The sequence below is a fragment of the Ptychodera flava genome, chromosome 2, assembly GCF_041260155.1.
Source record: "Ptychodera flava strain L36383 chromosome 2, AS_Pfla_20210202, whole genome shotgun sequence".
Taxonomy (NCBI): Eukaryota; Metazoa; Hemichordata; class Enteropneusta; family Ptychoderidae; genus Ptychodera; species Ptychodera flava.
In genome coordinates this window covers 3404776-3548954 of record NC_091929.1, presented here as the reverse complement: position 1 = coordinate 3548954, position 144179 = coordinate 3404776, and the positions used below count along the sequence as shown (strand labels likewise).

Sequence of the window (144179 nt, the reverse complement as noted above, 5' to 3'; positions counted from 1 at the left end):
AGTTGCATATTTTTTGAACCTTTCTTTTCATCGATACAGGAGGTATCTCTGGAGATGAACCAAAACGACCTCCATACAGCAAACTAGATCTTCACAATGAAGTTACGTTCGTGAATTCATTTTGTCGTCAACGTTTGAAAACACTTGTGCATTTTTAATTGACATTATTGTTATATTGTTATAACTTGCAAAAGTAGGCATCAAGGAACAGTCAAATTGGACATAACTACGAAAGCGACATGCTCAAAAGGGAGTTCAGGCATTAATAATGGATTCAATATATAGTATGCAGAAGCGAAGTAACAAGGCAAGCAAAAACTAGTCAGTGCCTTTTTAACTTTAGTGTGGCTGTTACAAATTACAGGCATCGATGTTGCTTAAAATAGGTACACTTTTTTACCCAGGACGGAAATGAATCAAAGGCGACCGATCGTATCGTTTTCCACTGTAGTGACATACACTGTACGTTTAATAAATTACTCAGCGTCGACTGAAGTAATACATTCGTCATACGATGCCTTCATTCTGCGTGTCTCTTTCTATCTGTATGTCGGTTCGTCTGCCTGTCAGCCCGTCTGTCTGTCTGCCTGTCTGCTACATTTGTACCACTCACCATAGCTGCTTGCATTTAACCATCATCAAAGTTATTATTCTTATCATCGTAAGCAACTATTATCCAAAGAAGAGGACTTTGGCAGACTTTTCAAATAGTTATGGCTACTTATTGATTTTTATATTATAATAAACCTTTTCTATCAAAGCCACAATTTCTGTAAATTAAGTGCCATCGAGTCACGGATGACGTAATCGAGCGAGATACCTTTGGAACGCGCATAATGACGCATGCGTCAACTTTAACTCGCCTGGGCTGTTTTTTTGGAGAGAAACCTTGAATTTCGTAGAAATACTCCCTCTCATGTGTTGCTACCAGACCTGCTTGCAAAACAACCTGGCGATAAAACTGATAGTTTTACAGTCCAAATGTTTTTTAGAAAGTGAAATTCTTAATTTTGAGATATTTGTATGGATCAGAACCCCTTCGTGTAAAAATTAACAGAAGTAACCAAAGGATACTAGTTACTTCAAACGTGAAAGTATTCTGTTTGAAAGCGGTACAAAATTCAATTATAAAGCGAGAGGTGAACCATATTTTTATACGAGATATTTGCAGTTCAACATTTCAGCCACATAAGATACAATATAAAGGAAATTCGTTGACTGGGAAACCATTTGAAAAAAATATTGTGTAGACGGAATCGCAGATTACAATTAGCGCAAATGCCATAAGCCGATTGGTCGAGGGCATCAATTGTGATAATTCAAATTTTCAAGATCATATTCCAGTGAATACTTTCCAAAGTTTTGGCATATCTTAAGTATGACCATTGCCAGTAAAAGGTAAGCAGCATTAGAAAATTGTATAGAGAATAGATATGTGTGTATGGACACTTTTAAAGGAATATATGAATAATTGATTTTTTTTATTTGAAAAGTTAATACGTTCAAGCCACAGAACATGTGATACCTCCATAGAAGAAACAAAGAAGAAACAAGAGTATGAACACGGAAATCATTGATTCGATAGTTGAGATAAAATGTGGCACAGTGTCATAATCATGCGATGTATGCCGTCATAAAGAACAGTACAACGCATCCGTGAGGGAACCACATTTGCATGACAAGTGATCTTTTATTTTCTCGTCCAAATTTGTAACACAGACAAGAGCCTGATCAAGAGACCAACTACCGTCTGTTGTTATTCTGACGCACTTATTCTCAGTTTCAAGGATTCTACCCAGAGTTTAATGAACCTGACTTTTCAGAGGCGTGTTTAGTGAAATCGTTGAAATATTCCGATTCAGATAAGAGAATAATGAAAGAGACAGAATAGAGTATTAACAGCTTGATATATACTGAATACATAGACAGGATAATTTGTGCGACACGGCCACGACTACGTAAACCCGATAGACGAGAGATATACCCTCTGCAGAGCATTTCGTGACTTTGTTAAAGGTCACGTTCGACTTTCAAACAAATATCATAGGGTCGAAAAGATGAATTAAACTATGCAGGAGCTTTTAAAATTCTGGAAGTTTTGAATACTCACGCTAACTGATAACAATATCTATCCGTCGATGCCGCACAAAAATGAAACATTGCGTAATTGCTTCGTATATCATGACTGTGATTATATCGGAATTCAAAGTGAATGAAGTCGAGCTTAGTGAAATTTATTTCACCAGAAATATGTAAAGTAACGTAATATAAATTATACACTTGAGAAAAAGAATAACCAAGCTATTTCAGATCTGTTGTAGGTCATGGAACTAGTTTCAGTGAACTAGTCGTGTCAGTTTCCTAATCGAATAGTATGCAGACTGATATTTACACACGTGACTATGTTAGATCATAGAAAGAGAGACAGTAGAGAGTCTCTAGTGTCTATGGTTAGATGGGAAATTTGTTATGTTTACATCAAAATATGAATAAAATAATGCAAATAAGTTGCATATTTTTTGAACCTTCTTTTCATCGATACAGGAGGTATCTCTGGAGATGAACCAAACGACCTCCATACAGCAAACTAGATCTTCACAATGAAGTTACGTTCGTGAATTCATTTTGTCGTCAACGTTTGAAAACACTTGTGCATTTTTAATTGACATTATTGTTATATTGTTATAACTTGCAAAAGTAGGCATCAAGGAACAGTCAAATTGGACATAACTACGAAAGCGACATGCTCAAAAGGGAGTTCAGGCATTAATAATGGATTCAATATATAGTATGCAGAAGTGAAGTAACAAGGCAAGCAAAAACTAGTCAGTGCCTTTTTAACTTTAGTGTGGCTGTTACAAATTACAGGCATCGATGTTGCTTAAAATAGGTACACTTTTTACCCAGGACGGAAATGAATCAAAGGCGACCGATCGTATCGTTTTCCACTGTAGTGACATACACTGTACATTTAATAAATTACTCAGCGTCGACTGAAGTAATACATTCGTCATACGATGCCTTCATTCTGCGTGTCTCTTTCTATCTGTATGTCGGTTCGTCTGCCTGTCAGCCCGTCTGTCTGTCTGCCTGTCTGCTACATTTGTACCACTCACCATAGCTGCTTGCATTTAACCATCATCAAAGTTATTATTCTTATCATCGTAAGCAACTATTATCCAAAGAAGAGGACTTTGGCAGACTTTTCAAATAGTTATGGCTACTTATTGATTTTTATATTATAATAAACCTTTTCTATCAAAGCCACAATTTCTGTAAATTAAGTGCCATCGAGTCACGGATGACGTAATCGAGCGAGATACCTTTGGAACGCGCATAATGACGCATGCGTCAACTTTAACTCGCCTGGGCTGTTTTTTGAGAGAAACCTTGAATTTCGTAGAAATACTCCCTCTCATGTGTTGCTACCAGACCTGCTTGCAAAACAACCTGGCGATAAAACTGATAGTTTTACAGTCCAAATGTTTTTTAGAAAGTGAAATTCTTAATTTTGAGATATTTGTATGGATCAGAACCCCTTCGTGTAAAAATTAACAGAAGTAACCAAAGGATATTAGTTACTTTAAACGTGAAAGTATTCTGTTTGAAAGCGGTACAAAATTCAATTATAAAGCGAGAGGTGAACCATATTTTATACGAGATATTTGCAGTTCAACATTTCAGCCACAGAAGATACAATATAAAGGAAATTCGTTGACTGGGAAACCATTTGAAAAAAATATTGTGTAGACGGAATCGCAGATTACAATTAGCGCAAATGCCATAAGCCGATTGGTCGAGGGCATCAATTGTGATAATTCAAATTTTCAAGATCATATTCCAGTGAAAACTTTCCAAAGTTTTGGCATATTTTAAGTATGACCATTGCCAGTAAAAGGTAAGCAGCATTAGAAACTTGTATAAAGAATAGATATGTGTGTATGGACACTTTTAAAGGAATATATAGAATAATTGGTTTTTTTTATTTGAAAAGTGAATACGTTCAAGCCACAGAACATGTGATACCTCCATAGAAGAAACAAAGAAGAAACAAGAGTATGAACACGGAAATCATTGATTCGATAGTTGAGATAAAATGTGGCACAGTGCCATAATCATGCGATGTATGCCGTCATAATGAACAGTACAACGCATCCGTGAGGGAACCACATTTGCATGACAAGTGATCTTTTATTTTCTCGTCCAAATTTGTAACACAGACAAGAGCCTGATCAAGAGACCAACTACCGTCTGTTGTTATTCTGACGCACTTATTCTCAGTTTCAAGGATTCTACCCCAGAGTTTAATGAACCTGACTTTTCAGAGGCGTGTTTAGTGAAATCGTTGAAATATTCCGATTCAGATAAGAGAATAATGAAAGAGACAGAATAGAGTATTAACAGCTTGATATATACTGAATACATAGACAAGATAATTTGTGCGACACGGCCACGACTACGTAAACCCGATAGACGAGAGATATACCCTCTGCAGAGCATTTCGTGACTTTGTTAAAGGTCACGTTCGACTTTCAAACAAATATCATAGGGTCGAAAAGATGAATTAAACTATGCAGGAGCTTTTAAAATTCTGGAAGTTTTGAATACTCACGCTAACTGATAACAATATCTATCCGTCGATGCCGCACAAAAATGAAACATTGCGTAATTGCTTCGTATGTATCATGACTGTGATTATATCGGAATTCAAAGTGAATGAAGTCGAGCTTAGTGAAATTTATTTCACCGTTAAGTTGACATAAACTGAAACTTTTGAGCGGCTCAGATATGATACTCTTGTCGTAATGTTAAATGAACAAAACAATGTCGTTAATATGTTGACTAGATAAGGCTGGATATTCTTGACACAAGCACCAATGTTAAGACTGAAGATGCTGCTTGCAATCATGGACGGCCGGCTGAGAGAGAGAGAGAGAGAGAGAGAGAGAGGAGAGAGAGAGAGAGGAGAGAGAGAGAGAGGGTGTCGTTTTCATGAGGTCAACATACAAGACCAACGACGCAAATATTAACTAATCCAATAATTACCTCAATATGCATCTCCTTTTGTGATTTGGTAAGATGTTTTTCGTCAAGTTTTGGCAGTTTTACCAGCTTAAAACTGAGGAAAAAATTAATACAGAAAAAAATTGCGAGACTGGAGCGAGAAAGTGACGCTTTCTCGCAATTGGTGAGAATCTCTTGTTATTCTCACCGCTGTCGGTGAGAATTTTTTTAATTCTCACTGGTGAGCTGAAAGGATTGAAATGCACTCCTTGGTGAGAATAAAGTATGATAACAGATTCTCACCGGTGAGACTGGAAATTCTCACCAAGCACGGTGAGAATGGTAATTTTCACAGTGAGAATGTATCATACTCATCATTTACTGGTGAGAATCAAGCAGACTCGCTGTTCACTGGTAAGAATTAACCAGACTCGCCGTTCATCGGTGAGAATCAACCAGACTCACCATTTACTGGTGAGAATCAAGCAGACTCGCCGTTCATAGGTGAGAATCAACCAGACTCGCTGTTCACTGGTGAACAGTGAACAGCGAGTCTGGCTGATTCTCACCAGTGAACAGCGAGTCTGCTTGATTCTCACCAGTGAATGATGAGTATGATACATTCTCACCGTGTTTGGTGAGAATTTCCAGTCTCACCGGTGAGAATCTGTTATCATACTTTATTCTCACCAAGGAGTGCATTTACAATTCTCGCAGATCACCGGTGAGAATTAAGAAATTCTCACCGACAGCGGTGAGAATAACAAGAGATTCTCACCAATTGCGAGAAAGCGTCACTTTCTCGCTCCAGTCTCGCAATTTTTCCTATAGTGTTACCCCAATTATCGCTCGATGTAACGATGTCGTCGGCTTTATATGTAAATGGAATAGCACTAAAAAAATAATCGTGAAGTAAATTTATCATTTTTATCATCGAGCGACAAATATCATTCGAAGACGTGTTTTGACGGATAGGCCATTCCGAAAGTGTTATCGCCCGATTTCTTCCTGGTTAAAATTCTGATTAATTTGACGTATACGGTACTGCCAGACCACCGTTTCGGTATTTTTTGTATTACAGGGTCAGGCATCTGCTAAGATGAGAGCTGAATGCGTTGCTTGTAGAAACTTATATCACCCTGAGGTTTATGCGAGTGATAGATTGCCAGATATATAAAACAGTTTGGCCAAAAAAGAGATAAGGTGTGTTGGAAATTGCCTCTGTAAAGCCTGGGACGACATGCTTAGACACGTAAGCTTCCTGTTTCGACTGCACTCAAATGCATATATTTTAGGTGGTTGATGAGATATTGGACGTAGGTCAAAGGTCAGTCTAAAATTTGGAGGAAATGTTGGACGTTTGGTACTTTTACGATTTACAATGACGGCTCCTTGAGAGCTGAACTTCTCTGAGTTTCTTCATTTATAGATTCCTGTAGTATGCTAACAATATTGATTGATTAGTATGATTTACTGATATTCTTGTCTTTAATATTATACAGGATCTTGTATACTTCAATGCAAGGTCAAGCGCCATAGTGTGTGCTGTGTGTATCTATCAGATATCTAATCCCTATGTCTGAACGTTGAACGAAATTCTCTAGGTTTCACTTTTTTACGACAACATTTAATTGGATGGTGGTTTTGATACGGTTAAACTCACATAGACTGATTAAAAGAAAGTAGGTAATTCCATCCGACCTGGACAACTGAAAGCCGCGTGGTTCTTATAACCCGACCTATCATCTCCAAAATCCACAAATCGAAAAGTTATTTGTTGTGCATGTTTACCACATTCATGTCTTTCTAAATTTCTTCTCTATCTCATTTTCATTAGGACATAAAATATGATTTTTCAGACAGATGTCACATTTTGCCCGGAAACACGTTGCAAGAAACACACTGTTTTGAGTTTACCTTTAGAAGCATGCTTACATATTAATCAAAATCATTACTGTCCATGCAAGCAGTTTGGCTAGTTATAAGACTATTGTCCTTAAAGGGCCATTATTTGAAACAAGCTGACGCCATGAATGTTACTATTAATTAGTCTTCTGCGGGTAGCGCTTGATGACACTTTATAATTTCTCCTCAACACACCGTAAACTCATAAATAAGTGAATAATTTCAGATACTGGACAAAAGTCGCGTCGAGAAGTCCGATAACAGAGACAAATTAACAAAATTTTGAGAGGAGTTGAGAATTTTATACTGAATCGTTGGAATGACATCGTTATATATTTGTTGTTTTTTCTACTGTATACACTCACTTTAATCACATAATGAATGCAAGTCTCCTAAATTAAGTTGACATAAACTGAAACTTTTGAGCGGCTCAGATATGATACTCTTGTCGTAATGTTAAATGAACAAAACAATGTCGTTAATATGTTGACTAGATAAGGCTGGATATTCTTGCGTTTCTAAGCTCAAGGTCAGTTTCTTACGTGATATGAAATTTTTGGTCAAGCTTTCCTTTTCATGTAAGGCAATGATCTCATTCCAATGTTATTAGCTGTCACATGTCTCCTTTATAGCTTGGATCCGCCCTTAGCATTCAAAGAGAAATTCCCGAGGTTTTGGTTTTTTGTTGTTGTTTGTTTTCGGATGTAGATATGTCAAAGGATAATCCGCAATACTTAAAAACCGTAAAAACATTGAGTGCCACTAGATGGAGTAATCGAAAGGTAGCATTTGATTGACAATGAAGTCATGTTTTAAGTGATCGCAATAAGACATCAACTTCAGTTGTCAGTAGGTTCTACTTCCATTGTTGAACCAAAGCCTCAAACCTACATCGTACATTAACGTGTATCATTCACATTTATATTTTGTTCGTGTTGCTTGTTTCCTACCGCTAATTGTGCACCTTTTACAAGCTATTTTTTACGAAATCGACGATGGCCGACTTTATGTCAGCCACATTATGTCGGCTGTAAACTTTGTGATTCACACTCTACCTCGCTGTGGCGGCGTCCTAACACTTCGTACTGCTACAGATTACGTAGAGAAACAAATTAAATGAACGCGAACATTTTCATGCTTTTATTTTATCGAAAAATTGATCCATTTTTGAGAAAATGACAACTCGGACACCAAGCCGAGAATATTATTTTGTGTTATCCTCTCTGATCATGATTACAAGCACAGTTATCAAGTCCGTTAAACGTACCGATGACGTCTTCGCTTTCAAAAGCTATGGCAAATTGCCTCATTTTGGTAAGGTTGCTTTCACAAATAACGATTAGGGGGCCGGAGGAATCGTGATTGAAATCGTATTTTTTTCAGATCCCCCCTCAATACCCTAAAAAAATTTCAAATGCCCCCCCCCCTCTATATGATCAAAATTTTTCAAGTCCCCCCAACTATCACAAGCACGCATACTTGTAAAGCATGTGCGCGCAGACAAAATAAACACATATTGCGCCATTCCGCTCGCAGATGTTCAACATTACCTGTTATTAGTACTTTGTAAAGTCATATTTCTAAGGCAAGTTCTTAAATTGATTCATTTTTAATTTGCATCAGTGAACTTTTTGGCTTTAGCAGTCTAAGCCAACTTGAGTTAATCCAAATCTGGCCAGGTCAACTGCTCCTGCCGAAGAGCACACAAAATGCCGATCATGAGAGAGTATGCAAATTGTGAATTCTGGCTAATTGCCATATTGTATAAACTGAGCACAGTGACCACCAAAAATTTGTTTCAAAAGTACAAGACATATATGAATTGGATGCCACTAAAAATTGACAATATCGGAAGGTTAAAATATTCCATCAAATAAATGTTTTATTCTCTGAAATACCATATACCAGAAGGTCTCCTGGTCTTCCATGCGTTGCTCTCTGGCCTAATCTTGTGTACAAGTATGTTTCACTGTCGTGGGTGTCATTTGACACAAACTCTTCTTCAACTACCATGTACATCAGATTCAGAGCTATCTCTGTCACTGGTCAGCTATGCAGTGACAGTAACACTGCAGTAGCAGGGCAGTATATCTGATAATGACACTGCCCATAGGCAGTAAGCTGTATTAACTTTGATAATTTTGGCAATATTTTTGTTCAATTTATACAACTGCGTTCTTGTTCTACTCCCTGCAGCATATTGAACTGTCCAGTATTCAGCTTGCTATCACAGCCTGTGTATGTGTAGCATACATTTGTATCACTGACAACTTACTGTCACTGATTAAATTATCACCTAATACATATTTATATATACAGGTTTTGTCGACAAACTAATATTTTGTGTTTGATTATGCTGTAGGGAGACAGCATGAAACTGTAGTTGATATATTACATAGAAATATTGCAAAAATCATCAACAGTTGCAGCTTCTGACCTGTTACTAGGCTCGTTTGGTTTTTTATAACAAATCACACTTTTAGATTTTTTCGAGGTAAAAGTCATGAAATGTGACAAAATGGTTCTAGATTTTGTTAAATGATTACTAACATTACAACAATTGGATGACATAAAAATGGTATTCATTTTCATTTAATTACCAACAAAAACTTGGAATTGGAAGGGAACCAAAAATTTTTCAAGTCCCCCCTCTACTACCCTCAAAATTTTCGAATCCCCCTGAATTCCTCCAGCCCCCCTCCCCCCAACCATTTTTTGTGAACGCAGCCTAAGTTGTTGAATGTTGTAAGCCTTGTTTAGGGCGCCACCACTGACTGAAATGTGATGTATGCTTGAGAGGATGGGAGACTCCATGATGATATATGTGAGGGGACTCCATCTGTGAGGTCTTGGCTGTCACTGCTCAACCTCATAGACCCAAACATACACACCACTTTATTATTTGTACTTGTAACATGAATTTTTAAATTTTATCTCCAGCTGTTAAGAGAAATCCTGTTGCCTAGGGACACCAACCCACAAGAGCAAAAAGAAAACATAGAGATTTCCACACTTCCCCATGATGTTACTTCTCATCAGTGTTGTCACTGCAGTGGTACAGTGGTGCCTTCTGTCTCTGGTATGTATATTTAATTTTTTTCACCTTTAAAGCCTTAGTAACTGTATCTTATCAGTGTCCTGACTGTTTTCTTGCAGAATGATTATTGATTTGCATAATGATATTGTCATTATGCAGGAACAATAAATTGTTTAATCGAGACATTGACTTGTACACAGAACAGCTCATGACATGCTCTAACGGAGAACAATATATGGTAAAGTACAGTATATGATAAACCTTATGGCCCTCATTACTGCCGCCCTTGGTTGTATGGCAGGTGAGCCCTCCCTGTAATTGGGACCAATCCGCTGTACAATCTCAGGAGCCAAAAAACTTATCTGGGCCATAAAGATTATACTTTTCTGTGGACTCAGTTTGTCTACATGCTAATGGTGTTTAACTCGTTCACCCCCCTCCCCAATTCCCTGTGTAGAGGGCCAACTCTACCATAGAAAACAATGGATTTTGGACAAACCATGGTGGTGAAAGGGTTAAAGAAATTAGCTTAAGTAAAAAAAAGAACTAGTTATCGCAAAAAATTGACAACTTAAGGAAGAAAATAAATTGGGCAAAAAATCAAGCAAACTTTGAAACATTCCTGGGGAAATGTGTCCACGCTCTATTTACAATCACCTTTTAAATTTGATCTCATCTGTATCAAAGGTTTCCCCATATACTTTTGTGCTATTGTTTTCTGGTTTGATGGCATCAAAACTCAATGTATTAATACTTTGGTTTTTTTTTGTTTGTTTTTTTTTACCAGATGCCACAACACAAACTGATTTAGACGGCATAATTGTTGCAGTGTCTAAAGACCATGGTTATGCTACAAATCTACCAGTGACAGCTGATAGACTGAGAGGTAATTCATCTGATGGTACAACATCACAGGGTACTACTACAGATAGTGGAGGTGAAAGTCAAATGGACACAGAAGGTGATGCACTGGACAATCATACGTGTGACACTTTTGATGATTCTGATTCTGATGCTTCAGATGAGGACATGTCAGAGGACCCAGACTTCATTCCGTATACATCATCATCTGAGACTGATTCAGAGTATAGTGACACAGAGCCAGATATTATCATTGATGATCCTGTTTCTAGTGATCCAGCAGAGCAAATGAAATTTTTAGTTTTTGAATCTTCACTAATTGAATTGTTTACAAAGTGCCAGAGAAAAGATTGTCCTGCACAAGTTATTTCCATGCAGAAATTATTATCTGGTTCAAGATTGATAATCAAAACAACATGCTCTGCTGGGTGTCACTACAGTTGGTCCTCTCAACCAACTTTAAATAAAATGGGAGCTGGAAATTTGTTGCTGTCTGCAGCAATTTTATTTTCAGGTAACACTTACACTAGGCTCTACGATATTGCTCATTGCCTTCACATGCCCATTGTTGGTGAAACTCAGTTTTACAACATCCAGAAAAAGTATTTGTTTCCTGTTGTGAATGAGACATGGCTATCGATGCAGAATTTAATCATAAATGATCTTCGTGGCAGAGATAATGTTTTATGTGGTGATGGCCGTTGTGATAGTCCTGGGCATTGTGCTAAATATTGTACATATACTTTGATGGATGAGGAAACAGGGTACATCGTTGACTTCTGTGTAAACAGTGTTGCTGATCCGTCAGTTAAAAATTCAAATGCCATGGAGCCAATGGGCCTCAGGAAGTGTCTTGATTTCCTGAAGAAAATGGATGTACCTGTTTCAGTTCTTGCAAGTGACAGGCATATTACAATCAGGAAAATAATGAGATTAGAATATCCTGAGATTGAACACCAGTTTGATATTTGGCATTTGGTAAAAAGTGTAATAAAAAGACTCTGTGCTGTTGGCAAGGTAAAGGGTAACAGTGCTCTGTTGGAATGGATCCAGTCTATCAGTAATCATTTCTGGTGGTGTGCAGAGTCATGTAGGGGTGATGTTAATGTTCTGCGAGAGAAATGGCAATCTGTGGTGTACCATACAGTTGACATTCACTCTTGGGATGACAAGGAATATTTCCATGCATGTGAGCATGAGCCCATTAGTGAAGGTAATAGGAAGGAGATATCTTGGCTTCGTGTAGGTTCCCCTCCACATGATGCACTGAGGAAGGTTGTCAATGACAAAAAACTGTTGAAGGATCTTGAACATATTACTCTGTTTTGTCACACAGGCGAATTGGAGGTTTACCATTCACTCTTGCTGAAATATACTCCAAAGCGACAGCATTTTTCACACGAGGGAATGGTGTGTCGCACACAGCTTGCAGTGATTGACCATAACTACCATGTTGCTAGGGAACAGGCTACTACTAAGTCAGGGTCACTGTGTTTCAAAGTTGTATACCCCAAGTCTCATAGTTATAACAAGAAATGGATTGCAAAGATCAGAAAGGAGCGCAAGACTTATCCATATCGTGAGAGTATGATGAAGGAAGTTGTTGCTATGCGTGTTAAAAATCAGTCCAAATTACATGCTGATATTCCAAATCTCAAGTCCAATATAGCTCCAATTGATAAGCCATGCAAACATGATGTCATAGAGAGGACTTTCCAATTCACTTGGTTTGCCTCTGAGAACTGTGAAATTGGACAGAGTGATTTGTGTGTGCTTCAGAGGCTAGGCAAACATAATCTGAGGTTGTATTGTAAATATGGCAAAGTGTGCTCTTGGACATTCCATTTGTAGCTCAGTTGTCAGCAACACAGTTTTTCTCATAGAATGATTGTCTGTTGTCCGTCTGTCCATAAACATTTGACTCTTTTTCTGAAACCAGTGATCAGATTGTGTATTGAAGTTTGCATGCAGGGTCTTTAAGGTGATCAGAGTTTGTTTTCAGAGTTGTGGTTAAATATGCTCATTTGTCTTTTGGGGCAATTTTTCCTGTTTTTGGTCAAAAATGATTTCTCTTAAATTGGTGGCCTAGTTTCCTTTGAAATCTGGTGTGCATATCTCTAGGAATGATATTAGTAACAAATAATCAAATTGTGCTGATATATGAAAGATTGTATTTGGGAGCAATTTGTGCAATTTTGTAATGTTTTCATTGGGTTGGAAATAATAGTTTCTATTTAAAAGGAAGGTCAGCTGTGAACTTTACATACAGTCCCTCCACTGCGTGAGTTATGCAAAATAGATAAGTGATTCATTTTAAATTAATCATTTCAAGCCTGACAACGTATCATATACCGGTATATCAATAATTTTTAGCTATGATCCCAGAAAGTCAAAGATGACTTTAATATTACATGTAGGTTTATTTCCAAGTCAGACTCAATTTTACTGCACATCAATCTAGCCATGAACAAAATAACACCCCTGGCTGAAATCTGTACAAACCTCTGGCACTGTCTTGGTATCCTGGCTTGGTCAGCTCTGCCTGTTACAGACATGTAAGTTAATTGCAGAGATTTCAGTCAGGGTCAAATGAACTGACAGACACCCAGGCAGAAATAGACCCAATATTTGTTGGTCCGCTTGTACCTGTTAGTCTGAGATTCAATCTATTATGCTATGTTTTGTACAGGAAATAGTCTGACACAAGGCCTAAAACCTTCATGCAATGTTAAATCCTTTGCATGACTCTGACAGCATGACTAAAATTTACCAATCTTAAAGAAGTTAAAGTTCAATGAAATTCAAGCCTGAAAGGATTAAGGAAATCTTAATATACTTGTTTTATTGCTATATGTAGCAGCTGTGTTCTCCCAGAAATTTCTGTAACATATAGGCAGATTTGCATAATAATAACTCAATATGATAATTAGTTTCAGTTGCTTTCCTAAAAATAAAAGTTAGGGACTGATACTGTTTTAGGTATAAGAAGAATACTATTTGAAAGTATATGAAATAGAAACTGTAGTTTATTGAAATGCAGTCATTGGAGGACACAGCTCAACTAACACCAAGCACATTTACTTAACTTAGGCATATTTTACATGTATATCTTTTAAAGTACTGACAAGCACTGTCAGTATCTTGATTGCGTGTCTCCAATAAGTTTTAAATGTACAGATACATTCTGAAACAGTGTGAGCGACAGTGTGTCATTGACGGTATTTTTATTTGTCAAACAATACATAATGTCAGAGCCCTATGAGCTGCAAGGTCACTTGTCATTGGAGATGAAGGGGGTCAACTTTTACTTCAATTTGGTGAACATTTAATTGTCTGTGGTAACTTGCAAACAGAATGAGAAAAAGAAATCTGAACTCTACCACAAAATTTACACACATATACTCTGAAATATGAACATCCCTTTGATGTATCAAGGCTGTAATTATTTATACAGAATGGGTGTTTTCAGTGCAAGCATTTTTTTGTTTTTAATTGTAGATATAATGGGCATTCTTAACAGGTGTAATAAAAGAAGAGACAAATGAAATTCAAAGTCACCATGTACATAGCTATGCGAATCACCTGTAATTTTATGAATGTACAAATGATTCCAAATAAATGTGTATAAACTGGAAATACTAGTATGATTTTTTTTTACTGTGTGGAATTAAAGCCACAGTAACTGAATTTACCGGTAGGTGTTTTTCCGTGTTTTTTTGTTCTGTGTATCAATTCCATGTTTCCCATGCTACTCCCAATAGTATGATGAAAAGCAAAATTTTTAAAGTATGACCATGGCCTGTTACTGTATATGAGTTAAAACCGTTGTGATTGTTGATAAATGAATTAAAGTACAAACTGTATTTCAATTTTCAGAAATAACATTGCTGATTGTTCACACAATGGCTGTGGTGAGAACCTTCATACTTGGTGTTTCATCATGCTACAGGGACTTGAGCAAGAAACATCTATCGATGCATGGAACAAAATGGCTGAATTAAATAGTGCACAATTTAGATACTGGTATAGTTCACTGCTTGTCATAGCATGATCATTTAAAGGGACCATGAGCTGCAACTTCGTAGAATTTGTTAAGATTCAAATAACTCCAATATTCTCAGATATTATTTCATTTCTACCAATTAAATCATATAAGGTCAAAGTATTACATTCTTTGTGTTGCATCAAAGTGCCCTCCTTAAGGCTCACAGTGTGTAACCTATCATGTAAATTTTAATAACTATCATTAGTTCAAAATGAGATGATGAGTTACAGAAAATGTTTGTCTTCAGCTGCTTTACAAAGTTTAAAATAAAGACAAAAACAAATACAGAAAAACCTATTTAGGACACCTTTGGGAACCAAAAAACTCCTTAATACAGAGGTGTCCTTAATGGACAGGTAATTCTATTGAAAGAATGAATTTTGTCCTTTAAAAATTTGTCCTTAATAGACAGATGTCCTGATTAGAGAAGTGTCCGTAATGACAGGTTTCACTGCACATGTAATCATTTTGGCCAAATCGGTAAGTCAACATTGGTCACAAAAATAAACAAGACAAACGCAACTTCAACTTTCATTCACAATTTTTAATACACATAAAGCATTGGTCATAATATCCACAACACTATCAATCAGGATATGCAGTGGCGTCAACATCCTCAACCTCTCTGAATCCAGTATAGTGGTCATCAGGATACTTGTTCCGAATGGCTGTTACAACACAAGATGGTATTACTCTCCTTACATATCGACCAAGTCTTTGATGAGTCCACCAGGTAAACTGTCGATAGGCTGCTAGTCTGTATGTCCTGTAACATTACAAAATATTTAAAATATGCAAGACTATCTCTATAGACAATGACTTGGGGATAAGTTACATGATTTAAACAGTCATATGGAAGATTAAAAACTTTAAAATGTCTAACATCCTAAAATATTTTTTTAATCACAAGAATTTCTGTTTGATTGTTATTATTTTGAACACAGCTACATGGCTAATAAACAAGTACATCACAGAATATTCAACTAAATAACAGTAAACAAGTAAATGAAAATTGTGACCAAATGGACAAAATAGAAAAATAATAGAACTAACACCTTGAATAGGTTAGGGTTATTAAAAATAGCGCCAATGGCACTTGATCACAACTGGCACATTGTGAAACTACTCTATCTCTGGGTACACCTGTACATGAAATACTGAATGGGTAGGTGCTGCGGGTTTGGAGTTTGTCAGTAAATGCACACACAAAACAAAGTCCCGAAGTAGCGAATTCCAGCCATTTTCAAACCACACTGTTTGTCAGTGGGGTAAGCAATATTCGCAAAAATCACATTTCCAGGCTAATAGACTATGTTTTACGAAATCACACGTCCTTATTACAAAATAAAACGATCTTTGTCTTTAAATCAATGCGCCAGTAAACAGGTCCAGCAGCTAGTTATGTCATCAAGTCTGTAATGTTAAGGGTCATAACAAATGTGAGAAATCTAAAACATTAAATATGTTGTTTTTTATCAATTTTATTACCAAAAGCGCATGAAATCTCTGATACTTTGAATCAGCCATCCTGCATATTTCTAACATTCATCAAAACCTCATTTCTGTTCCACAACTCATTAAATAGTCCATAATGCAGGATTGGTGTACATTCCAAAACTACATATATGAAAGACCCCTAAAATCAATTAGTTAAAGGGGGTTAGAAATTTCCCAAAACTATCTAACCCCTGCTCCGTTTGGCTCCATTTTTCGGAATCGGAACCTTGGAACCAGTCTGAATATCTGTACCAAATATCAATGCAGTCTGTTCAGCGGTTTTTGACTTTTGGTTGTTTACGGAAAATGGACACTGAGTCTGTCTGACACCGGTTGAAGCTAACCCTATATCACAACTTCCAGATGTGATAATGACCTATGTCATTATGTTAAAAAATACCGCCAATGGCGCTTGGACATAATGACCGCTTAGTATTATCGGCATTTATCAACAACCACACTCACTGTGAATTAGACAGACCACGAAGTCAATGAGCAACATATAGCTGAAAGACTATTTTTCACATTGCGATTTTAAGCTCATTTTTATGAGAAAAGAGACATGTATATGTATATGGAGAAATAGCAGAAGACATATTTGTAAATTGTTTGTTAAGTGACAATCATATATGCATCTCTTGAAATTTTGTGGTTATAAGGTATAACACTAGTGTAAGAATAATGAGGTTAGAATAAGTTAGTAAAGCTAAGTTGACAGTAATTAAGATTACAAAATTATACACTAAGCTGGGGAAATCTGATTGAAATAAATGTTGAAAAGTAGCAAAGTCATGGTCATCTTTTGTCTAATACCTTGTGTAAGTTCATGAACTTTACATAAATCTTGCTGTAGATTTGTTGCTAATGGGCAATAACTGTGTTTCAGATCATTTGAGAGCAATCCATCCATGACAGCTTTAAATTGTAATATACTTCTATTTAAAGGAGAGAAACTTCTCAAATAATTTTTTTCCCTGTAATTTGCTGTGAGAACACATGGACAGATGCTCAGGACTCTATGCTGGTGCTACCTTGATAACTAACCTACAACTTGTAACGTCATTGTCTAACCTGTTCACCCCAATTTCCTGTAGACAGGTCCACACTCTCCATTGATAACGATGGGTTTGGGCCATACCATTGTAGTGAAAGACTGTAACATGTGAGGTTGTGGATACTTAATCTCTGGAATGTCAAAGTCTGTATATTGACTCAAGGATGTTTACTTAACAAATGCCTAGGGTCATCTCAAAAGTGATAATCTAAACTATGAAATATGTTTTTTTTATTGCTTTTGATGCCCAAAAGACCATAGAAATCTCTTATACTTCGAATCAGTCATCCTGCATATTTCTAACATTCATCAAAACCTCATTTCTGTTCCACAACTCATAAAACAGTCCACAATGCAGGATTGGTGTACATTCCAAAACTACATATATGAAAGACCCCTAAAATCAATTAGTTAAAAAGGGGGGTTACAAATTTCCCAAAACTATCTAACCGCCGCTCCGTTTGGCTCCATTTTTCGGAATTGGAACCTTGGAACCAGTCTATGTATCGGTATCAAATATCAACGCAGTCTGTTCAGCAGTTTTTGACTTTTTGTCGTTTACGGAAATGGACGACATCAAACACCGGTTGAAACCACCTCTATATCACAACTTCCAGTTGTGATAATAAAAACTGGGAAAAAATGGACAAAATAGAAAGAAAGTAGAAAAAAACAAACAAAAAGACAACCACCTTGAATGGGTTAGGGTTAGGGTTGGGGTTATGCTCACCTCTTATCCTCTCTGTGAATACTGAGGTGAGCATAATCTCAACCCTAACCCTAACCCATTTATGTTATTTGTTTTTCTGTCTGTCTGTTTGTTTGTTTCTATTTTGTCCATTTTTTGTAGTTTTTTACTAATCCATTCATGGTGCTTGTTTGTAAATGTTTGCTCTTTATATATATTTTTTGCTATTTTGTCCATTTTTACTACTTTTAACGTGTTATTTAGTGCCAGTTCCCTGTAATTAAATAAATAAATATGTTCACATCATTCTACTAGTTTGTGTTCTTTTAGCTATAATAATCGCCAAAGTAAGTTAATTTGGGCTTTCAGAACAAACAACATTGTTAAAGTCAGTCAAAAATATGTACACTTGTTCCAAACACTTCTGGTTGTTGTTGTTGTTGTTGTTGTTGTTGTTGAGTGTTTTATCGCGGTCAACTGGTAGCACAACCATATATCCTATAATTGTTTTTGTTTTGTCTTTTTTTTTTTTTGTAAATAGACCTACGTGGGTGAATTTATATCTCAATTTTGTAGCTGTGATATCGCAGCGGCTCTTGTGGCGTATATCGAACGCGCTCGGGTCATTGGGGTCAATTCCACGTGACCCCCAATGACCCGAGCGCGTTCGATACACGCCACGGCCACGGACAAGTTCCGCTGCGATATCACAGCTATCAATTTTGTTATTTTTCGTACTGCGGTGACACTTTGTTACTTATGGCAACCATCCAGTCTATTCATGGACTGCAATTAGAAACCACAATACCAATATTGCGTCCCAGGAAACCATAGTTTCTTTCTCGCGCGCATATCAATTATTTCGCGGCGTAAAATCAATCAGTGAACGTACCGAGTCTAGTTTCCTGGACGTTTAGGAAAATAACAATCGAAAAACAGGTAGCATGCAGTCTTTTGAAAAAAAAACGTACAAAGAACTTTTGACTTGTATACTTTATAAGTAGGTCATCATTTTCATCCGCCTATCCCGATGAAATTACATCACTACCCACGGAAAAGTGGTACATCCAACGACACAAATTAACCTACCTAGTACCTCTCTCTAATGGGCTCTTTGAGACTCGTACGCGTGACGTCTTTCATGGCTATGAGGGCCGTACGCAACACGGCATCATACAGAACGACAGCATTGAAATCGGTATGCTTACAAATGCAGTCCAAACTATCTGCAGACAACCTATCTTGCACTTCCTCCAATTCCTGGCAGCAAAAATTCATAATAGGAATTTCCATGGCCGTGCAGTTGGCACAAACGCACCAGTCAGCTGCATTGGCTCCCGCTCGACCGGCAAAATCAATTTCCGTATTGAAGGGATCGTCTGATTCCTCCTCATCGCTGGTATCCCCATGGCCGATTGGCTTCCTTGGTTCGAACCTATACGGTTGAACTCCTTTACATGGAAGGCTAAATGTTTGCTCAAATTCTTCATCGCTAGAAACATCAACAGCGGCGGGAACAGTAGCCATGTTGATACGCCTTGGTTTGTATACAACATCCTGGAGCACTTATGACGTAACCGCCATCACGTGACCACAAAGATGGCTACACGCGAGACGCGATCTGTAGTGTACTCGGCAAAATTGCCCAAAATACTGAAAATACACGAAGGTGCATGTAAAATTGATATTTTTGCGATGATAATATAACTAGGTACATGTATTATTGACTGATATCACTCAGGAAAGCAAGCTTTATGAGTAAAGGTCCCCTTTAAGTACTGCAGTTCTCAAACTACAAATACATACATAATTACGATGGTACATACATACATACATACATACATACATACATACATACATACATACATACATACATCCGTGGCCACTTTAACGTTGATCAAGGCTACTTGATACAGACAGAAATTCTGTATGTATAAAGACAAACAAGGCCCTGCCAAGGGTTGTAAATGAGAGCTAACGATTGGCATCTGTGTTAAAAATTGAGACACAAGATACCACTTCCATTCATGAAAGTCTTTACTCGATAATTAGTATGAGGCAATACACTTTTATGAGCTCACAGTCTGCTATAGGGTCAAGTAAAATTGTATGTCCCATGCAGACAGTGTGTCAGGGGAAATTGAAATAAACAAGACTTGTACACAGACCAGTGCTTGGTAATGTTACATTGTCTCTAATCTTGAACACAGGGGTGTCAATCGTAAACTGTCATTTACAACCCCAGACAGAGCTAGTTTTGCCTTTATACAAGCAGAATTTCTGTCTGTATCAAGTAGCCTTGATCAACACTAAAGTGGCCACGGGTGTACATACATACATACATACATACATACATACATACATACATACATACATACATACATACATACATGCATACAGTTTTCAAACTGTTTGAGTGAATGGGCAATCACACAAACGGACAACCATCTGTCCACCCATCCATCCATCGCCAGACGGCTACACATCCCAAATTCTTCTGTACACTACGGTAGCTATAATGTTACTCATGTATAATTCATAAAAAATATACTGTCGTCACATATTGTCGTCACATATCATCACAGATATACATTTATCCGTGAGGTCGTAGCTTACGAAATACTTGCAAACTTCATCGCTACCACAAATGCCATTTGTCTTGATTATCAAAGCTTTTATACGAAGTCCTAAAAGAATGTGTTCTGATGAAAATAATATTTCCCACCTTCCTTTTCACAGATGTAGGCCTTGGTAACGACGCATTCGTCGTCATCCCATTTGTATTCTCTTCCGGACCTGTGTCAGGAAACGGAGAAAGTTCATGCTGTATTTCAGAAATGAATATCAATAACATATACTCCTAGTACCTGATATAGGACAGTTTTTATCTTTAATAATTGTAAGGCGTATAATTTTTGGGAATATCTTGATTGGGTACTTTGTACGTTTATTACATTAACTTTCATTCTTAGAATTGATACGTTTAGTGATAAGGCGACAGTCACACACTTTTTAATCATAATTATAGCTATGTATAATCACGCTTCGAATGCATTAAAATGTGATGTAATAAAGTCACTGAATTACCAAAGTTGTATGCATCGACCATTTCCACTCGGTTCACCTGCTGCCCATGGTTGGAAACTATCCAATGGCTCGCCGTCGTTGGTTTTCCAAACATTATCAGATGCAAGCTGCCCGTGATCCAAGCATCTTGCGACTTTAAACCACTCTTCAATAGTACACCGACAAGAAGAGCGTGTTTAGTGTCACTGATATCTTTGGCTAAAATCATGCCTTTTGTCTTACAGGATGCCTCGGCACCGGCATGGCTAAGTCTATCACTGAATGCAACAGGCATATCTTCTGGCAAAACTGGAAAGTAAAGTCAATGTACTGTTATTCATTTACTAACGCAATGATTTATGATACAAGACAGCATTTGAATAAACGACAGGTATTTAACTATATCCATTCGTTAAGACGACAGCCATGGACATTTTATTTTGTTTTCTAAAACTAATTTTTCAGGTAAGAGTTATCATTGGGTCTTGACTTAGGACTGTTCAGTAAAATAAGTAATAAATATTTAGCATATGGAATCAGTTGATTTTTTTGAACATCAATGTCACTTCTGTGTTTAGTTACGGCAGTCAAGTCTCCACATAGACATGCGATGACTTGTCTCGTAAAATTTGAACAACTGTGTCAGGTAACTTGTATTCTGCATATCAAAGTTGAACGTCACCCTGAACACTGATGTCACGGTACGTCTAGCAATGAACAAGAACTTATACCATGGACATTTGTTTACGATATAGAACTGTCATATCTACAATTGTAAAAATGTGTTCAATAAGATATCTTTCATGGGTCTAGCTGTTCTATTGACACATGATGTAGAATTAGCTGTCATCAGGATGTAAGATCTATATGTTGTCCATACCTGCAGGCTCACATATATAGTATTTTTCTACGTCGCAGCCGGTATCATCCCAAGCATATCCAAGGTGAGCCCTGTGTTAAAGAAATTGTTAATGTGGGGCCGTGGCCATGGATTGTGGCGTTTGCAGAGCACGTAGGATTTTAAAATGTAAACACCATTTTAAGTAAGTGCAGCCGCAAGTGTATTCAAGATAACTGACACTCATTTTAAGATTGCCGCACTCCATATAAATAACAAATCATTCCTTTTCAACTGCAAAATGAACTAACCCTAAAACGAACTTAAATCCATTTATTTGTAAGCAATGCTTCACTATCGGGTCTCATACGCTTATCTTTAAAAATGTTGTTTTCTGAATTAGTGAATGAGGGTCGAGAAGCTGAGGAAACATAGGTTTCATTTTTATCAGGAGACAGAAAGTTTGACGTAAATATTAAATATAGTGTAACAGATATATTGAAGTCACTTTTGAATTTGTTCAGTGCAGCTTTAGACAATAATGATGACATCTGTCACCATGCAGTACAATGGCGATACTGATTTACACAACCGGGCCAGGAGTCGTAAAAAATCTCTTTATAGTCTAAAAATTTCATGATGCGGTACACTATTTTTCTCTTGAATTATAATTTTCTATTCGTAAATATTTATAAAAATGATTGGTGATCTTTGAATATACCAAAGTGTCAGACAGCTTCCACTTCCGTTTGGTTCGAATATTGCCCACGGTTGGTAGGATGTCAGGTGGTGGCCATCACTCGTCATCCAATCACCATTGTTATCAAGTTTTCCATTTATCCAAAAATCTTCACCATCCATACCTTTTGATTTTAATTCATCAACCAATAGCGTATGCTTAACGCTGCTGGTATCTGAAGCTAGCACCATTCCCTTTGACGTGCATGATGCCAAAGCCTCGTCAAAGCTAAGCTTTTCAGCAAACGCAATCGGACGATCGCTTTCATCCTCTGTATTTTAAAGTAAACCATAGGAAGATATGTACAATTAAACTGCAGATCAAGAAAATTGATATTTTCACAAAAAAAGTCTTGATAATTAAAGGGGGTTGTCTCAACTCTAATCAAAGGTTGTCAGAGACGCCTACGATGGATTTATCAAGGGTACGTTGGAGATTGATGAAAGTTAATACATGTTTGTTAACGATGAATTTCGTAAAATTTAAATATTGCAGCTATATTGACGTGATTTATGTACATATCATGCATGAAATACATTGCTTGTAAACAAAAAAGTCGCACACAAGCAGTTCCGATGATCCTCCCTGTAATTTATATAATTTTTCTACCAAAATTCGATACGAAGTAAAACATTTTGAAAGACAAAGAGAAGATACGCATTTACAAAGGAAACAACTGTAATCGTGTAACAAAAGCACCAACAGTGTCTAAAATTGTATCTGTTATATAGAATTTGGCATGTAGAGTGAGACAAAATTCATAGTGGTAAATAATTTTTCTCTTCAAATTATGAAAAGAGTCAACGTAATAGAGTGACTGAAGCATGGAAGAAGACATTCTTAATACCTATAGGCTCACAGACATATCCTTTGGCAACAAAGCATTTGTCGTCATCCCAAGCATATCCAGAACCTCTCCTGTTTTAAATAAATTAGAATGGCATCATGTTACAACATACCGTTATTTCAATATATATTGGTTTTTCTCCGACTTTTTAATCTCATGAACCAATTGTAATGTTTTAACCCTGTACCGTACGTTGTGAGTTCGAACCCGATTGAAACCATCGTATTCTCTACCCTGGGTTGATAGTTCTGCTGGTGGACAGAATTGTCCCCGAGGCTGTCTTCCGCCCAGTTTAAGCGATGTATGCATTGCTTCGCTTCGATAAAGTTTGTGTGCGATGTGTGTGTACGAGCGTGAGTGCTTCACGAAGTCTACAACATGTGGAGAGGGCGAAGTCAGAATTGTAACAACTTATAGCTCGGTTATTGGACCAATCTTTTTGAGATTGGGGATTTGGCCGAGCGGTTTTGTCTGTGGCTTCTGCGCTAGTTGATTGGGTACTATACGTTGTGAGTTGGAACCCGATTGAAACCATCGTGTATTCTACACCACAGCACTTACGTTCTATCATTTCTAAAAACTTCAACGTCAGGGTAGACTTTAGGCATTATATTGTGTGTGCAATGACGCAAGACATTTGCTTGTCAAACATACTCACCGAAGCTGCAGACAACTACCACTTCCGTTTGGTTCGAATATAGCCCAGGGACGATAGGAAGTTGAGTGATCCCCATCACTGGACACCCAGTCACCATCAGAATTGACCTTGCCATTGATCCAAAAGTCCATCTCATCCAGACCCTTCGCCTTAATCTCCTCTTTTATAAGATCATGTTTTGATTCACTAATATCTTTGGCCAGCATCATACCCTTTGCTTCACATGCGGCAAGAGCATCGTCATAGCACAGTTTGTCACTGTACGCCACTGGTTGAGCGACTGGTTTGTGTGATAAAATGCAAATAAATGACTAGTTAAAATAGGTGGCTATATTTGTTCAGTTATAATCTTGGTCACTACTACATTTACCGGGGCCAAGGATACACACTATCAATCACAAAGAGACAACAAAAAACATTTTTCTTCACTTAAAATTTTTGTATGGTTAAATATAAGTAGCTCACCTTTTAAGCAATCATAGAGGTGTTTTATAAAATTTGATACAGTAATGATCACCATGTTAGTTGCTTATCACCTTACATGCTATATAAGACTTGCAGCACAGCTTTAGATATATAATACACTCACCACCAAGCTGAGGGCCACAGAGAAAAACCAACGTGATTGCTGAAAACCAGATCATAGTGGTTTGCTTTGTGTATCAAACAAAGCGACGAACCAATGTTCTGAAGCTCGTTTATCTTCCACTTTATATATATTCACATTTTTGTCATTGATTGACTGGCAGTACACCTGCATTGTCATTGGTTGCAACTTGGTTACATCAAAATATGAATAAAATAATGCAAATAAGTTGCATATTTTTTGAACCTTTCTTTTCATCAGATACAGGAGGTATCTCTGGAGATGAACCAAAACGACCTCCATACAGCAAACTAGATCTTCACAATGAAGTTACGTTCGTGAATTCATTTTGTCGTCAACGTTTGAAAACACTTGTGCATTTTTAATTGACATTATTGTTATATTGTTATAACTTGCAAAAGTAGGCATCAAGGAACAGTCAAATTGGACATAACTACGAAAGCGACATGCTCAAAAGGGAGTTCAGGCATTAATAATGGATTCAATATATAGTATGCAGAAGTGAAGTAACAAGGCAAGCAAAAACTAGTCAGTGCCTTTTTAACTTTAGTGTGGCTGTTACAAATTACAGGCATCGATGTTGCTTAAAATAGGTACACTTTTTTACCCAGGACGGAAATGAATCAAAGGCGACCGATCGTATCGTTTTCCACTGTAGTGACATACACTGTACGTTTATTAAATTATTCAGCGTCGACTGAAGTAATACATTCGTCATACGATGCCTTCATTCTGCGTGTCTCTTTCTATCTGTATGTCGGTTCGTCTGCCTGTCAGCCCGTCTGTCTGTCTGCCTGTCTGCTACATTTGTACCACTCACCATAGCTGCTTGCATTTAACCATCATCAAAGTTATTATTCTTATCATCGTAAGCAACTATTATCCAAAGAAGAGGACTTTGGCAGACTTTTCAAATAGTTATGGCTACTTATTGATTTTTATATTATAATAAACCTTTTCTATCAAAGCCACAATTTCTGTAAATTAAGTGCCATCGAGTCACGGATGACGTAATCGAGCGAGATACCTTTGGAACGCGCATAATGACGCATGCGTCAACTTTAACTCGCCTGGGCTGTTTTTTGGAGAGAAACCTTGAATTTCGTAGAAATACTCCCTCTCATGTGTTGCTACCAGACCTGCTTGCAAAACAACCTGGCGATAAAACTGATAGTTTTACAGTCCAATTTTTTTTTTAGAAAGTGAAATTCTTAATTTTGAGATATTTGTATGGATCAGAACCCCTTCGTGTAAAAATTAACAGAAGTAACCAAAGGATACTAGTTACTTCAAACGTGAAAGTATTCTGTTTGAAAGCGGTACAAAATTCAATTATAAAGCGAGAGGTGAACCATATTTTTATACGAGATATTTGCAGTTCAACATTTCAGCCACATAAGATACAATATAAAGGAAATTCGTTGACTGGGAAACCATTTGAAAAAAATATTGTGTAGACGGAATCGCAGATTACAATTAGCGCAAATGCCATAAGCCGATTGGTCGAGGGCATCAATTGTGATAATTCAAATTTTCAAGATCATATTCCAGTGAAAACTTTCCAAAGTTTTGGCATATTTTAAGTATGACCATTGCCAGTAAAAGGTAAGCAGCATTAGAAAATTGTATAAAGAATAGATATGTGTGTATGGACACTTTTAAAGGAATATATAGAATTAAAGCTGCAAGCAGCGTTGGCGGGGCCCAAGCGGTGAACATGGTTGAAAAATCTTGCAATAATGATATTATGTGCAAAATTCGAGCTTGAAAAAGTAGGATTTTGAACATCATCTAATAGTTACTGTACGTTTCACTTGGAATTTAATATTTCACGGAAAATCAAATATGGCGGCCAAACCACGAGACCGATCAAAACCTATTTCACAAACTTGAAACACATCACTTTAAAGATGGTATATGCAAAATTTCAGTCAATTCGATGTCTGTTCGGGAGAAGAAGATTTTTAAAGATTAAATCACGATTTTCGAAAAATCCAATATGGCGGCCAAACCACGTGACCGATCAAAAGGCCTTTCGCAAACTTGAAAGAGATCACACTAAAGATGTTACATGTCAAATTTCAATCGAATCTGTGTATTGGTTCTGGAGTAGAAGATTTTTAAAGATTAAATCACGATTTTCGCAAAATCCAATATGGCGGCCAAACCATGTGACCGATCAAAACGCCTTTCGCAAACTCGAAAGAGATTACACTTAAGATGTTACATGTCAAATTTCAGTCGAATCGGTGTGTTGGTTCTGGAGAAGAAGATTTTCAACAATTAAATCAGATTTTTCGCAAAATCCAATATGGCGGCCAGACCAAGCCAAGTGACCGATCAAAACGTGTTTCGCAAACTTGAAAGAGATCACACTTAAGATGTTATATGTCAAATTTCAGTCGAATCGGTGTGTTGGTTCTGGAGAAGAAGATTTTTAAAGATTAAATCACGATTTTTGCAAAAATCCAATATGGCGGCCAGACCACGTGACCGATTAAAACGCCTTTCGCAAACTTGAAAGAGATCACACTTAAGATGCTACATGTCAAATTTCAGTTGAATCGGTGTGTTTGTTCTGGAGAAGAAGATTTTTGAAGATTAAATCACGATTTTTGCAAAATCCAATATGGCGGCCAAACCACGTGACCGATCAAAACGCCTTTCGCAAACTTGAAAGAGATCACACTTAAGATGTTACATGTGAAATTTCAGTCAAATCGGTGTTTTGGTTCTGGAGAAGAAGATTTTTAAAGATTAAATCACGATTTTCGCAAAATCCAATATGGCGGCCAAGGTCACGTGACCGCATGCGATTTTATTGGCAAATTCTTAAGACCTTAGGCCATGCTTGCTATACAAAAAATTTCAAATCGACTAGACCCCTGGGTCTTCTGGAGAAGCCATTTTTAGGTTTTTGGAAAATCCAATATGGCCGCCAGGTCACGTGACCAATCGAAATTTGTATACCCAGGTGCACGAGATCTCATAGGTACCTATTAGCCCTGCAAGTTTCAGAAGTTTGCGGTAAGCGGTGGTTGAGTTCTAGGTCGACAAAAAAAGAGCGGAAGAAGAAGAAGAAGTAGAAGAAGAAAGTTGAACTCCTATAAAACCAATAGGGGCCCAGCCGGTCGGCTTGGGCCCCTAATAATTGTTTTTTTTATTTGAAAAGTGAATACGTTCAAGCACAGAACATGTGATACCTCCATAGAAGAAACAAAGAAGAAACAAGAGTATGAACACGGAAATCATTGATTCGATAGTTGAGATAAAATGTGGCACAGTGTCATAATCATGCGATGTACATGTATGCCGTCATAATGAACAGTACAACGCATCCGTGAGGGAACCACATTTGCATGACAAGTGATCTTTTATTTCTCGTCCAAATTTGTAACACAGACAAGAGCCTGATCAAGAGACCAACTACCGTCTGTTGTTATTCTGACGCACTTATTCTCAGTTTCAAGGATTCTACCCCAGAGTTTAATGAACCTGACTTTTCAGAGGCGTGTTTAGTGAAATCGTTGAAATATTCCGATTCAGATAAGAGAATAATGAAAGAGACAGAATAGAGTATTAACAGCTTGATATATACTGAATACATAGACAGGATAATTTGTGCGACACGGCCACGACTACGTAAACCCGATAGACGAGAGATATACCCTCTGCAGAGCATTTCGTGACTTTGTTAAAGGTCACGTTCGACTTTCAAACAAATATCATAGGGTCGAAAAGATGAATTAAAACTATGCAGGAGCTTTTAAAATTCTGGAAGTTTTGAATACTCACGCTAACTGATAACAATATCTATCCGTCGATGCCGCACAAAAATGAAACATTGCGTAATTGCTTCGTATGTATCATGACTGTGATTATATCGGAATTCAAAGTGAATGAAGTCGAGCTTAGTGAAATTTATTTCACCAGAAATATGTAAAGTAACGTAATATAAATTATACACTTGAGAAAAAGAATAACCAAGCTATTTCAGATCTGTTGTAGGTCATGGAACTAGTTTCAGTGAACTAGTCGTGTCAGTTTCCTAATCGAATAGTATGCAGACTGATATTTACACACGTGACTATGTTAGATCATAGAAAGAGAGACAGTAGAGAGTCTCTAGTGTCTATGGTTAGATGGGAAATTTGTTATGTTTACATCAAAATATGAATAAAATAATGCAAATAAGTTGCATATTTTTTGAACCTTTCTTTTCATCGATACAGGAGGTATCTCTGGAGATGAACCAAAACGACCTCCATACAGCAAACTAGATCTTCACAATGAAGTTACGTTCGTGAATTCATTTTGTCGTCAACGTTTGAAAACACTTGTGCATTTTTAATTGACATTATTGTTATATTGTTATAACTTGCAAAAGTTGGCATCAAGGAACAGTCAAATTGGACATAACTACGAAAGCGACATGCTCAAAAGGGAGTTCAGGCATTAATAATGGATTCAATATATAGTATGCAGAAGTGAAGTAACAAGGCAAGCAAAAACTAGTCAGTGCCTTTTTAACTTTAGTGTGGCTGTTACAAATTACAGGCATCGATGTTGCTTAAAATAGGTACACTTTTTTACCCAGGACGGAAATGAATCAAAGGCGACCGATCGTATCGTTTTCCACTGTAGTGACATACACTGTACGTTTAATAAATTACTCAGCGTCGACTGAAGTAATACATTCGTCATACGATGCCTTCATTCTGCGTGTCTCTTTCTATCTGTATGTCGGTTCGTCTGCCTGTCAGCCCGTCTGTCTGTCTGCCTGTCTGCTACATTTGTACCACTCACCATAGCTGCTTGCATTTAACCATCATCAAAGTTATTATTCTTATCATCGTAAGCAACTATTATCCAAAGAAGAGGACTTTGGCAGACTTTTCAAATAGTTATGGCTACTTATTGATTTTTATATTATAATAAACCTTTTTCTATCAAAGCCACAATTTCTGTAAATTAAGTGCCATCGAGTCACGGATGACGTAATCGAGCGAGATACCTTTGGAACGCGCATAATGACGCATGCGTCAACTTTAACTCGCCTGGGCTGTTTTTTTGGAGAGAAACCTTGAATTTCGTAGAAATACTCCCTCTCATGTGTTGCTACCAGACCTGCTTGCAAAACAACCTGGCGATAAAACTGATAGTTTTACAGTCCAATTTTTTTTAGAAAGTGAAATTCTTAATTTTGTGATATTTGTATGGATCAGAACCCCTTCGTGTAAAATTAACAGAAGTAACCAAAGGATACTAGTTACTTCAAACGTGAAAGTATTCTGTTTAAAAGCGGTACAAAATTCAATTATAAAGCGAGAGGTGAACCATATTTTTATACGAGATATTTGCAGTTCAACATTTCAGCCACATAAGATACAATATAAAGGAAATTCGTTGACTGGGAAACCATTTGAAAAAAATATTGTGTAGACGGAATCGCAGATTACAATTAGCGCAAATGCCATAAGCCGATTGGTCGAGGGCATCAATTGTGATAATTCAAATTTTCAAGATCATATTCCAGTGAAAACTTTCCAAAGTTTTGGCATATTTTAAGTATGACCATTGCCAGTAAAAGGTAAGCAGCATTAGAAAATTGTATAAAGAATAGATATGTGTGTATGGACACTTTTAAAGGAATATATAGAATAATTGTTTTTTTTTATTTGAAAAGTGAATACGTTCAAGCCACAGAACATGTGATACCTCCATAGAAGAAACAAAGAAGAAACAAGAGTATGAACACGGAAATCATTGATTCGATAGTTGAGATTAAATGTGGCACAGTGTCATAATCATGCGATGTATGCCGTCATGATGAACAGTACAACGCATCCGTGAGGGAACCACATTTGCATGACAAGTGATCTTTTATTTTCTCGTCCAAATTTGTAACACAGACAAGAGCCTGATCAAGAGACCAACTACCGTCTGTTGTTATTCTGACGCACTTATTCTCAGTTTCAAGGATTCTACCCCAGAGTTTAATGAACCTGACTTTTCAGAGGCGTGTTTAGTGAAATCGTTGAAATATTCCGATTCAGATAAGAGAATAATGAAAGAGACAGAATAGAGTATTAACAGCTTGATATATACTGAATACATAGACAGGATAATTTGTGCGACACGGCCACGACTACGTAAACCCGATAGACGAGAGATATACCCTCTGCAGAGCATTTCGTGACTTTGTTAAAGGTCACGTTCGACTTTCAAACAAATATCATAGGGTCGAAAAGATGAATTAAACTATGCAGGAGCTTTTAAAATTCTGGAAGTTTTGAATACTCACGCTAACTGATAACAATATCTATCCGTCGATGCCGCACATATTGTGTGCTGTGTGTATCTATCAGATATCTAATCCCTATGTCTGAACGTTGAACGAAATTCTCTAGGTTTCACTTTTTTACGACAACATTTAATTGGATGGTGGTTTTGATACGGTTAAACTCACATAGACTGATTAAAAGAAAGTAGGTAATTCCATCCGACCTGGACAACTGAAAGCCGCGTGGTTCTTATAACCCGACCTATCATCTCCAAAATCCACAAATCGAAAAGTTATTTGTTGTGCACGTTTACCACATTCATGTCTTTCTAAATTTCTTCTCTATCTCATTTTCATTAGGACATAAAAATATGATTTTTCAGACAGATGTCACATTTTGCCCGGAAACACGTCGCTAGAAACACACTGTTTTGAGTTTACCTTTAGAAGCATGCTTACATATTAATCAAAATCATTACTGTCCACGCAAGCAGCTTGGCTAGTTATAAGACCATTGTCCTTAATTATTTGAAACAAGCTGACGCCATGAATGCTACTATTAATTAGTCTTCTGCGGGTAGCGCTTGATGACACTTTATAATTTCTCCTCAACACACCGTAAACTCATAAATAAGTGAATAATTTCAGATACTGGACAAAAGTCGCGTCGAGAAGTCCGATAACAGAGACAAATTAACAAAATTTTGAGAGGAGTTGAGAATTTTATACTGAATCGTTGGAATGACATCGTTATATATTTGTTGTTTTTTCTACTGTATACACTCACTTTAATCACATAATGAATGCAAGTCTCCTAAATTAAGTTGACATAAACTGAAACTTTTGAGCGGCTCAGATATGATACTCTTGTCGTAATGCTCAATGAACAAAACAATGTCGTTAATATGTTGACTAGATAAGGCTGGATATTCTTGCGTTTCTAAGCTCAAGGTCAGTTTCTTACGTGATATGAAATTTTTGGTGAAGCTTCCTTTTTCATGTAAGGCAATGATCTCATTCCAATGTTATTAGCTGTCACATGTCTCCTTTATAGTTTTTAAACTTTAAAGTTTGTATGTGTGATGTGTGATAGTGAGCATGCGTGAGTGAGTGCATCACGAACTCTACAACGTGTGGAGCGGTCTCAGTCAGAAAAATGTAACAACTTAGCCGGCTATTGAACCACTCTTTTTTGAGAGTGGGGATTTAGTCGAGCGGTTCTCTCTGTCGCCTCTCCGCTAGGCGACTGATGCCGTATGTTGTGGGTTCGAACCCGATTGAAAACTAGCCGTATTTATAGCTTGGATCCGCCCTTAGCATTCAAAGAGAAATTCCCGAGGTTTTGGTTTTTTGTTGTTGTTTGTTTTCGGATGTAGATATGTCAAAGGATAATCCGCAATACTTAAAAACCGTAAAAACAGTGAGTGCCACTAGATGGAGTAATCGAAAGGTAGCATTTGATTGACAATGAAGTCATGTTTTAAGTGATCGCAATAAGACATCAACTTCAGTTGTCAGTAGGTTCTACTTCCATTGTTGAACCCAAGCCTCAAACCTACATCGTACATTAACGTGTATCATTCACATTTATATTTTGTTCGTGTTGCTTGTTTCCTACCGCTAATTGTGCACCTTTTACAAGCTATTTTTTACGAAATCGACGATGGCCGACATTATGTCAGCCACATTATGTCGGCTGTAAACTTTGTGATTCACACTCTACCTCGCTGTGGCGGCGTCCTAACACTTCATTGTACTGCTATAGATTATGTAGAGAAACAAATTAAATGAACGCGAACGTTTTCATGCTTTTATTTTATCGAAAAATTGATCCATTTTTGAGAAAATGACAACTCGGACACCAAGCTGAGAATATTATTTTGTGTTATCCTCTCTGATCATGATTACAAGCACAGTTATCAAGTCCGTTAAACGTACCGATGACGTCTTCGCTTTCAAAAGCTGTGGCAAATTGCCTCATTTTGGTAAGGTTGCTTTCACAAATAACGATTAGGGGGTCCGGAGGAATCGTGATTGAAATCGTATTTTTTTCAGATCCCCCCTCAATACCCTAAAAAAATTTCAAACGCTCCCCTCTATATGATCAAAATTTTTCAAGTCCCCCAAACTATCACAAGCACGCATATTTGTAAGGCATGTGCGCGCAGACAAAATAAACACATATTGCGCCATTCCGCTCGCAAAGGTTCAACATTACCTGTTATTAGTACTTTGTAAAGTCATATTTCTAAGGCAAGTTCTTAAATTGATTCATTTTTAATTTGCATCAGTGAACTTTTTGGCTTTAGCAGTCTAAGCCAACTTGAGTTAATCCAAATCTGGCTAGGTCAACTGCTCCTGCCGAAGAGGACACAAAATGCCGATCATGACAGAGTATGCAAATTGTGAATTCTAGCTAATTGCCATATTGTATAAACTGAGCACAGTGACCCACCAAAAATTTGTTTCAAAAGTACAAGACATATACGAATTGGATGCCACTAAAAATTGACAATATCGGAAGGTTAAAATATTCCATCAAATAAATGTTTTATTCTCTGAAATACCATATACCAGAAGGTCTCCTGGTCTTCCATGCGTTGCTCTCTGGCCTAATCTTGTGTACAAGTATGTTTCACTGTCATGAGTGTCATTTGACACAAACTCTTCTTCAACTACCATGTACATCAGAGTCAGAGGTATCTCTATCACTGATCAGGTATGCAGTGACAGTAACACTGCACTAGCAGGGCAGTATCTGATAGTGACACTACCAATAGGCAGTAAGCTGTATTAACTTTGATAATTTTGACAATATTTTTGTTCAATTTATACAACTGCGTTCTTGTTCTACTCCCTGCAGCATATTGAACTGTCCAGTAATCAGCTTGCTATCACAGCCTGTGTATGTGTAGCATACATTTGTATTACTGACAACTTACTGTCACTGATTAAATTATCACCTAATACATATTTATATATACAGGTTTTGTCGACAAACTAATATTGTGTGTTTGATTATGCTGTAGGGAGACAGCAAGAAACTGTAGTTGATATATTACATAGAAATATTGCAAAAATCATCAACAGTTGCAGCTTCTGCCCTGTTACTAGGCTCGTTTGGTTTTTTATAACAAATCACACGTTTAGATTTTTTCGAGATAAAAGTCATGAAATGTGACAAAATGGTTCTAGATTTTGTTAAATGATTACTAACATTACAACAATTGGATGACATAAAAATGGTATTCATTTTCATTGAATTACCAACAAAAACTTGGAATTGGAAGGGGACCAAATAATTTTCAAGTCCCCCCTCTACTACCCTCAAAATTTTCGAATCCCCCCTGAATTCCTCCAGCCCCCCTCCCCCCAACCATTTTTTGTGAACGCAGCCTAAGTTGTTGAATGTTGTAAGCCTTGTTTAGGGCGCCACCACTGGCTGAAATGTGATGTATGCTTTAGAGGATGGTTGCTGACCCTACTGTAACATAATATAATCCTATTGTTGCATGCACTTTGAATACTAATTGTAAGATACCAATGAAGTTAGAATACGCCTCGGGGACAGATATTCGGACTCTCAAAAGACCAGTGACAATGGAAATGGTCGTGTATGTGATCAATTACATCATCATCAACATATCTCAAAACACGCCGGGTTCAATAAAATTAAGTGCTTTCTCTTACAGTTTCAATGTCATCTAGAGATCGCGAAAAAATTGTTTTGGGAATAATTAATCTACTTTAATCGGCCTATTCACCATTGAATACGACACGCTAGTCATATCCGTTAAGATATGACCAGATATGTTAAGGACTGTTGTTGTACATTGGATATCTGCTACACTCTGAGAGGTGTCTGTTGTGACGCGTTGTGTTGATTTCAATGTTCATGTAGCCGTAAAAACTTCCTACAATTGTTATTAGTGACCTAAATTTAAAAATAAATTAATAAACAAAGTAAATAAATCAAAATAACTACATCGAATCAACATGAAGTTAGGTGCATGCACTAGGAACTGCAATCAAGCAGAGTAACGAAAATCTGACAATAAAGACAATTTAATCACTTATAAAGCACAGTATGTATCATGAAATGGTTTTGGTTAAATTAATGACATTGTGAGGCGAGAAGTTCCACTGAAAATAATGAATAAATATACATGGAGTGATATACAGAAACAATTACGAGTAATAAAGGCAAATTGCTATTTCTAAACACATTAATTCTTCACTATGCTGAAAGGCCTTGTGAATAATAAGCGGAACTTGCACAAATTATCACGGAACAGAATAAAGTATTGCTCATAAAAATCAGAACAGGTACCGATATATTTGCAAAACTTTAGATGGTAAGTTCGGTACCGAATATGATACGACCAAACTTGAAGTTGTAGATTTGGATAATAAAAAGTTGAAAGCAAATACAACTGTCTGTCTTAAGATCACGTGAATGCGTAAGATAAGGCAGTAGATATCTTACATTTTTTATATGTTTTGAATATGTGTATTAGTCCTCAATAATGAAGCGTCGGTATATACAAAATACGGATCGCTTCACCTCATAATAGTTCGCAACTGCTAGTTGAAAGAGCGCCATCTATAGTTTGATCACATCAGATACCCTTTCCCGGGTTATGCACAAAATAATAGCAGATATGTGAACCGTTCTCTAACTTTATTGTTATAATCGGTATTTTTCCTGTTTAATTTAAATGTTTTGTGGCCTTCTTTCTTGTGTTCTCATCAATAGACTTCCCGTTATTCCTAATATGCACACTAAATTCTGCAACAGACACAAACTAAGACACATGCAAATAAGTCATGGCTGACAAACTGAACAAAAGTACGAGTTGAAACGTCAAACACAACACACACACTCCGGTGATTACCTTTTTCCTTCCTCATACCATTACTTGAAAGCCACTTCCGACATTTATATTCCATGAGATGACAATTCCTCTGTATGGAGCATCACTCAACAAGATTTGTTGATCACAAGTATTTTGAATGGGGTATTTTCGAGTCTGTTACCTTGTTGAGCAAATAAACTTTGGCACCGCCGATCAGGAAGTTTCTAGGCCGTGTTGAACGCAGAAAAGAAGGTTTCGTGTTCAAATTTACTTTCTTACAATAGACTATGCTACTAAATGCCGAGTAACAACTTGAATGAGAGAGAGAGAGAGAGAGAGAGAGAGAGAGAGAGAGAGAGAGAGAGAGAGAGAGAGAGAGAGAGAGAGAGAGAGAGATTCGTTTTCAGGATTGCAACATACAAGACTATCGGCACAAATATTGACTACGAGAGAGATATTCAGTAATTGTTGCATGGCGATATATGGCGAGGGTCGGTGGAAAGGTTGACAGTCAGCGCCGGCAATCGCTGTCAGGTCAGTGTAACTCATCACAACAAAGATTTTGAGGCGAGGGAATACAATGCTAGGCAGGAAGGTCGGGGAAAATGTACTACGTTATGACAAGAAGTAGTTGAGAGTATATATGGGATACCTACATCAAGTAAGTCGCATCAGGGTTCATATCAAATCCACAGAGCAAGTAAAATTATTCTACTATAGATCTACTGACGGAGCTGCAACATTCATTTTTGTTCAAAACAACGAGTGACTTTTATGGCAGTGTTGTAAGTTCATCCCTAAATGGGCAACAATAAACCAGAAATACAAAGGACTATCACTTTAGCAACTTGAAGTTCATGATTTCCATTCTACAACCGCATCTTTAATATGATGACATATCGGTGACAAATATAATTCAACATCGTCTACTGATATATTATACAGTCCATAATAAACTTCACATCTGTTCTTCAATAAGAACCTTTGGGTTTGAAATATTTTCCTGACAGGAAGGTCGAGGAGAAAATGTTCGGCAAACAGGATGATCCCAGTGAAAAGACGCTTTCTCAACCTCCCCTGTCGTTAACTTCAACGTTGCCAAAAGAAGATGCAATTTATGCTGACTTAGACATATTCATAGCAGCCATCGTTACCCATATATGGTGATAAGGTGAGGGTTGAATGAATTACGGGAAGATGAATTTTGGGAGATGCTAATAGATACAATCTGTGACGAATAGATTAACCTTTCTGGAAGAATGCGTGGGAGAATATCTCATTAGTAATCGAATAATTGATGTAGGTTGGCTCTTTCAAATCAATACTGATGAACAAGACGGAGTGTACAATACTGATCATTTTATTCTTCCTACATTGTCTGCAGTATTGATACATGTACATACATACATACATACATACATACAAACATACATACATACATACATACATACATACATACATGCATGCATGCATGCATGCATGCATGCATGCATGCATGCATACATACATACATACATACATACATACATACATACATACATACATACATACATACATACATACATACATACATACATACATACATACATACATACATACATACATACATACATACATATGTGTGTGGGGGGGGTTCATGCATTTATAGATTGGCCAATAATTATTCAATTTATTTTTTTTTCAATTTGTGAGGTAATCAATGAATGGACTCGCTAACCGTTGATTGATCAATTGATTGGTTCCGTGACAAGTATCAAAATGGAAGTGATACGATGATCAACGGACCGAATGGTTAAATGTTCGATTTACATCACTGACTGACTGACTGACTGTCTGACTGACTGACTGACTGACTGACTGACTGACTGACTGACTGACTGACTGACTGACTGACTGACTGACTGACTGACTGTCTGACTACTGACTGACTGTCTGACTAACTGACTGTCTGTCTGACTGACTGAATGACTGACTGACTGTCTGACTGACTGACTGACTGACTGACTGTCTGACTACTGACTGACTGTCTGACTAACTGACTGTCTGTCTGACTAACTGACTGACTGTCTGACTGACTGACTGACTGACTGACTGACTGACTGACTGACTGACTGACTGACTGACTGTCTGACTACTGACTGACTGTCTGACTAACTGACTGTCTGTCTGACTGAATGAATGACTGACTGTCTGACTGACTGACTGACTGACTGACAATTGTCCATTCGGAAAGTAAACACGGTACATGCACGCCAAGACAAAGAACACATCCTCATAAAAAGTTCGTGCTGTGGTACGGGATACAAGTTTTTCAAGGTAAATATTAAAACTTAAAAATTATTACATGTCAAATAGATATGTTTGTGCAATGGCAACACTTATATATGATTATTACACCCCGTTGTGTCATTTACCCCTTCCTGGCGTCAAAGAGATCGTCTCCATCGATGAGTGTCACGTGACACCGACAGAAAGGTTTCAGTGCATGACGTTTTTGTCGCCAACACTAACATTTTTATATAGCTTCGGAATATTGTTGCTTCTCCATGGAAAACGCTCAATGCGAATATTAGCTTTCCTGGTAGCGACCGGTCTAATCTAAATATGGTTGTATGGAGTACTGCCCTCGACACATGCAAAACATTGTTGCTTTAAGACATCATTAACCTAGACACAAAGAAAAACGTGTGAAGTGTTTTGACAAGTGCTTGTCACAACTTGTCAGACATGTCTGGTCGAATGGAATTCTAGACATCAGAGTCTGCTGGCGTTTATTTTGTAAGGAGTGTCTGAGTTACCTGTTCGCCATTTTGAATTAATGCAAGCAAGCAAATACTAACGCGACAGAAGTTACACACGTAAAGCTCAGTCTGGGCAAATATTGTAAATTCAAGATTTATCTAATGGAAGTTTGGTGTATCACGCTCTGCCGAGGCGTACATTCCAAGCAGCTCTCTACAAACCGGCGACATTCGGTGCCCATCTGCCATAATCCGCCCAATCCTTAATATTGGCAGAGCTTGTCTAGCTCTGAAGATGTGTTCTATCTCCAGGCGTTCATCAAACTTTCCTCCGTCTAAAGCAAATAATACTAACGACCTTGTAGAACTAAGTACAATTATTTTCGTGCAAAGTATGTCTAGGTTTTCGGTAACTTGTCAACGCTTGTCCATCAAACTACGACTAAGATCTCCATTTTATGTATAGTGCCACGATATCATGATTCCGGATTCCTAAATTAATGCTGTTGTTTTCGCTCTCATTCTTGTTGTTTGCAATTCAGTATATTTTCCAGGTCCACAGTCTAACCGAGTTGATACGTGAAGGTATACCAATGAAGAATATTTGTTGCGCATTGGTCAACTGAGACATATTACATTGGAAAGAGGTTTTGCTGTGACGAAATCATGAGCAGAAGTTTGCATTTTCACCTGCAAGTTTTTGAATGTTTGTCTTCAATAGAATATATTACAATGCTAAATATGGTACAGTTAACATTAGCTTGCTACTAATCCAGTCAGTTGTTTCACTCTGTTGTTAACAAGAGAGGTGACTTTTCAATCCAGGTATAGAATACCCAACGGAAATAAACACACTTGTGACAATCGTAAACAATCAAATTCTTTATGTACATCACGCACTTTATTGCCCTTCAAGGATAAATTTCAACAGCTTTGCTTCAAAAGAACGCGCGTGTCTCTACGATTAGAATTTCTCACTTATCGAAGACGCCGTTGTGTAGCTTTAACTTCAGAATGACTGCCACTCAACGAAGAAAATGTTGCTATTAAAAAGTTTCGTTAAATTTATGTTTTTATTCAGGGTACGAAATAGCATGAATGATTGACTATCTTAGGAAAAGGTTGGAAGGCGATGACTGACACTCTTTTATCGATTGATTGCATGGACAAGAAACGATTTGCCAAATATTTACATTTTGATTGGTGAGTAAGATACAGAGATTGCTAGAAGCAGTGAATCTCTGATCCAATAGATTAGCCAGGAAGAAAAAATGTCTAGTCATTTGGTTGTTGATCGAAAAGTGATAACGAAATCAAATAATCAATAACGCAGTTTGGACGTCGACCGTACCGGGATTGCCGAGCTATTAGCTGGCATAGTTCCTCCATTAATCAGTAGGTCATAACATTCTGTAATGTGTGAGTTGATTGGTTCATACCAGTAGGACATATACCATTCTGTGATATGTCCGTTAATTGGTTCATATGTATCCCTTGTGCTCGTTATTTTCAATGGAGGTCGGAGGCTTTGTTTACTTTTGATATTTTCCGAAATTTCAATTTGTGTCCAAAGCGCTGACCATGTGTGATATTGGTCATGTGATCTATTTACAGAATTATTGTCATTGTTACGTTGTAATGTAAGATCAGGTATGATGGTATCATCTACAAAAAATCAGCATTGTCTCCTTTATGAGCATACATTTATCTCCACAAAAGAGCAAAAACACAAGTAAACAAATAAGCAAACAAACAACAGAATAATTTGAACATGAAAGTAAAATGTAGAATTATTCTCTCGGAATGTAGTTTTTGAGTGTCTTCATGAGTACAAACAATAATTTAAAGGAAGGGGTGGCTGATAGAATCCGGGCTGTATTCAGGCTTTTCCTCAATGTCGAAAGTTCTGTTATGATTTTCTATTCCTTTATCTGAAAACATTGTGATGTTTTTCCGTGGGGCACATCCTAGGCCTAAATCAAATCTTTTGACTTCCTCACGCTAAGAAATACCTAACATGTTTATTCGTGTTCTTGAATACAAGCATTCGAGCGGCCGATTTAAATAAATCCCGTAAGGCAGAGAGAGAGAGAGAGAGAGAGAGAGAGAGAGAGAGAGAGAGAGAGACTCAATATGAGGCCTGAACGGCCTCATATTGAGTTGGCGACAGCTCAACTTTACGCTTGAATACTCTTTTTTATCAACGTCATTGTTGATTTTCTTCAAGATATACTCATCGAAAGACCGCGATATCATGTCTACAGCTCTTCAGAATGAAACAGGACTAGAAATAATGTTTACATTTTAAGCAGCTTCATTTTCTACAGAAAAAAATTATCCGTTTACGAATGTCAGCAAAAAAAGAGTAAACACAATTAGTCGTCTGTTTCCATATATACGTGTGACGGTTTTTTGAATTCGTTCACGTAAACCATCTTACCATTGTAACTGATCAACATTTCTTGCCATTGCTTCGGGGTATAATACCAGAGAGCGTTTAGGGTTGATCAGTTTAGGGGTGATCTTTGACCTTTGCAGTGACTGTCGGAATAACAATATCCGAGACAGAGTGAAAGCCACATGTTGTGTGTCATTCGCTACAAGGATATTTTATTATTTGGGAAATGGAAGCAACGTCTGTGCCCATAAAGTGAGGACAAACTGTGCAAGCATTAATCCACTTTGAGTTTGACTTAACAACAGTATTTTAAGCAAGAGTATTTTCAACTTTCACAAGCTGTGTTTATACCAAAAGAAGTAGACTGCTGAAATCGAGTCGAGCTATCTTCTTGCAGAAAACGAACGTAAAGCTTACTAATCATACATACTTTGGCGCTGTCTTGTCGGTTTCGTTGTTATTTGTTTAATTCGATGATAGTAAATTTCATTAGGCATTCTTTTAAAGTGAACACTCACTTAATTTGACCTTTGACTCCGTATAGATTGATTGAATGTAATTAGACAACAACTTACAGCGTTCAGAATTTGAAAGTATATAGGCGAACGGACATCAAGGAGTATGCTTCGCATATGTTCTCGTCTCACTAAGTAAATATGCGTACAAGAGTTTTAATCCAGAAGATAACATAAACACGTGGTGAAGTAATCACAACCCAGGGTCTCTGTAGCGGCTCAATATCTGAGAAGCAGACAAATCAATGTGGATGCACGGAGAACAGAGACAACACCGGACTACGGGCATATGATAATTTAATAAACAAAAAAAATCTGACATGTGTTTGACACACTCACCCATATGTATTTCAGATCGCAATCGAATTTGTCTGAATGTCAGTTGCCTGTGGGAATACTGTAACCGACACTGTGTATGACACGAAGACTACGTATTCGTTAACTTCTAAAAGCATGTGCTAAAGCTATATTTTATTCAAAGTTTTGATATGTGTAGAAGTACTGGGTCTACTTTCAAAGCTCATCGGTTGTAAATTAAACACACTACCTATATTCCCTATCTCTGGACATTCATATAAATCATCGGCCAAGGAGAAGTTCATGCCAGATGATACATGCTGGGTGACTCTCTCTCTCTCTCTCTCTCTCTCTCTCTCTCTCTCTCTCTCTCTCTCTCTCTCTCCTCTTTAAGCTCTTCATCCCCACAACACGATTTTTTATTTGTTGGCCTCTCTCAGCCAATCTGTTTCTCTCGGCCATTCTTCGTCGGGCTCTGTCACTTCCCGTGTGACTATTAGTTTGTTCGATGCTATCTTCTCCATCTGTCATTCTGTCTGTCTGACTCACTGTCTGTGCATTCAAACCTCCTACTTTACCGTCTGTGAACTGAAGTTCTCTCAACACCCTTCCTATCTCAACTTTGTCTCACTCTCACCCGACCCGAAAAAAAGCTACGCCAACATAAATATTAACCCAGGTTCTATCCTAACTAACAAGGCTACACGGTCTGTAAAATTGCAATTTTCTATGCAAAACATGAAGATGACAAGTAGCGCAGTCGTAAGTTCAAAGTCGAGTTTACGAGAACATGTTGCGATAATGTGACTTTTCCATCAACAACTGGTATCGTATTTTACAAGCTACCACAGAGGAATATATAGACGTGAATTGGCAAAGCGAGTAGTACGCCCACATGTCGGGAATGTGAGGACAACAAAGCTAATTGGGCACGGCGTCTTTATTCTGCTTGTCCTAGTGTACATAAAACTGCAGCACACCAATGTTGAACGTCTGTAGTTGTACAATATGCGCAGTACGGAATGAGTTGACGACCAATTCAATTTTCGATTCAAAAATCTCCGCTTGCTCAGTCTGATATTCCGAAACGCATCGTCAAATGAGCAGAAGTTCGAGAGTCAGGCAAGCGAGAGCATGTCGATAATCATCGCTTTTTAAAGAGTATATGGTCTATGTCGTCACTTCCGTTGAGGTGGCATGTCCACAAATAGAGATATTCATCTTTTATTCATGAAATCGTCACTAATCGAGCTGAGATCAAACCGAAAAAAAGAGGGAAAAATCAAGGTCTGCAAGGTTTTCTCATTTGCAGCTGCGATAAAGAAATTTACAGTGTATACCTCTAACATACGGGCAGCTTGGAGAATGCGTATTAGCAAGTAGGAAGGTTTAGTCTTGCGAAAAGAGCGATGGATAAATCGTAAACTTTCGATTTCTTTAGAATTACAATATCTATTAGAGCAATGTTAGCACGATGCTTGTAAGATCTCGTTTTAAAATTCATTCATACATAATATGATACCTTCCTATACAGACCTACATATATACCCACGTAAAATGAATAATCATTTCAATCTACACTGCATAGATTCCGCCAGGCATATACATAGATAGATTCATAGATAGATACAAAGACACATATATTTGTGTATACATCCATCCATCCGTCCATACATACACATACATACATACATACATACATACATACATACATACATACATACATACATACATACATACATACATACATACATACACATCCACACACATATACACACACACACATTCTCCCCACACGTTCATGTCCAAAATATGACCAACGCCAGATATCATTAAAATGAGCCACTTGCTGAAAAACATTGTATTATACGCCCTCCTCGTCCCAATCGAACACTGACATACCTTTCGACGTTTGAGAGTTGCAAGCTTGTAATGTAGTGATCGTTGTGTAAAGAATATTGACATGAGCTGATTTCGCTGGATTGTAGCATATTTAACAATAAAAACCCTGCCAATCGCATCAAATCTCTAGAAATCCAATGACTATGAATGAACCTGAATGTCAACGCAAATTTTAGTAGATTAATGACGTTAAACATAACATTAATGTGGTGTGGCCAACATAGGCTCGTTTATTGGGTTGCAGAGGAAGCGATACTGATCGCCGTCGCGTTGTTTCCCGAACGGACAGATGCCAAGCCGGCCAACAGATCTTTTTGCAACCTGAGTACCTACAATTGCTGAGGGAGAATTGATATTATTTAACACCTTATACATGTGGGAATCGATGGTGTGAATTCAGTTTATGAACCAGGAACGCCTTGGTCTAAACCAATCATCGAAGTATTCTGAAACAGGTTTGTCCAATGTTTTTACAGAGTTCTTACTCGATAGTCTCTCGAAAAGCTACAGTCTTTACCTGTATAGTCATCCTTTGCTGGATTGATGAAATGGACGGGGAAATGCGACATTTGTCGGCAAAGCACGTTTCTAACTAAATACGACTTTCCTTCGCTCGAGTCATCCGAGTAGTTAAAAGCCAATCTCGCCTGTCAAATTCGATCGTTATATCTCAGTGAAGCAGCGCTCCTGACCCAATCATACATACAATAGTTATAGCTTTCGCGTTAAAATTTCACGCTGTGGTTCACTTTTATCATTTGCGTCCGAGATGTTTCCAACACTCTCTGCATTTTTAATACTTGATTCAGTTAGACACAGATGAACACCAGACTTGTTCTTGTTCTGGTTGGTAGGGACAGAGTTTTAAGCAATGCAGACCTGCATGGGATTTCACTTATTTGACGCACTAGGATGGTAACTTCCGTTCAGCTGATACAAAAAAGTCAATTTAGCCCTTCTCTATGTCGACCATGACGTTTGTGACACCTCTAAACGCCAGTTTCCATCACAGCCAACTGTTTCTATGGTAACTAACAGACAGGAACGTGTGTACCACTCACGATGTTTTCCTCCCTTAAAAGTAACTGATTTGGCAAAAGTATGTATCGTCTCCTCTTTTAATTAGAAATTCAATGTCGATGTGAGTATATATGTGTGTGTGTATGCGTACATTTGTGTTTAACTATCAAGTGGTAGGATGTTTGCCCCCTGGACGGGCGAACCGTTATCAGTCTCGTGTGCTTCGGTATCTCCCATGAGTGACCGAAGGAATCAAAATAGTCCGTAGCATTTGACTATCGTGACGTCATTCACGGTGAATATCATATTAAGCAAATTACAAAGGAAGGAGAAATACTTTGCTGGCTTTCAATGTCCCTACTAACTAATTGTTTCATTATTTTCTTTTATTCCAGCCTCTGAGTCTACGGTATGAAGGCAATGCTTGGAGACAGTTCGTAATCAAAATGGCTACCGGAAAGAAGTTATCATTTTTCAATCTCTGGATCTTAATTTGCATATTTGGTAGCAGCACATCAAGAGGTAAGTCGGAGTTAAAGCTACGCTTTTTTTTTGCTTTGGCGTTTTCTGACCAACACTCAAGGCGACAGAAATCAAGGACAAGCATGTAAATGGCATGGCTGACTGTATGCTTGCCTTTATTGCTGAACGATACGTAGGAAATATTCGACCGCCATAGTTTTCTAGTTTGTGGCTGACGTCCAACGACCTGCTGTGAATTGTATGATGAAATTAGGAAGAAATTATTGATGTAATTTACTGTGTGACAAAGTTGTGGTGATATACATTTTAATACAAAATAATTGAGAGATTTTTTCTGTCCTTGAAATGCACGGTGATGTCCTAGCAGGTCAGCGGGAGTCACGCAAACGATTATTTCTAGAAATTATGCATAAGATGACACGTGACATTACTTTAAATTGAATTCTTAAGTTTGGTAACACTCATGTGATAGCTGTCATACATATTTTGACCCTTTGTCCGTTTAATTGTTTTCTCAACTATGGCACGCAAAAATGAATCAAAAAACACAAAGACAGAAATCTGCTTTACTCCAAATAGCTGCCCAGTATCATTTCCATTTTCTGAAAAGTAGGGTTGCTGAGGATATCAATGTATTATTATTTTACTAGAATATTACAATCAACAAAGAGATGATCTACATTAAGTACAAGGTCATTGGTTGCTCAAATTTTATCGTGTTTTACATCCCTGATAATCACGCTACTTGACACACACACACACGCTGTAGTCGTTTCACTGTCCATAGCTATCCACTATGACTTATCAAAATCTCCTGATGATGTCAAATATTACTTTCCCTGTGGCTCGGTGACATCGATAAAGATGATTTACGTTGAAAAACGCAATGTAGCATTATTTTGGATTATTATGAACAATATTTGTCTGGCGTAGAATAGTACGATATCGTAATAGTACTAAGGTTAATGGTTGGGCCACAGCTCACGGCAAATTACGCAAAAATGTGGCTTAAGAATGAAAACGATTTTATATTGGCTGCTTGGATAGGCCAGACTTAATGTTATAATTACGCGCACTCAAGTACTCTCCTTAAAGTCTGATATTGTACCTGATACATATTACCTATGTACTCATACATGTATACATGTCTGACAGAGAATTACGGAAGAAAAAAACGTATTTTTACGGTCGGCAAGATGCAAAATAATACACAAGAAGTCGTCTTCGTTTTGATTTTTGCAACAAGCATAATTTGCGAATATTTTCGCGTTTCATATTGTGTGGTAATTTGTCGTCAGAAAGGAAAGTGGCAATTACGGTTTTAAATGAGCGATTGGCAGGACAATCCATTACATCCGTAAAGGGAAGGTATTTGATATTCAGTGTTGATGAAGTGATCACTGTAAATCCACAGGTAGATGAATGCGCCATATTTAGTTATTTAGATTTGAGAACGTAGACTACGCTACTGAACGCCTTCTTTGAAATCAGTGATATTCTGAACTGCCCTTCAGATATCGGCTTCAGCAATTTTAAAACAGTCGAAAACTCAGCAGCTTTCCTAAATATGTTTAATTCTATATCTATTGTATCAGGAATACTCAATTATCTCCGGCAATTTGAGTTCAGATAGCGGTCTCTGCACAATAATTTGTCGTAAAACACCGCCCCCTTTATTGCAAGTTCTAATCCCACAAGATTCTTTCAATGCCCAGCGTTAATAATTGCACTGTCGTAAGCCATAACGAACTAGTCTAAATTGCGGCAGATAAACGCACGGTCGCTCTCCTCCCGTAACAAGACAAAGAACGCATTCTCATGACATCAACGCTTCAGACGGAGTTAATGTCGCCGATAGACTCTTGAAAATTCGTAACATGCGTTCTTCAGCTAGAATACGCCTTGGGGAAAAAATTTGGACTCTCAATTATATTTTACATAATTTTCTTGTCTACCACTTGTTGGGACTTATTTTAAAGCTATTAGTGTAAGAAACAATTTCACCGTGTTAATTTTTTGAACATCCGAAATTTTATTTTTCCTCACAGAGTTAACACAGAAATGGCAGCCATTTTAATATCAGATATTGGTCAATGTTGGGTAATTTGTTTCTCCAGTACCAAACTTTGCACTGTTACCCCTGAGTTTTATTCTTGATTTTGAAAGAGCATGGTTGAAGGTTTCAATGAGGAAAGTTTTGGTAAAAGTTTAAGTCTTTAACTTTCGGGGTGTATTCTAACTAAATGATATTTCCTTGGCATTTTGACGTCTGTGGGAGAATGCAGTATGGTGAATTTCTGTATTGAAAAGCTGATTCTTTTTAATTGTACATACCAAATTTGTGCAAATGACACCAAACTTGTTTCACAGGTGCATTTAGGGCGTCATTAGAGATATGAAATATAGGCTGAGAGATAAATGCTCAGTGCCATTCTAGGGCTATGTGTATTTTCAGTATCGGGATTCAGTACCTTTGAGTTAAGATCAGGTCTTAAGTCAAAGCAGTGACAAGTCACGTGTTACTCAGTACGGTTTCAATGTCAGGACCTTTCGAAGACTATAATTTTTTAATGCTTGATATATCCTTGCCTTTGTTAGTGTCATTGAAAAGCAAACACATCGCTGTCGCCTTTCATTTATCAGAATACTCATACAGAAAGACATTAATATTTAGAACAACGACCCCATAGAACCCATTATCCAGAAAATAAGAAGGAGAGTCAAAATGTTATCCAGTGTTCGGCCGGTGATGCCTTTGCATCAACAGTAATCAAAAACATACACAGCGTGTGTGCCAATAGTCTTGATAGAGAGTCAGCAATTTATTTCGTGAACTGAAACCGCCTATGTTTCAATTTAATCTTGTGTATAGCTACAGCAATATATGAAAACCAAATGTTTGGTCGAATTGATATGAGATGAGGTTGTTTAGTGGGAGAAAATTGGCAGAAATTGTGACATTCTGAAATCGATATTACAGTGTGATCAGAGGCAAGTATCAGTTACACCGGTTTGCTACTAGCTATATAATATTATGACAAGTTCAGTGTATGGTATTGGTACAGAGCGTTGTATGAATGTTGATCCTGGGCCTCGAACTATCTGTCCATACATAGAGTTAAATCATTTTGAAAGAAGGAAATTCAAGACCAAACAAACTATAAACGATCGAAAAATTAAAAACTCGCTAAATTAGACGCTTACTATGTGTAAGCAATAAATCATATCCTTGATACCAACTAATATAAAGGGCACCGAATCCTTACATAGTATACGATTTCCAGTTAACTCCATAATATGTAAATCATACCACGCCAAATTGAATACTGAAAATATTGTCGCCTCGGGTAAGCATTTATTTCACGACTTCCTTCTTACATCTCACACACATACCAGTCAAACCTATAACAAAGAACTTAAATTTTAAGCTTATATATATTCGCAATGTCGCTATAAACCTCAATATACACAATAAGCTCTCTCTCTCTCTCTCTCTCTCTCTCTCTCTCTCTCTCTCTCTCTCTCTCTCTCTCTCTCTCTCTCTCCCCGCCCGTCGGTAGCAATTAACATTAACCGGATGTATTGCCGACTGTAAAACGTAAAACATCTCATGTCGAAGATTCCTATACCTCGTATATATTATCTTACGTTCCTATCTTCTTTGAACGATTTAGCAATCGTATACCCACACTTATACATTTTTTCCTTCTGTGCTATAAATCTGATATGATATGCCATTGACTCGTCTGAATGCCGAATAACGTGTAATATTTTTGTATTGATGAAAAATTATACTGCCAAAGACTCTAAGACAATTTTACGTACAAATGAGTCAGTAATACTAAATGACTATTACGGACAGGGTTGTTGACAGAGAATATTTACATTAGCGAACATCTCAATGTTTTCAAATGATCACGAAAGAAAGTTCATCATAATTGTAATCATCTCCAAATTTTCAGAACTTCAAAAATGATTTGGAATTACGGATCAAAAGTTGAAAACACACCTTGCAAGATCATTATCACTGAAATAACTCTATTTCGTCACATATGCTTGTTCGGTTCACAAAGGACACACAAAAGCTACGCTTTCTGATTGAAGGTTTTAAATATACATAGATGTATTTGAGAGAATTTTTATCCTCATATCATGCGGGACCCTTAATTTCTACAAGGTTAATATTTAGCTGAAATGATGCCATATTGGGTGTCCTTAAACATGAGTTGTCCACAACAAAAATTCAGGGTTATTTGAAGGTCACCGTCATTTCAAATCCCATTGGTCTATTTTACTTGTACGTGAAAGGGCAAAGTCATTTTAAATTCACAAGTGCGTTTTTGGTCATGAAGCGAATAATTTAACACACAAAGTTCGATTCCGTCGCAAACAATCATGGGATATAGTGATTAAAAAGTATATTGATAAACAAAATATTGAACGTGTTGGATCGAAAGGTAAAGCAAAGATAAAGGTGATTTCGTCTGCATTTGCATAAAAGTTAATAGTCTGTTGAAAATAGACGTGCATACACTTAAGTAAAACACGTACTGACACACATTCGAACACTTATCTATTCACATACACGTGTATGTATGTATGTATGTATGTATGTATGTATGTATGTATGTATGTATGTATGTATGTATGTATGTATGTATGTATGTATGTATGTATGTATGTACGTACGTATGCATGCATGCATGTATGTATGTATGTATGTATGTATGTATGTATGTAGGTAGGTAGGTAGGTAGGTAGGTAGGTAGGTAGGTAGGTAGGTATGTATGTATCTATGTATCTATGTATCTATGTATCTATGTATGTATCTATGTATCTATGTATGTATCTATGTATGTATGTATATATGTATGTAGGTATGTATGTATTGGTTATAGATAATATTAGGTATATACATACTTACATACCTACATACCTACATACATACATACATACATACATACATACATACATACATACATACATACATACATACATACATACATACATACATACATACATACATACATACATACATACATACATACATACATACATACATACATACATACATAAATGACGACGGCATGTTTCCATGGCAATAGCGAATGACGTCCAGTGGAAAGCAAACGTTATCTAAGAATTTAGATCCAAGTCAAATGTAATAGCCCGAGAAAATCGCCATTAATAATAGAAGACATGTTTCTAGATGGTGAAGATAAATCTCTACATAGCGAAGTCGTGTACTATGTGGTTGTACAGACGTCAGCCCCTGGCGTCGAGACTTTGTCGCTTGCTAATCATGTAGAGAGAGAGAGAGAGAGAGAGGAGAGAGAGAGAGAGAGAGAGAGAGAGAGAGAGAGAGAGAGAGAGAGAGAGAGAGAGAGAGAGAGAGAGAGAGAGAGAGAGAGAGAGAGAGAGAGAGAGAGAGAGAGAGAGAGAGAGAGAGAGAGAGAGAGAGAGAGAGATCAAATGTCTTTATTTTTAGCGGGTTAAACTTTTTCAGATATTTGTTATCTCCAGCCTATGTAACTTTCAAAGATATTTCTAAATTTGATTCGGTTTATATCAACATTGATTTAATAATATGTTCAGTTATAGTCTTAATTGCTATAATATCATTTTACCACAGTTCATTTCGTCGAACTTTTGTTTTATTTTGCTGATGCATTCATTTATATGACGTAATCAACAACGCAAAGTAGATCTATTCACACAGAACCCATGGATTAAGCTTTCAGATAACCAAAGGGGTGGTGCATTGAAGTTCAGTTACTTAATGCGTTTCTGACATACTTAATGTATACACTGGAAGAGAGCTGTATTATGTAATAAAAAACAAACATCAAATCTCCTGCAATCGAGATTATTTGTATTAAAATATCTGATAGCAATACTCGTTTCATACATGAGTCTTAAGTGCAAGAAATTGACCCATTTACTAGCAACACCCTAATTGCATGATAGCTCAAATAAAAAACAAACATCAAATCTCCTTCCCAGAGAAAATCGTATGTGGGCAGCCTTGGCTATTTAATATTGAATGAAAGCAATGAATATAGACTAGGTGTAAGTAATCTTTTCCCTAATTAACTGGACGCAGTATTGTTTTGCTAATTTTTTTATAATACTTTATCGGTACATCGATATTTCCCCAAATCTTTATATTTATGCATTAACATTTGTAACCCAGTCTCATATACATGCCGATTATTACATGTGTTTCTTCTCCATACTTTCGATAATGATGTCGATATCAATCAAGATGAAATGAATTTTGCCTTTATGTCCTCGAATAAAGTGAAGATAGGGAGTAAAGCACGGCAATCTATTCCTAAATCACCACTTATCATAAAACAATGTCAATGGAACTAATAAATAATAGATCAACGGTGCCATTATTGACTGTTTATTTCGTAAGACGTCTAACATTATTCGTGGGACATGATATCGATGTTAATTAACAAATATCAACTTTTTGAATGTAGATAACTTGCACATGTATTAAAATGTCTCGATTATTTGTAATAAAAATATCTGATGGAGATGCTTGTATAAAAGACGTGTTTAAATTGAAAGGCATCTGTCACATTTTAGGTAAATACAAGACTTAAGTTATTCAAATTTGAATATGCAGCTCAATGATTTCACAGGAGAGAATAATTGATAGTTGTAGACATATGTTTTCTGTAAAGGCGATTGCTGAGGAGTTTGACATTTGCTTGTTGGTACAAAGGGTTTTGATTATGATATCAGAACAGTTGTAAACGAAATCTGAAATAGTGGCGCCGAATCCTATTTATGGAAATATTTTCTCAAACTTGACGCCATTTTCAGATCTTAATTACTAATAATCATAGTTACATTGTCATGGTGTTTGGTTCATTTTTATAGTTGTATATCAAAGCTTAAGGTGGTCAAAAATAGCGTGGAGACGACATAAGTGGGTTTTCTGCCATATTCATGTAAAAATTGCATACACAAACGTAGATTTGGCAGTCGGAAATTAATTTTTGATCAAGTTGTTAATGTAAGATATAGACTATATTTACATACATGAGCATTGTTTTCATCGATAAACACTACACCAAGTAGTAATTTGAAAGATTAGAGTCTTGCTAAGTATTGTATGTTTCGGTGATGACAGGCCATAATGAATGATTTGTGTACTTTTGATCACCAAGGTTGTGCGATCATAAAATGGTACACTGGACTACTTTTCACTCTAATGGAAATCAACGTACACTTTACGACCAACAAAACATTATCCATTCTTTGGGTTTCTATCATCGGGCTATTATTAAAAGGTTGGCCGCAGTTGATCGTATATATATATATATATATATATATATATATATATATATATATATATATATATATATATATATATATATATATATATATATATATATATATATATATATATATATGAGAGAGAGAGAGAGAGAGAGAGAGAGAGAGAGAGAGAGAGAGAGAGAGAGAGAGAGAGAGATTCACGAACGTTACACTTTCATGTTACAAGTTTTCAGACAAGTACTGCGCATGTTCCAAAATAAGTGGACATGTCAAAGTGACTTGTTAGACAACAGCAAGTACTGTAATATGTGGTCAGTATCACTGGACTTCGGAATCTCGCGTTGAATAATTAACGTTTTTATTTCACGGCAATGTACTTTGCCTCCCACACTCATAGCAATTGTCCCATGGGTGTACATTTGAATTGTGTCTCTTTAATCTTTCAAGAAGTCAGCCGTGAAGTTTTCTTTTCAATAATTGCAATAATTTATCATCGTCAATGGTGGCAGCTGAGATTTGCAATGTAACTTTAATATTAAAATGTGTTCAGTAAATATACCTAGTGCCAATTCAAACAGTCGACTGGGGTGGTATCAAGTAATCCATTTACTGGAGATGACATCTTGATGGTCCTTGGTGTTAGCTTTGCTCTCCTGAACAGCCTTGCGCCAAAACAGGAGACAGGAGACGGATGTGATCATGGCATTTGGGATCTTCGCAGATGGTGCCCGAGATAAACGCCCATAAAACAAATGTACACAGCAGACTTGACGATTGAGACGATAGATGAACGCAGGCAGATTACCAAACAAGTCTGTACCAGGATTCAGGAAAGCTGGAAAAGTTGATTGCGCCAGAATGGAGTTTGAATAAAGTGAACCAGAGAAGATCACTGTATGCACCTTACCATGCAAAAGTTAAGCTACAACCAAGATCAGTAAATCCCCTAAAATTACATAAATCTATCACATTAAATAGGAATAATTTCACCCGCAGTAACGTTTATAAAATACGTATGCAATTTAAGAAGAGATGAGCTAGGCGAAAGAGCAAAGGCTACCATTCAAACATCACTGTAATAACAAACTAGAGGACGTTTATCTTTCTCTTTGTATGCTAAAGGATTCATTAACCGCCGCCATTGATATAAACGCCATAACAAGTAGAAGATACAAGAGTTTGAATACATTTGATATTTCTTTATCTCAGTTCACTTATTATAGATTCTGGTTAAGAAACTGACACGCAAAGCAAGAAATGGAATTGCATTGTTTTTTAAAAGAATCCCGAAACACTCGCAAAGCAAGAAATAGAATTTCGCTTAAAAAATCCCGAACTTATAACGAATTAAAAAGATATGATATTAAAAATATTACTTGATTCCTCATCGTCGATGACACATTACCTTGTACAAAATGGAAGTGTCTGATTAGAAGTCTTCTTAAATTTGAAGAATTAACTTATTAGACGTCCAAATTATAGCACTATAATCGTGTAGAAAAATTTGAAATGAACGCACCGAATGAAATTGTCAAACAAATTACGAGGAATGGATGCACATACATTTTTCAGATATTCACGAGTAATGATTAAAGGCACGTCCGTAGTTAAACTTATAATGAAATACATTGGCATGCATATGTATGCGGAACTGTCTAGTGTTCATGTACCATGGTTACAACAAATATATTAATTTTCGGAGGGCTTGAGTGAAGCCTGTATACGTGAAAATGTGCTACAACATAGACACTGGCAGGTTTGACTACTTACAAATTTAAACATTTTGCGAGTAGCAAGATCATGTTAGAACACGTAACAAACCAGACACATAGCACAAAAACATCATCAAAGAGTGATCACCGAGGAACCATGTTGGATCGTGTATCAAAATAAATTCACATGCAAATGTATGCCATATGCTGGGTCTCAACGATTTCCAATCAGCAATGCTTGACATGACAAGGTTCATAACACGATGACCACAATCACTTATCACGGAAAGCGGCATGCATGTGTATTTCTATAAATTATTTTGTCCATGTGCCAAGTTTGAGTGCAATTGATTCAAGTATCTTTGAGTAATGACTCCAGACATGAACTTTTTCATAATAAATGACTTTTTTCATCATAGTGAAAATCACACGCGGAAGGGTACGGTTTATCGACTTAGTCACCTGCTGAATAACAGCTGCCGCCTGTGTCAAAGATGAGGCGTCATACTCATTCGTCAGACATGATTGCTGTTACACGAACACGTGGTTCTCCAATATGATCCGGGTAAATATACTCCAAGGCTGTTGGTTAAATTGGATGTGTTACAACCTCAGATATGAATTCCACTGTACACATCTACTATACATTAATACTCCAGATTTCAAAACTTTACACGGATCAAAAAGTCGATTCTACACAGAGGAAATCTTCACCTTGATGTCTACTGCAGTGAGATGTTCAGTAGGTGGTATAAATGCTATTGACATACGCTGAGTTCTGTTCTGCTTTAAGCTATGGTAAAGAGTTCAGAATCCTCATTTATTCATTCATTAAGTATCTTAAACGTTAGTTTTTTCTGCATCAATTAAATCAGTAGCGCTTTTGATGTTGAATAATTGAAGGTGTTTATCGAATTTCTTATATTATGTTCAAGGGGAAAATAACATAGTCCAAGTATGGCGAAACCTTTTTTTTTTTCAGAAAACAGACAACTCACGCTGAGGCTAAGATAATGACATAAATATCATAGTACGCACCAACGCATCCTTTGATCTCAAATATGCGTACCTTTGTGACGGTATTCACTGTTCCTCCTCCTGGTGTGGTCTTATTACACACACACACACACACACACACACACACACACACACACACACATATATATATATATATATATATATATATATATATATATATATATATATTACTTTTACAATTTCAAACTTGACATTAATGACAACTTTTATGCAATAAGTTATCAACACTGGATCACCTTAATTACGTTACAGTCGAATGTACAATTCGTGGATGTGTCTCATTTACACATGTAACAATGAGTAATGTTTAAAACTGAAAGTATGTGCAACATGGCACATTTTTATTAAACTACGAGGGATGTTTAAGAAATGAGTGCATTGATTTGTATCTGGCTGGTATGACTTTGTTATTTAGTTAATACAGGCTGGCACGTCAATGCAATTTGTTGCAAGGCATCATATTTCAGAATGTCTACCTATACTTAACCACAATACAGAATTAATGCATTTACGTGCATTTTACCTATACAATTATTCATACTGACTGGTATCAACACTACTCTGATATTTTCTGTATTCTTCATGTTGACTTAAGTCTTCATTGACCGAGAAAGAAATTTCATAATTTTATCGAATAATGAATCGTTTTTACAAACCCATAGAATGTGTAAATAAAACGAATCCTCAATGTTTAATCCCTCTTTCTTCGTGGAAAGCAAAAAAAAAAAGGATTACCGTTTAGCCCGTTTTCATTGTATTAGTTAAATTCAGTCATTGGCAAGTTATTTATCGAGGCAAAGAACTGAACAGGAAGTACACTGGCGGGTAAATACATTGCATTGTGGGAACTTCAATACACGTGTCTTAATTATGCATTCATTGAAAGTATACATTTACACTGTGTCAATCCTCAAGTTTGCAAAATATATTGCTAACCCTAAGTAACTGCAAACATGTAAACTGCATTTTATCTGTATTAAGTGCATGGACAGTTTCTCTGCTGTCTATGGTGTGAAAGAGTATAAAATAATACAGAATAATACAGGAACAATTCATTTCATTACAGGAACTATAACATTCCGACGGAAATATAATCAAACTTTTGTTGTCACAAAGATACTTGTTTAGTTTTCTATGAGAGAGAGAGAGAGAGAGAGAGAGAGAGAGAGAGAGAGAGAGAGAGAGAGAGAGAGAGAGAGAGAGAGAGAGAGAGAGAGAGAGAGAGAGAGATTCATAAACTTAAATGTCACACAAGTCACAATATACAGTGATATGGCAGAGTGACTGTTGGGTTTAATTTTGTGATGGCAATTATTATCCCTATATACGTATCCGGTGTATTACATTATATAACCACAATGTTAAGATCTGAAACTTTATGTGTAGTTTTTATCAGGTATGAGATATCGTTATGGGAGTACACCTCTTCACATCCAAATCATACATTGATGCAGGTGTCATACAAGTGAATCCAACATGTTCAACTTCTCCGTTGATGCCTCTGTTGTGGCTATGGTTTATTCCAAAGACATGTTGAAACGTAAAATTATCGACGGCGAAGATGGCACTATAGTAGAATGCATAATTAGATAATTTAGCAGCACCCTCAGCAGGGTATCACGATTTTTATCAATTGCCGCCGTATTTTAAATGTCTGCTCCTATTTATGGAACAAAAATAGAAATAACGGTGGTCTCCGTTGACATGGTAACAAAACAGCATGACTGATCATTATACTGTTGAGAGAGGTCAAAGTTTATTGATGGCCCCAGTACTCCAGCAAGATTACAATGTTTAATAGATTGAACAGCGAAAATATTTCGAACTGAAACAGCAATTTCGGGGGAAATGTAAGAGAAACGTTCTAATGGAAGTTTTCTGAAGTACACAAGGTCATCGTCCATGCGTTACATGACTGAACCAGACACCCTGATTGAATGTACGGCTCAGTGGGGTTGAGGTCTGAATACCGTTGTGCTTTGTGTTTTGCTCTTTCCAATAGCTTTCATAGCTTAAATGCCATTAAAGAATTTCAGCAACGATTTCAAATGATTGTAAAAGACTACATTTATGCGGAACTCTTTAGACAATCTGTTCTGTAGATGAAAACTAAAATGCATGCCATTCAATATCTAAACACGACATTTACATAAGATAAGAATGAAGTTATATTTATGTTCTCTGTCCATGTATGTATGTATGTATGTATGTATGTATGTATGTATGTATGTATGTATGTATCTATGTATCTATGTATCTATCTAAGTACGTTGGTAGGTAGGTATGCTATTGTTACAGGTCAGCTTAAAGAACTGTTCAATTAATGTAAGCTATGGTACAGATATCGTGAAAGAAAGGGATAAAATTCAAGAAAAAAGTCGTTAGAAAGTCCAGACCTGTGTTCACGCACCTCGAAAGAAAAGAAATCGTGACATTCATGTTGCATACAGTGATTTTCATAAATTAAGTGAATGTAATCCAGCATCGCAAGCATTTCAGGTTATTGAAAAGCTACCAGAGGTTGACTGCACAACATGTAACTGTCTATTTATGGTTTGTGTTATTCTCGTCGCCAATAGTACTCCCTTCTAAAGGTGCCTTTGTTCTAATTTTATGTGACGGATAAATTCTGATTTGTAAAATTTAGATTTGATTTTGACTTGTTTAATTTCATTTCAAATTGCTATGGTCACTGCATTCAGCGTCGCGTTTACTGTTAAGTGCTTGAAAAACACTGCAGCAACTCATGCAAACATATCCATGCCACGGCATTGTCCTGTTCCATATACACTCGTAATATCTTGTTTCCTTTAAAATGAATAAAACAAAATAAGTTTTTCCTACGGTTTTCAAAACGCTACACATCATTGGTATGATACGATATTAATTAGAACTTTACATTTTGAATCTTCGACTTTTTAAACTGTAGCTGTGAATATAGCTGTCTTTGATAATCAATAACACGCAGAATCACAGCGTTCGTTGTCACTCAATGTCATATCCAAACACTAGCCCTCTATGTCATTATGAATCGCAGCAGATAGTAGATGAATGTAAATTTTAAAAAACCTATATGCATTTGTTAGCTCTCAATGCCATGTTTTCCAACTTCAATGAGGCACGAAGCTTTATCTTCCCGAGCTTAAGAAGGAATAGAAAGCATCTCTTCAGGTGATAATGTCTACTTTGCTATATTTTGTGCTTGGATTGACGTTAAGTCAAGGCCTAAACCTAACGTTTGACATTTTCAATGGTTTATCGTGCTAGAAACACGAAAACGCAAAACACATTTTTCTATTTTTATATGCTCGTTTTGCAATGTTTGCGTGATCATTGATGACATATTTGAAAGACTTTGATTATTCGTTTGTTCGGGCGTTCTTTTTGTCACCATCTTGTCTGTTTTGTGTTTGATGTTTTAATTTCCCCTCACTTTATACCGCACCACAGTACTTCCATATACTTTCATCACATGTGCATTCATTTGTTTAAAGATGTAGTCGTTCCTCACTGTGTATCAAACCATATAAACTATTTGCAATATATATATATATATATATATATATATATATATATATATATATATATATATATATATATATATATATATATGTGTGTGTGTGTGTGTGTGTGTGTGTGTGTAATTGACCGTAACAAAAAGGAATGTTATAATTATCAAAACTGAAACCTTCCCAAGAACAGGCATTTGGCATCACGGAGGTCGTTAGTTTCAGCCAATCAGGTGGAATCAACCGAAACAAGCATACCTGCGCCACCGATACATTTTACTCGACGATGACAAGATTGTATGTTTATTCTTTATTATGACAATCTGGGATTAGAATATTCATTATCTCATCTTAATAATTACAATTACCGAGTAAATGTTGCTTGAAATGTCTAACCAGATGATTACTCACTTGCCTGTCCATACAGTTGACGACAAAACTCTAAATATGCCACTACATTGAAATCTGTGGAGGGATGTCAGGATGCTTTGTTATATAATATAGTTCAGGGGTTTAGTTATGGCTACTATTCATTAGATCTACCTGTACGTAACTAAGGTTTGTCAAATACCGCATTCCGATAGGACTATGTCACCATTGCAATATCCCTTACTAGTGTTACTATTCAATGAAAAACTTATGAAAGGCACATATGTCACCGTAAAGCACGGTAGACATTGTCACAAATTGTATACGATATTTTTGAATTACCAGGGACCGACTTGCTGTTTTTCACTAACCAGGTGTTGAACAATTTCCCCATGTGTTCGGTGTTCTTAAGGCGTCCATTCACTTTACAGCTGAGTACAAAGCCAACTGACTGTAGCAATCTATACGTAATTACCTCGTCTTTGCATGATTCCCCTTTCAATCATGTCATCAATTAGCTTCTTTAAAAATTGTCGTGCGAAATGTGTCATGATTCTGTTTTGCAAGGTAGCTAACAGAAAGAGGTTTTCGTTGGATAGCGGAAAGATATGGCACCCACAAGTAATTAAGGTGTACAGAAATTACTTTTGAAGATTTTCACCAAACCTTTAACCCCAAAATTTACGTATAAAGGCACAACCACTCAATGTAAATCAATAAGGTGAAGATAAAGGTCGCATGAATCAACCCGGAAAAAAACGGACACGCAAGCCGTGGTACACATACTTGAAAAATTGTAACAGTTGTGCAGATAGGCAAACCTCGAGAAAACAACAATTCAGACGTTATTCGTTCGATAAATGGGAAGACAGATATCTAGCAAGATATATGATTTCAAGACTCGGGGGGAATGCAAGAAAACTAATTGAGGACAAGTTGAAAAGATTGAAAGCTGGAGATAAAATGATAAAGAACTATAGAGGTAAATTCAGACATGTAAACAGACACTATCTGTGTCACGAAATTTATTCAAAAGTACATGACTAATTGAAATCAAACAGACTCAAAAGATGTGTGATGTAGAGTTTTGAAGCAATAAGTAAAAACGTTTAGCGCTGGTACTCACATACTTGTGTGTGTGTATGTGTGTGTGTATATGTGTGTGTGTACGTATGTACAGTATACGTGATACAAATAACGGATGTTCAAGCCGTGTTTCGCTTTTATAAGACACTCAGTAGAGTGTCGTTTTGCCTGTTTGGTATGTAAATTAGGTGAATGGTGTATTTCAAAAAATCTTGCTTTGACAATGATGTACAATTCACTCCATTTGAATCTGACGGCTACTGTATCACGTGTAGCCGTGGATGACATTGAAATTGAGCACTGAATGCACGCAAATAATATTTAGAACCTTGATTTTGATACAGTTTTCGTTCTCTTGACTGAAGAATGAATTTCCCCTGTGGCGCTGTTTTCCCTGAAGTTCGACCTAACATACGTAATGATCAATTTACACCCCATTAAGGTCAGAACGATAATTCTGCTGCTTCTAGGAAGTAAATTCAAATCAGAACTTCACAGGCGTCTTTCGAGCGTTTACGTTTTCTATTCTAACCAGCATATCTCAATTAAGGTGAAGCTGCACGAGATCTCGGTCCCATACGATTAGTATCTTTCCGTCATAAACTGTTACATTTGGTGACCCTCCATGGCTAGGTATGATAGATATACTCTACTTTACATCACTTGGTGCCAAAGTATTGTCTTGTTGAGTTTCAAAAACCACAACAACGTTTTTACAGCAGGGAATTAGCTTCCCCGTGCGCTGCAAATGTCAAATGTCATTGGCACCATGATTTTAACTGAAAGCAAACGTAAAGGATTTTCATAGACCTATTGTTGATTGCAGTCTACTATCCCGCTATACCGAACGACCGTTGCGACCATTTAATTGAAAGAAATGAACCCTAAAGACGTTGAAGCATTCATTCCAATAAACTGAATGTACAAATATTAACAGTTCTTTTCCATGATACTCTATTCTGCCCGAAATGGATTAATTAAGTCATCGTTATTTATACGTGTTATATAGGTACTCCACCAATCAGTCTTTCAAATCGGTCGACTCAACAGATACCATTTCGTGCTTTCTGATGTAAAATTTAAGGACAAGTATAAGACCATTCCAAATAATGAACTGTTTCATAACCTCATTAACGTATGATTTTTTCTGAAAGCCCAGATAATGGTGAATGCTGTGGTTTATGTTTTGTATAATAACTGTTCACATACGGATCACATGAAAACAAATTTGCATATCCTCAAATGTCGCTTACTACCTTCCCCTGTACAAACACTGCAGTTTCTGGTCGAAACTTGCGCATGCGTGATCAAATGCTCAAAGATAAATCTTTCAATGTGTGTATGCATAGACAGTAGAAAAAGCTACTGTCTATGGTGTCTTCGATATATTTTTGCCATTCTAGATGATTTTCTTCGACTCGTAATTGATCCTTAGTTTGACAGCTTTAAGAAGCTATAACAAAATATGACGTCGGGCAAAAGCATTGTCAGAAACGCTCCGTGAGTTCATTTATTTTCAATTTTGTTGGTGTAAATTTCGGTCTGAAATACTGCAGCCTTTGAACGTCGACAAGTAAAAAAGAAGCGTTATTCAAGTTGACTGTAGCATGATCCTCACCTAAACAATGATTAAAAACTAAAAATTACAGCAGAGGGTTCATTGTTTGGAAGGGATCAATGCTTGTTCAGACACCTTATTGTTGATTTTGACAGAATACTGGAATACAATAGAGTAAGTTGAAGAGAATAGAATACAATAGTGTGTAAAGCGCAAGTGACCATTTTGATGGATACCAGACGCTATACAAATTTCTTATCGTATCGTACCGTATCGTGTTTGTTTTCTTAGCGCTGATTTGAGCTAATATATTTGCCAAAACCAACTTATAGTAATAACATCGTCCTCATTTTATGTGGTCAAACTGTTTTTTATTCATTGTTATACCATAATTTCTACGTAATCCGTTTACCTGTAGCTTAATATATCATATTGATATTACGTTTATACGTTTATGTTATTTATCTGTTTTGTTTTGCTCGCTAATTCGTTTATTAAACAAATTATAAGCAAAAAACTTAAATACCCAAAATTGAATAGTAACTCTAAAATATTAATGTAACCATCCATAATGTGCTTAATGTACGTGATATTACAAATGTGAAATTTTGCGTGAACTATAAATTGACCCGTAGTCAGGACATCAGCAGATGTGCTATAAAAATGTTAAAGATGCTGTAAAAATGATTCACAGCGTCTTCAATCAAGACTAAATGCGCACCGCGAACAGTGAACAGAAGATAAGATGAATGATTAAAGGAACACAACTATACACTTCAATACGCCTTGCTCATTGCAGTTATTTTAACGACAACTACGTTTATATATGTGTGGTTTGCTATTCCCTCTGACAACTTAATGTCCACGACTGCTACCATTTAGTCACTAGACAATTTCAATTCCAAAATACCGTCGATATTTTTTATTTTTTAATGTTCTACGCCGCATTAGGTAAGGACGCCAGTGACATTCTGTATCATAGATAACAACATTTTACATGTACACAAGAATGGGTGATCGGGTTTGAAACTGTTATCACCTATGAATTTTATGATAGTGTTCACTTGAATTGTGAAACAATCTCAGGCCAAGTTGAATTGACTTGTCACATAATAATATGCCAATGGACACGTTTTTAATTACTGTTCAAGTGTTATCAGCATGTTCCGGTCTGCCATTGTCTTTACAATTGTACGTAAACGAATATAGAATCCGTAACAAACGAGTTTTCTGAACCCGTAATTAATTATGCATCATTGTTGGCTGACAATAATTTATAAAATCTCTGTACTGAAAGTGATCAATTTGTACGTACTGCATTCCTTGTGTGCGCAATTAGGGGCAACCTCTGAATTAGCTTATGTGAAGGCGGATATCGAATATCACATGGAAGTAATGATAAATGCTGAGTTTCTGTCTACGTGTTACTTCATTCTACACACCTTTCAATCCACGTGTCTTGGCGGTCACATGTTCGGAACCCCTAAGGTCTGCATGCAGGAAAATAAAACGGGGAGATAAAAAATAGAACAATGGGTGACAAGTATGTCCACATTTCTATCAAGGACGTCAAGCAGCCATGCAACATATGCAGTAAATCTGAGTACCCCGTGATGTATGCTAACGATTTTATTCTTTTTTCTTTCTTCCACAGACTCTTTTGGACTGTCAGGAGAAGACAAGTTGCTCTTTGATTTGTTCCACAATAGAAACTACTCAACGCGCACAAGGCCAGTTACAAATGTCACTGACTCAGTGGCAGTTTCCTTTTCGATGTCCATCACACAGCTTATCGACGTGGTATGTTTATGAAATCTCTTTCCTGTCATCATTTTTGCAGTCGACCTTTCATTGCAATAAATCCGGAAGAATGAAACAAGTCTAAAATGTAATGGCTGGTATTTAACCAGCATGTCGCCATAGTAACCCTGATAAAGGTAGTGTAGTATGTGTACAGCCTGAGTTTTTCCCTGTCGTTAGCATTGTGTTCCTTTTTCATTTTTCTTTGCACAGCAATGATTTATCAATGACATTCTTCATGTGGCACTCTCATTGCCGTCCAACTTGTCTGTCTTTCCTCAATGGCCTAGTGCTATTTTGTAGTTTTATTCCTATATGTTATGTGTATCTGAATATGTATGATGATAAGTATATATATATAATATATATATATATATATATAATATATATATATATATATATATATATATATATATATATATATATATATATATATATATATATTATATTCGTCACTCCTAGACTGGTAATATGTACTCAGACTAGTTAAATGATTGTGAGCAAAGTGAAAAGTTAATCAGATTTCACTTTGCCGCAGTACAGGCACGAGTTCGTGTTTCAGCGCCTTGCTGTAATAGATCTGCCTGGTAATACTTCAAATCTTTCAATAGCTTTATCCATTTACCACAGTCTGTTTGATCTATATGCAATAATTGTAATCCGTATACCGTGGTTTGATTCATATACTATAGTACAGTTTGAAACATATTGAAACCTATTCCATGAATTAAGCAATATAACATAGTTTGACCCATATGCCATACTTTAATCCATACACCATTTGTTTTAGTCATCATACTGTATTCCTTAATACCATGATTTTAGTCATATGACATAGTTTGATCCATTCACCACCAACGATCTTCAAGACGGAGACACTCAACTAGAAAGCCCTTCTAGCATAGAATAATGGATTTCCATGCAGGGAAGTAGAGGATTGCTCGTCAGAGCCAGCGCGTTAGTGCCAATGACGATTTTTTTCTCGAGGGAATCATCAGACATGCAGATTACTGAATAATGTCGGGTTACAGAGCTTGGGTTACTGTCGCATATGAAGGTTCCATTGAAACATGTGATTACTGTCGGGCAATGTTCACTGCATGAAATTCCCATTGTCTATCCCCCGAGCCTGCATTAAATCGTAAACTTAAGACCAACAGATGTCCTACTTCAATGGCTATGCAAATTGTCTAGGCCAAACGCTCCATCTTGTCGCAGAGGTCGTTTAGGATTTGAAGACAGATCACAGCCACATGTCTCTGAAATCAGAAAGTGAAGTGACTTGATATGATTTTTAAGGATGTTCACACTTCAAGCACTTCTCTCCAAACTAGGGTCACTGTGAGCATAACCTTGAATTACGTCATTGGTAAGTCAATTAATCATTACATAAAAATGGATGCCAATCTCCCTTTCGTTAAAATTTAGTCATTAACCAAATCAACACAATACACATTGATCACCTTGAAGTTCAATTTTTTATGATTTGAACACATGATTGAATTGACATTTTGAAGTTCGTTTTTTATATTGCTTGACAAATTCGGTGAGCGGGCAATACTCTCCGATTGCAATTACGTCAGAACTTCAAATTTTGAAGAGACAGTTCTTGCGCACGATTTGTGTACATACGGCATTGTAATTATTCAGGAACCGTCCATCATTGAATCACAAAATAAACCACGGCAAGCTCATCATTGTAGCATGTAACTGGGTGCTGGATGTGATATGTCACGAACTCGTCTTTGTCTTAAACAAACATTGGAAGGGTCCAGCTGTTACATCATTGTAATTGGCAAGTTTGATATATGCATATGGATGACACATGTCACCCTAACAACGTATGCATCATAGAAAATTTATGAGATAAAAATAGTGAGCTATGACAACAGTCTCCGTTAATGTCAACCGAGTGAAACATTTACATTTTCATATTTTGAGACATGCATAAGTTTATAAAGTGTTTCTACTGTGATATAACTGTCACACATCGACATAAGTAAACAATTCAATGACTAGATCAATGTTAGTGCACCTGTAATTACATTGACAGTCACCATTCAACACTATCATTTAAATACAGTTCTGGAAAATCTGAAAATCGAATTAGCTTAATACTGACATGAAACTCCATCAAAATGTTGCATTTTTCATGCATATCAAGTTGTTCATTTGCGTTTGTAATGAATGTTAATACCCCGTCCTTGAAAAACAACCATCAAACCACCATCAAACCACCATCAGACCACCATCAAACCATACAACAACGGTGATTGGTGTATTGACACTTCTCGCGAATTTAATATTCAGGAGAAATAATCCTAAAATCAGGGACCACATTTTTTATTATATACATTTGCGTCGAAAAATATTCAGAATATGTACCTGAATGCGTTCCTTAAGTCATTTTGTGTTCAGTAAACGGTGTTACCATGTGCAGTTGACGAAATCGCACTGAATTCTGACACTGTAAAATGTTGCAGTCGGTGACCCAGCTAATATCACGCGATTATACCGATAGAATCATTGATTCACTTTACTATACCTTGGAATATCGTTTAATAGCCGAGGGTTTAATATAAAACGCATCATCCGTGTCCAGTCGCTCGCAATACCGTATAGAATTGATGAATTACTCGGTTACCTGTTCAACGCGATGTTTCAATATGGTGTTGTTTGGCAGCCTACGGCTAGAGAATTCATCACATAGGTGGAGTTGACACATTCTAGTCATGATGAGATTATTTTCAATCCAAGTATGGACGCTGATCTTTATTTCCGGATAACAGTCCTACCTCAGGGTATGCCACTTTTACACGATATCAATGGCAAATTGTTTTGTAACGTTCGTCTCTTAGGTGGTCCGGAATGTTGAAATTACTCTTCCCAGAACGAGCTTGACGCATCAGGCGTTTAAGGATAAGAGTGTATAGAATAACATGCGGTGTAAAAATGATATCTGTGGTAATTATTAGTAGCGAAAGTAGCTCGAAGACATTTTTTCAAGAGAGATATTTACACTGTCTTTGTATAGACTTCATCTAGATGTGTGGGTCAAACTCTGATATTTGAAGGTAGCAGTCACGAAATGTTATGAGAGAGAATTGTGTGGTTGCTCTACATTTGCATGCGTGTTCACGTAGGTTTAGTGTGATGGGTTTGATGAATGAGATAAGTGCGACGCATAGATCGGTCTATCACATGAATCGGTCTATCGATAAACTGAATGTATGAATTTGCATAGTGCGGACTTCACTTTAATATTCATTCATTCTTTACTTACTTCAACTGTTCATCTCCCCTTCTTCTATTCGTTGAAACGAAGGTATTCAAAAATTTAGTCATTCTTTTCTTTCAGCTGAAATGTACAGTTACATGTTCTGTCCCGCGTGGAATTTTTCAGAAAGAGTATGATCAATGGCCCTGGCTCACTTAACTGACGGTATAAACCTAAATGTAATCCAATGATTTACGACCTTGTCATTTTGGTAATTTGTTTTTTCGAACTCATTATCTGTTGGCGACAGGGATAGCTAATCTGCCTTTGATAAACGACTGCATACGATCGATATGGAAACAATGCCACCGAATCCCCGATTAAACAGGACACGATTTGTGGTCTTATATGAGCAACATACCGTCACAGTCAGGGCACGAAGATAAATGCTGTAGAAATCCATGGGTTTCCTTGGACGTCGAATCTATCAATAACAGACAGATTGCAGTTAGCAACAAAAATACTCAAACTCTCGTGTGTGCAGACCGAGCCCCGGGGCAACATTCAAGTTGTTCAGACAACCAGGCATATCGCTATGAAGGATGTATAAATGCTCAAAATGAATTTTTGTAGTAATTAGAGCATGTCATATGCCTTATATTTATTTTGGTCACGTAACGTGAGAGACATATGGCTTGGCGGTGTTGTATTTCTTCCGCCAGGCGCCACTAAAACTGAGTGCCGTATGACGCTCTTTTGACGCATCCTTTGGAGCTTATTTTCAAAGGTATGGATACAATATAGTTTTAATACGATTATACCATCTCATCATCAAGCAATGACATGTAGTTTTTTCTATTTAATGCCCTCAATTGACAGAAAGAAATAATCACAGACTGAAGGGGTTATATAGATGTCATTTAAATTCAGATTTCTGTAAGAATTGTAACAACCTATTCGATAATATTCACAAAATCGATGTCAGTCATCGGCACACACCATCAAATATCATGGTGCTAGTACGAGTGTTTTCGCATATCTTCTCACTTGTCCTCGCTATTGAATGACGTCATCGTCAATGAGACCACAGCTTTCGTGGAATTTCAGACACTTTTATACAAATGAACAACTCTGTTAAATGTGTTAGGGCCATTTTAGCAAGCTTGTAATTAAAATTTCAAGTAGACAGTTAGCTTGTTCCAAAAATTGCCGAGTAGCCGTGACTTTGGTAACCTCGTAACCCGTCCAGAAATTAATAGCGAAGATATAAAATAGCACGAAATAACTGCAAGTGAATACATGAAATTAAAATATCATCGGAGCAATATGAATGTTAACCTTTAGAAAACTAAAACATTCTACGGACGTGAAAATCCAGAATAAAATTTCCTCGACCACATTTTTATAGCATTGTCGAGGCATGTATTTATGGCGGTGGTGGATCCCTTTCGTCCCTTCAGACACGAATAGACATGTTTGTGGTTGCGTCATAAACGTACCGCCATTGTGTCGATTGAGTATAGACACTACTTTTGAAATGCGGACTAATTTTTCCATGATTGCTGCATCCAATAAAACGAATAAAAAATGAATGATAGTTTAGATGCTCAAGTATAGTGCTATCGATTTTTTTAGTATTTATCAGTCCTGTCGTTATTTGAATATGTTACCTGTTTTCGATGCATTTGACATCCAAGTGTTTGATCCTCCTCTGTAAGTTCAAAGTAAGGTCAAAAATTTTTCCGTCAAAATACTTCCAAATAGGCTGGTCGTGAGCTTTTTTGATTTTATTTTTTTTTCTTTTTGACTAGAAAATTTTGGAAAAATCACGCATTTTTTTCAAAGAAAAAAATTATTGGTGTATTTACGTGAAATAGAGCAAGCCAGAAAAAACTAACATTTGTTGACTTGGCCTTACCAAAAAATTCCAAAGTTACTGTTTATTATTTCGTGATGATTTTACAACTGAAAACAGTTCACATCGTTTATTTGAGCAATATTCAACAAAATCATTAATATGCAACGATACTTTATATGCGAACCCTACTCAACCGATAAGAGTTGAAAACCCTCGAACCTTTAAGATTTTTTTCCAACAGAAATCCTTTTAGAATATTGAATGAAGTCATTGATAACAATAAAATCCGGAGTTGTTGTCACATGACATTGCTGTCGATTCATTATCACTACACAGCGTACACGTTTTCATTTACATAAAGTGATATCGTTTGAGCCATCCAGCAATAAACCTCACCGATAAAAGGTGAACGTCAACATCGCTGTAATATTATTCGTATTCTATCAAGTCAGTGTATATGCATTTCCTGACACCTTTGTGTGTATATCTGTTGGTTTGTTCAAACGTGCTCAGAAATGCTTTTATCCGGGAAAAATCGATGGTATATTTGTCATCATAAATCATTATACAATTTGTCCTTTACGACTATACCATGTACAGTACCTATTAAATCGACCACCTTTCAATTTTAGAAGTTATGGATGGCAAAACAAAATAATTTGTACTGCTTTGACTGGTTCAAAGTACACAAGTAGTTTTTCTTGATACCTACATTGAAGAGTAATTTACGAGAAATGTTCAAAGATCATTGCGAAATCTCTGCGGAATCTGAGCCAGATAGAACCTCTTTCACAACGGTTTTTCCAAGTAAATATTATTATGCATGCTTCGTTTATTTATCGAACCATTATTTCTGCCTTTAATGTCCTCGCTTCGGACAAATATTCAGCGATGTAACTCGTTCACTCATATAATTGAGAAAATCCCGTTATTTGCCTTTCTGCGTGAATCTTTGCAAAATTAGCCAATACAAAGCCAGTGTGATATCGAAGTATTTCTCATTGCCTCGTTGAGTCTCAAGGGTAGCTGCACAGTGAAAATATACTGACGTTCCGAATTGATGCAATTCCCATTTATCCCAAATTTATCGAAGCTAATAGAAAAATAAGAAAGGAAACAGAAACATTACTTATTGAATGCTATGGTTAGGCATTTGGCTTAAGTGGCAGCATTCCCATAGCCATACTTTTTGGTGTAGCTGACAATTCAACAACTCGCTAAGGAAGTTTGGAGTTCGACTGGAAAGAAACATCGAATGCAAGACAGCAATGCATTTTATTAGATCAATATGATGGCGATTTTTATACAATCGAATTGTATAAATAGAAAGGGGGCACGACTCTGTTATTATAGTTTGTGTTTCAACGAGCTATTGCAATGTCACCAGGTTACGCCCGCTTTCCGATTAGACAAATCACAGTGTTGTTTAACAAATTCGTATGGCCATCCGTTAGCTTGACAGCGGGTATAAATATTGGACAAACTCATTGCTTTCAGGATCAAGGTTCCTTTTCACAAATGCCGTACACTAAGCAGTTCGCAATACATTCCCAAGAAAATAAGGTGTGTAAATGATTTGTGACCGTAGAATAGACTAACGAATAGTAGATCTCCCTGCTGACTCTGATGTGAACCCAAAATAAACGGTTACCACGTTCAATTCTCTATTAGCAAGTTAATGATACGACTTACAGTGGGGCCACGTACTGAATAAATACAAGCCAATGATGATTCGTCACATTTGTTCAAAATCACTAGTCTTGTAGTTGAAAAAACTGACACTACGAAATCATCCTCTCTCAACATTTTACTTTGTAAGGTTAGATGAGGCGCCCAAACTACAATTAATGAAATATATTCCCAAAAAAGTCACATTTGATAACACATAATATTTAGTTACACACGTGATGGCAGGTAATGCTTAGCATTCGTTTCATCTGCAATTAGCTCTTTTGTAGTTATTCATCCATTACTCTACACAGAAAGTCTATAACACGGCTTGTTTTGTGCCATGAATAATGCCATGACGGGGGTCATTCCTCGATTGAAATCGATACTATTAAGAGTATTACCATCTGAAAGAAACTAGGACGATCTAATGCCATCTTGGAATTTCCTGCATGTCCCTTCTTGGATTCATTCTTGATGGTTCATATGCATAAAACTATGACCATCATGTAAGACGGCTTAAAGGTGGCCAAGAGATAAATTATGATATCATTATGCAACGTAAAACCTCAGCCCGTTGTAATGCAGTTATGTCGAAAGTATAAATATATATGCAAACATCCCATTGTTTGTTTGTGATTTTATGCTAATGATAATAGAAGTAAACTTAAGTAAACTACATACTTTTTAACTACATGGTATCTATCAACAAACTGGAAGCCATACAGTCACAATGTTAAAATGACCGATTCGTTGTTTACAATTCTATTACTATCAATAGAGAGCCGGTGCATCAATAACAGCGATACACACGTTTTATATTTTCTTTCAATGCAATATTTATTATATGTGCTCCCCAATAAAAATTGTAAGCATTTCAGTGAAAGATTGGGTCATTAAAAATTCAGAGCTTACGTCACATACTCGTACTTTTACCGTAAAAATATTGTTTATTAGATTCGTGTCGAAACGAGCATTTATACATCTTATCTCTATGACGTCATTGTGTAAGAAATATTACTACATGAATTACATAGTTCACAGCTCAGCTTGAAAGCAGTAAAATGACGTCGATTTAGTAAACATGATGGCAGGAAACTCGAGCCGATCATGTTTGATGATTGAAGGGAGATGAAAATATCAAATCTTGATATCAACATCTTTTCCTGTAGAATAGTCCTTCAGGGTATTTTACTCGCAAATGAGGCGATCTGCCCACAGACTTTAACCGACAACATCCCCTTCACACTGATCCCTGCGTTCGTTGAATTAAAAATTTGTTCCTCAAATGATTGGCATCGACGGTACTCCATTCCAATAGAGACTACGTGCAAAGACTGCTCATTGCGCTAAGCCTGTCGAGTAATAGTGCAGTTATTAACTTTAAAGGACCTATAATAAGACATTGAAGAGCTCATTAAATACTCTTGAAAAAATTGTTTTCGGTGGTTGATCGAAAGTATGTCTCGGCTTAGTCGAACACTTGTCCCTTTAGTTCGGGGTCAATTTATCTTTTTAAATTTCAATTAAGCTACCATAGTTGCCGTACAGCTGCATCAGAAAGGTCATACTAAATAAGCTTCACTGTTCTTGCTACATGGTTCCACGTCAAGATAGCTCTACCTCTTTTCTTAAGGTAGAACGCACCTCGGGGACAAACATTCGGACTCTGAAACTTTTACAATTCTTTTCTGATATACCACATGTGGGGGTTCATTTTAAAGCTCTTGGTGAAAGGAAACTTTTCACCGGCTTAGTTTTTCGAAATTCGAAAATTTTTATTTTTCTCTATAGAGTTAACACAGGGATGGCGGCCATTTTGAATTTCTAATATCGGTAAATCTTTGGTAATTTGTTTCTCTAGTACCAAAATTTGCATGGTGACCCTATATTTTTATTCTTGATTTTGAAAGAGAATGATTGAAAGATTCCTTGAGGAAAGTTAGAGCAAAAGTTTAAGTCTTTCACTTTCGAGGTGCATACTACCTTAAGGCAGTTTGCGCCTCGAAAGTGAAAGACATTTGCTAAAACCTTTGTCTGGCTAACTTTCAATCTTTCTCTTTCAAACTTCATTCACTCCATAAGCCCCTTAATAAACCACTACAAGTGGTAGACCGAATGGATATCGCAAACGTTCGAGAATCCGAATATGTATCCCGGAGGCGCATTGTACCTGTTAGAGCAAGGAGTCTTCGTACACAAGCAGTAAACGTCTGGTATGAGATGATTAAACTGAAAAATACATTGGCATTGAATCACTGGAAAATGACTATTGGAGATAACGATAGCAATACATTCTCTTGATGGGCACGAAGTTTAAGTTCTGTGCTCCAGTCGGACATGGAGCTAGTGTATTCTCTACCACGTTACCAAAAGAAATTCCCCCCAAACTGTAAAATACACGATTACTATAGACTATGGCTTAGTTAAATATATCACAAATCTAAGATATACGTAAATGTACTAAATGTATAATAAACCTTTTGCAAAGTGTATTTGCAGACTCTAAATTTAATAATGGAACGTAGAACTGAATTGCATGTGCAGAAATAACATTACATCGATAAAAGTAAGTGTTTCAGGTACAAGTATAATAAGTATAATTACATATTCTTGCACATTTGATACTTTGAGAAATATTGCGCCAAGTCTTAAGCGATGCTGACTGCAATTTAGGAATGTTGCGCAGACTACTTAAATGGTTCAATGTTAAAACCATTCAGTTCAGGTAACAGCCATCTACTTTCTCTCCAACATGTACACGTTTTGAATGTAGGCATGGCCACAAATCCAAATATCAAAATTAAGTTAACAAGGTAATAAACAATAATTCGATGTAGAATTTAGTGAAATGAGATCACGTGATATCTATTCATAACGTCTATACCTAGTTATGAGTATCATTTCCGGGATGCTTAATGCTGTTGAAATGTAGAGTAAAAAATATATTTCATATATCTGAAGTCAGTATATCGTCCACTTCCGGGATTTCTTCACTACGAGTAAGTCACATTGTTAGTTCACATAATAGGTAATTCCATGTGTATTTCATGTCACGGCGGGCTACTCAATATACATTACCCTTGATAAATCGTTGTGACGCTATGACATTCAAATAATTAATGGGGAAATCGTGTTTTATCCAAATTACTAATTGACTATGAAAACAATAACAAATCTATGACTAAAGTGCACTGCACTCGTCAATTAAATGGTCTTGTTAAAATAGTAATTTATTTGGAATAATTGTTGTGTTATTATAATTAGTAAAGTGAGGTTATTCACAATCATGTATTTGCGGCAAATGAGTGATAAGAGCAGCGTAACGCTTTGATAAGTGCATTTAAATAGGTTCAACTGCATCGAGTTTTTTTTTATTCTGTACGCATGGTACCGATGAAAATCAAATGCCGAACAGAGCAAAGTGTGACGGGCTATCGATCATTACTGACGTAGACTAAACTTAGTTATTTTGTTCAGCAAGGAGAGGTTCGGGCCTTCAGAATTAGATCTCGGTTCGTTTGCCTAGCGTTGAAATAGCAATAACATGTATTGGCCTGTAACGCAAGACGGGACATAAGTTGCGAATGAAACTAACATGAAATTGCAAATATTGCTTCGACGGAACATAATATATATTGATAAATTAGATTATATATATATATATATATATATATATATATATATATATATATATATATATATATATATATATATATATATATATATATGTATGTATATATGGTTTCCTAAAATCCATGCATGAAATCTACTTAATAGTAACAGGACGTTCATAGCTTTTGTAAAATCAGTGACTGTCTTGTTTTTGTTTAGCATGGTCTCAGCCAAAAACAGATTTTGCATGCAATAATTTTTCTATAATTGACGGCCTCCAAGCAGAGTTATAAGAGACAGTCACCGACAAAACATGTATCTCTGCACTTCATATGTACATGAACCGGATTGGTGTGCAGTCAGGTGGGCGTGCAGACAGACATACAGACGGGCAAACAGACAGACAGACTGACAGATAGACAGAAAGACAGACTGACAGATAGAAAGATAGATAGATAGATAGATAGATAGATAGATAGATAGATAGATAGATAGATAAATAGATATAAAGATTGATTGATTGATTGATTGATTGATACGTTGATAGATACGTTGATAGATACATTGATAGACATACAAATAGGCAGGCAGAAAATTGACATGGACGTACGCGTCTTATCAATAGTGATGTACGTTTGTCGGTAAGTCAGACAGTTCAGTATAATAATTCTCACTCAAATGATACTTTCATCGTTGCCTCATGGAGATGCCTAGGGTATACACTTTTTTGCTGTCGCTCCAACCCGAGCACTAAAAGTCGATTTTCGCGGTACGAACGCAAAGTCGATTAATCATGTCGTGTTGATTTTCCGTCAAATTTTGAGTATTTTTAAAATATGTAAAAGTGGTTATATCACATGCAAAAATCAAGTATAAAAGTGTTTTTTTTTGTCCGCGATGTAGGATAATTTGATTCATTGACTGACTTGTACCGGTTTGTATCTGTCGTCGGGGATTGCTCTGAAAATCTCTGTTTGATCAACTACCGTGTTAGACTTTTCAATGCATCGTTACTTATAATCAACAAGTCTGTGAAGTTGTCGCCTTAACTTGATGATATAAACCCTCCGACCATTCATTACTTTCAACTGTTCCGTTTAATTACGTTCTTTGTATCTGCCGATAATCCTGCTATTATGTGCTTCTTCACGTTCTCAAATACCGATTTCTTCGTTGCCATGGTGTTTTGAGAGCCAAGATGAGATTATTCGGCTGTCACGATTTTCACCAGCTATGTTAGGAGAGTAAAGGACAGAGCTAATGAACCACATTGATATCGGTGTTGGAAAACAATAATCTTAAAGAGAGCACATATCAGATAAAGTAAAGGTTTTTTGTAAAAGTATCCTTAAATGTTTGTATAGCTCAATTACTTGATGGTATTATCGTGATATTGTAATTAGGAGAAAGTTTATCGATTTCAGCGAACCATGACGGTTACCTGAAACTTGTTTACGTTATCGAAATGATTCACTTTGTAGATCGTTCCAATCGTAAGGAAAGCAAAGGCTTGTTAATTGGAAAAATAGTTGCTACTTGAATAACAAGAATATCCCGAGGGAATACAACAATTGAGTCCAAAAACATTAAAACAACGAACGAGAAACAATCACCTTTCAGAAAACAGTAAAATCTTATGTTAGTGACCTTTTTGACAATTTATTGTATTGTGTACATTTGCTGTAAATTACTGAGAAAACTAACACGACGCAGACACTTAATCTAAAAGTGTTTTACTGAATTTTTCTGTGACAGAACTGCGAGAACTTTATTTTTCATTTAGAACTATTCTGTAATAAATACCGACATCTGATCTCTTACAGGACGAAAAGTCGCAGATTATTACGACGAATGTGTGGATATACCAGGTAAGAAATTTGTCAATCCATTCATTAAACTGTTACTTATTTTACAAAAATAAGTTCTTACATCTGAACAAACTTTCATACTTAGATGAACATTATTTACAAATGGAAGTATATGATTGAGGGGTAACTTTGAGATAAATAGGGCCTAATACTAGAGTATCCTCACAAATGAAACACACATTTATACACAAGAGAGAGAGAGAGAGAGAGAGAGAGAGAGAGAGAGAGAGAGAGAGAGAGAGAGAGATTATGTGATATGATATGATGATGATCTACCCAATAATTGATATTCAAAACTCTAATTGAGGGCCTGAAAGTGGCGTACATATATTGCCAAGTGTCATATACGTGGTAGAGTTATTTGCATCGATTCTTTGATTGTACCGAGTGCAAGTCTCTTCATCAACCATATATTTTGTTTGTGCACTGGCAACGTGAACATAGGGCAACATAATACTACAATGGTTCTCACAGATTTACTTGCAACTTATTGCCTCATAATCAACATATTAAGCAACAGTAGTATACATAAGCGCTCATTTTAAATATATAAAGATTTGAGGCTATATTCCTATGCTTCACGACACAGCGTGCAAGTTACGCTGTAATCACTGCTGAGGGAAATTGATTTATAAGGTATGATTAGCCAGACAATGCAACGAATAATCTTTCATTCCCCATGATATTTCTACTTGCCTAGCGGGGTAGTATATCTCCATTGAATTGACAGGGTAAATAATTGAATGTAAAACAAGACAGAGTTCAGATGCATTTATTTAGATTAAGAAAATTATCAAAGGATGCATCCTTTTTATGACCATACAGCATTTATTATATTTCGGTCTGCTTTTGATATATAATGCTTGAGGATACATTTTATCCAAGCGCTTGCCTACAAATAATCGTAAAGAAATCCGACCATTAGATCTATGATAGTAAAATTACCGGTTTCTATTGGTGTGGCCACTTAAAAACATTCAACGTGTGTTTTGTTCTGAAATTACATCAGCTTGGTTAGACTGTGTAACAAGGTCTGTAGACACATCAACGGCGTGAAAGATAATTTGAGGGACTGGTATCATTGTAAGCGTGTACGACTACTGACGTCCACTTTCTTGAATGTCGATAAAATATGGCGACTGAAAGCCGAATACTGACGAAGATACATGCAAACAAATAGCGTATAATAAGTCACGATGCTGTTTTTTTCCGAAAGAAGAAAAGTGTTGATCCAAAGGTGAAGGGAAATATCAAAACTGTAATCGGGGAATCAGGACAAGCATACGCAATATAGAGTATAACAGATGATTCTATTACACACAGGTTATTCACAAATAAGTGTTCGATAGTTTTGTTTTTTGTTTTTAAATATACATGTCAATTTCAATCGCAGAATATTGATATTATTAAATCACAAAAATACCAACTCTTAATTGGAAACAAAGCAAAATAAAAAAAGAGTGCACGACCGGAAAAGGTAATACATAAGCTTCAATTTTTTTGCAAAAGCTGGCATTAGTCTGTACAGTGATTAAAAGTAACCAAAGAAAGCACTACATCGGCCAAACCGATAAAGAATAATCGACACCTTAATATTTTTCTAAAATATCAAATTGTAGACATCAAGACTTGTCCTTGCCTGTTCAATAGAAGAAGTTACAGCCAATTATTGCAAAGCGATGAAGTGTTTGTAATGCGCAGTAATGTGTTTGATCTACTGTGTCACACTACTTTTAACATGATTTTTTGATAACGCATAGCTATGATTGCTATGAATTTCTTAATCAATGTCGGAACACATACAGTCTCTCTGCCTGTAAAAACTGTGAATTGATCTCGATATGTCATTTGTCAAAAATGATCTGGACTGTCTTCATCAGAATGACATATAGCTTTCTATATATAAGCGTGTACGACAATACATTTCTTAATATATAGCTTTATATATATATATATATATATATATATATATATATATATATATATATATATATATATATACCCGGTATATATATATATATATACCCGGTATATATATATATACCCGGTATATATATATATATATATATATATATATATATATATATATATATATATATATATATATATATATATATATATATATATATATATATATATGTACACTGAGAATTGCCGCCAAATACTCACTCCTGATGATTGCTTAGCGCATGAAACAGCCTGTAGTGTGACAACAACAAGTTCATAGATTCTCAGTATTACCGCCCTGCAGAAATGCATTGAGCACTATACTTTGCCCGTATTTGACAAGCAAACCATTTTCGTGTATATGTATATATATATATATATATATATATATATATATATATATATATATATATATATATATATATATATATATATATATATATATATATATATATATATATATATATGTTCCCCCGCCAAAAAAAACAACAAAAAAATGAATGTGACCTTATCGAAGATGAGGGTTCCCCATCGCAAGTAGTACAAGGGGATTGAATACGTCTTCGATGACGTAAAGTGGTTGAGGAGTATGGATGACCTACGAATTATTCACATATAAAGGTCCATAAGAACTTTCCCGTGCAATATAATTTGAAGCTTAATTGTGTCAGCTTAGCGGATGAAGTTGTTCAGCTCCAGCTGATTCGGGTCACAGACGCATGCCCCTGTCATAGTAGTATTTTAAACATTCATTCAGTCGTAAATTCTCGCAAAATTTGAACGAATACAGCCGTCTTCATCTATGACAAGACAATTATCCTGTATTGTCAGATGCAACATTTTCACAGAAGGTAAAGTGATATTGACAAAAAATGCTAAAAATGTGCCGTTGGTTTGCTGTACAAAGAAACCCGTTTTACTCGCTATAACGACGTCAGTTTGCATGCTATGAAAATAATATGATGTCAAATCTTGACTTCAGATCCAACATATGAATAAAACCACAATAAACTGTACATCACACTGTTATACAACAATTTTCACAATTGAAATTAAAATAGAGTTAAATACAGTGCAGTGTGCAGATCGGCAGTCCCATTCTAACATTGTAAAATGATCTCTGAAACAATGGGAAAACATGGCTGCCACTCGTAGTAGCAGACGACACTTAAAACCAGCCATCGGTTTCATCCGATCGAAAAAGAGAGACACTATCAAACTCTTGCTCAATATATTTTAAGTTTCATTACTAAATTTTTTACCAAATTCATCAGAATCCCCTCAAAGGTAATCACGCGGGCACTTGGTAGATAAAACGAAATTAACTTACAAATAGAAAGAAGTGCCTCTCAAATTACCTTACTTCTGACGTCAGATGACGTCAGGTGTGAGGAATTTTGATTTTTCAGTAAAATATATATATATATATATATATATATATATATATATATATATATATATATATATATATATATATATCCACTACTGTGAACATTCATTGAAACATTGCAGTTATAAGCATCTCTCAGAGCGTCAAGATGTAAACAAGTTTTCATTCACATGTTACCCCGTAGGAAAAAAAGTAACCATTTTTTCCTCTTTTGGATCAAATTATTGGCAATCTCGACAGACCGAAGGCAGTTTTAGAGCAAATTTGTGTGGTTGGTTGCCTGGATACGTCCTTTCTGCGTGAAATCACTGCAATTAATACATATTATCCAGCGGTAATGGATCATTTTACCCGATAATGCTCTAAATGGCGCTAGGTAATTACAGGACTTGCTGGCGGTTTTTTTTCAATGACATGGCTGTAGTGCTTATACAACTTCACAGCATTGTGGTGGGTATTTCATCCATTTCCTCTCAATTACCACGTCAAATATATGTTGCAACTTGATGATTCCGTTCTGTAACAGCCGCAATTATTGCAAAAGTAAATTGAAGGCGACGTCGGTAGGCTCTACATACATAGATATTTCTGTTTTATGTTTTCCTTCAAGTTTCTGCAAAATAATAGTGCTATCAATAATACACACTTGTATGATTGTATCGTTGAGGATATATCGATCCAATCAATTGATATATTAGAAAATCATATTTGCAAAATGGATTGTTAGATAAGGTCATCAATCTTCAAGGACGATCATGTTTGCAATACATGTTTGTGTATATGCGTGGTTCGTAACCTTTCGCGGGTTTCTAAATCAACCCACCAATGCGATGTTCAACGCCCTATTTGTATCTTATTCAGCGGAATAACACACCCTGTGCACTCAGGTTACCTCAAAACACATTTTCAATCGCCATACTTACAAAGTTTACAACTATCGACGAATGTCGGCTCTTTGTCAATGTAAGCTCACAGTATTGGTTGTTTTCGCATTAGGTTTCACACCTTATAAACATGATGCAATTAATTTTTTGCAATATATTTTTTTTACTTAACACAGAAAATATTCTGTATTTTTTGAACACATTTTGAGTACGTCATTTACTGAAATGGGCTGGAGTGATTTTGACTATGAAAGGAACCTACGAGAACGAAGGACGCAAAATAGAATTATGCGATCATACACTGTTACAGCAATCGGTAAAACAAGAACAGTAGGGAAACTTCACAATGAAAGTATTTAACTGGCAGCTGTGAATTCTAACATACATCAGGATTCATGTCTCTCCAAGACAAAATGCATCTAGCGAGAAATGAGCATATGCTGATGGGCAATGATACCGTGATTCAAAAAAATTATTGACGTTATCATGATAGAATTCAAAAACGCAAACCTGTATCATGTTTCTTTCCTCAATAGTTTGTCATCAGGAATTGGCATCCCTTAATCAATTCATCTTCCTTGTAAATAAGAACGTGAACATGATTTTCGTGCAATAACGTTGTTACAGCGTCCATCTCTACAGTAGCTGCTGAATGTTATCTTAACGAAATAATCACACTGTGACCTACGTGATCAAGGTTTTAATAGTTCCCTATTATTAACTTTGAACATCAAAGTCCATGTAAAACACCGACATTGATCAAATTTCATAAAAATAACGGTTTTTGAGAAGAATTCAACAAATTATGAAGCCAGGAATTCGTACAATGCAGGTTCACGGTTGAAATAATAAAGTGGAAGGATTTTGTTATTGATGTGGCTTAGGATCATTTAGGGTAAGCATAGTAAAATATTTTCCCGTTGGGTACGTTTGCAAAGTTTAAATATTTGATTAGCTTCAGAAGGACAAAATTCCACTGGACTAATTTCATTGGCGACGACACGTGATTCATATACATCTCATGCCCATTCAACTATTGTTCTCTGCACTGTAAAATTTTATTCCGCACAATCCGTCATTGTTTGCTTTCACCGTCATGTGTGTTCTGTATTTCTGACCGTCTATCGCTGTCTCTGTCACTAAGTCTCTCTCCCTTAGAAGCCATCTTCTGAGTTTTCTATTTCCGCGTGACTATACGTATGCAATCATTCAATCTACCGATAATTATAAGACAACTTTAAGACGGTCGCGAATGGCGACAGTCTCCGACATAAATCGATCAATTTGTTCCACATGTTCCACATAAAGATATACGAGGGACCTGGCTTGTGAAATTAAAAAAAATAGACTATAAAGGAAGTTGTTGTAACCAATCTGGGTGCCTTGGTGGCTATTTAGGGGAGATGAACTATAAAAAAGTAAATTACCATAGTTCAGGTAATGACCATGTACACTTTCAGTTCTACCTCTTTCCGCGCACGTGACCAAACAGCCTCTATCATACGTCCGCTTCGTAGCATATGATATAGCATCACATTTTACCTTCAAACTTTAGTTTCTTATCGTAAAGATTCAAATTCGGTCAAGGAAAAGTTAGGAAAACTACTTCTACTCACAGACATACGATTTAATGTTTCAGAGAGATAAATCTGTCGAGATTTAAGTTCGGGCGATAGTACCACATCAATTTGAATTTGTTGCCAAATTCGCCAAGATACAGAAAGAAGGAAAATGTCGGTTTGTGTGAACGAAACGCCAGGATACAGGGTAGCTAATTTACCGACATGAAGGGGAAACTGTCTCTTGGGAACGCCAAGTACGAACGTAAGCAGTAAGGACATATCAGATAACATCATAACAAGTTGACCTTTAAATGATAGGTTCACTAAAACAGAATACTTATCATGCTAGGGCCTGGTTCACCTTATCTCACCATGTCGGTTTTTGTAAATCACACACAAAACTCCAGGCTTATAACTGGGTATTTATAGACGAAAGACAACGCAAACATCTTGTCAGAAATAATGACGGAACATCGTTTCACTGATTATAGTACCCACAAAATCTCAGCCACATTAGAATTCGTGTATGTATGAAAATCTGTTTCGTTTTTTAATTTTAGTATTAAAAATGTGTATGTTTAATATGCACAGGGGAAGGATGTTTCAACTCAGTAACTTCGGTGTGAAATTTTTCGTTTCAATTAGGGATTTTAGTCTACCCTGAACGACGTCACATGGGTCCCCTGGTTGCCATGGATACGCATACATGCAGAACATTTCCTGCGGTGCATGGATTGTTGGCGTAAGATATATCTTAAATGCAGAAGATATAATTAACGATTTACATCGGGAAAATTTGCAACATTGAAAACGCAAAAACTGAACAAGAGAAAATTGGGTTACCTAGAGATATATGTGGACTTTGATAAATTTTTTTATTGTTTAGATTTGCTTTATTTCAAACAAATTCTGCATTCAAGCCCTTTATAATATGCTAAGTGTTCCTTGTTGTACACAATAGCATAGAGGGGATATCACTAGCAGTAATAGCTACCTCAAAACAGATAACCAGTGGTCAATTATTATGATTTTTGCAAATTTTATTCATAAATATTATTGTTCATATCGAGGTCACAATATTTTCAGTTTAGGATACATTTATTTATTTATTTATTTATTTTATTTAAAAACGTGTATTATTTTTGTAAAAAAGTGCTGTACCCAGTCAGTGTAATATGTGCGTGTTGAGACCGATAGTCTAAGAGTGGGTTCATTACGGGATGCATGTCTTTGAGAGATTGTGCACTCAGCTTCTTAATAACCGACGAGATTTCAATTTTGAAAACAAAAGCTGGAGCTTTGATCACTTTATTTATTTATTTGTGCCTTTTAATGCAAGATTAATCAATATCAGGCTATAACATTTGCAATTAGTAAGGGTGAATGTCCTGTCTTTGGATAAGTCCGAGAAAATAATTGGAGCCAACTTGATTGAATGAAACTGACAGCGAAGTTCGTGGGCAGACCTACTTGAACATCTGTGTACTCAACGACCTTTGTCAAGACGAAGCCTGGGGTGAAAAATTCCTACGCACTAAAATCTTCATACTTTTGGCGCCCATGTGAACGTGTGCTTTGGATCAACAACTGCATACTCTGCATCAGAACACTGCATTATCCTTATCCACCGCAGAACTTCAGTCATCCGAAACTCATGAACCTTTTGCTTAATTTAGTGCTTTATAGAATGTTTCGAGCAGGGGACTTAAAGAGTCAACGGGTCGGTCTTCTCAATGGTGAACAGTGACCTTCAGGGCAAATAGGGCAATTTCAACGCAACATGCCGTCTCCGTTATAAGTGAATTCGTGATCACGTGATGCTCTTGTTGCAGTCACTAATGCACACCCTATTTGGTTCAAAGTAATCACACATTTATTAAAGTTTTCCAAGCGAAATGTCGATTTCATGCAATTAGCTTGGGTCATTAACAACAGCTCAACATATAATGTCCTCAAAAGGTTACACTTTGTAGATCCCTCCACCATTCATTGAGTTTCATTATCAATAAGTTCACAGTCAAGAAGAAAATACGCAAGAATGAACAAATCATTCGTGATAGAGCTTCATAATACGTATAAGAAATCACTCGCAGAGCAGTTCAACATCAAAGAATAGAAACAACACAATGCCCAGAGGCCTTGGTAGTTTTTGACCGGCTTACTATATATCACAGTCCCGCATTTGTAGTGTATGGTTCATTAGCGTGCTATAATGCATCCATATTGACAACCTGATCAGGACCTGCTGAAACCAACAGTCTTACCTTCTGAGATTATCCCCACACCATGCAAACAACAAATGCATTGTATTGTCATGTTAATTTCTTTTACCTCCGACATAGACCGGTCGAATCTACCGCAAGTGTTGCTCATAAAAACTGAGGAAAATATGCGCCTAAAAAGTGAAAGACTTAAACTTTTGCTCAAACTTTCCTAAATGAATCTTTTAACTATTATACTCCTTCAGAATCACGAATAAAATCGGGGGTCACAGTGCAAATTTTGCATCAAGAGAAACAAATTACCCAAGATTTAACGATATTTGATATTCAAAATGGCAGCTATCCCTGTGTTAACTCTAAGGAAGAAAATAAAATCTTGATTTTCGGAAAACTAAGACAGTAAAAATTTTTCTCACACCAAGAGCTTTCAAATGAGCCCCAACAAGTGATAAATCAGAAAAGATTTGTAAAAATTTGAGACTTGAATATCTGACCCGGAGGTGCGTTCTACCTTAATGGCTTCAGGATTTTCAAATGTAAACAGGCAAAACTTTTCAAGAAGAAGTTCGTTTTATCCATTTCATAATTACCTGGAAAATATTTTAATCTTACGAGTGACCCAATAATTGAAATTTAATTCAGAGGTACAAAATTAATCCGATTTAATACGACAAGCTACTAGAATTTAATAAAAAACTTCTTTTTACTAAATTACCAATTGGAAAACCTTCATTGATGGAAATCAAGTTGATTGTCAAAATGCTTGGCATGTTAGTAATTGAACACAATTTTCGTAATTATCTTAAATGCATAGGTTTGACATGGATCAAATTTTTTTCTAATTATGGAGACATAAGTTAAAGAGTGTATGCAATTATCTCATTATGTAGAATTGTTTACATATTGTTGTGTTGTAATTTGTGCATTTCAATAACATTATACTAAATGCAAAGTCGAATATCATTTTTTGATGTATATATGATGAGCTATAGTTTGGAAGTATACTACTGTATTCTTCGTTGAATGACGTTTGCAATCATATTTGCATCGTAGAATACTTCAAACAAATGTACACGTGCTATGTTCTTGTATGAGGAAAATGACACACAATTTGCAAAATTATCCCAGAAAGTTACTTCTGAATGCAGGTTTCTGATTATTTGAAACAATTAAAGCTGCATCAAGAATTGAGCACTAAAGGGCAGTTGACAGTGACAAACTGCACTTTTGAAATAAACTAACTAATTCCCTCCAGCGCAAAAACGAAAAAAGCTTAACGTAGGCAAGGCAATCAAGCTATGGTCAATATTTCACAATTCCGAGATATCAAACATTGGTTATTCTTGATTGTGATATAGATTTTCATTCGATGGATGATCGATGACGAACGTTGGCATAACAACAGCATTGTACAAGTGTCTTGGGACTTATCGATTACTTCCTTGGGATGAATTATTTAAATGTGGTTCAAAAATTTGTCTGCTTTAATCTTTATCGTACGACTTTTATCATTAGTCTATCCTAGGAGGTTCGCTCTGAACTGCAAAGCGCCAGTCGTGTTTGTTTAGCCAAATTTACCGAGAGATCATAGCTTTCAAGTATCATTTCATAATCCAGGGGTATTATACAAGATGAAAACAGACATAGCCAAGGATAATGTATTGCCCGTTTTAATGACGCTGAAGCGTGTGGAAGATAGGGTTTGTGTTATTGATCTGCCAATCTATGTCTAGCTTGGCATTTCTAACGATAAACCACCGAATGTAACGGATCACTTATATTGTTTACTCTACAGTCCTTTCATCCCGTGGGATTCAGTGATGTAAGCTTGGAAAGAACGCCGAATGCTCATATTGCGGCAAAAGAGACAATGTTTTTCTGGGCAGCTCATAGTGGCATATTGCCTAGCATTTTAAACGTAATCTCTTCTTACAATGTGTTTTTAGTGTATCTAGGTTGTCTAGCCTGTACACGCGTATTTCCATCCACGGGTTGCTGGTTCAATCAAAAACGCTGATTTGATCAAGACAACGGATCAGACATGCGTAGACATGCGCACACATAAACTGACAGTTCCTTTTATCGTAGTTAATTATATTTCACTTGCATTCACGTGTTTTGTTTTGATATCGTTTATAGTATTTTGATTTCATTACCTTGATATGATCATTGTAGTATAGCGACAAAGTTGATGTTTGTAGTGATAGTTTATGTTGAACGATGCATTACCTTATAATCGAGATTTTTATCAAGAAATATCAATGATTTGCAGGATAACTGGCGATGATAAACGCTTTCTTTTCTGAAGGCTGAAGTTAACAATTTGTAAGAACCGATCTTTCTCTCATTCGCACGTATTTGTTCCGACATAGATAATTATATAACCCTTTTCATTATAAAGTATATCCATAGGCTAGATTGAAGGTCTGTTTTGTTGAGGCTGGTTTTGCATATTACAGTCGAGTTGACAAACAATATAGGCCTGTATTACTTGTCAAAAAATACCAAGTTCAATTTGAATAAATTTACATCCAAACACTGGAATTGATTTCTAAATGGTTGGCATATGAACAAAATATGTTTTCAAAGTTTTTATTGCATTCCAAGATGGGTGCTATAAACTTATGGAAACTGAATAATTCTTTTACTGCACGTCAATAATTTGTCCTTGAAATGAAATGAGATATTCATCGACATTGTCCATATCATACCTTTCCTTGAAAGAACTTTTTTCACAATATGATCACAGCTAAATGACGTAATTAATATGTCGTCACAAATGACCAAGGCATTCTTTCTCAGACTATCAATTCAGATCACCTTTAAACACCATGACACTTTTTGATTTATTGGCAATTCTGTAAATTTTCTGATACGTTTCCAGTTTGTCTGTATACTGAAAATATCTGTATCATCATGTCTTTACACAACCCCTGTATGTGTAGGTCGGTTGCTCCGTGAAGATAAAGCAGCAAAACGTACCGGAAAGCATCCAATTTATACCGGTACAATTACATGCTTAGGGAACAATTCGTTGTTATAACAGTGGTTCGTTTTGTTCTTTTCACTTCATCATAATAACTTCGGTTGAATTTATCAACGCAGGGTTGGAATGATTCCAGACTCTGTTGGGATCCGGCAAAATACGAGGGATTACAAACCATAGCTGTTCCAGCCAGTGACATCTGGAGTCCCGATACTTCACTGTTAAACAGGTAAGCCCGCTATAACACTTACAAGATCTATATTGCGTTTGAGTGATACATTCTTATCGACAAACTTTCAAACATAGCACGTGTGTACGAGGACCATAGCATACTCACATCTGTAGTCCAATGCAAATACCTGTTGAGTAAGGATTTCAGTTTAGTACTTAGCATGAAAGATATCTTCCAACACAAAGTAGGGCTAGCGTTTCTATAAATGAAAAAAAAATCAATAAATCGCGACATGAAAACCGTTGAAACAGAAAAAGGCAGTTTTCTGCATCAACTCTCCCACAGGAAAACTTTGCTTTCACTTTCGCAGCTTCGTCACAAATCATTGCCCTTAGACATGGAGGTGAATACTGAGCAGTACAATTCATTGCAGTGGAGTTATTGATACATCTGAAAACTAGAGGCAGGTAGAGATTGGCGGTCTAGACCTTTTATCAAAGTCAGCGAGCATGTTGCAATTGTTTTAACCTCAAATTCTGCGAAATTGAATATTTCGGTTAATCAGCTGTGCGGAGTAATAGTACCATTGGTGTAAAATATTTTAGGTTAGACAAGCCTCGAGCCGATATGACGTTTCCTGCCAGAGTCTACGCGAAAAAAACGTAAGAGTCATAGAATAAAAAGTGCGGACTCCCTCCCTAAAATGTAAAGGAAAGGAACAAAAACCCTGAGCGTTGTATACCATTACAGTTCTCAATTTACATTCAAGAACCTTGAAAGTTTTAAATTTCGTCCTGAGCTATGGTAATATTCATTTAAAGATATGCCATATTATGGGATGTATCGGCGCCACATATTCTCAGAGGAATCATCTAAATGAGATTAACATTTAATGCAGTCACAGAAATAATACCAGCGACGCACAGTTGGTCTTTCTGTTATTAATGCTGCCACATCTGTTGCTCCTGAGGTAACACGACCTCGAACAAGTATCCCCTACATATCTAATTAGCTCCCTGCGGCAGGCTCACACGGTTCATTTTAATATACCCACGGTGATTTAACCATGAGAGAAGGCAAACTAATCAGGTCTTTTCTGGCGGGAAGCTGTAAAAACGTTACTCAAATAGCCGACAAGAATAACGTAGTCGTAAAAGCCGCTTTAAAGCAAAGCGGAGAAGTTCATTTCTTTTTATTGTGTTTCATTTGGAAGTGACTTAAAAGCAAAAAGGGGTGTCGTTTCCTGAATGGCTTGCGTCTTAGTCTAGCGTCCCCAGTGACCAAAACCTTTTTACGTTTATTGCAGGGGTGACACTATGTCTCCCTATACAAAGGGACAATGTGTCAAAACGCTACTAACTGGAAGTGCCTATCAGTTGTATGACTCTTAAATTTCTCTCTGTTTTGTGTTGTCTTCTTCTAAACTCGAGTAACATTTTTGGTATTAACTTCCATTGTACCTCCTCTGATGGATGAGACAGTATTTCATTGCACATTCTCTTTTAAAAGAGTGGTTGTCAAAGTGCATCTGTTTTCTCATTTATGGCTCTAGGTAATAATGAGCGTATCTGCCGTTAAAGGCAGGATTGAGCTCTCAAACGTTATACCCTGCACCATTCACGTATCGAGAACAGCATTCATCCTATTTCCACCTGTTCATAAAAAAGGTCAGATTAGGAGTAAAGATAGATATTCACCGATTGAGAGAAATTGCATACTGCATCTCTTTGATAGCACAAGGCGTATTAAATGATCTTTGATTTTGGCGAGTTGCTTCAGTATGGCCGTTGGACGTCACTTTGTAGTGAACTAATCATGCAATGTTTAATGTAAGCTTTATATATTTTGAATGTACTTTTGGCAAGATATAGTTTATTTTCGAAATTTTGTTATCCACAACATTTAGCAATGATCTGGGTATCAGGAGTAGCTCGAAAAGCTAATTATACAAAAAGACTTTCATACATGCGCGTTCATTTCAAAGAGAGACCGTGTGAATCTCGTCGCTTACTTCTGATACGCAAACTGTTAAAATACCTTCTTATTCAGTAAAGGCAAAAATAAATCACTAAACAGATAGTTCATAATTGTGTTGTGTTCTGTCAAGTAGATCCTGTGTCTGTATGAACAAATAGCACACATGTATGGCTGTTTTAGTATCTCCTGGACAGATACGATAATTTGTCCGTGTCTCCAGGGTTCATAATATCCCGTATCTGCCACCATCTCATTCTTATACTCCATCCGTCTTATCTTTCTTCACGGTATATCTTTCGCTTTTGACATCTCCCTCATCCCAGATTAATATGATATGATTCCTTCGATAGCTTCTTTTGCATGCCTCAAGTCTTAACTCGCTTAATCCTAGTTTCCGTGATATTTCACTGATACGGATAGGTCATTTGATGCAGTTTCCAAACCGCAAGTCACCGACTCTTGCTGCGGCATTGAAAATACAACATGGCAGCTTCTGACCTGTGTATCTACATGTCAGGCATAAACATGTTCTAAAGGGAGTGAGAACTGAGAGTTTCTGCCGCAAGCAGTACTATATTAACGATCTTCAGGTTCTTTGTACGATTATAAATTGCCACATTAGCGAACTTGATTGGCTTCTTGATGTCTTAACGCGTTGCATTGAAATGTAAATATATGTGTGTTGGGTGACAGAGTCATTTTGAAGAAAAAGGCAAGGAGGCTTGCCTTTCAGTTATATTTTCTTCTGGATTTTCGGAGTACCTTGGTAAGATTTTCCGTCTACCTTGCTGAAGAAAGCGATTGTAATGGATGTATACGAGCATGCTAGCAGCCACTTCATTTTTATTTTTAAGGTGACTGAACCGTGGAACTGTTATGTACATTGTATTCCCTTTGTACGCGTCAAATCTATCTATAGAATATTATACATTAACATAATCTGGTCAACTTTTTACTAGATCTAGTCAATCCTTCACTTCTGCGGGACTTTAAAATCAGAATACGTGTATTTAAAATAAAATGAAACATTGATAATTGCTAGTGTCACTCAAATGAAAGTGGAGGAAATACACACGTGTTAAGAAAACAAACAACCGCAGAAGAATAATCGTACAGAATGTATGTAATCCCCTTTTAAGAGAAAATAATATCGGTAATGTTAATCATTTAATAAAACTTAACCATTGAACAAAAGTAGTCAGTGTATGAAACATAACATTATGGGACAGTGCTCTTGTAAAGGGAGTTCTTATTATGACTGTAAGTTGGTTTCACGCTGGCTGTGAGGTTTGTTGTCACTTTATACGAAAGAAATAGAATCAAACAGTCATTCAGTTGTCTCATCTTTGACAGAAGAGAGCCCCTAGAACCGATAGTAACAAAAATAGATAAAGGCATAATACCCTGTCTCTACTGTACAATTAGTACACACGCTGTGTTACCTATAGCCAATACCATTTCGCTTGCCTGATCTCAGTACATTCAATGCCACCGAATAACGCAACAGGATATTAAAACAAGATTCCTTATTTGACAATATCATAAAAACTGAGGTCTATCAATCATAGCCATAAGGTACTTGGTCAACAGTCGCCAACACCGACTCTGATTGAGGTGACAATATTTGCATTCACACAGCGAACATGGGCAATGTACAATTGCCAGTTCCTAGACTCTAGAGTCAGTGAAATGCGAAGGTACATAAATATCACCTGTGCAACACTGCATTTTAATTTACACGTTTACTTTTCACATCACGCTCTCCAAAGTACTGTCATCAGGTCGAAGTCTGTTTTTCATTTCAAGCGGATGTATCTGAATTATCTCGGTGTCGATCACTAAACAACAAAGATATCGCCTTATTTCACGCAACTCTTCTCGAATAGTCACGCGCGTCGAAAATACATCATCCTTGCAATCTCCTTCTAACATTTTTTCACTTCAATAGTATGTCTTTCATTCTTGATTTTCCTTCGCCTTCGTTGGAGTTATACCGAGTGAATGTATACCAAGTGAGTGATGAAGCAATATGAATTTTTCACAAATTCAAGATTTTCATGAACTCGTGACTAAAGAATCCAACGGGTCGTTTCAAACTTAAACTTTCCTTGTAATATATGATCAATGGTTTTGAAAATTGAATTATAAAAATGTCGGGCTGAAATACTTGCTTATTTTATAGATATACTATTAAACTCTATATCATTCAACTTCAAATTATTGCTTAATTAAATTCGAATAATAACGTCATCGACAAATTAAGGCCATTCATTATAAGACGAACTGCTGCAATAGATAACATTGCATGCCGATAAAGACGAGGGCGCTAGCGCAAATTTATAAGGACTTTAGTGTCTTGTATTGCAAATTTATCGCAATGAAATTCGCAATTCTTTCCCATATCGGTTGGTAAGTTGTTCGTGCGTGCTGCTATAAACTGTAATCATTCGATTCGATGGACGCAGAAAAGCGTTTTTAAATTCACTGTTCCTGGTGATAATGAGGTAAATGCGGTATTTAAGGCATTTTAACCGATTGACACCAAGCGTTCGTGCAAGTCTAAAAAGCGAGCCTACATATTTTGTGATTGACATGAGAAAAAAAGAAACCAAAGCAAATGTGAAGGCGGAAATTCAGCTGTCGTTCGCAATGTAAATTGCCGGAAGACAGCGTTTAGAGGCGCCGATGCTCTTTCGGAAAGTGTATTTTGTAGGTTGAGTCACTGTGTACGTCTTTCAAAATTTTCCACGTCAATTTCAGTTCCCGCATTTCCGCAACCAATGAAATAACTGCGGCAGCATTTGCCTGGATCAATGTCGTGCATTGGCCATGAATAGAATTCCAAGGGCGAAGCAAATGTCTATAACGTTAACGCAGATTTATGGACCCTTCCCATTAGGTCAAGATTTGATTTCAACATCGGCAGTCAACTTCATGAGCAACATTAACCCCTTTTCAGTGTTGGCTTCGCTGCAGTCATTGCTCACTGGATTCTCGTCATATTACAGTCCTTCAAACAAGCTGACCACGTGACTTACGAAAACATCAGATCTTCACAAAACGTGACGTGCACATCAGCAATCCATAGCTATATCATGGTGTTGTGTAAGTTTTCCAAGTGTAAGAAAATCACTGAAGGTAGAACACGCCTCAAATTTCTAGGATACTGGTACCTTTCTTGTCTACCGCTTGTGTTTGCTCATTTTAAAGGGCGGTGGTCGTCGGAACGGCGCATGTGCAACTTTCTTGTATACAAACATTGTATTTCATGCACTATATATAGATGCATCATGTCAAAATAGCTTCAACATTTAAATTTTACAATGTACATTATGATAAACATGTTTTAACTTTCACCAATCGCCAACGTAGCTTGGATTATGAGTTTATATCGATCGCAGGGGTCCCTAGCGACCTTTGAGCGCCGTTCCGACGACCACCGCCCTTTAAGTTGTTGGAGTAACGAAGAGATCACCGTCTTATTTATTTAAAAATTTAATCTTCCCCGCGAGTTTACACAGTGATAGCGGCCATTTTGAAATTCAGACATCAGTGAATTATATCCGTTTTTCTTGTACCAAAGTTTGCATGGCGACCCAGATTTTTAATTTCAATTTTAAAAGAGAATGGTATCAGATGACACTTCTTGAGGAAAGGGTGAGCAAAAGAGTAAATCTTTCATTTTCTCGGCGCGTTCTATCCAAATGCATCGTAATTTTGATTAAACTATCATGAAGTCTTTGTACCAGTTTACAGAACAGAACAATCAATACGTCATCTCAACAGTTCTCTTTTGAAAAGCATGTTGAGTCCTTGGACATAGACAATATTGTATGTACACGTGTTAAGGTTTGTGAGCAGACCGTGCTAAACCTCAAATTACTGCATTGTTCACATATGAAGCATTGATACCTCAAACGTCATCTCCGAGAAGTACAAAAGAAGTATATAGTGAAAGTGTCGTATTTTTTGGTGTTCATAGAGGAATTCATCATTCTTATAACAAATATTTATCAAAATCTTGTACTGTGACATGTAAAGGCAAAATTGATAATGAATCTGAATTCAGTGCATATAATTTGCCTGTCATTTGTCTTGTTGCTGTGCAGTGCCAGTCTGAGAGTTAAGAAAACGGACGTGTTGGCGGTAATTAGCGAATATTTCAGGAACATTCAAATTTTGGAGAAGAGATTAGTTTGCTATTTTCAGACTCCTTTTCCATGATAATCCGCTGAGATCTACTTTCACTGAAATTCAGTGTATCTAATTGAAAATTTCATTCCCATTCAGTGTCCACTAAAGCGTATTAAACGATTCAAAAACAACTGGACCGTCTCTTTTCTCCTGAAAATTTAATTTCCCAAACGCTTTCCCAACCAATTCCTACGCATCATTTTCAAATCGGAAAAATGAGCATACTGGTATTGAGCGAAATAGAGAACGTTGTTTCATAGATATGATCAGAACTTCAATCCCAGAGGAAATGACCTTAAATGGCCTGGCAAATATGTCTGATAAATTCTCTTTTTACACAGAAAAATATGTTAATGCGTGTTTTCTGAAGATCCATCTGTCTAACGTTTTTTTCAGCATGTTATTATAATTTTTAAAACCATAATGTAAGAAAGTATACATCAAATATACGAGTTTGAAGTATTTGACTGTTGTGTTACGTCACTTCCTGTACGGTCTCTGAGTTAGGTACTGGTCTGGGATCAAAATGCTTTCAGTAACTGAAGCTGACACACCAAATTGTCGGCTGTATGTACCACTTTAGATCTTTATTACTAAACAGCAACGGTGAAGACAACTAAACAGCCGACGCTGCTCTACTCTACTCACAGATCTGTTCTACTTCTGTCTAGAAAGTGTACTACTTTAAATAGTTTGAAAGTCTACACATCATAATGAATGACTTAGCATATAGCTCTAATTAGATATAGATACGTCTGAAAAGGACAGGAGACATTGTCAAAATATGATGACATGATCTTTCAACTTGAAGCTCAACTCAACGTCGAACTGCGGTCATTTCTAACAAGTTTAGCATCTATTAAAACAATACATTACTTTAAGCTGTAATAATTTGTTCAAGATTGGGAGTGTAAATAGCCGTAGTGAATCTCGATCAACTTGGTTACAATAGGTCAACTTTAAACATCCGAAATCACGGGGAGGGGATAGGTAAAGCGTTACGGTTGGATCTGCATTAAATTTCATTAAAGGATAAATGATGCTACCGAGAAACTAACAGCCACGTGCACCAGCAACTGACATTCAAGTACGCAAAATGCAAGTAGTGTCTTTCCGCACGAAGATCATAGCCGTGTTATCGTACAATGAAAAGAATGAGATGGTGTATTTAACAGAAATTGCATACACTTAAGCAATTATGCACATACTTTTTCTGTACTGTCACTTTACGTCAGACAACTGCGAATATATTTAATAATTATATAACTAAAAGACGGGTTGACGTCATTATGCAAAATATGAAGTGAACTTTCGCTGACCTTTTATTATTTGGCGGCCATTGACGACTACTGACAAAGTTTTTTCATTTTTATACAGTGATGACAGCGAATTTGAGGGTTATCCCAGAATACATCTGGCAGGATTAAATCTAAACATCTTTGCAGACGGTAGTGTTTTGAAAGTGTCCCCGGCCATCCTCAGAACGCCGTGTATTATGGATATCACTTACTTCCCAGTTGACCAACAGACCTGCGAATTTGAGTTCGGACAGTGGGCCTATCTTGACAGTCAGGTCAGACTCTTTGCAGGACAGGACAACGCTACTCTGGAAAACTACCTCCGCAACGTCGAGTGGGACATCGTAGATTCAAACGCAACGGCAATCGCAAAGCACTTTCAAGGAGTCGATGACACCTTCACCACGATATTGATCAAAATGAATATTAAACGTAAACCTCTTTATTATATTGTTAATTTGATCCTTCCTTGTGTCGTGGTGTCGCTTTTGACAGTCGTTGTCTTCTGTTTACCTTCAATGTCATCAGACAAAGTGAGTCTCAGTATATCTCTTCTCCTGACAATATATGTCTTCAATATTCTAGTGATCGATTTGCTTCCCGCCACCTCACTAGAGCTACCACTGGTCACTGTCTATCTCATCTTTAGCATGGGTCTCATCGGATTTTCAGTGGCGCTGACCACTCTTGTTTCACGGATATACAGCAAGGGGGAGGCGTCCAAGCCTGTGCCAACCTGGGCAAGAACACTGTTTCTCGGGAAACTGGCAAAAGTACTGCTGGTGAAGGTAAGGCTGCCGCGTGTACCAAGGAACACAGACGCCTATAGAGCATTGAACTCAGAGGAAATAGCAATTAGTGAAACAATTTTCCTCAGATCGAACCAGAGAAAGAAGAACGATGGAGAGCAATTTGAGATGAACAGTTGGACACAGTTAGACATTACCAGTAACTCCAAAACTTACAATGGGGCTTGCATCGCCAAAAAGAAACCCAAGGTCAACGCCAATTCATTGAACAGAAACAAGAAAAAGAAAGCTATAAAAGTGTTCTTTATATGTGAGAGGACTAACCAGCGTATTCTCCATAATTTGGATAAACTTGTCAAACATACCGAAACATTGATTCGTCACGTGGTACCCGATAAGAAGTCAAAACAGGTCAGTCTTCTCTTTTTCTAGAAATGGTCACTCATATTTTGGTCAACTGCTTGCACTCTGTTGTTCGCATACTCGGAAATATACGTGAACATGAGCAATGCATAATCGAGACATGGTATTTGTCTAATATATGTACATTGTCTGCCAGTTTATATCATATGCACATTATATATATATATATATATATGTATATGTATATATATATATATATATATATATATATATATATATATATATATATATATATATAAACACATAGGCTCACTGGCTGGCTCTGTCTCTGTCTCTGTCTCTGTCTGTCTGTCTGTCTGTCTGTCTGTCTCTCTCTCTCTCTCTCTCTCTCTCTCTCTATATATATATAAACAAGTACGCTCTCTGGCTCTAGATACCCCCACATACACACACATAGAGAAGACAGTTTGTGCATGTCTATTACTTTCTGAATACGGTACAAAGTCACCATAGCATTGGCGTTGACAATTTACCACTGAAAATTTGTCTGTCAGTCTATATCAAATGTAAAGTCTTTCATTGTATGTTACCGAATGCAACCATCATGAAATTACAATAATTTGTAATATAAGACTAACAATCGCTTATCACATCTTCGTTCTATTTTTGTCCGATAGAATCATGATGATTGGGTTGCCCTAGCAACTGTAGTCGACCGAATCCTGCTGGTACTATTTCTCATCGTCGGCGTTGGAGGCGCAAGTTTGATTTTGCCAAACATCACGTGATTCCGCGGTTGGAATCTCTTTCCTGCCAAAAAAAACATACTTCCGTCAAAACTACGTCATTTGATAAAATTCATCGTGTGTCGTCTATCGTCTTGAAGAATGGCATTGATTAAATTAAACATAAAAATAAAACAGGAAAGTCTTCACATATTGGTAAAACATCGCTGTCAATAAGTCTTGCATTTAGTCAGTTTTCATATTTTATGCATATCGTCTATTTCTGTTGCAAATATTTTGTCGAGGGGGTAAATTTCAAGCCCTGATATAGTGGTAAATGCGGGCCGTCAGATGAGAAAGGAGATATGAAGACCGTGAGGATCCGTACCGTATAGACACGGAACTCTGCATACGGTTTACGGTGAAGATGTTACAACGTTGTGATGGAGGAACGAACATGCAGATAATCCAATCAAGCCTTGTCGTCAATAACACTCACAAGCAATGTCGACAGGATCAACGTGTTCTGTTTGCTGTCGAGGAGAAATCTAAACTCCATTTCGTATGGCGATCGAAAAATTATCGTGTAGGCTTAATGGAAACTTCTACAACTGTACACGGCTATGCACGTGAACAGATTGTAAAGACGGGTCAATGTATCCACAAGAACTGCTGAACAATATTTCCGATTCGACTATAACATATTGCATAATTGCATATGCTCAGTTCATTTTTCCAGACTGAGCGATATGTTCTGTTTTAAACAAGAGAGATTTTTATCAATTCAACGAACAAAAAGTCAAATTTTCATAGAGGTTTATCCAAGTCTGTGAAACCTTTGCGGCGAGGGGTGCATAACTTAAACCTAATATTCAGCTTATTGATTTTTCAAAGCCATGTATATCTGTCTTGACAAATGTAAGGGCTGCAAAATATGGTGTAACGGTTATTTATGCTTTCGGGATCCCATCCGAAATCAGATGATTCTAAATTTTTTATTGGTTTTCAAGATTAAATTTGTCGAGTACGTTGATTAATTCCAATCATTTCTAATATGTCGCTTTGGTGTTTGCACATATATTCTAAGGCGTAGTTTTTCATATTTCAGTTATACTATGAGTCATTGTAATATTTACAATGATGGATGTTTTCTTTGGACGCAAAGTTAATAGTTATAAGGTTTTGTTGGAGTGCTCTCTTCTGTACCATATACAGACGCAGAATAGTAAGATATTAGTTACTCTTGTATTATCGATGCAAGTCAAGCTTCACAAGGATAATTTATCCCTTTAATTTGCGTTTGAATGACTTCAATTATGGCCACCATACACATATGCCAATATCATAAATTGATTGAAAGAGTACACAATGTTTATACGTATCGTCTGAAAAAATTTTGTCGTATCACAGTTTGTCCGCTCCGTGAACGGAAAACGCACATCTCTTGAGGGTCGTTTACTATTTAGGTATTTCAAAGAGTGTTTTCCAGTACTCCCGAACTGTCCTCTATATCTAGAGAAGTGACTGTCAAGCACTCTTCAGATTCAGGGTTCGTTTCATAATACATTTTGTCAGTGTATTAAGCTCCATCTCACCGGCAAATTTCACTTAGAGAAGAAAGCTTAAGTGTTTGGTCACTTGAAGACTGATGAATCAGAGCAAAGAAAAGCCAGTGATCTCATTAAAAGATCAACCAGGATGCTGTGATGTATTTGTTAAATTATACATATACTAGGTTACAGTAAAATAATTATTGTTCCTCAAATTTTTTCCTGCGACGCTTCGGAGGAGATTTTTTAAATGTTCATGAACCAGCTAAATCTGCAACTAATTGCATTGTTACCTATGACTTGGAGTCTAGATTTTACAAAAGGTCAACAATGATAGATGCATTACATATACAGATAGTGTTGATAGAACAATTCTGAGCATTTCCACGTGCTCCCAAAAGAAAACAACAAATGGTAAAAACATGGATAACAAAATGTCCCCAGTCTCCCTAACTTCCTCCCTCACAAAAATCCAAGTATAAGCAGTGATTCAATGGAACACTGTAATTATTATTTCTTGCCTTATCATTATATTTCGGGTACAAATTAAAAACACACGTTTGTCGTTTATGATGATATTTTTATTAGTAATTACATTACCATAATTGAAGTCTTAAAGCCACTTCGTTGTCATATTGCGATGAATAGCATTCTGACGTATGTCTTCCAAGGGGTCATTGTCATAGCAACGACATCACCAGAAAATAAAAGGTGAAATCACGAAAATAGCAGTGTTAAATAATTAATTAGACGGACTGAGTCACGCCATCCTACCATATGACCTCGGTCCACCCGATGTTAACAAACAATGTATGAGTTTCTGTGATCTTGTCTTCTATTTTACTCTCGTATTGTGACTTTTTTACGAACTTGATGAAATAGTGTTTTTCTGTGGTATGAAAGTAGCTCTAACTACTGCAGATGAAGTGATCTGTTTCTGATATCTTGCTGACCTAATTTTACAAGTAAGAGATAAGCCGACCCTTCCACGCTTGATAAACGGTGTTGCTATACTTTGTACGTGTGAAAATTTCACGGTTGATGCATGCACAATAGTGATTTCTATCTTTGTCAAAATAGTCATGTCGGATAGTTCATTTTGCGTCAGAGGATATTTTTACCCTTTATCTCTTTTCAATCACATCCGTTATATTGCCAAACAATTGATAAGATGTTTTTAGGTCAAAACACACATTTTTATACAGTATTCAAGTGTTTAATTGCCTCGCCTAATATTTCTTTTCATTTAGGATAGGAGGCTAGGTTATCATCAGACGATGCGATGCAGTCGTAAACGGTTGCCATAGAAAACGTCAAAATAGTGATATTTAATAAGTGATAGTCCATCATTAGTATTGTGTATAACAATTTTACATGTCGTTTTCTTATAATTTTGAAATTTTCACGAATAGAGGAAATAAACTATACGTCACAAACTGTCCATATTGTGATTTCATGTTTAGCATAGCTGGTTCACTAGTCTTTCGTTTTGAAATAGTTCAGATGCAAGACTACAGAGTTCGGATGCCAAGACTGCATATACATAGTTCAGCAGCAAATGTTAAACCACACTCATCGACGGTATACTACAAGATTTTTGACAAATTCACAACGTAAATGCACTCGCTATCGCTCGTGCATATACGTCGTGAACTTGTCAAAATAGTATGGTATACCGTCGCTTAGTGTGGTTTAACATTTACTATTTTATCAAAGAAGTATATTGAAATTCCGGCGTGAAAAGTTGAAAAAAGGGGTTTTACTGTTGTTGAGAGCTCGCGCATGTGCCTGTTGCTCTACCACGAATATAGCACGGTTAATTTTACGCCTCAACCAATGAGATCGCTGTATTTACATCCTCAATACACTGGTACGATATGCTCAGCAATAGCATTAGGAAGTACGGAGTGTATGCATTACTGTATTTGGTCGTAAAAACGGAAAAATATGTCGCCTGTACAACACGAAGGCAGCCTCATCGAAAGTAAATTGAGTGTGATTTGATATTGTTTCAATTCATGAGATATAAATGCCAAACGAAATTGAAAGCGTGATTTATTTTAGCGGGAGAATAACAAACCTAAAGTCGGAAGATTCTTTTTGACTAGGTCTGGTTTTTTTCAGATGTAACACGAAACGTCAATTTTAAAATAAATCATTGTCAACTGAATGCAATGAGCCATTCCTGAGATCTCAATGATAGAGCAATTTATACCTGCAGGTTGCCACACCTAATTACCTATTCATCGACAATGTACCCTCGCTTGTTTATAAGGGAGCATTCGTTTTTTACGGGGGGGGGGTGGAACTTGAGCGAAAAATGCAATGTAAAAAGCGACCCCCCTCCAAATCAAATTTCGAAAATTCGACCCCCCCAAATTCATCGATTGTATAATGTGACCCCCCCCCCCCAAAAAAAAAATCGTCAGATTTGATTCATTAACCCTTCGCACCCTATGGCCCTGGGCTGAAAAATTAGGCCCTTCAAAATTGTTTGCAAGAAAAAGAGTTACCTACCCCAATTTTCAAGCACAATTTTAGCGACCCTCCCCAGATGTCACAGTCCGTATCAATAATATCTTAATTGACTTATAATTTTCCATTTGACCTTTGAACTTTCAAACAATCCTTTTTGAACTTTACAAGTAATCACTGGGTGAAATTCCAATATCGTATTGGTTTTTCAGATCTGCTCTTTCAAATATGATATTCTCGTCACGTACATTTACATCAATTGTCAAACTTTTTAAAGCATAGAATTTAATAGCTAGTTTTGTATTGTAAAAAAAATATTTAAAGTTTCCTAACATACCACAATTTATAGAGAATCAACATTTTTGGTGAAATTCCAAATTTAAATGAAAGTTTTTGCACAAACGTGAACTTTTAATCGCCCTAGTCTAATCAGGTACACTAATATCAATAATCAAGAGTACATAAATACACAGATTTAGCTAGTTTTGTATAGGAAAAAAAATATTCATGGTTTCCTCATAGTCAAGATAGTGAATCAACATTTCGGTGAAATTCCAAAATCAAATCTCTTGCTCACACATGCACCGGTAACTACCCTAGTCTGACCAAGTACTTTAATATCAATAATCAAGAGTCTTTAAATACATTGATTTAGATAGCTTCTTATAGATTACTCATAGATTCTATATGGAGGACCAAGCAACATTTAGGTGAAATTCCAAAGTCAGTTTTTTTTTTCATAAGTCCATACAAACCTTACAAAAGTTGACCCCCTTCTAATCATTGATTTCAAAATTTGACTGTCCCCCAAAAAACGGTTTTGTAAAAGTCAACCCCACTGATTTCCACCGACCCTCTCCCTGTAAAAAAAAACGAATGCTCCCTTAGTATTTTTAATCAGGCAATAGAAATTGAAATATGCAAGTTCAACTCTTTATTTTTCTAGTCTGGCAATTTTCAGCTTTAACATTTTGTTCACGAATTTAGATATGAAACAAACGACGCTTCACTATTCTATTTACGTGATAGCCTAAACTTCCTTCAGACAAGCAAATATTCCTGTATTTCAAGAACGTGATCGACAGCACCGACAGCGCCGCCGTAACACGAATACGCATGTGCACAAGCCCGCTACTCACAGAAACAGACACAGCATTCAAACTAGAAACCTTGCACTATTTGTAAAGGATACATTATCGTCAAAAAGCTGTGCCTCTCATACATTTCAGAGAAATCTATGACGAAATTTGATCACCCTGACACTAGTTTTCAGCGCGTCTGTGTACTAGCAGTAAGGATTAACCTTTACAATGTTGTCAATTTCGGTACTTACGAAGTTTAAAAAATGATTTATGAAATCATTTAATTTAACTTATTTAAAATCTCAATTAGAGTTAAAAGCCCTTTGCCATTAATGACAAGGCCTTCGCCACAAATCCAATTGGCGAGGCCCTCAACGGTCGTTTAAAAATGGAGGGACAAAACATGATTATTTTGAAATAGCGACACCACACATCAACATTGTGATTATTTTTCTGCTCTTGGGAAATGTGCAATATTGTTTTGTCCGTCTGCTTCCTATTTTGTCGGCTGCTTTTTACGCTAGTGTTGAATGTACACCAATGTCCGTATTTGTCACAAATTATCAGGCCTACAAAAATTGTGAACTGGTGTATCACATCTGCTCATTTAATTGGGGCATTGGTCATTCAGTTTTTGCTGAGGTCAACTCCTTGTTAAAGTTGATTATGGATTTTCTTTCTTTAACCAACTGTTAAATGACAGGTGACGACTTGGCCAAAAACATGCGAGTGAAACCCCAAAATGGATGATGTCAAATAGTGCCATAGAGAAATCGTCGAAAAAGACCGGGACAACTTCACAATGTTTATGCACTACCTTTGGTTTTAGTCAAGACCGTACTATTGCATTTTAATCGAACGCTTCCGACAAAATGAACCGCTTTAATTAATTAGTCACAATGTAAACTGCAGCATTATTCAAGAACTACTGAAGAACCAACGCTTTGATGACAGAATGATGTAAAATGTGAAGATAACGACAATCAGTCAAGTAGTCTCAAGTTATGATCTTAATCAGATATTCATTTTCGCCAATTAAAGAATTGACCTTGAATTTTAAGACGTTTGTGATGTAAAGACTCTGAAACAACTTCCAGTGGACACCCTTAAATTCGATTCGTAAATCACATTCAGAGTAAACGTTCAAAAATTACGAGTTACAATTTTCATGATTACCTTATGGTATCACGATGTCAGAAGGGAAGTCCTTATCACATCACATTGTTTATCGAAAACAGTTTGATAGCATCCATATGGTTATCATGAACCTTTCTTTTCTACTCTCTCTAAGAAAATGAACATTGATAAAGGCCTATTTTTCGAGCCAGGTGACCGTTACAAATTGCACTATGATTACCCTGAAAAACTTGTCAGTAACAAAAACAATCGCTTTAAGGTAGTTCGCGTCTCTTAAATGAAATATTTACACTTTTGTTCAAACTTTCCTCAAACAAAATTTCAAGTGAATCATTCTCCTTCAAACAAAATGAAAATTTGGGGTCGTCGCGCAAATTTTGGTCATAGAATCAAATTGTCAAAAATTTACCGATGTCTGAAATTGTTATCTCTGGGGGGTGGGGGTGGGAGGGGGAATTCTCGATTACCACAAAACTGCCAGTGAGCCGGTGAAAAGTGTATTACTCCATAAGCTTCAAAATGAGCTCCTACATCTGGTAGGACAAAAGAATACTGTAAAAGTTTGAGAGTCCGAATATCTGGCTCAGAGGCGCTTCTACCTCAAGGTAGAACTTTCCCCGGAGACAGATATTGGGGCTCTCATTTCTGAACTACCATTTGTGAGGGTTCATTTTAAAGGTCTTTGTAAGTGGAAATCTCTGACTGTCTTAGTTTTTCGAAAATCCAAAATTTAATTTTTCTCCTATAGAGTTATACAGGGATGGCGGCCACTTTGAATTTCAAATATCGCAAAATATAATGTTGGGTAATTTGTTTCGCAAAATATTGGGAAATTTGTTTCGCTGGTTCCAACTCTGCACGGTAACCCCCCCCCCCCATTTTTATTGTTGATTTGATAAGAGAATGGTTGAGGTTTCATTTAAAAAAGCTTGATCAAAAGTAGTTAGACAAGGGGACCCACTCTCTCCAATTCTTTTTATTATTTCTTTGGACCTTCTTTTTGTAAAAATGCAATATGACGATAACATTCATGGTATTGTAGTAGAGAACCAAGAAATTAAGAGCTCAGCATATGCGGATGATTTAACATGTTTTCTCAGTGACGTACAGTCAGCAAATAACCTCCTTTGTCTCCTCACAAAGTTTTCTGTGATTTCTGGTTTACATGTGAATCTTGATAAAACTGAAGCACTGTGGTTAGGAAAATCAAAGCATTGTAAGGATAGACCGTTCAGGGTGAAATGACCTACATCGTGTATTAAGATTGTGGGTGTTTTTTAACTCTTATAATACTGTAGCTGCATATAAACTGAATTTGGAGTGGAATTTTTTTAGAAATCTCGGGATAAACAAAATTAACTTTTTACAGTGGCAAGAGCTAATATCTGCTATACCTAAATACCTGAAAATTCATCAAGCAGTTTGTGTGCGACCAGAAAATGCTGTTATGGTGCATGGTCAAAATTTGTCGCTTTCACTTAAAAAATCTTCTTCAAAATTGCTCCGAGATATGATATCTGATTCTTATTTTGTCAGTCCAAGAAGTCAATTTTTCTTTACCAGAATTTTCAAAGAGGATTTAGATTGGAAGTTTATATACAAAATGCCTTTCAAAGTAACTATCTGTAGTACATTTCGTGTTTTTCAATGGAGACTTAAATACAATATTATTTATACAAATGCATCGCTTTTTAAAATGAAGTCCCATTTAGTAAGTTCAGACCTATGTACTTTTTGTCAATTAGTCCCTGAGACAATTGTTCACTTGTTTGTGGAATGTGACATTGTTAAAAGTGTATGGAATGATATGTGCAAATTATGGCACACAGCTTTATATTGTCCAAACAATCCAACACAAAGACACATTATTTTGGGTGAAAAAAATTGGTCAGATTTACTCATAACATAGTACTGGCGTACAAAAAGTATATTTATGACTGTAAACTTAAAAAAGAAGTACCAACGTTTCAGATATTGAGAATTAAAGTCAGACATATTCAAAGATTAGAATTTTTTTATCTCAAAAAGAAAGAACACAGTGTCTATTTATGAACAAATGGAAGGAATTCGCCGCATAGTTCCTCCTATCTCTCTGAAAATGAATCCAGCTCTGTACAATGAATGTATCCTTTCCATTATTGTCCTTGCAGTGCAGTAGTATTTTTTGTTTTTGCCTTTGGTTTAGACTATTGTAACAGTCTTTGCCAGTCTTTGTCTCTGTTATTAATAAAATTAAAAAAATATTTAAAAAAAAGTTTGATCAAAAGTTTAAATGTTTCACTTTCGAGGCGCATACTACCTTAAGCCTACTCTGTACGCATTGTTCACATTACATCCTGTTACGGTAGACATTACCACACACAGACAGCGAATACGAGAAGTGCACTATGGAGTTCAATAGTAACCAAAATCATTTAATAGAAACTAAAATACTCACAAATAATCAAAAATTATGCAAAAGTTACCCTGCTTGGTCGAGAGCTGTGAGTGTTAACCAGTCCTATTCACAAAAAGTCCGCGGAGTGTGGTTTCAATCAAACAGTCCGGTCTTTAGTGCGACGTGGCATTCAGTAGACAGTCCAAAACTTCTAGTTGACGTTTGCAATAGCGTTTTTTTCTCTTCCTCCTTTACTTACTGAAGAAAGAATCGTTGACTGTCCTGCGATATCTGCGTTATTTCTGTAAACTCTAGTTCTCTATACCGTCAGTTGTGCATCATTCGTTCAGGTCTGACAGGCGAACTCCCTTCCGATGTAATGAAGTCTCCTCATGTATTTTTAGAGCGTGTCTATCTATATTCGGTGTACACCTGGTCGGCAGCAACATTAAAATGTCCACCGCATATAATTTACATAAAGTCTTAGAACATAACAGGTGACGACGTACTATGAAGCTCTCGAGCCAAGCTATTAACCTCTCTCTACCAAGCTTACAAAAAATGAATATGTTATGTTTATGCGGTTGAGTCTAGAGTTGAAAGACACTGGCAAAACCACTAGTTAGTTTAGTTAGGCCACACAGAACAGTGTCATTGTATAGCCATCGTAATTAGATTAGCGGCTGTCCCTTAATATAACCGTTAAATAACCGTTCATCCTGTATGAGGCATTTTAATGAGTATACTTTGCTTTCATAACATATCAAGTATGCAAATGAGAAGCTCGAAGAGAGGGTAGAGCTAATACACTGCTACGAGTGAATATGGTTTGTACTGTTGAATGAAATCAGAAACGTAGATATAGCAACCAGAGGAGTAAAAATAGAACTCACCAGGCATTCAGACTTTTGGTATTTTGCATAAATAAATATTGGACAAAGGCCTTTACAAAGCAATTTACTAATAGCTATTTCCTCATCAGTGTTTACGCCGTTAGGACAATCCAATTTGCATTGCTATGTCTGTCAGATACGTTATGATGTGTAAAGAATTTTACCGTAGGTAATTATTTTAACACGCTGGACGTATTATGTTCGTTTTGTCATGTACGTTTTTCGAACTGAACACTCTACTATGACGATGCCAATTGACGATGTCGCCTTTGTGTAGAGGTGATCTAGGAGTGATGTCAGTCTTTCAGTGTATCGGTCTATCAACATTAACCTTTTAACTTGTTGCCTGTTCAATTTACGGCCTCGAGGGATTTACCTCTTGATTGCTCTAACATGCTGTGTCGTGTACTGACATGAAGTATGATAGGGCAGTAGATAATTACAAAACTTCAGTTAATAAATTAACGAAAAATTGCCTTTGTCATTCACGCATATAATGAAAGTTAGTAATAAGGCCGTCATCAATATTTCAGTTGAAAATCGTCATTGCTTTGTCTGCTAGACTGATTGTTGGATAGAATTATGCAAGGAAAAGTCCATTAACTATCATACTTTAAATAAATAAAGTCTCGGTAGGTACACTAATTTAAAAAGTTACCTATTTGAGGAATAACTTTTTCCGTAACAAATAATTGTTATTCATCATTTATTTTGCGTGCATATCGTAGGCCAGGCCTATTGCTCTCATTCATAGTGTACATAGCAAAGTTCATAACCCTAACACGCGTTCAACCATAAATTTCTTGTTCTCCAAATTATCGTTATCTACAAAAATGTGTCTGAGTAATCGTCGCTTTCGTAAATATCTGGTGTAAATCATATCAGTGTCGGAAACATGTGCCAGCGTACGCCCTAGGTTTATGATATTGCCAAGGCATAGTCCAAAGTCATCATACATGACGGCCATGGTTTTGGGACGACGGAGCGATCGCCACGTTTTTAAAAAAGGACGTTCATATAAAAAAAGTACAAAAATATTACGTTGCAGGATTTGAGAATGAAACTTACTAACATGCACGCTGTCATTTCCTGATTGCTCTCATTCCAATGCCTGTAAAGTAAACAATATAATGTTTAGACAATGATCTCCTTCAAGTATGATTAGATCACCTTTTGTTCCAGTGCAATTCTATCATTTCATATGAAGCACACATGGAAATTCATATCTCAAGTATGATTTGCTTGTTTAATAAATTCCTCAACACTGCTCATAAAATGAGCATTAAAAAGTCGAAGTTCGATTCGCATTGCTCAGAGGGTTTACATTGTCGACGTAAATGCCGACACTATGTGTACATCGTAGTGAAGCGATGCAAATCTACACACATGTCTGTTGGGACGAACTAGCCCCTGTCATGTATTTGTAATCATTACATCACAGCTGGCTACGGTTTCCCTTACAGACCAAGTGACTGGCTAACTTCAAAATCCCAGTAACATCTAAACTGTATCAGCGGCAAAGAGATTCACTGAAACTGAGTTAAGTGTCTCAATACGACGTGAAAATTGCGTTTTTTCCAGTGATTTGCGATATGTGAAAGTATATGGTTTGATTAAGTAAATAGTCTTCTTATATTCTGTCGTTTACACAATAACGCTATGCATATTGCACGCCACATGCAGAAGTCTGTCTGTCTGTCTGTCTGTCTGTCTGTCTATATCAATCTTCGTCTCTCTCCGAACTATATGTAAACATTTACTTTTTGTTTGATTTTTTGACCTCGTGCAACTTATTTTCATTTCTGTGATTTAGTATAGTGAAAAAACTTCTATTTTTGTAACATTAAAGTTCAAGTAAAACTCTCTCTCTCCTCTCTCTCTCTCTCTCTCTCTCTCTCTCTCTCTCTCTCTCTCTCTCTCTCTCTCTCTCTCAATGTAAATATTTGAAATTGACTGGTAAAATGTCTTAATAATAATTTTAATTCGAGGGGAATGTAAGACACTGGCGACAGCAGTCGATGAAGACATGCCGACTCTCCTCTCCAATTCTTTAACTTCTGATAATAATATAATCTTTGTCTTCAGTGTGAGAATGGGCAGTTTTATGTATCAAGACCAACTTTTAAAATTATTCATTTGAAAGCTCTTCATAAAAGAAAAGTTTTCAAGTCTTAGTTTTGTCTAAAATCAAAAAATTTATTTGCCCCCATAGAGTTAACATAGGGACCGCGGCCATTTTGAATTTCAAATATCGGAAAATCTTAGGTAATTTGTCTCTCTAGTACCAAATTTTGCACGGCGACCCCTGAATTTATTCTTGCTTTGTTAAGAGAATTGTCGAAAGTTTTATTGACCCAAGTTTGAGCAGAAGTTTAAGTCTTTCACTTTTGAGGCACGTATTACCTTAAGAACACATTGTTATCTGAAGTGACACAAAAGACATTTGCTTCGGTCCATTCAATACCCTGTAGTTAAGTCGAAAACACACAAATGACTGGTGATGAAATATTGAATACTCAATCATAATTACCTGATGAAAAGCTCTCTTAACGCCAACGAAAAAAGTCCTTTCTCATTTCTTGTCTATGCCATGAAATAAAAAATGGTACTTTATGTGCGAAAGATTATGACATTAAGTCGCTCTATCAAGACTGGCCCATAATGTGAATGAACCTGACAAAGCAGTCTTTGAATTGCATTGCACAGAAGAACAAGCAGGACTTCTCTGTAAATTTAAAGGCTGACATATTGCAATAGCGACAATGCATACAGTATCAAACTGTGCGAATAATCCCTATTAATGTACAGCATTTTGTATGAGATACCAGCAACTATTCTTGACAAATTGTTCTCGCATTCAGGCCTATTTCTATTTTTGTGTATATATTAATTGATGTCAGTAGACTTTTTTCGGATTTTTGCATTGTCCCTTTTCTAATGCTCAAATACATGGTAACTTTGGATATAGAAATAAACTTATCTAACAGAGGAACGTTTTTCATCGAACCACATCGTACGTTTGGGTTTTGAGTTCTGGCATGTATTTCAGCTTTTACAGTAATATCAAGTAATGATACATAAGACATGTTCACACAGTTTATGATGGTCGAGGTCAATGATTTCGGGTAAAATATTTTTTTAAATGTTATTTTATGTTTTTATTTTACGATTGCTCGGTGTTTGCTTATTTCTAAATTGGAATAGCCGTCATCTAAGAGTGTGACTGATATTAATATTTTTATTTGCTATATTTACGCGAACTTTGATATATTTAGTACCATAGCATGCTGCATAAATTGATTTAGTTTTAATGTTGTGGCCGTAATTATGATAGCAAAACAATTTAGTAATTACAGCTACTTGATTTTTCATATTACTGTAATGTTTGTATCAAGTACATTTATCATCTAAAATCGCGTACTGGCATGATTTCAACACTGTGTTATTGTTGTTATAAAATTGAGGTCATTCATATACGCCTCTGATGCTGTAACATTTGACTAATGTCTTTATTGTGTTTTTGTCGATGAAATAACCGACATGATATGATACAGCTATGGGTACTTTGACATTTCGTAACATCGTTTCTTATATACAACAAATTGATTCCAAAATATGTTACGAAATGCTCTCATTTTCTGGTTACCCTATTCAATTAGACCACTCATAATTCATTTGTCAATCGTGTCAGTTGAAGATCAGTTTTCGGTGTTATTGATCATAGCCGTTTTGCTTTGTGACCCACAAATCTTGTGTATGAATATAGAAATAACGGACAACGCACTGACCAATAACGTTCATTTAGGGGCAAGGGCGAGAGGAAAGCAAAAAATCAACTGGCCGTTAATTTTGGTCGAGCCTGTTAATTTTTTCTTTCCTCTCGCCCATGCCAATAAATAAACGTTAATCATCAGCGCAGAGTCAGTTATTTGTATTGTATTATCACAATTTACGAAAATGTCCCACACGAAAGACAACGGGTCCCCAAAACTTGTATTGAACTAATGTTGCATACACTGAACAGTGAGTAGTGAAGTAAATGACGCAATGTCACGCACGCCTTAAAATTTGTAAATCCGGATGTGTTTTGGAAAAGAGTATGTAAACTTGGCCCACAAGTGCTCCATTTTATTTTGTGATTGATTATGATCACAATCACAATTTGCGTTTTAGCTGTAAAGTTACGGTTTTTACGATATTATTCATATATTCAAGGGCAAGTAAACTAGCCATTACTGTGGATTTGTGGTCAGTCACATGGTTCAGCTCGACCAATTATAATGCGACGGACAGGGTATGGTAATACGATATATATTAACAGACACATACAAATAATCGCTTTATAAATATCAAGTACGTATAATTTTCAGCGTTGCTCATTCTTCAACATAGCGAACAAATATCCATATCGAAATTGATGTCCTTTGTCCTTTCAGCTGTTGATAACGAATGATTGAAAAGGTTGTGGAAAACATGGATAATTCATTTTTACATCTTCGGTAAATGTCAATCATTGTGTTCTTCTGATCAGTTCCACGACATTATTCAGACAAGGTGAGTACTTCTAAATGTTTGATAAAAGAGAGGTGACTGGCTGTGAAAACGTTATTGTACAGGACTTAATCTGAAAAATAGAAACATGAAAGTAACAGCTGTATGCTATATAGGCATGTATTGAAATTCTAACGTATTATGTTAATTATTTTGACCTTACATTACCTACAGACAGCTTGTACTGTCTGTGGTTAAGTAGTATTTATATCGAGTGAAGTAACAGACATAATATTGGATATTGCGTTGGCTGTCTGCCTTGACATTATTGCTGCCCACGCTACAAGCTTTTAAATCCGATCTATTTCGCTTTGTGAAATTTGACATTTGGAAAGTCTAGCGATTTCAAGTCTTGGTATTACACAACAAGTCGTTGTGTTCTTCTGAGTGTCGACCTCATTCAGGCATTGCGAAAAAGATAACTCCTTGAGATGAACTCTATCTCCCTGAATTCCCCTTCGCAAGGAATGACTGTTTGAATGACATTTATTGATGTAAAATACAGAAATGCCGAGCAAAGGTAAAGATTAATAGAAATGTGAAGGGGCGATACAATTATCGAAATAACAAAGAATACCATGACAACATTGCTGTACTATGCAAATGACTGCGTCACATCCCTAAGACGTGACTTTGCACTATTTGCTTTCCTGAAGGCGTAATGTTTAGGAAAAATTAATATTCACATATTAAGCACGTATAACAATACTTTTATGATAACAAAGAACCGAAAACAATGGGAAACAGCTAGGGAGAGACAGACGACGCAAATACATTATAATTGAGATCACGTAAGCGATTGACACTGGCACGTACCGCTGACAAGGAAGGGAAGATAGAAATTTCCAATCTTTGTATTGATATCAATGCCTTACAGGACTCGAACCGCCTATATAATGTATTTGGGCAAACTCAAATAGCACTATGAAAAGAGCGATAGAATTATTGATGTAACAAAGAATTCTGTGAAAATATAATTGCTGTACAACACAAATACTGGCATCATATGCATGGGAATTAATTTCCACCTATTTGCGTTCCAGCAGGCGTAACTTTTACAAGCATGATTATTCATATGAGTAAAGGCTAAAACTATGTGTTTGTTCATAGTCAAGTTAGAGTACAAGCGATGCGATATCCTCCCCTGTTCAAACTGTTGTGAATTCTATTACATGAGAGGGCAGTAAAGGCAGTGTACAATGGACAAAGACAGAATAAGTGACGGGCAGGTATTCGTTGCAAATGATGATCAAAATTAATATATTTATATTGACCGAAAGAACGGACAAAAACCAGCACTCTGTCACTGGCTTTGAATTCACCCCTCCAGGAAATATAGCACCGTTTTCGATGCAATGTTTTACATTCACCGTGTAAATTGAATTTATTTCGTCTTTTATTGTTTTTGATAAATCGTGATATGTTATAAATGTTAATTCCAGCTTTTCCCATACAAAGTTAGAAATGGGCACTATACGGTTTTGCCCTTGTAAATACTATAGTACTCACGGTTAATGATGATGCATGGTTTACGGACGGATATTAAAAAAAAAGAGTGGAAACCAGCGATCTCCCTTGGCTGTTCCAAGTATTCCCCAGCACTCCCGTCATTTCTTCCAGCAGTCAAATCCAGGTGTGGTGACAACAGAACCGTGAACCTTCGTGAAACAGAGTAGTAAACAAGAGTGGCGGTCATTTGCATTCTTGTGAGTTTATCTTTCTCACCTAAACCCTGAAAATGTGAACAGTGGCACATTCTTTACATCTAAGACCAATCCCCTTCACTTGCACAGTATACGCGCAGTTATGATAATGTACGTAAAACATGACAAATTTTACATACTTACTTAAGTAGATCCAGAAATGTTATATTTGTTGAGAACAAAATAAATATTAAGATCTACAAAAAGAATTCTTAGATGGTTTACAGTGGTAAAACAAATAGCTGATCAAAATAATTCAGACTACAGGAGGCGTGTAGTACAGTAATGGTTTGTTCTGGTATTACATACATTGATGGGTTTTTGTTGGCATGGAGCTAGCTATCTCTGTAGTGTAAGGCACACAGACAACAAATGCCGCAAGCTGGATACGCTTGGAAGCTAGCTACACGTAGAGCACGTCGGCATTTCCACAGAAAGGTTTTGGCCAAAATTATCTTGTTTTAAAAAAAGGAAGAACAGAGAAGCGACAAATCACAGTCTCACTAAGGCGACAGCTAAGGGATCTTCCCTTGAAATTTTTGCTGCATTGTGGAGCAAAAATATTGCTCTGGCACGTGAAAATGCGGTACCGTTACAATTTACTTTTCATAAAAGATTGAGAGCCGACGACCGGTCATTTCGGAAAAAAATCTGTTCAGTGCTCTGTCTTTGGACTCTGGATGGTAGGAACTCGAACTCTAATCAAAGGTTGCGAGTTTTACCTCTTCAGTGGTATAAACTATTTCAATTATGTACGCGTTTTAAAAACAGCGGATTGTAAAGGGTCAAGTAAATACAACACAAAAGTTTACTGTGAATTTTTTTGCTATGTGAATTCAGGGTAATTTTTCAAAATAATCAACAATTCAGCTGAGACAAATGCAATTACGTAGATTTTTTTCAATAAATGGATCAACAAATGAATGAATAAATAAACAAATACAAACAAAAACAAACACGCAAACAATCTCGGCGTCATTAAGTAAAGTCAGTTGCATGCACACGATGATTAAAGAGAAATGAGCTGTTGTGATCTTACAGATACTAGTGAAAACACATTGAATCAGAGTCGAAACGTCACGTAGGCGAACACAGCCTAGATAGCTATGATCTGTTTTGCTTTGACATTTTATTCCAAAGTAAAGACGGAAACATTTTAGAGACTGCATTCAAACAGACTCTTTGCTGTCAAAGAAAGAACTCATGATAATTTCCTTACTAGACGATGACCTCCTTAAATATTATATTATGATGCCCTTTGTCGTATTGACAGGTGAACGAAATAATCTCTCATTGCTTTGCGAGATAAACCATGCAAAACGTAATTAATTAATAGTTAATAAATATCAGCTATACAGTAAACCTGAAATAGCTAACACAGTTTGTTAGTGAATCGCCAGGTACTATCAGAAGGCTGCTAGATTTTCTCTGCAAAAATTATTTAGACGTAAAAGGAGAAATTGAATATTTAGACCACTGAAGTTTCGCAGGTTTTAGTTATACAGGGTTCTCTCCCGAGTCGTACATTTTAATTTGCTGTTAAACTAGAACTGACATCGTCAATACTTATACATCCTCTGTTCAAAGATGTGTTCGGAGACACAGGAAATGAAGACGAAAGGTGTTGGAATATTGATCATCGTGATGGTGCTCCCTACTGTACCAGGTAAATGAGAGTCTATGTAGACGCCTGCTTTAATAAATTATCACAAAAAGAAAGTGTATTTGCAACATTCGGTCAAGATCTCTCATTAACTCTGTCCTGACAATGAAAAAACATCGCTAGCATAAGGAGCCTAAAATATCTATATTTATATAAGCTTTCAAGAAATTGTGTTTTCTTAGTTATTATAGATCTCTCTCTCTCTCTTATTCTCCACATTCTTTGCCTTAATACATTATATATTGCCTTGTCACTTTGTTTTTTTCACAGCCTCATCACTTCTAGAGCAAGCGGCATTATTGAACAACTTGTTCAATAACTACTCAATTCTAGCTCGACCAGTCGAAGATACAAACGATGTTGTTGATATCTTATGTCACATGGCTATTACACAACTCATAAACGTGGTAACTAGTGCTAATAATAATAATAATAATAATAATAATAATAATAATAATAACAATAATAATAATAATAATAATAATTGTTATTGTTGTTGATGTTGTTGGTATTGTTGTTCTTTTCGTCGTCGTTGTTACATTTCTCGTTCGCACTGTTAAGGGTTCTGAGCTACGTATTGTTGTTACCACTAGCGCTGCGTTTTATAATTTAATGTAAGTTTATTGATATAAACGCATTTATTTAACAGATATCGTGAAGGAAAATTACAAGGGATAGCTGTGTTGTTATAATTATTAATCCCATTGTGTTTCATTGAATTTTCATCTAGGATGAAAAGTCACAGATCATTACGACAAGCATATGGATGTATCAAGTAAGTCTGAGTCTGTACATACAACAATATATAGATCACAGGTAGACAGATAGACTGAATGACGGACAGACAGAAAGGTAGCTAGGCAGGCAGGTAGGTAGGTAGGTAGGTAGGTAGGTAGGTAGGTAGATAGATAGGTACATCCATCCATCCATCCATCCATCCATCCACGCACCCATCCATCCACCCATACACCCACCCATCATCCATCCATCAATCCATCCACCCATCCATCCATCCATCCATCTATCCATCCATCCATCCATCCATTCATCGATCCATCCATCCATCCATACATACATCCATCCATCCATCCATACGTACGTACGTACATATATCCATACATTTTAATCAGTATTGAAAAGTGTTGGGTCATATGAGACGGTCACATTAAGGTCGTCTATTTAAATATTGTTTCATATTTTGTTGATCTAGTCATGGTACGACCCGCGCCTTAGGTGGAATAGAGCTGATTATAGTGGCATTGAAACAGTAGTCGTACCTGTTAACAAAATCTGGGTGCCTGATACATCTCTCCTGAACAGGTTGGTCTTATATTCAGTGTAAATTTCTGATAGCTATATGATGTAAATGTCATAGTGTCAAATGCGCAATCACCAGTGATTTCTGCGTAAGTGATCAATTGCCCGTCTGCTCACTGTCCACTCAACTCTGATGTCAGTCGTTTGTATCTACAAAGACCAGAGCCTCAGCGAAGCGTTTTTAAAAATATTGATACAACCTTAAGGGGTAGTCTTTCCCAATCAGTGACTTTGTTGTGTTTTTTTTTCAAATCAATGATTAAGTGAGTCGGAAGCTGTTATGGGTTGTCTAATAAGATATTTGATGTTGATTCATGTCAAGTACATGTTTCTTAACATATTTCCTTATTGTGAGGTGTTTCAAAAATGTATTAATTTTCGTTTGATATATTCATGATTTCGTTAGATTTTATTCATTTTCAATGTTGGTTTCATTCTGTAGTTGGAAATAAAATATTCTTCGGGAATGTGTTATCCGCAGTTGAAAGTTTAAAAATATTCTCCATGCTCTAATAGACGATTCCCTTTTACTTCCACAGACAATAATAGTACCTTGTTAAATTGATTGGTGACTGAAGCCCTTGTTTATGTAATCTTATCTTCTCATATTGTTACATCTTCCGAAGTCTGTTGTATTATAATATCTATGTATTGACACTAGTTAATCATTTAATTTCTCTTGCAGCGCCGATGACGAGTTTGCTGGTTATCCAAGAGTTCATTTGGACGATCTAACAGTAAAAATACATAAAAACGGCACTGTAACAAATGTTACTCCAATGATCTTGAAGACTCCGTGCCTAATGGACATTCTTTACTTTCCGGTCGACGAACAAATCTGCTATTTTGAGTTCGGTCTATGGGCCTACGCTGATTCCATGGTGCGCCTGCAAGTTAATGGTGGCACGGTTACAAAAGAGAATTACATTGCAAATGTGCAATGGGATATATCATCTTCAAAGGTCGAGGCAGTTACGAAAGAATTTCTTGGTATTGATGATAATTTCACGAACATTATTGCCACGATTCATATAGAGAGAAAACCACTTTACTACATAGTGAATTTAATTGTCCCTTGTATATTAATATCCGTTTTAGCTGTGGTCACTTTCTGCCTTCCTTCGACTTCTCCAGACAAAATCAATCTCAGTGTATCTCTACTTCTAACTATTTATGTCTTCAACTTACTTGTCACTGATCTCTTGCCGGCTACGTCAGTGCAGATGCCGATGTTAACGATATACTTGATGTTCAATATGTTACTGATTGGCTTCTCAGTCACCATTACTGTGTTGATCACGCAAATCTACGTGAAGTGTTCTGACGCACAATCACCAGTTCCGAAAATGGCTAGGCTGCTTATGCTCAGTTGGGTAGGGAAGGTTTTACTTGTGCCAAATCTATCTAAGGAGAGTAATGCCAGCAACGATGGAACAGTGAAAGGCGAACATGATACCGTAGGGAACCGAGATATAAACAGAAGAAACAACGTTGCTAAGTATGTGCCGCATAATTACACGAATGCTGCTTATAACAGCATGAATGAAACAACTCCCACCAATCCGGAGGCTGGTATAAACTTCACAAGATCTTCGTCTGTACGAGACATTAGCATACAAGATGTATCAAAAGGACAAGCAACAATTAGGAAATATCATTTGTTCTCCCGAAAGAAAATGATTTACTTGAAACATCAACGAAACGTTGTGCAGAGACTCGACACAATTATCAGATGCTTGAATAACGTGATGGGCGTCATTTCACCAGAACGAAAGCCCAGTCAACAGGTAAATCAACACATTAGATGTCATCATTTCTTGCTGATAGTACACGTCAAGACCATTAATTCAGCTTTAGAATCGGTTGTCGGAAGAAGGTAGCATATTAGACTGTGTCGATATACATGAAAGAATACATCGGGAAACATAGTATTTGTCTTATAACCGCCATTAAACCTTTATCGCAACAAAAACGTGTACAAATTAGCGATCTAATATAGAATTTTGCTATCTACAAATGGTTTGCCACCCTACAGTGACTAAAGTGGGGCTTGTAGACAGCATTTCATCCTACTCAGCCCCTTTGTTCTTCCTCTTCATTATTCTATAATATGTTCCTATCCAATTACAGATCAAAGATGAATGGATGGCGTTGGCGACATTTGTTGACCGACTTTGTCTGGTGATATTTTCCTTTACTACAATCGTTGGCTCTGTCTCAATTTTGGCAAAAATTATGTGATATTATTTCCATATGAAAAAATGCATATAATTTGTGAATGAACTTTTAAGATGTAGCATTTAAACTTTCACGAACTACAGATGATTGTGCGATTTTAGAAATCTTAAGTAATTTACCTGGATGAAGGTCAGAGTTATATGGTGATTACTCTCGGGAAATGACAAGAGTTCCAATAAAATATAAAGGCTCAATGCAAAGATCCAAGTGGGATGCATACATAATTACTTCAAGTACAAGGCAATAATGTGTATAGCCATAGACTCGTACTACACTTAAAGTGACGTTGCACTAAATTAACGCACTGTTTTCAAAGCGATATTTTTCTTCAAAGGTTAAATGAAAACCCTCCTCATACAATATGTAACTTGAAAGAGTGCAAATAGAAATTGTTAACATTTATTAAAAAGGCTATTAGTCTTATAAAGACTTCAATGAAAACATTTCTGTAAAGTTTTAAAAAGTAACTTGCATAAATGCCATCTGTACATTAACTTAATGGAAACTGCACGTAAGTCTAGTGCATGTATTATGTACATGTAAAGAATTCTAAATAATTGCAGTACAACACTTGTATAAAAGGTAACAAGATATGCACATCATTGACATGTTATAAATACTGCCATCGGAAACCTGCTTCATGCTACAGTGTCGTAGTCACCCATACGTTAGTATCAGCTTGCATTTTATTTGTGGTTGTTATCGAAGTACTACACGAAGATTTTGTTTAAAAACAAAAACCGTTTTGGAATATGCAAATTATCAAAAGTAAATAAGTACATGTAGATATTATAGAGTAATATAAATAAATCAGTTTTTATTTTTGACATATTAACCATTTGAAGAACAAGTAAATACGTAAAACATTTGAAAGGTCAGAATACAAGTTAAGGTCAATGACATTATTCAATATGTTATTTATCGCAATTTTGTTTCGTTTTCACTACATCATGTAGTTTAAATGATGCAGATGCTTATGAAATGGAAGATGTTTTATTTTACAGGATGAACACATGAAAGCTAGAGTTATCTTTCTGGTGTGACGGAATATTTTACCAGCATGTGTGCATTAAAATAAATTTCAACATAAGTAAATAGACAAAAATATCGAACAGACATGAATAGCTTAAAATGGATGGCTAATGCAATATTCAAAATACACCTTATTTCATTCAGTTAGAGTGAAGAAAAGAGAGAGGTTACAATAACGACGATGACATCATATTATATTGCAATGCAGTTTTATTGTCAGTGGTAACGATCCAGGGCACGCCAAATTATCTCTAACAAGCTATTGTGTCAAAGGGCAAAGTGTTGTGAGGGACGTATTTATCTGCAGCCAACATATGTATTGTGGTTACAAACAGACATTTGCTGATATTGACCCTGTAATATTTTGTATCTTAAAAATTTTGAATGTTCAAAACGTTAATTAAAATACTATTAACACAAAATGTGCGCCAAAATAGTGTGATGTTTCTACTCAATTATTTTATGAAAATGATATATAAAAACGATTACATTTTGCATATAGCTAAGTGGCACTTCAAATGTCTTTAGCTGTCAAAGATGTATAGATGTTTTGTAAAAATCAGCAAATGAATCATTAAATTTCATTATAGCTATGGCTAAAGAATGTAATCAACGGCGACTAAAAGGAAGGATTATTGTAAAGAGTCGTTGAATTCAAAAAAACGAACAAGTTTCTCCCTTCTTTCACGGAACACTGGATGAGCAAAGAAGAGAAAATTGCGAACCACAACCATTCATATGGCACATAGCGCTAGTAATTAATAACATTTATAATTTAAACACTTAATCAGTCTCATGAGGGGTATCACCAACAGTTGCACAATATCAGAGTATACCTATAATAAAATAAAGCTACCTTGACAACAAAGTGAACAGAACATGAAAAGGCCATAAATAGTTATTTTAAAATTTGTGGTTTATAGCTGCGCCGTCCGATGAACACTGACAATATACGGGTCATTTCTATTTACAGTAAGGCCACATTGTTACAACACAAAATATCTGACTTGCATATGCAAAGCCTTGTATCTGGAAAAATAACCTACGTGCTTTCCTTGTGATCTCAACGTATTATCAACAGAGTAAAAATTATGAAAAACAATATGTCATTGTATTTACCCTATAAATGTGACATTTTTCATGTTTTAGCATTGTATATTTCTAGCTACAAAAAGACAAAATCCGTGAACACTGAGATTAGTACTAGTATTTCAGTAATGAAGAAACTACAGACGAGGTCACACATTTTCATTCAAGAATAAATATTAATAAAATATTGTTCATATGTTTTGAACAATGTTACATAAGCTGCTGTAATGCATTGATTCTTTATCATAACATTTTAACAGCATCGTAAATTGTTAGTAAAATTTTAAAGATTCTAAGCAAATCTGGAGTAATATAACACAAATTTTTAAAATTCTTGAGAAATTGTGCTTCTCCAATTATGACCATTTAGTTCAAATCATGTTTTGCATACCTTGTTTGTGCAACACCGGCAACCACGGTGATTTTTTTTTCTCAGAGTCTTCATTTAAATTTCATGGCACGACAATTACAATTACTTGAAAAGCATCTTAGTCTTACACCGTCAATAGCGCAAAACAAAAAAGGCATATGAAGGAAATCCAAGATACGGAGTTGAAGGATATCACTAAGGCTTGTCAAGAATTTCAATCGGAAATCATGCAGCGTGTTCGCTAGGGAGGGGGGGGGGCAATTTTTGTAAGTTTCAGCAAAACGCTTGTCACATGACTATTCTGCAAATATGACTGTGCACTTTGCACGGTCGGTAATGGTTTTCGGAAAATATATACTTTATTTAGGTTTGGGACTTTTATTTGAGAAGAAATAAAAATCTAAAAGTGTCTATTTTGTATGTAGTTATCTTAATCCCCTCCTCCAATTTTCATAAAACTGTGTTGGTATATTATCCAGTGTGTATATCTATGACACATATGTTCAAAATCATTACAATATAAAATATCAACGCACGATGTTGATTTGTCATTGTCACTTGGGAAATGGTGTTATTCTTTCTCAAACATAATAGTCTTTTTTACAAATACTCGATATGACCTACTGCCTTGTTCATTTTCATGTTTAGATCGATCAAATTTTAAAGCTGTAGATTTCAGGTTATTCCTGTATTTTCTTTGGCCAACTTTTTTAGATGTATTTCACTGCAAACAAGATGGCGGCTCTATGATCATACTATTGAAAAGAATGTCACGTAAAATAGTTGTGAGGAAATTTACATCAACAAGTATATCATACTTAGATGTAATAAAATCCAGGGTTTTACTTGATACTGTCAAATGCTTCTCAGTATAATACGATATATATTAGATCAATATCTATAGTAGGTTTCACTGAATTGGGTGCCGTAATTTCAGAGTTATATACCTAATTACAAAGTTCATTAAATATTCAAATGAACCCTTAATTAACTTCACACTTCTGAACGCTTTACCCCACAGTTAGATATCTCTCGGATCAGTATCTCCTAAAGATTTAATTAAATACAGTGCAGTAATTTTGGAGTTATATGACTAATTAGAAAACTTTATAAAATAAGCAAATGAGCTATTTCTTAACTGAGACTGCCCAATGCTTCTCAGTACAATTAGATATATAAAAGATCAATATTTGTTGCTTGTATCATCAAATTTGGTGCAGGCATTTTAGAGTTATGTCACTAAATACAAAAGTTCATTAAATATAAAAATGAGCAGATAATTGACATGACACTCATAGTACCATCATAATGTTCTGAGATTGTCACCTGTGAAAAGTTTCATGAAATTTCGTGCAGTACTTCTTTTTATATATCGACACTGTCATTACTGTCTCCATAGGGAAACCATTACAAGAAAAAATGATATTGCATAACTTCATTAATATGCAAGGCACACTAACCAAATTCTAATCAGTTTTTGCAAGTAGCATATGGTACATGTCTACTAAATTGACTTGAATCTGTTGAGGCGTTTTAGAGTTATCGTGTAAACAGACAGGCAGACAGACAGACAGACACACACACAACTCACACGGACAGACAGACAGACATCGCTATAACATTAGCTCACTTGTGTGAACACGTGAGCTAAAAATGGTACTTTATGTGCAAGAGATTACGAAATAAAGTCGCTCTATCGAGACTGGCCCATCATTTGAATGAACCTGACTAAGTTGTCTTTAAATTGCAGTGCACAATACAGCAAGCTGGGCTTATCTGTAAATATAAAGGCTGACATATTGCAATACCGACAATGCATACAGTATCACACCGTGCTAATAATCCCTATCAATGTACAGCATTATGCATGAGATACTAGCAACTGTTTTTGACAAATAGTTCTTGCACAAATAAGTTCTTGCCTATTTCTATTTTTGTGTCTATATTAATTTATTGCACTAGATTTTTTCGGATTTTCGCATTGTTCCTTCTCTAATGCTCGAAGAGGTCTGAAAAACAAAAACAAAAAACCCAAAAAAAACCCCCAAACATCATGACCTTGGCTATAGAAACTTGCTTATCAGAGGAACCTTTTCATCCATATATCGTTTAGGTTGTGTGTTCTTGTATGTGTTCCAGCTTTCACAGTAGTATGTGAATCCACTAGTGACACACGAGAAATGTTCAAACAGTTCATCAGAGGTCACTCTAAATTATTTCGGGTAAAATATGTTTTTAAATGTTATCTTATGTTTTTATTTCGCAATTGCTCGGTGTTGGCTTATTTCTGGATTGGAATAGCCGTCATCTAAGAGTGTGACTGATATTATAACTTTAATTTGCTCTATTTACGCGAACTTTGATATGTAATTAGTACCATAGCATCCTGCATAAATTGATAATAGCAAAACAATGTAGTTATTACGACTTCTTGTCATATCACTATAATGTCATCGTATACATTTATCATCGAAAGTCACTCACTGGCATGATCCAACATTGTGTTATTGTTATTATAAAATTGAGGTCATTCATATACGCCTATGATGCTGTAACATATGACTAATATTTTATTGTGTTTTCGTCGATGAAATAAACAACATGATATGGTACAAAGTTAGCTACCTTGACATTTTTGTTACATCGTTCTACCCAAATAGACAAAAAATTGATTCCAAAATATTTCACGAAATGCTTTCATTTTCTGGTTACCCAATTACTATTCAATTAGACCACTCCCAATTCATCTGTCTATCGCATCAGTTGAAGATCAGTTTTTGATGTTGATCTTAGCCGCTGAATTTTGTGACCCGAAAAGCATGTGTATGAATACATTAGACACAAATAAATAATCGCTTTATAAATATCCATTGGATATAATTGTCAGGGTTGATCATGCGTCAACATCGTGCGCAAATATCCATATCGAAATTAATGTGAACAGTGACAATGTCCTTTTCAAAACGGAGTAAGTCACTTGGAAACGATGTAGCTGTTGATAACCCATGATTGAAAAGGTTGTGGACAACGTGGTTCATTCATTTTTACATCTTCGGTGAATGACAACTATTGTGTTCTTCTGGTCAGTTCCTCGACATTATTCAGACAAGGTGAGTACTTCTAAATGTTTGATAAAAGAGAGGTGACTGGCTGTGAATACACGACAGTAACAGTCGTATGTTATACAGGCATGAGTTGAAATTTTAGCATATTATTTTAATTATTTTGAGCAGAGTTTGCTTCTGTCTGTGGTTTAGGAATGTTTATATCGAATGAAGTTTGCGACATGTTTTGGAGAAAACTTCAAATGACGGTATTGCTGACATTCTACAAGCTTTCAAATCCAGTATATCGCGATGTAAAATTTGAAATTTGGACACGGGATTCTATATCACAGCATGACCATTCAACAAGTCGTTGCGCTCTCCTTAGTGTCAATGTCATTCAGGTATTGAGAAAAAGGTGACTTCAGGAGATGCAAACTCAATCTCTCAAAATTCCCTTCGTAAGGGGCTACAGTTATATCGCCTCTGCTCGAGTTTCATTAAAGGGCCATTATTTGTAATTTTTGACCATTTTTACCTCGGAAAATTCCATGTTGGAGGCTCATATTTGTTGCAAAATGTTGTTTTATGAAGAAACAAACATGATTAGTGATGTCATAGCCACATAAAACTGTTAATTTTTGTTCAAACGTGTTGCCCTTCCGAGCTAATTTTTGTTCAAACGTGTTACCCTTCCGAGCTCGTTTGTTGACGTCCGGCATACTCAGCGTGATGGGGAGAACGTAGATCTGGTGACGCCGCGATCATGCGAGATGTACAAGTTCACGTTTATTGCGGGATCAAAACAACATTGCGTCGTGGATTGCCAGACATCTGGCAACGCAACGTGCTCGGACAATGGACTACGACGTAAGTACCGGGCATAAGTAATGAATATTTATTTTGAAATTGCTGTAAATGGCTCGCGAAGGTGCAGAAGAATGCCTACGTTGCAATCCGCGTGTCAACAGAGTTTGTATTTCTGTCCGGACAAAAATTTAAATTTCCGTTGTAAAATCACGTGTTATTTAGTTGTAGAGCACGTAACGTTTCCGAATAATATGCGATTCGCAGTTATTTGACAGGCTACTCAACATGAGCCAGTGATCATTTCAATTAAAACTAACGGAAAAATCGCCAGAAGATACAGCTAATGGAACTTTAACGTTAATTACAGAAATGTCGAGAAGAGGTAATGATCAATAGAAAAGTGGAAGGGGCGATATAATTATCAATATTACAAAGGAGGCGATGATACTATTGCTCTACAATACAAGTGACTGACAGTGTCACATGCCTAAGACAGGACATTGCACCGTTTGCTTTCCAGCAAGCGTAATGTTAAGGAAGCATAAATCTTCATATGCATAACAGGTAAAACTTTTATTTCAACACAGAAGCAAACAAATGGGGAACAGCTAGAGAGAGACAGACGACACAAATACATTATTGAGATCCCGTTAGCGATTGACACTTACACGTCCTGCTGTCAGGGAAAAGAAGATAGAAATTTCCAATCTTTGTATTGATATTAATAAGTCTTACACAATTTGAACGGCCTATATAATGTGTTTGGGCAATCTAAATTTAACACTGTGAAAGAGGCGATAGAATTATTGATATAACAAAGAACTCTGTGACAATATAATTGCTATACAACACAAATATTGGCAGCATATGCCTGGGATTTTAATTTCCCACTATTTGCGTTCCAGCAGGCGTAAATTTTACAAGCATGATTATTCGTATAAGTAAAGGCTAACCTTTAAGGTTCTTCATTGTCAATTACGAGGACAAGAGATGTGATCTCCGCCCCCGTTTCAGCTGTCATGGATTATGTTCAATGAGAGGGCAGTAAAGGCAGTGTAATATAAGCAAAGGCAGAATAAGTACGGGCAGGTATTTGTTGTAAATGATGATCAAATTTAATGTATGCATACTGACCGAAAGAACCCACTAAAACTGGCACTGTGCAGCTAGTTTTCAATTCACCACTCAAGTAACAACAGTAAAGCTTTTCGAAGCAATGTTGTACATTTACCATGTAAATCGAATTCTTTCGTCTTTTATAGTTTTTGACAAATCGTGACACGTTGTAAATCTTCATGCCGGAGAGATATTAAAACAATAGAGTGGAAACCAGCGATATCTCCTGGCTATTCCAAGTATTCCCCAGCACTCCCATCAAATCCAGGTCAGGCGACAACGGAACCGTGAACCTTATTGAACAAGAGAAGTAAACAAGAATGGGGGTCATTTGCATTCTTGTGAGGTTATCTATCTCACCTACTAGCCAGACCGTTGCAACAGTGACTTATTCTTTACATCTAAAACAAATCTCTGTCACGTGCACAGTAAAGGCGCATGCAGTGATGATAATGTACGTAAAACATGACAAATTTTACATACCCACTCGCACGTAGACCCATAAATGTTACGTTCGTTGAGAACAAAACGAATTTCATGGTCAACAATAATAATTCTGAGATAGTTTACTGTGGTAAAATAAAATTGCTGATCAAAATAATTCAGTCTAGAGGTGCCGTTTAGTACAAAAATGGTTCGTTCTCGTCTTACACACATTACCTCAGTGATTTGCGGTGTGATTGGTTTGTGTTGGCAGTAGCGCTAGCTGGCTGTTGGTGTTGGGCACATAGACCGCGAATGCCGCAAACTGGATAAGCTCTGAAGCTAGTTACACATAGAGTACATCGGTGTTCCCCTAACAGTTTTTGGCATGTCCGAAATGATCTTGCAATTTTTTAAAAAAAGAACAGAGGAGCGACAAACCACAGTCTCACTAAGGCGACAGCTTAGACATGTTTCCCTGAAATTTTCGTAGCATCGTGGAGCAGAAATATAGCTCTGGCATGTGAGAGTGCGTTACCTTTACAATTTGCTTTCCATTAAAGAGTATGAGCCGACGTCAAGTTATTCTGGAAAACAAATATTTACAATGCTCTGTTTCAGGACTTTAAATGGTCAGAACTCGAACTCTAATCAATGGTGCGAATGTAACCTCTCTCAGTCTTATAAAACTAATTTAATTGATGTTTTAAAGACAGCTGATTATCAAGGGTAAAGTAGATATTACACAAAAGTTTACTGTGCATTTTTTAGCTTTGCGCACTTAGGGTAATTTTTCAAAAACTATCAAGAATTCAGCCGAGACAAACGTAATTAAAACAATTATGTGATAAATAAATAGGAACACAAAACCAACAAGTAAACAGCCCAAGAGTTAAGTTACATGACAAAAGTTAGTTGTATACACACGGTGATTAAAGAAAAATTATTTGTTGTGATCTTACAAATACTATTGAAAACATGTTGTATCACAGTATAAACGTCATGAAGGGAGAACACATGGTGTTCAGAACGATTAAATGTTAGCGCACCCCCAGAAAACTATGTCTGTTTTGCTTTGACATTTCATTCCAAAGTAAAGACGGAAACATATTTAGAGACTGCATTCAAGCAGTCTCTTGGCTGTCAAAGAAAGAGCTCATGTTGATTTCCTTACCAGATGATGACCTCCTTCAACTTTATATCAAAATAATTCCCTTTTTCGCAATGGTAAGTGCTGAAATTAAACTCTCATCGCTTTGCAAGTTAAACCATGCAAAACATTAATAACAATAAAATCCGGTACATATTAAAACCTGAAATTGCTAACATAGTTTGTACCCATCTATGTGAATGGCATCAGAAGGCTGCTTTTTTCCCTGCGAAAGATATTTAGAAGTAAAACGAAAAATCGAATTTTCAGCCAATAGAAATCTTGGTCATTTCGTTACAAAGGGTTCCCTCATACATGTTGATGTTCTGTTTAAACCAGAACTAACATCGTCAATATTTATACATCCTCTCCGAATTGTTCAAAGAGGTCACGGTGTTCGAAGACACAGGAAATGAAGACGAAAGGTGTTGCGATATCGATCATAGTGATGGTGCTACAGACTGTACAAGGTAAATGGAGTCTATATAGCCGCTTGCTATAACCAAAGTTTAGAAGAAAATGATAGTGTATGTATAATATTCGTGCACGATCTCTAATTAAGTTTGTTGTGAACATGTAAAAAACTCGTTAGCGCGTAAGGACCTAAAATATCAATATTAACTTCAAGAAATTGTGATATCTTAGTGATTGTAAATCTCTCTCTCTCTCTCTCTCTCTCTCTCTCTCTCTCTCTCTCTCTCTCTCTCTCTCTCTCTCTCTCTCACGCTTTCTCCACACATATTTTGCCTTAATATATTATATCTTTCGTTTTCATTTGTTTTTTTTTTCACAGCCTCATTATTTTCAGAGCAAATGGCATTATTTAATAACTTGTTCAAAAACTATTCGAGTCTAGCCCGACCAGTCGAAGATACGAATGATGTTGTTGATATTTTATGTCACATGTCCATTACACAACTTATAGACGTGGTAACTATATTATTATTATTATTATTATTATTATTATTATTATTATTATTATTATTGTTGTTGTTGTTGTTGTTGTTGTTGTTGTTGTTGTCGTTGTTGTTGTCGTCGTTTTATTTTTCTCGTTCGCACTGTTTAGGGATCTGTGTTTTTTGTTGTAGTTGTTGTTGTTGTTGTTGTTGTTGTTGTTGTTGTTGTTGTTGTCATAAGTAGCGCTGTGTTTGATATTTGATGTACGTTTATTTGCATAAATGCATTTTTATGAGTTATCGTACAGCATTAGTTCTGAGTAATAAGTGTTTCGGGATGATTATTAATCACATTGTCTTTCATTGAATTCTCGAACAGAAAGAAAAGTCACAGATCATTACGACAAGCATATGGATGTATCAAGTAAGTCAGTAAGTCTGATCGGCATATAAAACATTATGATATGCTTAGATTGAATTCGGCAATCTGATCGGCTGGAGCCGGGGTTTATATTCTCAACAAGAGAACCTGCGCCCTGCGTAATACTCTTGAGCTCGCGCAAATTTCGCACTTCAGCTTGAGAGCTCAAGGCACCATAATGTCGAACAAGTGTACGGCTTGAGATTAGTAAAGTTTAGTCAAATGCAGCTCGATGAACTCACAGATGAAGAGTTTGTATAAGCAGCGGCGGCGATGTAATAACAAACAACATAATTTTTAAAGTTCTTTTTTAGCGTTTTATCAAGTAAAATTCTACAAGTTTGATGTGTAATCGCGATATCGATGCGTTTCGTTTCCGTATTTATTGAATCAACTGTGCACGCGCGCGCGTTCTGAAACGTTCTTTTTAGTTCATGTGCTCACACACGTGAGCTAATGTCGCAGTGCAAACTCCGTACATAGATTGTTGTGCGACGGGCATAATTATTATCCAGCTGGGGAGTCTCAGCATGCAGTTGCCACACTAATATCTGCCACAGGCGACATTTTACACCCACGTTTTGAGTTTTTTAACAATACATTTTCTGTCTTTATATATAATACTTCGAACCATAAAAAATTAAGATAATGAAGCATACACCATTTCCAGTATCGATCCTAGATTCCGTGAACACTTAAAAAACATAGATCTTGCTCTAGGTTAGCCTATATGGATGTAAATCCATGATTCAAATGTATGTCCCAACTGCTGTCAGCTTTGCAGACGCGATTTTCAAAGTTTTGGTAGATGATCTATTATTTCTACTAACGTATAATGTATCATTTTTACTGATGTACGGAAATTGCGATCTCTAGCTGAATAGCTCCTATCAAAATCTGAGATATCCGCCACGTTTATTGAGACATTTGAGCGCGCACAGGATTTACAGTGGTTTGCTTTGAAGCATTGGCATTAGACTAACTAGGCATATTGTCTAAATCGAGGTGTTGCCAACACTGTCAGGTGAAATTAACAGTTCATAATATGAGTCGATCATAAAGAAATCAACTCTGCAAAAATTGAAATATTGTCTAGCAGGAGTTCAGACGTAGTCTAATCAACACCACCACATATGTCCAAGCACTGTCCAAGTCTTAACACTTGCTTTCAGGTGTAGTTGTTTTGACTACATCTGACCTGCTGTATGACAATGTTTCAACTTTGGCAGAGTTGATTTCACTGTGATCGACTTGAATTACTGCTCAGCTGATAATTACAACTGACGATGTTAGTAATACCTCAATTTAGAACATATATCTACTTCGCGTAATGCCAATACTTCAAAGCAAACCACTGTAAAGGACGGACCATTAGATCTTGGGAAGGGGGTGGTCACAATGAAATTGTGATTTTTTTTTACAATTGGAAATTTCTGAAAATTTTTTTTCCAAATGAGAAAAGCTGTGCTTTTTTTCTGAGTAAATTTTCAGATTTATCATTATTTTTAGAACGACGCTGTCTGAGGATACAATGTACATCCATATGACTAGCGCAAATAAGATTGTGTGCTGTAACCCCAACATACATATGGCCTAGCGATTTATATTGCTGATAGATTTCGCGAAATGTTGCAGATCATCTTGCAATCTATTATCAAAACACATGGGATGTCAGCTATTTGGTTATGCAGTTATATGTTCATTCCAAAGTGCGTACTTCTTCAGTAAGAAGGAAAATTTGTGTGTGTTGTTGGCCACTGTAATCCGCCTTGCCTTTCCTCTTTACAATCCTACCTATCTTATTGTTACATAAAGCAAAGTCGACAAGCGGTATCCTTTCGGCACATCTTTAAATTTTGATAGTCCTTGGCCCCGCAATACTTTCAGCCTATCATAATACAGCAATTCATTGTTGTGCTTAAATGCACATCTGACACATGTTCCACTGAAACATGGTCTTCTTGCTCCTCAGTAGCTTCCTATAGTTTTGAAAATTGACTATTTGGGTTTCCTGGCTTCCCTTTCTACTGCGTGGTGAAATGCCAACATTCACCCCGCCAAACATCATGCATATCTCATGATTTACAATTGATTTTGACAAGCTGAGAAGCTGTTTGCAATTCAAAATACAGAGAATTTGCATATTTGTGTTTTTAGGGCAATTTTTGCCCTTTTTTGATCAAAACATCTATTTCTCTGTAGCAGCATGTCCAAATTGATTGGATGTGTATAGATGTGGTGAAATTTCAATATTCGTCTTTTCAGGGCAATTTATGCCATTTATGGTCAAAAATTCTGTATTCTCTGAAAGGGCTTGTCCAATTTCTTTGAACTTTGCTACATAAGTCCCTTTAGATTTGTTTAAATCATGCTCTTTTTTGTGGTGGAAAAATTCTTCAAATATTTATCATTCAGCATTTGCTACACACAAACGATTAGTCATGCTGATTTATTCAGTATTTGCTATAGAGAAACCTTCAAAGTTCAACCATTGTGTGCGTTTTTGTGTTGGGATTTGTTGGATAGATGGCATTCTACGTAGTGTATTGCTGAATGTTAAAATGTATTGTTGTTGTTTTCAGGCTGATTTTTGAGAAAAAAGAACTGAAAATGCCTTTTTAAAAGCAAAATAATACATAACTTTCTGTCTTGACAACCATACCATAGTTTCAATGTTTTACCTAGTGTAGCTGCTTGGTTTGTACGCAGGAAACAAGTAGAAAACAGGCTCTATAATTTTATAATTTTCAAGTGATCAGAATACAAAAGTCCTGAAAAGATAAGATGATCACAACTTCCAATATAAGGGATACAGTCACACTGAATATATACAATAAAATTAAAAATGTGCTTGGAGGATATACTAAAAAAACAGAAAGCTGCTTCCTGTCGGTCAAATCTAAAATAAATTCAAGATTTCAAAGAGCAAATTGTTTTTTACGCATTTGTATTCTTATTTATTTTTTTATTTTGCAAACTAGTTTGACGATTTTTTTCACTAACTTTCTGCTCTGAATTTTTGTTTCTGTTTTTGACCATCCCCCCCCCAAGATCTAATGGTCCGTCCCTAAGAAGTCACAGTTTGGAATATTTAAAGTTACCTGCACCAGAGAATGGTGGGGCGCGCGGTCAACGACTAGGAGACCCTCTAGCTTGGTTAGAATTATCAACATCGCATTGTTGCCACACCGCACTTCGATCTCTGCGAGGAGATTGGTCACAGTGATGTCTGTTTATTGTCTGTCTGTATGTCTGTCCGTCTGCTTGTACGTCTGATATCTCAAAACGGCTAATAAAATCAGAATCAAATCTAGTACATAGATTCTATTTTGGAATGGCAAGAACTGATTAATTTTTTTTTGGTTTAGCTTGCATACTTCGTGCTCATTTGCATAAATAATGATTTCAGAAAAATCAGACATACATTGAGAACGGCTGCACAGAATTGGATGAGATTTGTGACAAATGTTGATCTCACAGTGACTTATCAGACATGAAAGATATAAATAGAATTGACAAAACGTGGTATATATAGTGAAAATACTATGATTTATATTACTGGAAGTCAGTAAGCATATTTTGACTTCAGCCAACTCCTAATTTGCATATCAATGAACTTTCTAAAGTTGCGAGATATATCTTTATTGCTTTGACCAAATTTGACTAAACGTGCTATGTAACTTGAGGATACTACGATACAACATTATTGAAGTACTTAAGCATTTTTATTTTAGCCGATTCTTAATTTGCATATTTGATGAACTTTCCTAATTACGGACATATACCTGGATCAACTTGATCAACGTTAGCAACGCATGCTGTGTACATCCATGATACTAGGTTGAAAGAATATTGAAACTCATTAAGCCAATTTCAAAAATTGCATAATTAATGACCTTTCCTAATTAGGGATATATATCTTGATTGACTCGACAAAAGTTGACGAAATTAGCTATGTACATGGAAGATACTATGATTCAACATCATTGGAAGTCATAAAGCATTTTTGTTATATGTACCGGTGCTTTACTGTCTGTTCTGTGCTGTTTTGTGTCTTTGTTTATAACTAGTGTATTACGAATTTGACCTAGTGTCATGGATTACGAATAGGTGTGCTTGCGATTATTTTTCTATATATGGATGTTCTTGAACACAGTTAACTAAAATTGCTATGTATATTGTAGATACTGATATAATATTACCAAAAGTCAGTTTTGATTTTGAAAACATCTTATAACTAATTTGCATAGTCAATAATTTTTTTTTCTAATTAGGGATATATCTTAATTGACTGCTATGTACATTGAAGAAATATGTACATTGAAGAAATATGAACAAATATTATAAAAGTTGTCTGGCATTTTTACACCAGTAAGTTATTAATTAACATATTTAATTAACTTTCCCAAATAGGGATATAAGACTGGCAGGACTCTAAAACGTTTATGAAAGGTGCAATCAAACAATTATGTTGCATAATTGAAAGACTGCTTGCATTTTCATATCATCCAATTTATAATTTGTATATCTGATGAGCTGGAACAGTTTTGGCATAGCTTGAAGGACTGACCAAAGGCTATGACACTTGCTTTATAAAGGGGTGATGCCATGACAGCAGTCAAGGACATTTTAATTTTTATTTCAGGTAATTACATATTTATATACTTTATGACTATTTGAATTAATCTGTGATAAATATTATTCATGATGTTGATCTTAACATTTTCAAAGAAGTTGAAAACTTGTGGCAAAAGTTTAAATTCACAGACAGCTGCAATATATACTGAAACATGTGAGCATTTTCAGTTTATATTTGGTTAGATTTTGCGCTTAGGTTGGGCTTCTGAACCATCCACCTTCAGTAAAACATAACGACATTGTCCACTTGTATTTAATTTAAGCATATTAAAATGTGCTTATAAATGGTGCGCTCAAGTACATACATACATACATATATACATACATGTCAATAATTAGCATCATCCTAAAAAGACGAGTTTATTGATCATATGAGACGCTCACATTAAATTCGTATATTTAATGATATTGTTTCATGATTTTTTTATATAAGTCATGGTACGACCCACGCCTTAGGTGGAATAAAGCTGATTATAGTGGCATTGAAACAGTGATAGTACCTGTTCACAAAATCTGGGTACCGGATACATCTCTCCTGAACAGGTGGGTCCTTTAGTTTATCCAGCGTGACTTTGTCAGCTTTATGGTGTAAATTTCCGCCGTTAAAAATTTTCACTTGTACTGAATGGATATTATAACAGCTGGGTATTCTCCTTTACTTCCACAGATAATGATAAAGTATCTGAATTACTTTATCAGCATCTGAATCCCATGTTTATTTTATCCTGATGAAATGTACACCAAACGACGTTGTTCCTATCTTCTTAAAATATTACAGTCTTTCGGAATCAGTGGTATTGTAATATCTATGTATGGACTGGAGTTCATCATCGATTGCCTTCCTCATGTCTTCTCTTTCGCACATGTATACATTTTGCCTACATTTCTGGTGAAATAAACTCACTTAACTTCAATATATTCTCTCGCAGCGCAGATGACGAGTTTGCTGGTTATCCCAGAGTTCATTTGGACGATCTAACAGTCAATATACAGAAAAACGGCACTGTTAAAAAGGTCACTCCAATGATCTTGAAGACGCCATGCCTAATGGATATCCGTTATTTCCCGGTCGACGAGCAATTCTGTTATTTTGAATTCGGTCTTTGGGCCTACACTGATTCCATGGTGCGCCTACGTGTTAATGGTGGCACGGTTACAAAAGAGAACTATATCGCAAATGTGCAATGGGATATATCATCTTCAAAGGTCGAGGCAGTTACGAAAGAATTTCTTGGTATTGATGATAATTTCACGAACATTATTGCCACGATTCATATAGAGAGAAAACCACTTTACTACATAGTGAATTTAATTGTCCCTTGTATATTGATATCCATTCTCACTGTCGTCATCTTCTGCCTTCCTTCGACGTCTCCAGACAAAATCAACCTTAGTGTATCTCTACTTCTAACTATTTATGTCTTCAACTTACTTGTCACTGATCTCTTGCCGGCTACGTCACTGCAGATGCCCATGTTAACGATATACTTGATGTTCAATATGTTACTGATTGGCTTCTCAGTCACCATTACTGTGCTGATCACGCGATTCTACGTGAAGTGTTCTGACGCACAATCACCAGTTCCGAAAATGGCTAGGCTGCTTATGCTCAGTTGGGTAGGGAAGCTTTTACTTGTGCCAAATCTATCTAAGGAGAGTAAAGCCAGCAACGATGGAAAAGTGAAAGGCGAAAATGATACCGTAAGGAACCGAGATATAAACGGAAGAAAAAGCGTTGCTAAGTATGTACCACATAATTACACCAATGCTGCTTATAATGGCATGGATGAAACAACTCCCACGAATCCGGAGGCTGGTTTAAACGTTACAAGATCTTCGTCTGTACGAGACATTAGCATACAAGGTGTATCAAAAGGACAAGCAACAATACGGAAAAATCGTTTGTTCTCCAAAAAGAAAATGATTTATTTGACGCATCAACGAAACGTTGTGCAGAGACTCGACACAATTATCAGATGCTTGAATAACGCGATTGGCGTCATTTCACCAGAACGAAAGTCCAGTCAACAGGTAAATCAACAAATTAGATGTCATCATTTCTTGCTGATAGCACACATCAAGACCATTCATTCAGCTTAGAATCGGTTGTCGGAAGAAGGTAGCGTAAAAGACTGTGCTGATGTACTTGAATGAATAAGTAGAAAACGGTATAGTATTTGTCTTGTAACCACCACGAAACCTTCATCGCAACAAAAACATGTATAAATGAGTAATGAGTAAATGAGTAATTTTGCTATCTAAAAATGTTTTGCCATCCTACAGTGACTACAGTGGGACTTGTAGACTGCATTTCATCCTACTCACCTCCTTTGTTCTTCCTCTTCATTCTTTTATACTATGAATATTATGTTCCTATCCAATTGCAGATCAAAGATGAATGGATGGCTATGGCGACAGTTGTTGACCGACTTTGTCTGGTGATATTTTCCGTTACTACAATCGTTGGCTCTGTCCTAATTTTGCCAAAAATTATGTGATATTATTTCCATATGAAAAAAGCACGTTTGTAAATCAACTCTTAAGATGTAGCATTTAAACTTTCACAAACTACAAATGATTGTGCGATTTTAGTAATCTAAAGTAATATAACTGGATGGATGTCGGAATTATATGCTGATTACTTGCAGGAAATGACAAGAGTTCGAGTAAAATAGGCTCAATGCAAAGAGCCAAGTGGGATGTATACAAAATTACTTCAAGTACAAGGCAATAATGTGTATAGCCATAGACTCGTACTACACTTAAAGTGGCGTAGCACTAAATTGACGCACTGTTTTTAAAGCGATATTTCTTATCAAAGATGACATAATACCCCCCCCCCCTTGTATATGTAACTTGCAAGGGTGCACATAGAAATAGAACATTTATTGAGAAGGCTATTAGTCTTGTACAGACTTCAACAAACATTTCCTGTGGAGATTTAAAATGTAAGTGGCATAAATAGCATCTGTAAACAAACCGAATGGAAATTCCACTTAAATCTAGTCATGTATTCCATACATTTAAAGAATTCCATATAATTTTCGTACAACGCTTGTATAAAATGTAACAAGATAAGCAAATCATTGACTTGTCATGAATATTGCCATCAGAAACCCGCTTAACGCTACAGTATCGTATTCCTGTCAGTCATACGTAACACTGTATCAGCTTGCATTCTATTTACGAATATGATCGACAACTGTATTAAGACTTTGTTTAAGTACGAAAACCGTTTTAGAATATATGCAAATTATCAAAAATAAATCCGTACATGTAGATATTATACAGTAATATAAATATATCTGTGTTTATTTTGGGCATATTAATCATTTGAAAAAGAAGTGAATAAATAATGCGAGTGATGGATGAAAATACAAGCTGCATTCATTAAGATAAGACCAATGACATATACGTTTTTTATCGCAGTTCTGTTTAGTTTTTATTACATCGTGTAATTTAAATGATGTAGAGACGTATAAAATGGTAGATATTGTATGTTATGGGATGAACACAAGCAAGCTACTGTTATCTTTCTGGTGTGAGAGAATATTTTCACCAGCATGTACTCTTTAAAATAAATTTCAAAATAATAAATGGACGAATATATCGAACCAACATGAATAGCTTGAACTGGATGGCTGATGCAATATTTATAAGTCAGAGACCTTTCATTCAGTTACAGCGAGGAAAAAGAGAGAAGTCACAAGTATATAGGAAAGGCTTTACTTTAACGATGATGAAGCCATAACGATCCAGGGACCGTCAAATTTGTCTCTATAAAGCTAATGTCTCAAAGGACAAAGTGCTCTAAGAGATTCATTTATCTGCAGCAAACATATATATTGTTGTTACAAACAAACATTTGCTTACATTGAACTTGTAATACTTTGTGTCTTAAGAATTGTGAATGTTAAAGAGGTTAATATAAATACTCTTAATGCAAAATGTAGGCAAAAAGTGTGATGTTTTTGCACATAGCTAAGTGGCACTTCAGCTGTCTTCATCCATCAAATATTTATCGAGGTTTTGTAAAAACTAGTCAAGAATCATTAAATTGCATCATGTGATCGACGGCAATATAAAGGAAGGATCAGTGGAACGCGTCGTTGAATTCACAAACCGAAAATATGTTTCTCCCTTCTGTCACATAACACTTGATGAGCAAAGAAAAGAAAATTGCGAGCAAGCAGCCATTCATATGGAACACAACACTAGCAATTGATAACATTTATGATTTAAACACGAGATCAGTCGCATGAGAGACATCACTGAAATATGCAAAATATCAGCATATCGTTAATAAATGACAAGACAGTGAACAGAAGATGAAAAGGCCATAAATCATTTTTTTTAAATTTGCGATTCGTCGCTGCGCCGTGCGGATGAACACTGACAATATAGGGGTCAATTCTATTTACGTCGGCATCATTATCCTCTTAATCAGACATGTCTCTTAATCCTGTAAACAGTAAGGCCGCATTGTTACAACACAAAATGCATCTGTAACGTACATATGCAAACTTTTCTTACATCTTGAAAAATTACCTATGTGTTAGCGATTTCCTTGTGATCTCAACGTATTATTAACAGAGTTAAGATTAAGAAAAAATATATTTTCTTTGTTTATAACCTTTGAGTGTGAGAAGTTTCAGTGTTATAACATTATAATATTTCTGTCTAAAAATATAAAATCCGTGAACACTGTCGAAGTTATTCTTTCTAGCATTAACTCCGTGGATCTACGCCTCACGTTGACACCTCGACATTGCATGACTGATTTGTATTTCGCATATTTCCATTGAATTCAAAAGTGAACAGTATTATCTTTGCGTACATCATTCATGCCTCTCTGACTACAACGACAAGTGTCAATACAAGCAATCTCCTCATCCAATTTTCATAAAACTGCGATGAGATGTTGTCCATGGTACACATCAATACGATAAATATGTTTACAATCATTGCACTGTAAAATATCGACGAAAAGGTGTTGATCTGTTTTTGTGAGGGAAGTGGTTTCTCTTTCACAAAACATTATAATATACTTTTTTTAAGGAGAAGGATTCAATATGACCTACTGTATGTTCATTTTCATATTTAAGTCGTTCAAATTTAAAGCTGTAGATTTCGTGCTTGCCAAAGCGTCTACCTGTAATTGTTTCAAAGGTTAGTTATATCTGCTTGCATTATGGAAAATAATCGACATTTTCTTCTAATGTCTTGCTACTCAATTTATCTCCTTCAGAGGTCTAAATAACTGATTATTTCCGGGGAAAAGAACAGGACAGACTGAACCAAGGAAACATATGCTGTCTTCGTTACAATGTTGTATTTTATACCGTAAAGCTAACGTGTCGTGTTACATTTATGAACGAGTCAGTCAGTTATCTATCTATCTAACGAGTCAGTCATCTACATCTGAGCTTCACTTAAAACACCTTTCTATTTATAAAAGGGAGAAGATATACATATGTGTAACACCTTTAGTAACCTCCATAAATGTAATAATCTGCATAAATGTAACATCAACCATAATTGTAATAAAATGCACCCATAAATGTAGTATCACCCATAAATGTAACAAAAATCAACCAGAAATGTAAGTAAGAAAAACACCAACCACAATTGTAATAAATGGTAACCATAAAAGTAATAAAAAATCACCCATAAATGTAATACTTGTCAACCATAAATGTAATAAATCTCTTTTGTCGTTGCAATTGAGGAATTACCCCTTAAATATTTATCTATGTAATAAGGAAAGCAACTCCACTCATTATTCATATCTTAATTTTTTGCTTTTAATGTTTTGTATATTTGAAAGTGTATTTTACGTTTTCCTGTTTTGTTTACACAACTGATTGGCCATGGCGCCGAGACACACCTGTAATCTGAACGTCAGTGCAGTCTCTACTCTAGAGTGAAGGAGACTGTATAACACTACGATCCTTTAACGCCGATTTTTCGAAAATTGCCGTACTTTCTAAATCAGTAGCCTCAAATTCATCTTCAGTGGATAAACTGTGTGGAATAATCGATAGACGATTCAGAGGAAGACGCAACGTCGTTTCGGCGTCGAAGGCGACAAGTAATGCCGTGCGACTGTTTTCTACTTTGGAGCTCGAGAGTTAATCAAGTGAACAAACGTCTAGAGTGCGATAGGAGAGGGCCGTTTTAATTTTTGAATCAAAGGATCAATGATTTTGGTTTAATAGAAATTAAAATGCCTTTATAATAAGACCTTAATCCATCTAGTATCTCGGAAATACCATCGACCATCGTTTTGTGTCGTAAGCTTCTATTATAAGGTTGTATATTTCTCTGTTATTTGTTCTGAGTCATCTGTCATAAAGTTTATGTTGTACCATTGCTTGATGAGTTATTTTGACGCCTCCTTATTATGTAATTATCAGTGTCTAGAACTGCTGTTCCACTTTCATCATCTAACGGTTTGATCAGTACCTCGCCATTTTCTTATAGTGTTCTCAAAGTATTCTATTGTGTGTTTCGGAAAGGAAACCTGGTTTCGGGAAAGTATGCAATAACATTACACTAGTCTTATTAAAATTATTATTTACTCAGGGCATTGATAAACAAATGATCACATATGCAAGTTCAAGTTTAATTACATTTATGGTTAATTTGTTTATTACATTAGTGGTTGCGGGTTGTTACATTAATGATTGACTGTTTTTATTACATTTGTGGTTGATTTTATTACAATTGTGGTTGGTATTACATTTGTGGAGATTATTACATTTATGGAGGTTACACCTGTTGTATTTGTACGTATTTGTACGTATGAACTGCCTTTCAATCTATCTTTGATATCTTGTGTACAGTACATTTACATGGTTTGCTAAGTTAAAAGCTCTCACTCATGAGTTCAAAGAAAATATTTAGCAATAGTGATAGTTTGGTCTTAACAAGGACCGTATGAAAGCTCGTAATATGTATTATTTTCATTTTATAAATTGTATTCAATATGTTTCTGATGCTCCCATAGGCTTTAATGAGATTAAATTCTTTTCTAGTGTAACGTAAGATTAATAAATGAAATTTGTCCACAAATACATCACGACTGGATTGAAATTTAGTTTCTATGGTTGTTCAGATTCTCGCAGTTTTTTTTTGGTAGCCTAAAGACAATTGTCAGATAATAATGAGCAAATAGGTTACTGTTGGAGGGATGGAATTATCACTTATAACGTGTATTTTATCGATCTATATGAAAAAACCCACAATCATCAGTTTGATAGAAAAGTCAATAAAATATACGGATCGGTACACGCTAGATTTCTGTGACAAGTATTTTAATTACACTTCTGCGTATATTCTGTTTTTCTCGGTGTTTTATTCAGCAACGCCTAAACGCACCTTATCAGAAAAATTCATCAGTAGAATTGATTAGTCTTTTTTGTGTTTTTTCGAAACCGTTGAAAAAAATGCCTACTTATGAGGAAGTCTTTTGTTCAATGGAATTGGCGTGGTTAGATTTTTCCGTAAATAAATATGTTCTGTGAGACAAAAATGAAATAAAGAACTCGGTTATTCCTAAAAAACAACTTTTAAAACAGCATGCGATCCTGCATATTCGCTATTTATGTCTCATTCTAATAAGGGATATTGAAAACAATATACCACAATGCATATATCAAAGATCGATAAAATTATTAGGAGCACAGGAAGCGAAATCGGATTATATCGACAGCCCGAAAAGAGAATATTTATGATGAAGGCTTACATATTAATATGTGAGTATCAATTAAAGTTAATTGCACAGGCGCCTTCTTTATGAAATAGAGCATGGTTTCGAGTGATACAGCCGTCAATATTCGAAGCCATAAATTATAACAGAAAACGTTTATTTTTGTTGGGGCCGGCGTCTGGTACAGCATTATACAAGTACGGTCAAGTTCATGTCAGGCCAATATATTGTATGTTTTGAAGACGTATACAGACGAATAAAGGAGATCAAATGACATTGACTTTGATCTTATTGTCTCTCAGCACAACAACGCTGTACGCAAGTCTCACCATTTGCTGGTGCGGCATTGAAGAGACATGTGTCATACCATCATATACCGGTTGATCGTATTCTCTCAATTACATAAAGCGATTTTATACCTATACTGACGTGTAAATTTCGAGTGATAATACATGTTTTATCTTACCAGTAAACACTCTCGTGTTCTATTTTTACATTTGACCCAGGTAAACATATAATAAAATCACGATCGTCAGAAGACCTGCGCAATGCGAACACATTAATGCTCGGGAGACCATTATAGGCATGCTAATCACAAACAAGGAGAAGCATGTTTACAATACGTAACCATGAATCCATCTATGTTGTATAATTCATATCATATGATGCGTACAACGTGTAGGGTAGACTCCGGTCTTCTCGTTTTCATGGGATTTATTTTCATCACCCTGACAGGAAAGTTTTATTCTATGTGAGCGTTATTTTTATACCGTGTTCACCAACATACATCATGTGTGTCAGGTTTTATCAAACAAAGACAGGCTGTGACAAATTTGCTCGTTTTGTAATTTCGTGTATTTCCGTGTAAAATATAGATTCTGATCCTTATTTCAGAGCCTTGTCAAGACTGAGGAAAGACAGATAACGTACTCCAAGCAGCAAAAAAGGGAAATTGTTTTTTATTGACTACGTCACAAGCAGGTCTAGGGGTTGGTCTGGCCGAAATATCGAGAAAGAACGAGACAAACGAAAATTAAACTTCTTTAAGCTTGTGTTTTGGGGAAAATGAGAAAAAACACAGATGTAAATATTATTATGATCTTGCCTGAGACCGTGATGTGCTAACAAAATGAACTTACATAATAAACAAATATTATAAGTAAATTGAAGATATTGAAAGTTAATAGTCAGACTTACACAGCTAATTCTGCGATACCGGCTGGTGTCGGCTCAGTTGCAATAATTTGCTGCAACAGTCCCTTAAACAATTTGACAGTAAGACCATCGTCTTGGACGAAGTGCGTATGATGACTTGTCGTATGGAAGATTTGAGCGAAGACTGCCGTACGTTGTCTTGGAAAGGCTCTCTAGAACCGGCTGGAAGTTGCAGTTCAGCCTTGTCAACAGACTAATAAGAGAAGCGGTTCACGGCAAACTTAGCAACGGTTTTAGACATTCGACCACACTAACTTGGCACACAGTGTGACAAAGTACAAAACTTGAAAACTTGATTTGTCTAAATTTGTAGATCGTTGACATCGACGATGGCATACTATTTTTTGCATTAATCTGGACCAAGATACCATGGCAAAGTTAGTGCAGTCTTTATTTTTGAAGTATATATGTTGATTTTTTCCTGGGGCTTTTCCCTTCCTGCCGAAGATGGTCTATACAATCATATATTCCATAAGTCCTCGTGCCTCCTACGCAGCATATATAGATGCTTATTTTCACATGTCCATTACCCAGCTTAGAAAAGTGGTTAGCTGATACTACAATCGAAATTCTGCGTATATTTCTTACGTAACAGATTAAAACGCCCGCGAGATTGTATCCACTGTCTACTTGATAGTTTAATAATGATGTACCCTGAAAATATTTATCAGGAACAGTGGATTAAAACAACTCTCATCAGTTTCAAGTAGCACACTTTCTATATTAACTAATTCATATCAAAATTAATATGTTTTTCATCTGTGCGTTATTTTCTACGCAGAGTGAGAAATTACAATTTATAATAAGAAAGATACGGAAGTATCAGGTAAGTCCATTGTTATTTCTCCATATGATTTCGTTCATCTTTGTTTAAAGTAAAGATTGACAATGTTCCTATGACAAATACTTTACGTCCCCATGAAAAATATTTCTGGCTCAGTCTTTTCAATTCGAATCAATTGAAATTACTTCATAGTCCATTAATGAAACACCCACAAGTGGAAAATTTTCTCTGGGCACCATAAAGCTACTGACTTACAGTAAAAACACACACATATACACAATCTGGAAAACAAAAATAAATGAATTATATATAAAATTCCGAGTTTAAAACTGCCACAGCTTAAGAATAAAATACTTTTTGTTCAAGTGCGCAAAATGTACTTTAAGACGTAGACCTGACGAGAGGATTTCGAATTCTCTGCTGAGTGGATGTGTTTGATCCTGATTGATCTGAATGGCTTTCCTCCTTAAAGATTGGTAATATATTACTGAAAGTTGCCGTTGTTTTATACCAACAATCTTTCCTGCCAGATTGACGGCTTGTGTTAATCTCATTTTGTCCTTAATTGAGAGGTTTCCGTAACAGGATGCAATATTAAACATTACGATGCTCTCAACAAGCGAACGATACACAGTTACTAAAATATTCTTGCTGACATTAAATCCTCTCTGTTTCCTGAGGAAACTATACTTTGCTTGTAATTTGTCGTGCGAAGCTTTTTTAGGGAAGGGGTAAGGCAGTTGGTTGCAGAAGGCCGTAATAACAGTGTAAGTAGGTGTAAAAATAGCAAAATTGCATACAAATGACTAATGTATAGTTAAATTCATCAACAGGAAACTTGTCGTATAGCGGTTCTGTCATAATGCACTGTCGACCGGAACAATAATCTTCAGCAGCGTAGACGACATAAAAACACCGTGTGAGAGGGACCATAGACAGTACAGGGGAAATGTGAATAACGAAACGTGTCTGTTGCAATTCGTACACATTTTCAATGCGTTCGTTCGTTTGTTTGGTAAATCTGTACTCGTACCTAAGTGCAATGGCCATGAACTGAATGCAAACAACAAAATTATGACCACAATTATGAACGACGTTTCGGAGTGTCGTAAGTGTTATTCGCTCAGCTGTTTCATAATACCTAATTCGAAGGCAACGGATACGCGTACCTGTAAATAGTTCCAGTTACAGTGAAAACACAATTCGCATTTTCACATGTTAAAATACGGGTTCATATCAGTACCCCTAAAACAATTGGAGAATGACAATACAGCCATAGTATGATAATTACATGCCATCCCAATCGCAGGCAAGGAGAACACGGGGAATCGGTGAGAATAATCTCCCATCAAATGATTGTGATTATGTTTTTGATGATTGGACCCTAGCCTTCGCTATAATTACGAGTAACAACGTGGCTGCAGGTTGTCATAACTGTTTCAAGAATCAGAAATCAGTTATATCTGTGAATAATCTCATAGTATTTGCTCAACTTCTGACATGCCCCGTGAATAGTCTATATTCTAATTTTTTAGATGAGCATTTTAACTAATGTAGACGATTATCGAGATGTAGGTCAACTGATATGAAATCCCTCATACATTTTAATTCGATTTCAAACAGCCACATAAAACTGTCATTATTTGTCAATTGACGACACTGTATAAGTTTTTTATACATTTATCTTAATGTTGGAAGAATCGAACAGAGCTTTCTCACCATTGCACGTCCTGTATGATATCTCTATGATGGATCCATTATTTATTTCTATTTTTTAATAATTGGGTAAACAATAATCAGTTTCATCATATCTAGGTGTCTCAAGATCTTGCAGATGTTTTTAACAATTATTTTAATTCTCTGTTTCTGACTCAGAAATTCTGGACTTACCTACTATAACTGATGTTAACAGCAGTTCACTGTCACATATTTCAGTTAAAGTTTATACTGTTGAAGCAATACGTAAAGAAATTGATCCACGTAAAGCTAGTGGCTCTGACAATATTTCAGGTATTGTCTTAAAAACTGTTGCAAAGAACTATCTGTCCCCCTTTCCATCTTTTTCCAGATGAGTATCAACTCGGGAATTT

The 144179-nt window shown here is 36.3% G+C and overlaps 5 protein-coding genes across 5 annotated transcripts; 4 read left to right on the top strand and 1 right to left on the bottom strand.

Moving 5' to 3' along the window:
- Nucleotides 1-6244: 6244 nt before the first annotated feature.
- On the top strand, nucleotides 6245-14443 carry LOC139123734 (uncharacterized). The gene is made up of 3 exons (XM_070689892.1): nucleotides 6245-6256; nucleotides 9850-9988; nucleotides 10734-14443. The coding sequence occupies exons 1-3, from the start codon at nucleotides 6245-6247 to the stop codon at nucleotides 12656-12658; spliced, it is 2076 nt and encodes a 691-aa protein (XP_070545993.1). The 3' UTR covers nucleotides 12659-14443.
- Nucleotides 14444-15375: 932 nt separating this feature from the next.
- LOC139151612 (C-type mannose receptor 2-like) lies at nucleotides 15376-24952 on the bottom strand. The gene is made up of 8 exons (XM_070724531.1): nucleotides 24829-24952; nucleotides 24240-24519; nucleotides 23582-23652; nucleotides 22717-23005; nucleotides 22038-22108; nucleotides 21179-21466; nucleotides 20817-20887; nucleotides 15376-15618 (listed from the first exon to the last, which is right to left on the bottom strand). Exons 1-8 carry the CDS (start codon nucleotides 24881-24883, stop codon nucleotides 15499-15501), a joined length of 1245 nt encoding a protein of 414 aa, XP_070580632.1. The 5' UTR covers nucleotides 24884-24952; the 3' UTR covers nucleotides 15376-15498.
- Nucleotides 24953-44060: 19108 nt separating this feature from the next.
- LOC139151603 (neuronal acetylcholine receptor subunit alpha-2-like) lies at nucleotides 44061-99387 on the top strand. The gene is made up of 7 exons (XM_070724519.1): nucleotides 44061-44293; nucleotides 45254-45380; nucleotides 63564-63709; nucleotides 75891-75935; nucleotides 87046-87155; nucleotides 94647-95727; nucleotides 96357-99387. The coding sequence occupies exons 2-7, from the start codon at nucleotides 45305-45307 to the stop codon at nucleotides 96465-96467; spliced, it is 1569 nt and encodes a 522-aa protein (XP_070580620.1). The 5' UTR covers nucleotides 44061-44293; nucleotides 45254-45304; the 3' UTR covers nucleotides 96468-99387.
- A 10971-nt stretch (nucleotides 99388-110358) lies between these two features.
- On the top strand, nucleotides 110359-118834 carry LOC139151596 (neuronal acetylcholine receptor subunit alpha-3-like). The gene is made up of 7 exons (XM_070724507.1): nucleotides 110359-110472; nucleotides 113760-113838; nucleotides 114106-114242; nucleotides 114566-114610; nucleotides 115046-115155; nucleotides 115838-116939; nucleotides 117283-118834. The coding sequence occupies exons 2-7, from the start codon at nucleotides 113760-113762 to the stop codon at nucleotides 117391-117393; spliced, it is 1584 nt and encodes a 527-aa protein (XP_070580608.1). The 5' UTR covers nucleotides 110359-110472; the 3' UTR covers nucleotides 117394-118834.
- A 3955-nt stretch (nucleotides 118835-122789) lies between these two features.
- Nucleotides 122790-135998, top strand: LOC139151589 (neuronal acetylcholine receptor subunit alpha-3-like). Its single transcript, XM_070724494.1, has 7 exons — nucleotides 122790-122991; nucleotides 126810-126894; nucleotides 127218-127354; nucleotides 127700-127744; nucleotides 132813-132922; nucleotides 133309-134410; nucleotides 134767-135998. Exons 1-7 carry the CDS (start codon nucleotides 122941-122943, stop codon nucleotides 134875-134877), a joined length of 1641 nt encoding a protein of 546 aa, XP_070580595.1. The 5' UTR covers nucleotides 122790-122940; the 3' UTR covers nucleotides 134878-135998.
- The last annotated feature ends 8181 nt before the right edge of the window (nucleotides 135999-144179 follow it).

What these genes read in the sequence shown, in the direction of transcription:
- LOC139123734 (XM_070689892.1), top strand. An exon ending in AGTGGTGCCTTCTGTCTCTG is followed by an intron (nt 9,989 to 10,733) that starts GTATGTATATTT and finishes TTTTTTTACCAG; the next exon opens with ATGCCACAACACAAACTGAT.
- LOC139151603 (XM_070724519.1), top strand. Translation starts at nt 45,305, where the DNA reads ATGGCTACCGGAAAGAAGTTATCATTTTTCAATCTCTGGATCTTAATT. An exon ending in TGGTAGCAGCACATCAAGAG is followed by an intron (nt 45,381 to 63,563) that starts GTAAGTCGGAGT and finishes TTTCTTCCACAG; the next exon opens with ACTCTTTTGGACTGTCAGGA. An exon ending in CCGATAAGAAGTCAAAACAG is followed by an intron (nt 95,728 to 96,356) that starts GTCAGTCTTCTC and finishes TTTGTCCGATAG; the next exon opens with AATCATGATGATTGGGTTGC.
- LOC139151589 (XM_070724494.1), top strand. Translation starts at nt 122,941, where the DNA reads ATGACAACTATTGTGTTCTTCTGGTCAGTTCCTCGACATTATTCAGAC. An exon ending in CTCGACATTATTCAGACAAG is followed by an intron (nt 122,992 to 126,809) that starts GTGAGTACTTCT and finishes AATTGTTCAAAG; the next exon opens with AGGTCACGGTGTTCGAAGAC. An exon ending in CAAGCATATGGATGTATCAA is followed by an intron (nt 127,745 to 132,812) that starts GTAAGTCAGTAA and finishes TTTTTATATAAG; the next exon opens with TCATGGTACGACCCACGCCT.
- LOC139151612 (XM_070724531.1), bottom strand. Translation starts at nt 24,883, where the DNA reads ATGATCTGGTTTTCAGCAATCACGTTGGTTTTTCTCTGTGGCCCTCAG. An exon ending in ATATGTCTGTGAGCCTATAG is followed by an intron (nt 23,006 to 23,581) that starts GTATTAAGAATG and finishes TTTAAAATACAG; the next exon opens with AGGATGAAAGCGATCGTCCG. An exon ending in GGTCGATGCATACAACTTTG is followed by an intron (nt 20,888 to 21,178) that starts GTAATTCAGTGA and finishes TTCCTGACACAG; the next exon opens with GTCCGGAAGAGAATACAAAT.
- LOC139151596 (XM_070724507.1), top strand. Translation starts at nt 113,760, where the DNA reads ATGTGTTCGGAGACACAGGAAATGAAGACGAAAGGTGTTGGAATATTG. An exon ending in GATACATCTCTCCTGAACAG is followed by an intron (nt 115,156 to 115,837) that starts GTTGGTCTTATA and finishes TTTCTCTTGCAG; the next exon opens with CGCCGATGACGAGTTTGCTG. An exon ending in AACGAAAGCCCAGTCAACAG is followed by an intron (nt 116,940 to 117,282) that starts GTAAATCAACAC and finishes ATCCAATTACAG; the next exon opens with ATCAAAGATGAATGGATGGC.